The sequence below is a fragment of the Salvelinus fontinalis genome, chromosome 33 (genome assembly GCF_029448725.1).
Source record: "Salvelinus fontinalis isolate EN_2023a chromosome 33, ASM2944872v1, whole genome shotgun sequence".
NCBI lineage: Eukaryota > Metazoa > Chordata > Actinopteri > Salmoniformes > Salmonidae > Salvelinus > Salvelinus fontinalis.
In genome coordinates, this window is record NC_074697.1 from 47,218,506 (window position 1) to 47,362,684 (window position 144,179).

General features: G+C 44.5%; 5 protein-coding genes and 1 pseudogene across 13 annotated transcripts; 5 read left to right on the forward strand and 1 right to left on the reverse strand.

Moving 5' to 3' along the window:
* Positions 1-7,202: 7,202 nt before the first annotated feature.
* Positions 7,203-20,869, forward strand: LOC129832413 (NLR family member X1-like). Of its 4 annotated transcripts, none has more exons than XM_055896458.1 (10): positions 7,203-7,481; positions 14,056-14,162; positions 14,281-14,401; positions 14,564-14,615; positions 15,005-15,114; positions 15,516-16,144; positions 16,386-17,815; positions 18,662-18,748; positions 19,115-19,366; positions 19,640-20,869. In XM_055896458.1, the coding sequence occupies exons 3-10, from the start codon at positions 14,302-14,304 to the stop codon at positions 19,998-20,000; spliced, it is 3,021 nt and encodes a 1,006-aa protein (XP_055752433.1). In that variant the 5' UTR covers positions 7,203-7,481; positions 14,056-14,162; positions 14,281-14,301; the 3' UTR covers positions 20,001-20,869. The 4 variants fall into 4 exon arrangements, with proteins under 4 accessions (XP_055752433.1, XP_055752435.1, XP_055752436.1 ...); XM_055896460.1 differs by having other exon boundaries at positions 7,203-7,445; XM_055896461.1 differs by lacking the exon at positions 7,203-7,481 and adding an exon at positions 13,432-13,822.
* A 4,383-nt stretch (positions 20,870-25,252) lies between these two features.
* On the forward strand, positions 25,253-28,651 carry LOC129832418 (Na(+)/H(+) exchange regulatory cofactor NHE-RF3-like; annotated as a pseudogene).
* Positions 28,652-36,853: 8,202 nt separating this feature from the next.
* LOC129832412 (ubiquitin conjugation factor E4 A-like) lies at positions 36,854-57,389 on the forward strand. The gene is made up of 20 exons (XM_055896457.1): positions 36,854-36,956; positions 38,682-38,853; positions 39,162-39,332; positions 40,160-40,272; positions 40,531-40,683; positions 41,331-41,490; positions 43,567-43,769; positions 43,963-44,154; positions 49,947-50,280; positions 50,364-50,490; positions 50,749-51,056; positions 52,372-52,504; positions 52,760-52,950; positions 53,111-53,211; positions 53,353-53,466; positions 54,046-54,220; positions 55,020-55,200; positions 55,523-55,670; positions 55,764-55,921; positions 56,180-57,389. Exons 2-20 carry the CDS (start codon positions 38,724-38,726, stop codon positions 56,313-56,315), a joined length of 3,228 nt encoding a protein of 1,075 aa, XP_055752432.1. The 5' UTR covers positions 36,854-36,956; positions 38,682-38,723; the 3' UTR covers positions 56,316-57,389.
* Positions 57,390-64,277: 6,888 nt separating this feature from the next.
* LOC129832411 (histone-lysine N-methyltransferase 2A-like) lies at positions 64,278-110,884 on the forward strand. Of its 4 annotated transcripts, none has more exons than XM_055896453.1 (34): positions 64,278-64,555; positions 80,009-80,081; positions 80,636-84,003; positions 84,732-84,909; positions 85,068-85,302; positions 85,404-85,468; positions 85,561-86,097; positions 86,306-86,385; positions 86,550-86,792; positions 87,532-87,678; positions 87,898-87,996; positions 88,246-88,366; positions 88,601-88,714; positions 89,066-89,250; positions 89,541-89,711; positions 90,055-90,165; positions 91,080-91,153; positions 93,340-93,542; positions 93,740-93,840; positions 93,964-94,101; positions 95,867-96,025; positions 96,342-96,459; positions 96,884-96,962; positions 97,046-97,206; positions 97,405-97,572; positions 97,674-102,249; positions 102,384-102,452; positions 102,544-102,764; positions 102,982-103,056; positions 103,227-103,401; positions 104,976-105,080; positions 105,299-105,382; positions 105,781-105,910; positions 106,247-110,884. In XM_055896453.1, exons 1-34 carry the CDS (start codon positions 64,310-64,312, stop codon positions 106,520-106,522), a joined length of 12,885 nt encoding a protein of 4,294 aa, XP_055752428.1. In that variant the 5' UTR covers positions 64,278-64,309; the 3' UTR covers positions 106,523-110,884. The 4 variants fall into 4 exon arrangements, with proteins under 4 accessions (XP_055752428.1, XP_055752429.1, XP_055752430.1 ...); XM_055896454.1 differs by having other exon boundaries at positions 87,901-87,996; XM_055896455.1 differs by having other exon boundaries at positions 86,553-86,792.
* A 9,328-nt stretch (positions 110,885-120,212) lies between these two features.
* Positions 120,213-126,241, forward strand: LOC129832427 (complement C1q tumor necrosis factor-related protein 5-like). Of its 3 annotated transcripts, XM_055896478.1 has the most exons (4): positions 120,213-120,972; positions 121,511-122,476; positions 124,678-124,916; positions 125,052-126,241. In XM_055896478.1, the coding sequence occupies exons 2-4, from the start codon at positions 122,433-122,435 to the stop codon at positions 125,585-125,587; spliced, it is 819 nt and encodes a 272-aa protein (XP_055752453.1). In that variant the 5' UTR covers positions 120,213-120,972; positions 121,511-122,432; the 3' UTR covers positions 125,588-126,241. The 3 variants fall into 3 exon arrangements, with proteins under 3 accessions (XP_055752453.1, XP_055752455.1, XP_055752454.1); XM_055896480.1 differs by lacking the exon at positions 121,511-122,476 and having other exon boundaries at positions 120,216-120,972; positions 124,681-124,916; XM_055896479.1 differs by lacking the exon at positions 121,511-122,476 and having other exon boundaries at positions 120,217-120,972.
* A 12,196-nt stretch (positions 126,242-138,437) lies between these two features.
* LOC129832428 (E3 ubiquitin-protein ligase RNF26-like) lies at positions 138,438-142,364 on the reverse strand. The gene has a single exon (XM_055896482.1). The coding sequence runs from the start codon at positions 141,786-141,788 to the stop codon at positions 140,433-140,435; it is 1,356 nt and encodes a 451-aa protein (XP_055752457.1). The 5' UTR covers positions 141,789-142,364; the 3' UTR covers positions 138,438-140,432.
* Between the last annotated feature and the right edge of the window lie 1,815 nt (positions 142,365-144,179).

The window sequence follows — 144,179 nt, forward strand, 5'->3', positions numbered from 1 at the left end:
TAGACTCCGTCTCATGCTACCACTAGAGTGAAAGCACCGCCAGCATTCAAAAGTGACCAAAACATCAGCCAGGAAGCATAGGAACTGAGAAGTGGTCTGTGGTCACCACCTGCACAACCACTCCTTTATTGGGGGTGTCTTGCTAATTGCCTATAATTTCCACCTTTTGTCTATTCCATTTGCACAACAGCATGTGAAATTTATTGTCAATCAGTGTTGCTTCCTAAGTGGACAGTTTGATTTCACAGAAGTGTGATTGACTTGGAGTTACATTGTGTTGTTTAAGTGTTCCCTTTATTTTTTTGAGCAGTGTATATCACTTTTTGGCTGATCCCTCTGTACTGGTATATCTCTACTACTCTCACCACTCCTCCATCTTAACCCATCTTCCTCTACTTTCTTCACTGCCTCAGCATATGATAACTTCTGCACTACTCTAATCATGGAAACCTCAACCTGCCTCTCTCGTACAGCACATGTCTGATCCCCAGTCCCTTGGGCACCCCTACAATTAACACATTCCACTATTTTCCCCAATACTACACATTCCTTTGTCTCGTGCCCTTCTGCACATTTCTCACATTGTACCCTCCCTCCTACACACTGCTGCCACGTAAGCTTGACACCTGTAACATCTTAACGTATTCGGCACATATAGGATAACTTATTGTGAAAGGCCGTACCTATTCACTGACAAAACCCTAGGCGGGACAGAAAAGAAGAACAAAAAGAAGGAAACTTTATTGGGAGTTCTTCTTTCAACTCTCCCCGGGACCGTACAAACAAAAGGCCAGGGTAATGGGTAATGGCTACCCCCCCCCCCCCCCCCCCCCCCCCCCCCCCCCCCCCCCCCCTAAAAACGCTACTCCAACAGCTTGAGCCGAACCTATAACAGGGAATCCTACTGTCCCTGAATTCGCCATAGGGATCAGCTCATAATCAATGTACCCCTTCTGCCCCTTCAGTCAGGTCCTTAAGAGCGCACAAACAATAATCAGTCAATTGGTCTCAGGTGAGCTCATCAGTAGTGGCTGTACAGCGGCCCACCTCCAGGAGAGGGCGTAGTCGGACCAACTTGATCCGGCTTATCCCTTACATTATATATCCTAACTTCACTTTGTCGGGCAAAGACTCAACTTCAAAACTCAAAAGAACAGACAATGACACTTCTGTTTCCCTAATCTCGTCACCCTGTCTGCGCCGCATGAAACGACGAGCATCGCATACACCGTAAATCTTTGCCCTCAACTGGTCAACATTTATATCTACTGCTACCCCAGTTATCACTCCTTTCATTGGTGCCTTTTTCTTGAGAACGAAACACCTCACCCCATTCATTTTACTTAGACCGTATTCTTCCTCTGCCCAACAGAAACACAAACAATTATCACTAGACCACTTCTAGTTACCCTCACCGATTCCACATGACCCAACTCTTTTTTCACCCACCGTGAAACCACAAATGTATCAGCCAAAAGGCAAGAGTCCACTTTTTCCATAAACTTCACTCCTACTGTCACAGACTCTTCTTCATCCTGATCCTCGGTGCATACCTCGGTCTCCGATGACTTTACCACACTTACCACCTCCAATACTTCACCCTCATTCACTTCCATTTCTCCTCCTGTCTTCAGCCCCCTCTGCTTACGCTTTCTACCATTATTCTTTGACATATTATCTCCCTTTTTTCCACCATTTTATCTGACTCAAGCTCACCCTCTTCTTCCCTCACTCTCTTAGACCTCTTCTCCCTCCATTCCTATTTAGCTAAAATAACCTCCCGGGTTAGCTAGCAGTCATCATCATGAATCAAGTCGACAATCTACTAGCAAATCCTTTTCAATCCTTGTCATATGAAGATAAATAATATGAAGATAAATTATAGATTCAAACATATCGGTGCTCATCGGCCATTGGACATAAACATTACACAACAAGTTGGAAATCGCAAATTCAACAATAAGTGGATTGGACGGAATAAGTGGCTAACTGCAAGCATTGCAAAGCAATAACTAGCCCGCTATTCAGTGGAGTGGATGTGTGGTCCAAGTCTTGGTTTAATGGTCTCTTTTACAAGTTTAAACGGATAAACATTCAACATTGGCCATGCTGTCAATCCAGCAAGACTTCTGCCGGGCTAAAAAACAACTGGAAACTCGGAACTGGGAAATCTCAGACTTCCTGAGTTCAAGTCAACTGGGAACTCTGAAAAAAATCAAGATCCGACTGGGAAAATACGTTTTGAATGGTCATCCAACTCAGAATTGCAAGTCGGGAAATCTGGCCTCATTCTAGGGCTGCATTCCAAACACTTAAAAGACACACCCTCTCCCCTCAGCCCTCAAATTAAGTGGACACTTCTGATGATGTATCATGACAGCTGACGAATTGACACTTGCAGGGCAAGGGGCGAGGGAAGAAAGAATTACATTTAAATGGACCGCTCTTGCCCCATGGTTGTGTTTTCAGTCATCATGGAACCACCGGTAGCTGTTGCGTGTGCATTATATGAGCTACAGTCAATTATGATTGCATTTCATATCTTGGCTAGAAGACAACGAACGCATCCGCAGACATCGAATGTTAGCCATCCGACTATACCAGGTACATTGAAAATTACAATGTATAAGTGTGATGTCAGGGAAAGTTGTATGCGCAAGCTAATGTTTCCAAAAGCTAACCAAAAAAAATTAGAATTACTTTTATGATACTTTGTTTGAGCCTTTGTGTGCATTAGTAGCACAATTTCTCACTTATTTACAATTGTTTTACTTACACCTGTATGTTGACTTCTCCATATTAATATTCTCATATTCTCCATAATTAATCATTGCAAATGTAATTATGGGGGCGTTTCAGGCCCCTGAGTGAACATAATTGTACACTCGCAAACTCGATCAAAAACGAGGGCTGAGGCACTTACGCTGCCAACTTCCCTAGCTTTGCTAATCATTTGGACCGATGACAAAGATGGCCCCGGGGATTCCCCCAAGGGCATAAGGCAAGGGTAAGTGGAGGAGGGTGTGTATTTTATGTGTTTGAAATACAGCCTAGACCCTGAACTTGAAGATCACTGACGTCATGATTCAACCTTGTTTTTTCCGAGTTCCCAGTTGTCTTGAAACTACCATACACCCAAATAATGACAGACTTTGATGACAAATGTTGATGACAATTTGCGCACGAAGGACCGCTACGCCACCTTCCTTTTCAAGTGAGCACAGCACAACAAGCTGAGTCAAAAAAAAGTATTGTATGCTGCTGCATAAATTATGTCATATGCCAGGGAGATATGTATACAATAGCTAAGAAAGTGATACTAAGTGTATGTTCTGTACGTAGTAAGCTGTTAGTAGCCCATGTGCCTCACCATAATAATGTTCTGGCTTGGTAGTGCACATGTAGCCCATAGCCTGTTTTAGAGAAATGTAATCATCAAATATTGTAAGAGCTTTTATTGTCTGCTTATATGCCCCTTTTATTTATCCCACGGTTCTGACTTGGTGTACAGGGAAAATACTGTAAGAACAGCCCATGTTCTGAGTTCTGTCGCTGTACATTTCAATAGTGCTGAACAAGTAGTTACAGTTGAAGTCGGAAGTTTCCATACACTTAGGTTGGAGTCATTAAAACACGTTTTTCAACCACTCCACAAATTTCTTGTTTACAAACTATAGTTTTGGCAAGTTGGTTAGGACTTTTGCTTTGTGCATGACACAAGTTATTTTTCCAACAATTGTTTACAGACATTATTTCACTGTATCACAATTCCAGGGGGTCAGAAGTTTACATACACTAAGTTGACTGTGCCTTTAAACAGCTTGGGAAATTCCAGAAAATGATGTCATGGCTTTAGAAGCTTCTGATAGGCTAATATACATAATTTGAGTCAATTGGCGGTGTACCTGTGGATGTACACTGCTCAAAACAATAAAGGGAACACTTAAACAACACAATGTAACTCCAAGTCAATCACACTTCTGTGAAGTCAAACTGTCCACTTAGGAAGCAACACTGATTGACAATAAATTTCACATGCTGTTGTGCAACTGGAATAGACAAAAGGTGGAAATTATAGGCAATTAGCAAGACACCCCCAATAAATGAGTGGTTCTGCAGGTGGTGACCACAGACCACTTCTCAGTTCCTATGCTTCCTGGCTGATGTTTTGGTCACTTTTGAATGCTGGCGGTGCTTTCACTCTAGTGGTAGCATGAGACGGAGTCTACAACCCACACAAGTGGCTGAGGTAGTGCAGCTCATCCAGGATGGCACATCAATGCGAGCTGTGGCAAGAAGGTTTGCTGTGTCTGTCAGCGTAGTGTCCAGAGCATGGAGGCGCTACCAGGAGAGAGGCCAGTACATCAGGAGACGTGGAGGAGGCCGTAGGAGGGCAACAACCCAGCAGCAGGACCGCTACCTCCGCCTTTGTGCAAGGAGGAGCCCTGCAAAATGACCTCCAGCAGGCCACAAATGTGCACTACCTGAGCCACTTGTGTAGGTTGTAGACTCCGTCTCATACTATCACTAGAGTGAAAGCACCGCCGGCATTCAAAAGTGACCAAAACATCAGCCAGGAAGCATAGGAACTGAGAAGTGGTCTGTGGTCACCACCTGCAGAACCACTCCTTTATTGGGGGTGTCTTGCTAATTGCCTATAATTTCCACCTTTTGTCTATTCCATTTGCACAACAGCATGTGAAATTTATTGTCAATCAGTGTTGCTTCCTAAAGTGGACAGTTTGATTTCACAGAAGTGTGATTGACTTGGAGTTACATTGTGTTGTTTAAGTGTTCCCTTTATTTTTTTGAGCAGTGTATTTCAAGGTCTATCTTCAAACTCAGTGCCTCTTTGCTTGACATCATTGGAAAATCAAAATAAATCAGCCAAGGCCCCAGAAAAAAGAATTGTAGACCTCCACAAGTCTGGTTTATCCTTGGGAGCAATTTCCAAACGCCTGAAGGTACCGTGTACATCTGTACAAACAATAGCACGTAAGTATAAACACCATGGGACCACGCAGCTATCATACCGCTCAGGTAGGCGACGTGTTCTGTCTCCTAGAGATGAACGTACTTTGGTGCGAAAAGTGCAAATCAATCCCAGAACAACAGCAAAGGACCTTGTGAAGATGCTGGAGGAAACAGGTATAAAAGTATCTATATCCACACTAAAACGAGTCCTATATCGACATAACCTGACAGGCTGCTCAGCAAGGAAGAAGCCACTGCTCCAAAACCGCCATAAAAAAGCCAGACTACGGTTTGCAACTGCACATGGGGACAAAGATTGTACTTTTTGGAGAAATGTTTTCTGGTCTGATGAAACAAAAATAGAACTGTTTGGCCATAATGACCATGGTTATGTTTGGAGGAAAAAGGGGGAGGCTTGCAAGCAGAACACCATCCCAACTGTGAAGCACGGGGGTGGCGGCATCATGTTGTGGGGGTGCTTTGCTGCAGGAGGGACTGGTGCACTTCACAAAATAGATGGCATCATGAGAAAGTAAAATTATGTGAATATATTGAAGCAACATCTCAAGACATCAGTAAGGAAGTTCAAGCTAGGTCGCAAATGGGCTTTCCAAATGGACAATGACCCCAAGCATACTTACAAAGTTGTGGCAAAATGGCTTAAGTACAACAAAGTCAAGGTATTGGAGTGGCCATCACAAAGAATGGCCACTCCAATGCCTAGAAAATTTGTGGGCAGAACTGAAAAAGCGTTTGCGAGCAAGGAGGCCTACAAACCTGACTCCATTACACCAGCTCTGTCAGGAGGAATGGGCCAAAATTCACCCAACTTATTGTGGGAAGCTTGTGGAAGGCTACCAGAAACGTTTGACCCAAGTTAAACAATTTAAAAGGCAATGCTACTAAATACTAATTGAGTGTATGTAAACTTCTGACCCACTGGGAATGTGATGAAAGAAATAAAGCTGAAATAAATCATTATCTCTACTATTATTCTGACATTTCACATTCTTAAAATAAAGTGGGGATCCTAACTGACCTAAAACAGGGAATCTTTACTAGGATTAAATGTCAGGAATTGTGAAAAACTGAGTTGAAATGTATTTGGCTAAGGTGTATGTAAACTTGACTCCAACTGTGTATTGGCTGCGTCTGTCCTAGCTTGCTCATTACTGTCTTAATCAAAATTACGGATTGCCTCGAATCCGCTTGTCGTCCCCTTATGCCATAGTGTGTACATCTCAATTGTCAGTAGAAACCACATTTGTTTAAGCAAGTCAGCCATATCAGCTATGCTTTTTTCAAAGGCAGAGATATGAGACTGAATTACTTCTTTCACTGCCAGGCAAGGCTCTGCTGATAGCCAGGTGCAGCAGTTGTACGGTGTTGGGACAGCTTTATGTAGGCCCTAACAGTTTGTGGGTACCGTTTGTCACCGTCATAGTGCAATGAATGTATTGTTTAGTGTTGTGTTGCGTAGTGGCTTTGCTGCCATGCATCTAAAAAACATTTTGTTTGTTTGCCCCACCAAGATTTACATCGTAAAATCGCCACTGCATGTAGGCCTATTGGATTTGTTGGCATTAACTTGTTTACAAGACTCACAGTTTTAATAAGAAAGATGAAACATGTATTATGTAAGAAATTGTAATAGAGACTGGAAACTAGTAATAACTACATTTCAACATAAGCCATATTTTATACAAAATACACATACTCCTCATTTCTCTTGGACATATGCTGGACTTATTAAGACACCAACTACAGACACACACAATTCCCCTCCCCCATGATAACCACAGAACACACCCAACACATGGTTGGGGCTCAAGACAAAGAACTATCTCAGGAACCAATGGAACGTTGACACCAGGCCTGTTCAGGACTACCCAAGACCCAGATCGACCAATCGGAAGGCCAGACTTCCAGATCAACCCACTTTGCTTGTTGTCTATATAAAACTGTACAACTGCTTAAACTACTCTCTTTTCCGGACGGTTCCATAAGAATCAGACAGAAAGAGCCTTGCTGCAAGATTTTACTAAGATGTCTTTACATGTGATTAAACGGCCTTATTATAAAATTATCCACCTCGTCCTATTGTCTCCTCTTGTTCTCCTGTCAACAGTAAACGTTTTATCAACAATTATGTTAACTTATGAAGTTAAAACGAGATTTATAGTAGAATGCATTTTTCACCCCAGATGCAATACCCTTGACTTGACTATATCCTAGGGTTAAGGAGCTGCCTGCCAGCCAGCCAGCCAAATTAGGCTTCACCATGCTTTCTCGCACAAGGGTAATGGGCATCAGGCCGCGACATACTGACAGCACCATTTGTACACAGTCAGTTCAGCTGAGGAAGTGGTCTAGCCTACTTTGCGCCACATGAAAATTATTGCGGTCATATTTTCTTCTTCTGCACGAGCAAATCATTCCGGATGCTAGACCGAGTCAACAAAATATCTCGGGTATGTTATGATGACTGACTTCTTCTGAGAAGAGAGGTAAGCGATAGCAACTCTGAATACGTTAGGCTATCTAATGGCTAAAATGATAAACGATTAAACGTCGTCGACTCAGTCAAGAAGGTTTTGGTAACCGTTTCAGTTTTTAGAAAAGCAACGTTCTATGCCTCAAACTTGGCTATGACTACGCTTCATTTCGCGACTTTTTTTGTACGCATGTACGTTAACTAGGAACATTTTCTCTCCAAGGACACCGTCGTCAGGGCTGTCTGTCACTGTCTTTTTTATTTATTTTTGGGGCTGTCTGTCACTGTCACCAGTCGACTGAGCTCCTTTTATGCCCCGGAATATGTGTATTTCGCCATTGCACATGTCTTTCATTGAGCAACAATGTAGCCTGTTTCGCTTGCCCACATTGCTACAATGTATCAAATCAGAATTGCTGGAGTGCGCATGGCACAGTTTTGTTGCGTAACTGGGGAATAGCCTACGATTCAGAATATAGGCTAACGTTTTTGCTCGTTGAAGCAGTTCCATCTACTGTACTTAGTGTCTCTCATTGGAGTGTCTCTCATGACAAGCTGAGTATCCCTCTGTTTATATCCAGATGCCTTGATACTAAGAATATTTCCTGTAAAGAAATGAGGAATCACCCAGTTTACATTTTAATGACTATGCACGGGGGCACTGAACTATGCCAATCAAATTAGGGGTGTGTCCCAAAAAAATACTATGCCCTTGTTCATGACTCACAGTTCCATTACATTGCATGTTACAGCGCTTGTTTACAGAAAATAGATTGAAGATGGAGGCGACCACCTGAGCTAGAATACAGCTCAGTAGTGAATTTCGCCTCCACCTGAGCTAGAATACAGCTCAGTAGTGAATTTCCATGAATAAAAAGTATAAAAATCCAAATATTGCAGGATATCCCGGGGTTCGGAGAATCAAACATAACTAAAAAATGTGCAGAAGTGTAGTTGGATGGAGGCACCCATGTATGGATCTGTGCAACACGAACTGTAGCAGTTTATCTTTTTTATTTGAAGGATTCTTTCTCCCTGATGAAAGATACAGGCCATTATGTGTCGAAAGTGGTATTGCAAGCAATGATTATTTACGTTTTTTAACGTTCAAACGCAGCGTCGAAATTGTAGTTCACATGAGCCAGTTGTGGGCGAAGCTAACTGCTGAAAACTGTAAGGAGAAGGCAGAATGCTGCCTTGAGTTTAAGAGCTACCAAATACTGTACCCGCCTACAGCAAAAGGGGCATTTGGTTTATGCATTGAAAACCTATATTTATTTTTTCTATGCTTTATTCCTCCTGGTCCTTCCCAGGGGCGTCAATTGTGTATGGCCACACCATTCCAATCCCGATTAAAAGGCAAATACAGTTAATGATTATGATAACTGGCTTTAGGACCATGCGGACGTCTGGGGGAGGGAGGGGAGGTTGTTTGTATGGTTGGCTGGCTTTATGTAGAGCGCATCCATGCAGCTCCAATCAACAGCGGGATCTTTTTCTCAACACATTGTCAGTGGTGTGTGGGTAAAATCACTGGAGAAGCCAAGCCATAAAAATAATCCATATTACAACCGATGTGTTTGTGATAATTTCGTTGTTTCCACTATAACCTGTTAGTTCATATGCCTTGCCACCATGACACATACGTCTAAGTGCGAGACAATAAGAAGAAACAGTAACCACGTTCCCATCCACAGTTTTTATGCGACTAAAGTCATACAGCATTAAAAAAAATGTATGGCAGCTGTGATGGAAACAGTTAGTTTTGATACAACGGAATTTGTTATTTTTGTGTCTAAAATTAATTATGCGAGAAATGCCAGTGGAAACGCCTTTATGTGCAAATATTGATATAATAACCATCATATCAAAGTTCACTTGGAGTAACATGTTGATATGGTGTGTGGTCCTCCTCCCACTATGACTGAAAACCATGCAGTTTACTAGGCTACAGATGAAATAACTTATGAACATTAGGGATGCACTGATATGACATTTTTGGCAGATACCGATATTCAATATTTTCCTTGCCAAAAAAACAATACTGATATTTACCATTTTTGCATCCTTTTAAGCCTTCTAGTACAGTTCAATAGTTAACACACACACATGGACGCAGCGGTCAAAGTCACTGAATCTCAGTTCAGAGGCTTCACTACAGTCCCTGGTTTGAATCCAGGCTGTATCACATCCGGCTGTGATTGGGAGTCTCATAGGGCGGCGCACAATTGCCCAGCGTTGGCCGGGGTAGGCCGTCATTGTAAATAAACATTTGTTCTTAACTGACTTGCCTAGTTAAATAAAGGTTACACACACCACACCAAAAGTTATTTTGTTTGCATTTACATATGTCCCCATTACCAGAAAACATAATCAAAGCCTATTTCTTTCACTTACTTGCTGTGCTGCTTCGTTGTTCATTTGTTCAGTCGTTTCATTCTCAACCAGGATTTCATCATACATGTCAAGCCGTGAAGTTTCAGCTCTGTCTGTCCATGGCCGCTCTTCCTCGGTGCGCACTGTCACTGTGTCCTTTTCCATCTTGTCCAGCTGTGTATGTAACATTTCACGTAAACCCTGTTTCTTGTCTGCATCGAAGTAGCAGTCCTTGTACCTAGCATCGAGGTGGAAATGTTTTTCTTACGAAGCCACTCCTTCATTGCCCAGGCGGTGTGTTTGGGATCATTGTCATGCTGAAAGACCCAGCCACGTTTCATCTTCAATGCCCTTGTTGATGGAAGGAGGTTTTCACTCAAAATCTCACGATACATGGCCCCATTCATTCTTTCCTTTACACGGATCAGTCGTCCTGGTCCCTTTGCAGAAAAACAGCCCCAAAGCATGATGTTTCCACCCCCATGCTTCACAGTAGGTATGGTGTTCTTTGGATGCAACTCAGCATTCTTTGTCCTCCAAACACGACGAGTTGAGTTTTTACCAAAAAGTTATATTTTGTTTTCATCTGACCATATGACATTCTCCTAATCTTCTTCTGGATCATCCAAATGCTCTCTAGCAAACTTCAGACGGGCCTGGACATGTACTGGCTTAAGCAGGGGGACACGTCTGGCACTGCAGGATTTGAGTCCCTGGCGGCGTAGTGTGTTACTGATGGTAGGCTTTGTTACTTTGGTCCCAGCTCTCTGCAGGTCATTCACTAGGTCCCCCCGTGTGGTTCTGGGATTTTTGCTCACCGTTCTTGTGATCATTTTGACCCCACGTGGTGAGATCTTGCGTGGAGCCCCAGATCGAGGGAGATTATCAGTGGTCTTCCATTTCCGAATAATTGCTCCCACAGTTGATTTCTTCAAACCAAGCTGCTTACCTATTGCAGATTCAGTCTTACCAGCCTGGTGCAGGTCTACAATTTTGTTTCTGGTGTCCTTTGACAGCTCTTTGGTCTTGGCCATAGTGGAGTTTGTAGTGTGACTGTTTGAGGTTGTGGACAGGTGTTTTTTATACTGATAACAAGTTCAAACAGGTGCCATTAATACAGGTAACGAGTGGAGGACAGAGGAGCCTCTTAAAGAAGAAGTTACAGGTCTGTGAGAGCCAGAAATCTTGCTTGTTTGTAGGTGACCAAATACTTATTTTCCACCATAATTTGCAAATAAATTCATAAAAAATCCTACAATGTGATTTTCTTTTCTCATTTTGTCTATGATGAAAATTACAGGCCTCTCATCTTTTTAAGTGGGAGAACTTGCACAATTGGTGGCTGACTAAATACTTTTTTGCCCCACTATATCTCGCTTAGATTTTCCTATTCTTTCAAATGACTGCTCGACTTGAACTTGTTTAGTTGTTGGAAGTGTGCGCTTAGTATCTTTCTACTTTTGTTCTGTGTAGCGCTGTATTTTTGGTGGCATCATTACATCATCTACTTACGTTAAATAGGTATGCACGTCAGCTTTGACATTGGTTTTGCAGATCGGCGTTAAACTAGACGTCAGGCCGATGTTGGCATTTTTAGCTACCGATATATCGTGCATCCCTAATGAACATCACAGGGGTGGTGGAAGTCCACTGTGATCTTGATGCTCCTTTGCAATAAATATCGAGGGTCTTATTCTGGTGACATGATTATCGATGCTTGACATCCGTTTGACAAATGCAAATATTCTTGACCTTATCACAATAATCTCAGACTATACCCGCAGAGCCTACCCGTGCTGTATCTGCGAGCTGTTGGCTAGAGCGCAGGTGCCAGGACCAAAAGTAGGCAAGGCAGGGGGGGAAAAAGCCATAATTATTGCAACCTATGTGTTGTGATAATTGCATTGTTTGCTCTATAACTTGTTAGTTGATATAGGCCTAAGGCTGAGACAATAAGAAGACACAGTGGCAGAATAAATTCAACCATATCTTTGTTTCATCGCAAAAACCGGAGAGAAACATCTCTGGTTAAGTCCACAAAACATATTGCATGTAACAAACAGTTACATGCCCTACAGCATAGTCAAGCAAGTACATTTTCCCGTTATTTTCAGACTACTAAACAACTATTGATTTTGAACCATGGAGAGTTTTCGCAAAGAAACCAGGCCTCCATTAATCCTGCACCATTTCAACTTTAACATAGACTAAGCATAGGTGATTCGATTAATACAGTAACAACTAAAAGATATCAAAAACTATTTAGTCCAATCAACGTAAACTAAATATGATGTGGCTGTCCATAGTACTGATTTCTGTGTGTGTGTGTGTTTGCAAGTAGAAAAAACTTGATTCACCCTACTTGTTGAGATAAGTCAGCAATGCCATCCTCCTTTTTCATGTTGCCTAAATGGTCTATGACTCTGTCATACAGTACATGCTTTTGTTTTTTGTTCTAGGCTACCAGGCTAAAATGCTTGCTCGCTAGCCTAACTTCCTTTCATGGGCAACAATGTGGCAGGCCTACTACATTTAGCTACATGTTGAACTTCCATCATCGCAGGCTAGGGGCACAATGTATACATTTGTGGTTGGATCACAATCGCCATTATAATCATTAGCCAGTGCGGAGAATTAAGTAAAACCACAAGTCCAAATCCCCTTCTCCATCCATGGCTAATTTAGGAATGGGCCAATTTTAGCTAGCCACCCACCGGATCGCAACAACACAACGAGATGCAATGACGTTTGGCTTCTGATGTGATTGGTGTGAAGCCAAATCCAAACTGGCTCCCCTTGACACTTTTTTCTTTTTTTGGTGCACCAGGACCATTCACAGCTGAGGTCACTTAGTTTAGCTCAACACTGATTGGCTATTATTTAATATATTTTTTTATCAAGGGAGGCCAAATGCTCGCTGGCTTCCGTTGCATTTAATGCTACGGGCAGGAACAATGTCATACTGTTTATGAGCAGAAAGCATCAGATAGAGGGGTTACACATACTGAGATAGAGGGGTGTTGTTTCGTTTGCTCGGATGCTTTCTCCGGTGAGATACATTCAGACTCCTGCTAATTGAATGACATTTGAAACACATTGAGGAGAGACAAAAGATACATTATTTAGTCTTTTTAAAAGGTTGTTCTTAGTAAAATGTTTTGGGGGAGCCTTGCTTCCCTTGGCATCCATGAATACACGCCACTGCACATTGCAGAGGTAAACGATGGCTGTAGTAGATGGCTTTGGCTAGGTTACTGCTGTTTGATGTGACACTTTTCCATACCCTAAGTTTAGCTGAAATGACAACCCTGTGACCTTGTCCTTTAACACAGATAATGTAAACGTCTTATGGGGCACACCAGTGCATTAATAGACTCAGACTGCAGAAGAGGCTGGTGGTAGGAGCTATATGAAGACGGGCTCATTGTAATGGCTGGAAATGAATAAATGGAACCGAGTCAAACATGTGGTTTCCATTTGTTTGATTCCATTCCATTAATTCCATTCCAGACATTACAATGAGCCGTCCTCCTATAGCTCCTCCCACAAGCCTCCTCTGATAGACTGCCCATATGTTCCAAAATTGTTGACCTTCCTACGGAGAGTGGCTGAGATTCCATGCATTGAGGGAGGACAAAAGAGAGTGGGAGAGGGATAGGTGGATAAATTGAAAAAGGGGAGGGCCTTACACAGTGTAAATTAGCTGTGCTGAGTAGGGATTGGACACGGGGAATGGTGTGGTGGTTTGGGAGAAGACTGTTCCGGGCCTCTCTCACATTGCCTCTAGGAGTGCATATCTTTTATTGCTGTCATGACTCAGCTTGTCTGGCCAGTCAAGAGCAAGCAGCTGGAAAGTGGAGCAGCACAGTCTAGCCTATTAGCTACATGTCTGATCCTGAGAGAACACAGAGGAAACACATTGGGACTGGGACAAACTTTTCATAGGGTTGGATGGGTATAGTGTTTCCTTTCCTACATGTGTGTATGAATGCTTTTTAGTGAAATTATATTTGTGTGAATATGGAATAGATGTTGAATTGACGTCTTGTGCCCAGTGGGAACTAACACTTACTTAGCTTCGATGTAACCAAGAGAGTGTTGACGATGTCAAAAACACTTACTGTGTCATTGACTTAGTAGGTGACGTTGTGCTTTTTGGGGGTCATTGATATGATATACTGCACTAAGTTGACTGTCATGTTGCGTTGCAGGTTCACGTTAAACTACGGTAAACCAAGACCCTCGGGAAACAGAGACTTAGGATCAGGAAGTGGAAGCACTGTTTACGTTTCCTCAAGATGTAAACTAGTTGGAACAGGTGAGTCATGCATTCAAGCTTTCTTCGGAATAAATGACGTTGTTTCCTTGTAACCAAATGAATCAATGAAATTGGAGACAGTTATTGGCTCGTTGACTGATTTGCTTTCCTTTGACAGTGTTGAAAGCCTACTAGGAGGATGTGGCAGTGTTGGATCGGCTCAGGGGTCCTCAGGAGGAGATGGCGAGGCACTCTCAATGATGTACTCCCCAAATCTAACATCTCTATTTCACAAAGAGGTGACAAAAATGTTGTCTGTGTAGCATAACAGTATTGTTATGTCTGTATAACAATTGTAATAAATTGAGTGAGGGAGGGAATATTTACAGCATACTGTATGTATTATGTATTCCTTATAACCACTGAGAATTATATGGCGTAGTGACTGTGTTTGTCTTCAGGTGTGAATCTCAGCAGAGTCCTCACTTATAGGAAGATGAGCTCATGTCCCAGGTGAGTCAACATTCTCTTCTACAGACGTGCACATTTGACAGAAACACCAAACCAACTACTCATTACCCGGACATTGACATTTTACAGTTCCACCCCTACATACAGTGTAGGTAGACAACACATAGGGGCAGTTTCCCGGATACAGATGAAGCCTAATACTGGACTAAAAAGCATTTTTTAATGGCAATTCTCCATTGAGCTTGCTTTTTAGTCCAGGACTAGGCTTAATCTGTGTCCAGGAAACCTTAAAGTGCTAGTCTTAGTGCTCGGTCAGTATTGTGTGTGTGTGTGTGTGTGTGTGTGTCCTGGAGACTTGCTACCTGTTGTGACACGTCAGTAGAGAAATAGTCAGTGTTGTTGAGTGAGCCTCTCTGTGTCCACCCCCACAGACAGCTGAGGCTTCCAGGAGGACTATGGAGGAGGTTGAAATACTCCTCCTATTCAGCCAGTGGATTTCATTCAAGGTTTTTTTGCTCCAGTCTAGTCCATAATCAAACAGGTAAACCGAATTTTGTACATATGTCCCATCACTTAAGGTTGAAGTCTGGTCCTCGTAATTCACACCGTCTATTGTGTAGGTCCCCGCTATGTATTAGGAACTATAAGGAAAATAAGTATGCAATAAACTGACAAGTATTAAAAAGCAACAACAAGTAAGAGCAAAGTGGTAAGTGTTCCATAACTGCATGTTCCTTACTGTTCTGTACTTACGGGTCTGTTATAGGGTGGTTACATAGATTATAAGAAGATAGTTAATCCTACTGTAGGTAATGTGTGGCCATACTAATCCTTTAACGAGAGGTTTTGGCATAGGTATTTCAGTAATCTTGGTGGTCTTGATAATTCAAGAGAATGTGTTCGTTCATTGCTGTGTTTAAATACTGGTCCTTTCCTTCACAGATCCCATTGAGATCCACAAGAAGAAGTTGACCTTATGGTTCAGCCACCTACCTCAGGAAGAGAAGCAATTCGGGGGCTACTTCACCCCCGAGACCATGCATGTGGAGCCACTCATCCTGGAGAGGAAGCCAGAAGAGAGGAAAGGGCCCTTAATCACCCCCCTCCTCAAGCCATCCCAGGCCCCCCAGAGCGACTCGGTCACCGTGGAGCAGCTCTTTGAGCCCACTCAGCAAGGAGGCAGGGAGCGGGGCCTTAACGTGCTGCTGTACGGGGCGGTCGGGACAGGGAAGAGCACAGTGGTGCGGAAGCTGGTTCTAGACTGGTGTGCCGGGCTCACTTTGACCCAGTTCAAACTACTGGTGCCCTTCTCCTGCGAGGACCTCTCCCAGTTATCCAAGTCCACATCATTGAGAGACCTAGTCAGCAGGAAATACCTGCACCTGAAAAAGATCCCCATGCTGAGTGGAGAGAGCGACCAGGCCAAGGATGTGTTGTTTCTGTTTAACGGCATGGAGAAGATGAAACTGGACTTCCGCATTAGTGCCACAGAGCTGTGCAGCGACCCCAACGAGGCTCTCCCATCCGGGGCAGTGGTGGTGAACCTGCTCAGGAAGTACCTGCTGCCTGAGGTAAGGGCCCACAACCTACATTTAGTCAGTTACATACAGTAAAATGTGCTGTGTGCTAAGGAAAGTGCTGTTTGAGCAATGCAGATGCTGCCATAAAATCAAACAGAAAAATACAGTATGTTACCATTCAAGGTTATCAACTTCAATCAGGTTCAGTATGTCTATTTCCAACCCCAGTAAGTTGTGATGAAACATTTTTAGTAAGGTACATGTATTGATAATTTAACTCCATTTTTTTTAGGCCAGTATTTTGGTCACCACCAGGTTGTCTGCCCTTGACCACATCCCTACAAAGTATGTGAAACGCTACGCACAGATATATGGCTTTAATGACCCAGATCGCCAGCGAGCATACTTCACAAGCCGACTGCTGCAACAGATTGGAGATAAGCCGAGAAACCAGGAGGCCCACTCCCTCATCGAGCTGCTTTACCTCAACCTACAGAGGGAGAGCCAGCTGGCGGCCGCCTGCTTTTTACCTTCCTATTGCTGGCTGACTTGTGCCATCCTCCACTTTTTACATTTCACCGACGCACAGGCACCCATACGTACGCTAACTGGTATCTATACCAGCTTTCTGAGACTCAACTTTGGAGGGGAGGTGCTGGACATGGGTGGGGCTGTATCTTCTCCAGATGACCAGAACTCATTGATGCTCTATGTAGTCCGCACTGTGGGCAAACTGGCCTTTGACGGCGTCTCCAAAAAGCGCACTTCCTTCTCCGAGGAGGAACTGGAACAGTTTGTGGGGGGTAAGACCAAAACAGATGAGGAACTGCGTCAGCTGGCCGTGTTCCGCACTGACGTCCTCGACTTCTTCCTGGTGCCCTGCGTCGAGACCAAAGGGTCAGAGCTTGGGGAAAAGGAGAAGCGCTACGTGTTTGCCATTCCCGCCATGCAAGAGTACCTGGCTGCCCTGTACGTCGTCCTCGGCGAGAACAAGACGGCTCTGGAGAAACTGAGCAAAGAGGTGACCGTGGTCATCGGCCAAGTGGGCGAAGATGTCAACACCCTCATCAGCATCATCTCCAAGTTCATCCCCCTCAGGGTCTTTGCTGTTTTCAACCTGCTCAAGCTCTTTCCCAGCCTGTTTGAAAAGATCAGCAGCCGCAGCAAGGGCCGCATCGCCCGCACCATGGCGGCAGAGATGTTCCGCAGCGAGGACAGCTTCAACGAGGACGTGCTGGACCAAGTGGAGCAGAGCCTGCTGGGAGTTCACGGCCCCCAGCCCCAGGAGCGCCTGGACAGCCGGGCCTTCGAGCTCTACCCTATCTTCATGGGCGGCCTGCTTCACTACGAGAACCGGGTTCTGCTGGAGCAGCTGGGCTGCAGCATCAAGAGCACCACGGTGGCTCAGATCACACGGACCCTCAAGAGGCACTTGGCGGCGGAGATCGTGAAGTGGCAGCCCCCTGAGGAGCTCATGGACCTGCTGGTGCTCCTCTACGAGTTCCAGAATCCCCGGCTCACGGCAGAGGTCCTGCTCTCCATCCGCAGCATCAAGCTGTCCACCGTGCGCATGACGCCCCTCAAATGCTTTGTCCTGAGCTCTGTGCTGGCCTGCGCACCCACGAGGTACCACCTGGAGGAACTGGACCTTTCTTCCTGTCACCTGACCAACGACCTGCTGACCATGCTGTGGCCCGCCTTCCGCCACACGCACAACCTCAAGTGAGAGAAGGTTTGATTTGTGGGCCTTTAGTCAAGTAAACTTTTTTTTGTTAGGATCTATTTTTTTTTTTTTTTTTACAAAGTTCTCACCAACTCACAAGATTGACCTCTTGTATCTGTCCATGGTAACAGTCACTACTTACCACAGTAAAAAGGTCATATTACTAGTGTATTTTTACCTACTACGCTACATATACCCTCGGTTCACCTCATTGAATTATGTTATCATTTTCAGAATACAGGTGGAATATCTAAGTGGACCCAAAGCCTTAACACTCCAAATATTAGCCTTTTTGGCTTTTAATGCTAGATAATGTTCGCGAGGGAGGCCTTAAAATCAATAACTGCCAAGTGACATATCAGGTCCCTAGCTTGATTCTTCAAGTAACATTCATGGGTTCATTCATGGTATTATAGCCTAAATATGTTTGACTTGCTGCATAAAAAGTGTACTCCCTGTGGGCATTGAGAACAGGGTATTTTCATGCTATTAAAGGAAGGAGCATTGGTAGTAAAGGAAGACTTTATTACCCATAATATATCCTTTATCTATTTTAGTGTTATCAGGTTATTCAGTCTGGCCTGCTTTTTGGTTGTGGTTGTAAAAAAAAAAAAAAAAGCATGGTGTTACTTCATTAAGAATTGCAACATGGAGTTTAATCTGTGTTCAATGTCTTTTTTAATCTGGAGTTCACAAGTTTAAAAGGAGTGTAATCTGTGTTCAATCTTTTGTATTTAATAGTTGCTCTATTGACAGTACCTGAGGTTCGTGGATTGCAGGCTAACGCATGTGTGTGGGCGTGTGTTTGTGATAGCTGTGTATGCTTTTTCCCCCGTTGTCTTCAGTCTCCAGTTTAATAGCCTGGGTCCTGAGTCCTGCATTCTCCTGAGAGATCTACTACTTGAACCCAACAGTACTATTAGATCTCTACAGTAAGACGCTGACTCTTTACCAAGCTTATGGCCTTATTGCCTTTTCTATGGCTCAAAAAGGTAGGTATTGGTAATAATAAAAAATTAACTCATCAATGGAATGTACCACTTACCTTAAGTATCATAACTAATACTTTATCAGTAAATATTGCCATATTTATTTGCTTTGGTCAGAAAGGGACAATTTCTCTCATTTGAGAATTTGCTCACTTTACACTTCAAATAAGAGATGTACTGTATGTAAAACTTCCACATTGTCCAAATGAGGGTTGGTCTAATGTCGAACTAACAGACATGCTGCTTCAACCAGCCTTCACTTGTCCAGTCTGAATGCTGATACAGTGCCCTGTGACTGTCCCTCTGTAGCCTGTGTGATAATCCGCTGTCAGAGTCCGGGGCTCGCTGTCTGCTGGACGCCCTGCTAGGGAACCAGTCTCTCAGACAGCTGTCCCTGATGCACACGGGCATGGGCGACAAGGGGGCCTGCGAGCTGGCCGAGAGGCTCAACCATCACACGGGCCTGCAGGAGCTCAACGTGGCCTACAACAACATCGGGGACAACGCTGCTCTGACCCTGGTGGACGCCTGCAGAGAGCACCCCAGCATCCACACTGTGCAGTAAGCTAAGCAGCACCGTACCCACATGTCCTGGAATTACAGTATATGGGGTTAGGCGGGGCAATAAATTGTTCTGTGGGGGCCAGATTTAGCTCGTGGGCCAACAGTTGCAGACTCCTATATACACACACATTAACTTGCATGACTCGACCACTATGGTTTCTATGCTACTTTTATTTAGGCTATTTTCTTTTCATCATGCACTTATTATGCATCGTCTTTGTATGAAGTGTCGTTTGAATGTGTCTATATATATTCCATTGTGTTCGACAGCTTGTACCTGAATCCTCTCAGCAATGTGGGGAAGCAGTCCTTGTACGTACGAGGAGTCCCGCCGGAGCAGGGCGGCACGGGGCGGCGCGTGAAGGTGCTGGCCTCGGTCACCGAGGGCTCGAACATCTCGGAGGACTGGCACCCCATTCTGAGCGTCATCAGTAAGAACGCCTTGTCCTGGGAGCGCGAACGCGTCAGGGAACAGCTGCAGATCTTCCTCCGAGACCTGGAGTGGGGTAGGAAGCAGGCACCAAGCTTCTGGAAAAAGATGCACTTCCGCAGGGTGGAGAAGGGCGTCAGGCAGACGCTGCAGATGCTTCAGAAGGACATCCCGACGAGGACCGGTGGGAGTACCAAGTAATGTTCAAGCAATGTCTGCGTTTTTTATTTTTATCATGAGCCGTGATGTTCCAGTCTTTCAACCAGAGCATAAACCCATGTATCCATCGCCTTGAAGAAATGTAGCAAGTGAGAAGTGGGACAGCCAAATCTATGCAAAAAATGAATTGAATAAAATATGAAATTGTATGAAACTGAAAGTGTCCTTTTCAAGACTACGTAGGAATGTGTTGCATAATCAGTTATGCAGAATTATGCACATAGCCATATTTGTTTTGGGCCTCCTTATGTACCTGTGTGCAAAATGTGTAGTATCTTGTATTTTCTCAGTTTTTTTTGTTTGCTTAGGATGTCTGTTCGTGTTTAATAAATATATTCAGGTAGGTTTAAAAGGAAATGTGTTCCGTTTGTGTTTATTATGAAGTGTTTTGCTGTTTTAATAGGAACAATCAGTTGATAAAGTCAACGTGGATTGATCCTTGAAAATACATCTAGTGTTGCATGTACTGCGAAAGCCATTGGTTGCAACACTTTTCTATTACATTTACTAGATGAAATGCTCAAAGCAATGGCTTCAACGTCCTCATGGGACTTAAAAACATTTAGATTTTTTTAATAGCAGGCTGTGTGCTGTGCTGCATCAAACAATTTGCTTACTCAAAAATATATTTTCATAGCAGTTTACCTATTGATGTACTTAGGTTGTCCTTCCTTCATTTGTACTGGATACTATTTTGTGTGATTGAATACCCTATTCAATTCTGTGCTTGTATTGGAAATGATAGACTTTTAGACTGTTTTGCTCTAGCACAGGATAGAGGAGCAATGTGAATCTGTTGTATGTGTGCTTTGATTCAATTAATTTAAATTAAAAAGACCAAATCAATGTCATTACGGTAAGTCTATTTTGAAATTCATTACATCAGGTTTAGAATGGACAATGATGTACTCGAGGTCCCCACACCAACACATTTAAACCATAACCCTAACCTAGATCCTCATAGTATTTCCAGATAGGCTCATTGCTGTTTTAGTCTCATTGTGCCCATAATCAACCATTATTTCACCTGCAGTGTAGCACTCATGACACCAATGGCCTTACATCGACAGTATAGTCAATACATTCAACTTGTTGGTATCAACTCAAGAGTTGTTCAAGCTCGTAAACCATTGTATAACAACACATCTAAGAAACCTGGGGAGTGTTTAGTGCTCTGATGGGTTACCAGGTCTGGTCACAGGTTAGCTAAACATTAAGCCTAGGAGACCTAGTGTTATGTTGGAGGAAGAAGGAGTTACCATCTCGAATGCTGACAAAACAGAGGAATCTTAACGTCCCAATGTGCTGTGTCCCGTGCACCTCCACACAACCTCAGGCAGCCAGGAGAACGTCCAGGCACAAGGACAGACAGAAGCCATGAGGTACACCACCGGTAAAAGTCTGTTTTTCTACATCTAGTCACAACACGGACAAGAGAAGATAATGTATATACGTTTTGGCCCAAAGCCTTTTCTCAAGACCAGTCTCCATTGTTAAGACACAGACGTGCTTCTAGGCTGGTCTTGCTTCAGAAATGTCTACCTTTTACGAAGTAACAAGTTTGATTTTAAAATGAAAATGACTGGATTATACATTTGAGCGTTTTCTTTTGGATGAATAATGAATTCTGAATCGCTAACCCCATCAACATACATGAATATGATAGCCTACATTGACTGCTGTATCCAAAATAAACATGTTGATAGTCAACATACAACATGGGCAGTCCTTGCTAGGTCTACCGAAAATGGAGAATGAAAAAAGGCAGCATTCCTTTAGTAAAACGCCCTGTGATAAAAGCTTTCCGGTCCCTCCACAGCTAGAACAATGACAGTCAGCAGATAGCTGGGAACATGACACTGCAGATATCACCACTAACAACCTGGCAGACTGCACAGACCTCTCCTTGCCAAGAGATTGAATGTAGGTATGTGTTGTCAGTGTGTGTGTGTGTGTATGGTGTGTGCAACAGTCGAGCAGGAAGGGAAGGGATGAATGATGCATACAAGTGAGAAATGCTTGTATAAGGGCTGACATGCTGTGGCGTGTGTGTGTGAGTATCCTCCTCCTTCTAATAATAGTCACTAAGCCAGGTTAGGATATTCATGATGAAATATGGAGCCAAATCTTCAAATTACATTACAGTAATAAGTAATGAATGGACTTGACTGTGCCTATCAAATGCTATATTGGGACACGGGTCCTCACATGAAATCTTTGAGCTAATGATCCCCTGTGACTGCCCAGTGATGCTCATGCATCCGGACAGGGCCGTGGGAACATACAGTGCCTTCAGAAAGTATTCAAACCCCGTGACTTTTTCCATATTTTGTTGTGTTACAGCCTGAATTCATAATAGATTAAATATATTTTTTTTCTCGCACCCATCTACACACAATACCTCATAATGACAGAGTTAAAACATGTTTTCTAAATAATTTTCACAATTTTTGAAAATAAAATAGAGAAATATCTCATTTACATCCCTAAGTCAATACTTTGTAAAAACCCCTTTGGAGTGATTACATCTGTGAGTCTTTCTAGGTAAGTCTAGAAGAGCTTTCCACACCTGGATTGTGTAACATTTGCACATTCTTATTTTCAAAATTCTTCAAGCTCTGTCAAATTGATTGTTGATCATTGCTAGACAACCATTTTCAGGTCTTGCCATAGATTTCCAAGTAGATTTAAGTCAATACTGTAACTCGGCCACTCAAAACATTCACCGTCTTCTTGGTAAGCAACTCCAGTGTAGATTTGAACTTGTGTTTTAGGTCATTGTCCTGCTGAAAGGTGAATACAACTCCCAGTGTCTGGTGCAAAGCTGACTTAACCAGGTTTTCCTCTAGGATTTTGCTTGATGGTTGTACAGTCATAACAAATAAAACTGAAGGACCTCGGCATTACTCTGTACCCTGATCTCTCTTTTGACGAACATATCAAGATTATTTCAAGGATAGCTTTTTTCCATCTACGTAACATTGCAAAAATCTGAAACTTTCTGACCTTACAAATAATTGTATGTGTGGGGTACAGAGATGAGGTAGTTATTAAAAAATCATGTTAAACACTATTATTGCATGCAACATATTATTTGACTTGTTAAGCAACTATTCACTCCGAAACCTATTTAGGTTTGCCATATCCTAGGTGTGAATACTTACTAATTATTTGATATTGAGATTTTAAAAAACAGCTGCATTGAACCTTTAATAATATAATGCCTGATATATATACACCTTCATTACAGTAAAGTCATCCATATGCTATATGACAAACTTGATCATTTCTCTCAACTCCACTGTACAGCATCTCAATTGGCTGGTCTGTCAATAAAGACTTCAGACTTTACTAACTTATGAGGATTGTGTTGCAATTTGTTTGTTACGGGTCATGGGGTATGTACACTTGTGGCCAAAAGTTTTGAGAATGACACAAATATGAATTTCCACAACGTTTGCTGCTTCAGTGTCTTTCGATATTTTTGTCAGATGTTACTATGGAATACTGAAGTATAATTACAAGCATTTCATAAGTGTCAAAGGCTTTTATTGACAATTACATGAAGTTGATGCAAAGAGTCAATATTTGCAGTGTTGACCCTTCTTTTTAAAGACCTCTGCAATCCGCCCTGGCATGCTGTCAATTAAATTCTGGGCCACATCCTGACTGGTGGCAGCCCATTCTTGCATAATCAATGCTTGAAGTTTGTCAGAATTTGTGGGATTTTGTTTGTCCACCCGCCTCTTGAGGATTGACCACAAGTTCTCAATGGGATTAAGGTCTGGGGAGTTTCCTGGCCATGGACCCAAAATATCGATGTTTTGTTCCCCGAGCCACTTAGTTATCACTTTTGCCTTATGGCAAGGTGCTCCATCATGCTGAAAAAGGCATTATTCGTCACCGAACTGTTCCTGGATGGTTGGGAGAAGTTGCTCTCAGAGGATGTGTTGGTACCATTCTTTATTCATGGCTGTGTTCTTAGGCAAAATTGTGAGAGAGCCCACTCCCTTGGCTGAGAAGCAACCCCACACAGGAATGGTCTCAGGATGCTTTACTGTTGGCATGACACAGGACTGATGGTAGCGTTCACTTTGTCTTCTCCGGACAAACTTTTTTCCAGATGCCCCAAACAATTGGAAAGGGGATTCATCAGAGAAAATGACTCTACCCCAGTCCTCAGCAGTCCAATCTCTGTACCTTTTTCAGAATATCAGTCTGTCCCTGATGTTTTCCCTGGAGAGAAGTGGCTTCTTTGCTGCCCTTCTTGACACCAGGCCATCCTTCAAAAGTCTTCGCCTCACTGTGCGTGCAGATGCACTCACACCTGCCTGCTACCATTCCTGAGCAAGCTCTGTACTGGTGGTGCCCCGATCCCACAGCTGAATCAACTTTAGTAGATGGTCCTGGCGCTTGCTGGACTTTCTTGGGCGCCCTGAAGCCTTCTTCACAACAATTGAACTGCTGTCCTTGAAGTTCTTGATGATCCGATAAATGGTTGATTTAGGTGCAATCTTACTGGCAGCAATATCCTTGCCTGTGAAGCACTTTTTGTGCAAAGCAATGATGACGGCATGTGTTTCCTTGCAGGTAACCATGACTGACAGAGGAAGAACAATGATTCCAAGCACCACCCTCCTTTTGAAGCTTCCAGTCTGTTATTTGAACTCAATCAGCATGACAGAGTGATCTCCAGCCTTGTCCTCGTCAACACTCACACCTGTGTTAAGGAGAGAGTCACTGACATGATGTCAGCTGGTTCTTTTGTGGCAGGGCTGAAATGCAGTGGAAATCTTTTTGGGGGATTCAGTTCATTTGCATGGCAAAGAGGGACTTTGCAATTAATTGCAATTCATCTGATCACTCTTCATAACATTCTGGAGTATATGCAAATTGCCATCATACAAACTGAGGCAGCAGACTTTGTGAAAATTTATATTTTTGTCATTATCAAAACTTTTGGCCACAACTATATGGGGTAATGTAAGTAGGCCAGTGACATTTTTTTATTTATTTAATCCATTTTAAATTTAGGCTGTAACACAACAAAATGTGGAAAAAGTCAAGGGGTGTGAGTACTTTCTGAAGGCACTGCATCTCAGTTGAAGATGAGTAACCTGGATGTTTGGATCAAGGACATACAGGTAATTCCTGGAATCATTACTGCAGAGAAAATAAACTTGAGTGATTTTTGTCACTATCTTTTTTCTGTCATTCTAGGTCTTGAGGATGCAATGGAATTTCCACGGTAAGAGGAGTGATCATAGTTTTTTTGTTTTGATGGCTACAAATTGGACTAGAGACAACGTGCATAATACAAAATAGAACATTAGCGAATTTGTCATTATTGCACATTTTGGGCATCCTTAATGCCACTTCATGTTTCAACTTTGACTTTTTCATTAACCTCACTCGAAGACTCACCTTCAATCCGAAAGAGGGGATCGACAATCCAGCTTTAGTCATCTCGGAGGACCCTGGTAAGGTTTGAGAACGAACAGATCCAAAATGATCCATCATTTTCCAATGCATGGAAGATGGTCTGATTAACATTACTTCATCAATCATATAATCAAGATAAGACTGACTTCTTTAGGTGTCCATGCACAATGCCCATCCTATGTCAATGGCAGTGTTTTGTCTTGCCCTCCAGAGCCAGACCCGAGTCCGGTACCCCACCTGTGCCAGATAAAGTGCAAGGAGGGCCAGAGTTTTGGCTTCCATCTGCGTATGGAGAGGAGCTGCCGGGGCTATGTTGTCCTCCAGCTGGATCCGTGGAGTCCTGCAGAGCTCAGTGGGCTCAAGGACGGGGACCGTGTGCTGGAGGTCAATGAGGACTTTGTCGACGACATGGAGTTCCCCAGGGGGAGAACCAGACATCCCGTTATGAAAGTGGAATCATTGTGCACACGTTTCTTAAAAGCTTTGGCACACAGATTTGAGTTCTGTTAGTAATGTGGGTCTAATACATCACGTGGGGCAGAACCAGACTTTAAGAGACCTGAGCGAACCTCTTCTCTAACAAGGTCTCCAACGGTGTCCTCTGCTTCGCTTTCATTTGAAAATGACCCACATTTTTCAAAATGTACAATATGTGGCTTCAATGTGAAAGACTAGCGTCCTGTCCAGGTGGTGTACATGCTCATCAAGCTGCCCTGCGCTACGTAAACAGGCTCCTGCCCTATGGGCTGTTCTGGCTCGGACAAGGTGTTCTACCTGGAATCAAAAAGGATTCTTCAAAGCGTTGTCGGTAGTGTATATTGTGTTATAATTTCATATTTTTCTTATTTGATAATTTTTTTCATACTTTTTAACTCTGCTTTGTTGAGAAAGAGCTCATAAGTAAGCATTTCACGGGAAAGTCTGCACCTTTTGTATTCGGCGCATGTGACAAATAACATTTGATTTGATTACCGTCGAGAGGATCTCAGTGAAGGTGTTTGATTGTGTCTGTTTGTATCTCTCCAGGTCAGAAGGGTCGATATATGTTGAGCACAGTAAGTGAGGGCCCTGCAGAGGGTAGGGGTGCGTAGTGGAGATAGACGGGTGTAGATCAACGGTGCCATGGTATCAACGCTCACCCATTCAGCTATCAGTAAAATGGTAAGCATACAGGCCCTCCTTCTCAGAACTGCTCTTGGCAGATGTGTGTGTCTCTGTATGCGTCGTAGTATGTCTGTGTGTGTGCACGAGCAAGCATGTTCCTCACTTCTCCCTCACGTTTAGCTATTTGTACTGCTCAGGCGAAGAAATGTAGCATCTATGTGACCGTCCTAGTCATCAACAGAGAAAGTGAAGCGAGCTACATCCGGCGAAAACTACCCATCTTGCCTATCATGGCTGGCTCTCACAATCTGCCACACACAGATGGATACGGCTTCCTATTACGACAAGAGAGGTGGTCACCAGGGGGTCGTAATGGTGAGAATGATGCACACATCAGGTGATCATGTTTAAAAAAAAAAAAAAAATGTAACTTCCATTTGTTGCATGCATGACCATGTTACAAGCACCTACTATGACCACCGTATAATTTCTTATTGTCATATCTGAATGGTAGTCATATCTGAAATAACAGTCCTTTTAAGTCAGTGGATAATGTGCTGCATAGACAGACATACTCTACACGCTACAAACCTTGTAATAGGACATTCGAAAGACTCATACATGCTTATAACAAATAATAAGCATTATACCTGCTGGCTGATCTACATGTGTTGCTGTCGATTCCAGCTCACCTACTCTGTGAGGTGGAGGTGGGGAGTCCAGCAGAAAAGGCTGGTATGCAGGATGGAGACTTGCTGCTGGCAGTCAATGGGCATCCTTCGGAGTCCATGGATCATGAGAATATTGTCAGGAAAGTGAGGAAGAGTGGCAAGCGGGTTAGCCTCACCACCATACACGGAAGAGACTTCTACACGCAGGTGTGTAAGCGGACGGAGGCCATGTGCAGTCTGGAGAATAGGAGTTAAGCGAGTTCTGGTGTTAGAATATTGATTGTTTAGGAATTGTGTCAACTAAAAATACCTTCCCGGTCAAAAACACTGTCTATTCTGTTTCCTACCGCAGTTGGGTCTATCTCCCCTGCTATTCCATGAGGACAGTCTGCCAAAAGGAGAGGGGACGAGGAAGACACTGTCCCCTTGCACTGAGATTCAGGATGGGCTGAGTAAAAATGAGCATGGCTCACTTCCTTGTCCAAGACTCTGTGTCCTCGAGAGAGAAGAAGTCAGGCTTTGGGTTTAATCTGGGTTGTGTTCAACATGAGCCAGGAACTTTCATATGGTAGGTATTCCTTCGAACATCAACAACATAACACCCTGGTCATCTATCTCTCTCTCTCTCATTTATTTGTTGTAATCTCTATCATTATGTTTCCTGACATAAACAGGCAATTTGAAAAATTCCCAATCAAAGTTGTAGTAATGAGTAACAGCTTTCATCAATCAAAAGTTCCCGATATTGATCTGCTGTGTTTTCCACAAGCATCGTTATAATGACCGAGGGCAGGTGTTAAGATGTTTTCTATGAGAAATGAGTGGCACGGTTATGACTGCAGTTCTCTTTTGTCCTGCAGGTGGTGGTAAAGGGCTTAGGACGTAGGGCTGGACTGAGGGAAGGGGATGTAGTTGTGGAGGTGAATGGCCAGAATGTGGAGAATGAGTACCTTGAGGACGTTGTGACGCTAATAAAGAAGAGCGCGACGTCTTTGAAATGACTGGTTGTGGAGAGGTCAGAGTATGAGAGACTCAAACAGAGTGGGCTTCCAATCACTCCTGGGGTCATACTCCGCAGAACTCAAATGAGGAACACTCACATGTACTCATGCACATAGACACACGAAGACAGATACAAATATTAATACAGAAACTACAGATCAATAATACTTAATAATCGAATGCGTTGCAGGTTTTAGAGAAAACAAATGATGCTTTCTTGAGATGGAATGCTGAGAAGTGACCAAAGTCATTATGAAGACAACATCTCACCTAACAGAGGAGGACCTGGCACTAGCACAGCATCAACCGTGCTTCTACACCTGCATTGCTTGCTGTTTGGGGTTTTAGGCTGGGTTTCTGTACAGCACTTTGAGATATCAGCTGATGTAAGAAGGGCTATATAAATACATTTGATTTGATCAACAACAACATAGCTGCAATCATTCATTCATGTGCCAATGATAACACTGCAAAACAACACATGATGAAATAAATGAAGCTGTTCCCTCTACTTCTGAATGCAACCTGAAAGAGAAGGGCTGAACTAGATGTCTATATTTTGACCAGACCCATAGGGCTCTGGTCAAAAGTATTGCACTCCATAGGGAAAAGGGTGCCATTTGGGGCATAGCCATGGTGAGTCTGAGGATTTAATCCCTTCTCTACACATCTCCCACGTCTTATTTTCGAGGACTATTACCGATAGAGCTATGCTAAGGACCTGCTTCTTGCGAAATGGGATTTGCAGAGTAGATTGCACACCGTTTAAATGATTGATATCACTTGTGTGTGAGAAAGGGATAATGAAGTTTAGGTTTATTCTAAGGTGAAAATAAGATGGGAAAAACAATAGTGGGGCTCAGTTGAGAATCTATGATCATTATTGTATGTGATGATTCAAGGAGGTGTACAAAGTTTAAAGATCTATCATTAAGTACTTGACATACAGCCATACAATTCCATAAAACTAGCTCAATGTACAGTACACTACATGACCAAAAGTATGTGGACACCACTTCAAATGAGTGGATTTGGCTATTTCAGCCACATCCGGTGCTGACAGGTGTACACAATCGAGCACACCGCCATGCAATCTCCATAGACAAACATTGGAAGTAGAATGGCCCATACTGAAGAGTTTAGTGACTTTCAATGTGGCACTGTCATAGGATGCCACCTTTCCAAGAAGTCAGTTCGTAACATTTCTGCCCAGCAATGTGACATCGAGTGAAAAGCCTTCCCAGAAGAGTGGAGGCTTTTATAGCAGCAAAGGGGGGACCAACTCCATATTAATGCCCATGATTTTGGAATGAGATGTTTGACGAGCAGGTGTCCATATACTTTTGGTCATGTTGCGTATATAAGAAAATTAACACGATGAAGAGAAACATATTCATGAAAACATTTCACTTTGAACAACTACACCATCTAGTGACCGTTTCAAATCCTGAATAATGGAAATGGGTGGACATGTGCCTTTTTTTGTAGCGTTCAGTGTTACATTGAACATACTGTACACATTGCACTGTATACAACTTCTGCTACTATAGTGGCCCTTAGTCTGTGGAAAAGTTGCATAAAACTGCTATTCAACGCATAGAGCTGGCCATGCGCCTTCAGTGAGTTGCCGATGAACATAACTGAAGGTAAGTTGTAATGTAGTAAAGACAAAGTAATGACACATGGAAACAGAAATAATGTCAATGCCAGTTTTTATTTGACGCTACTTTGAAATACCTATTTTCCAGAGGGAAAAAGAAAAAAACCAACACAAACTAATTTAAGCCAATGTTGGAGAAACTGAAAAAGGAACTTCCCTGATCGTGTTTAGAAACAATTTCCTGTCCAAATAAGATAATTAGTAGAATCAGGTGTGGTAGAATGCAGCTTGAACAAGAACTCACACTTTTTTGTGTGTGTATTTTTTACCCCTTTTTTTCTCCCCAATTGGTAGTTACAGTCTCGTCTCATCGCTGCAACTCCCGTACGGACTCGGGAGAGGCGAAGGTCAAGAGCCGTGGTCCTCCGAAACACAACCCAACAAAGCAGCACTGCTTCTTGACACAATGCCCACTTAACCCGGAAGCCAGCCAGCCGCACCAATGTGTCGGAGGAAACGCCGTGCACCTGGCCCCCTTGGTTAGCGCGCACTGGGCCCGGCCCGCCACAGGAGTCGCTAGTGCGCGATGGGACAAGGACATCCCTGCCGGCCAAACCCTCCCTAACCCGGACGACGCTGGGCCAATTGTGCGTCTCCCGGTCGCGGCTGGCTGCGACAGGGCCTGGACTCTAACCCAGAATCTCTAGTGGCACAGCTAGCACTGCCTTAGACCACTGTGCCACTCGGGAGGTTACAAGAACTCACCCCTGATACAAAATACTAACAAATCCCAAACTGCTGGGAAACACCCATAAGAAGATGAGTCTTTAAGTACAAAACAATTATTGGATTTATGCTGATGATCCACTCTATAAGGGCCGCCAAAAGAGCAGCAACGCTCCTCTGGGTGTAAATTCTGTGGATTTGGAAACTAGAAGTGCTCCTGAGTAGAATGCGCCACTCTTTTCCTGTGACACAATGTGCAGGTAATTTTGTATCGTGCAATAAATTATAGGAATACACACACGCACAGGGCCGGCGCTAGAACGAATCAGTTGACGGGCCTTTGATTTCCACCATAGGCAGGCTGGTTTTTCACAGGACCTCCTATGTGTGCCCGCGCATGCGCGTTCAAGTTCTAAAATGTATGTTATTGTCACTCCTGCTCCCTCCGGCTCTCGATGTTGGCGGTCTACTAACTAGTGGTCCTGGCAAACCACATTGCGCACCTCGCAACCATCATTGCGCACACCCGCCCCTCATCGTTAAGCACACCTGGACTTCATCACCACACTGATTACGCTCCCTTCATATAGCCCTCTGTAGCCTCAGTCATCAGGCAGTATTGGTTTCGATTACATTCAGTAAGCGTCTCCTGTTTTGTATTTTCGTCTTTATTATTATTAAACCTTCTGCACCTGCTTCCTGAATCTGTGTATACATTACAGAATACTGCCTCAGAAATTATGGAAGCAGCAGACGATTACACCATCTTCCAGACGGTCGAGGAACAGGGTCATCTACTCCACCAACACCACGACCAGCTGGCTCTACTGGGTACGACCATGAAGGAGGTCCTCCACGTTCTTCACACCACCAGCGAGGTTCTCCATACCTCTGACGGAGGGTCTCCTACCACGGGTCGTCACAGTGAGCCAGTCCCCCAGCCATCCGCCCAACTCAGCGATGCACGACTGTCCCTTCTGGAGAAGTATGATGGCACTCCATCGGAATGCCGTGGCTTCCTCCTCCAGTGGATGGAATGAGCTGGCGCTCCGCACTCTATTCCACAGTGGACTGCGTGAGAAGGTACAGACGGCGTTGGGATGACAATATATCCTTGGATGCTCTCATCGCGATGGCCATCTGTCTGGATAACTTTCGTCGGGAGCGCCGGTGTCCACCTCGCCACTCACCTCCCTCCTTTGGCTGTTCTGAGGCAGAGTCTGAACCCATGGAGTTAGGGGCCACACACATCTCGGCGGCAGAATGGCCTAGCCGTAGACAGCTGTCCCTATTGCGGCCGGGCAGGGGAACCAGCTTCAATGGTGTCCGGTGCGTCCTAACCTGGGGTCCACTAGAGCAGAGGGACGGCCTTGTGACCTTCCGTCTACCAGGGTAGGCGTAAGTATTCCATTATCATCGTTTTCCGACAAACTCTTTTTGGTTCCCATTTCGCTGGCTCTCCCTCAAGTGTTTTCTCTACAGTTCTAGTGGACTCCGGTGCCGCAGGGAACTTTTTTGACCAGGCCCTCGCCTCCTCCCTGAACCTAACTGCATACCCGCTCTCCTCTCCCTGTCCAAGCCCTGGATATGCGACCATTGGGATCCGGCACAATTACGCACATCACAGCACCACTTACCCTCACTGTGGGACCCAAGCACCAGCCTTCCCTTCGTTATCACCGCACCCATACACAGTCCTCCTTGGACTCTTGTGCCTCCAACTTCATAACCCCACCATCTCCTGGTCAAAGATGAGAATCACCGCCTGGTGACCAGGATGCAGGAGAACCTGCCTTTCCACACCCTGTGGTTCCATGTCGGTAGAGGGTCCTGTGAGTGTCCTCCCTTATCATTGGTCCTGTGTTTTGGGACGAAGATGTGGACATCTGCCAGGCTCTTGAGAGGGAACCCGCACCTGCCCTCCAGAGCGCATCTATGTCCTTACGGGGGTGAGAGATCGGTTGTTGACCTGGGCACACACATCCCTTACCACTGAACACCCAGGTATCACCCGCACCATCCAATCCCTCTCTGCTAAATACTGGTGGCCCACCTTGGCGCAGGACGTCGCCCATTATGTAAACTCATGTTTGGTATGTACTCAATCCAAATCTCCCCGGCACGCCCCAGCAGGGAAACTACTTCCTGTGCCTCAGCAGCCTTGGTCACATCTGTTCATTTACCACTATTCTGGTTGTTGACCGACTCTCTAAAGCCTGCTGTTTTATCCCTCTCTCTGGTCTACCTACCGCTCTCCAGGTCATTGAGGCACTATTCCAGCAGGTCTTCCGTGCCTATGGCCTTCCGGAGGACATTGTTTCTGACAGTGGTACCCAATTCACGTTGCGGGTCTGGAAAGCCTTTATGGAGAAGCTGGGGGGCCACGGTCAGCCTCACATCCGGGTACCGGCCTCAGTCTAACAGGCAGGTGGAGAGGACCAACCAGGAGCTGGGGAGGTTCCTAAGGTGTCCGCCCTCTGAAGGATCAGCGGACCGCCACCGCATTGAGGCTCCCGTGTTCCATTCTGGTGATCACGTCTGGCTCGCCACCAGGAACCCCCCGCTCTTCCTGCCCTGCCAGAAGCTGAACCCCCAGTTTGTGGGACCCTTGAGGGTCAATGAAGTAACCTATCGTTTAGAACTCCCCACCAACTACCGGATCTCACCCTCCTTTCATGTTTCCCTCCTCAGGCCGGTGGTTCCTGATCCCCTCATCCGGGTTTCTCAATCATTGTCATGTGTTTAATCATAAAAAAATCTGAAAATAATACAAAGTTAAAATTCAACCAAGGCTAGAGCACCAGCCTCTGCCATATGAACACATTGCCATGCTATGTTGTCTTAGGTCTCTTTTTATGTTGTGTTATCTCTTGTCCTTTTATTTTTAATCCCTGTCCCCGCAGGAGGCCTTTTGGTAGGCCGTCATTGTAAATAAGAATTTGTTCTTAACTGACTAGTTAAATAAAAATGTATACACTGTGGCCTAGTGGAGCTAAAGGAGTGAGTGCATAGAACTCCCAGAGATCATACCTATAGGCCAATGCATCAGTAGGCCTATAACTTCCATGTCAACTAAGTAAAATGCATAGGGCTAAAGCTGATGGATCCAGCCTGAAGCTGTCCCTAGCGAACTTGCAACACTGGATCAACTAGCCCATTTCAGGCACTGCGCGTTTCCCACACCAGTGAGCACAGGACAGACAGCTGTTTTAAATGTTTCCACTGGATATATGGGATCATCAGATCATGATATTTTGCTCTTTCACACTGAGACTTGGTGATTATCAATGCTGGGAGTGTTGGAAATATTTTTCAAATACTGAGGAACTGTCATTTTTCAATGGCTGTTTAAAAAACCGGCTTGACTTTCAGTGAGGTGAAGAAACATTACTGAAGCTCAGTTTATGGCGAGTTAAGACAATCAGAAATCAGACATTGGTATTTGTGCACTTTCTGATGTTTGCATACAGCAGGCCAGGAAGGCCTACTTCTATGTATGCTCAGGCACAGGAGCGCTCTCAAAGTTATCAGGGCAGAGAAACCAGACACATGCTCATATGGAGCTTCCAAACAAAAGACAATTAACAAATTGGAGAAAAAAAACTCGTCATGGTTTATGAAATACACCAAAACTTGTTTCTCGCAAGTGTAGCAGGTTGTGAACTCCGCAAACAACTTTCACTGAGAATGAAAACGGTAAATGGCTAATTAATACATGCATTAATAGAAATGAATGTAACCAAATGATGGGTGATTAATGGTACATTTACTAGGCCTACTGGTATACATACTGTATGTAATGTGAAATTGATAACATTTTACGATCAAAGGGCAAACAATTGGCGGGAGACTCGTGAGCTAGGGCAAACAATTGGCGGGAGACTCGTGAGACATTCTATATCTTCGCCACACCTCCCCGTCTTCTTGTTGCAACGTTTCAAATTATACTCAAGACACATTACCTGCACACATATTTTAGAGGCTTTTCACTAACAGCTGCAACCCAATCAGCCCGACGTATTGCAATGCACGCTACTCAAATAGGCATAGGCCTACGCCATAAAAAAAAATAGCTACTGATCCTCTGTGACTAAGTCATGCAGGAGTAATTATATAATTTTGTCAAAACATCAATTTACTTTAGGGGAAGACCGCATTCTTATCAGTGCACTGTGCACCCGCTAACTTTCCTTTCAAATTCGCAAGAGGCTGAAACGAGAGATCTGTAATGACAAGATGCTTATGTCTCCATCCTAACAATAGCTGTAGTTTTCCCAAAGGTGGGAAGGCAGGCGACAAGTTTAGGTCTGTATATTATGCCCATTGGGAGTATTCTGGACAGATTTTGGCGAGACTGAGCTCTCTCGCTTCGCCTCTTCCTCGTTGCTAAAACTCTCTTACCGTAGAAAGCAGCCGATGAGCAAAACAGCGCCCTTCTTCTTCTTAAGAGGTTTAACGGTGGTTGGCATCCAATTTGTTGCATTACCGCCACCCTCTAGACTGGAGTACAACTCCTTTATTCTTTGCTTGAAAAATAAAAACGTACTAAATAAAATACCCTACCATCTAACACTACATTCACTAATTTCAAAATTATATACAATAAAATTAACACCACCCTAACTCCACGAATTAAATGTATTTATTCCTACCTCATGCCATCATCCTGAAAGGATGGGACATAACCACTTATTTTATTAAACACACCCTGTAACTCTTCTGATGTCAAGTCTCACACACCCAACTACCTCTGCCACCACAACCTCAATTTTCTGAGAATCCTGATCCATCCCTGCAGTACAGTTGATAACCATTGCTATAAATGCTAAAAATCCAATCTTACTGAAACTTATATCACTTTTTGGCCTATCCCTCTGTACTGGTATATCTCTACTACTCTCAGCACTCCCACTCCTCCCCCTTTAACCCATCTTCCTCCACTGCCTCAGCATATGATAACTTCTGTACTAATCTAACCCTGGAAACCTCAACCTGCCTCTCTCACACGGGACATGTCTGATCCCCAGTCCCCTGGGCACCCCTACAATTAACACATTCCACTATTTTCCCCAATACTACACATTCCTTTGTCTCGTGCCCTTCTGCACATTTCTCACATTGTACCCTCCCTCCTACACACTGCTGCCACATGACCATAAGCTTGAAATGTGTAACATCGTAATGTATTCGGCTCATACATGATAACTTATATATCCTAACTTCACTTTGTCGGGCAAAGACTCAACTTCAAAACTCAAAAGAACAGACAATGACACTTCTGTTTCCCCACTCTCGCCACCCTGTCTGCGTCGCATCAAACGACGAGCATCCCAAACACCGGGAACCTTTCCCCTCAACTGGTCAACTTTTATATTCACTGCTACCTCAGTTATCACTCCTTTCATTGGTGCGCTTTTCTTGAGAGCGAAACAATTCACTTTTCTTTGCCCCATTCGTTTAACGCCGAGCGCCTTCTCCCTCTGCCCAACAGAAACCCAAACAATTATTACTAGACCACTTCTGGTTACCCTCACCGATTCCACACGACCCAACTATTTTTTCACCCACCGTGAAACCACAAATGTATCAGCCAAAAGGCAAGAGTACACTTTTTCCATAAACTTTACTCCTACTGTCACAGACTCTTCTTTTTTTCTGATCCTCGGTGCATACCTCGGTCTCTGATAATTTCACCGCACCTACCACCTCCGATACTTCACCCTCATCCACTTCCATTTCTCCTTCTGTCCAAAACAGCGCCCCTCTCAAATGTTACTATTCGTAGTCCATGTATCTGATGCTGTTTTGGCCAGAAATAGTATGACATGTCATACTCTTTTGGTCCAGACAGAATAAGATACATGGTCTACACATACTGGTACAAAGGGGCGCCGTTTCGCGACCAATAAAATATGTGTATGCGTCCAATAAATAATATGATTTGATTCTTCTTTCTGTCGGCGCTCGTCTTGGTCAAATAAATGATAAATATTTCAATATTTGATTTGGACCGACAAGGAGGTACGCTAGGGCGGGCCAGGCCCTCTAATTCCATAACGCCTGCCCCGCACACACAAAAAACAATGTTGAACATTTAACCTTGACATTTTTTTACAAATAAATTACATAATATCTTATATAAAACTTTTTAATTACTATTTGCATGATACGAGTATAAAATATATCGATAATTGTTCAAATGATCCATCATTTTAGCACTAATTATTTATTTACAAAGTATACAGGGTGGGACTTCCATTCTGAAAGATTAAAAAAATACGTGACCCGGAAGTACTTAGTTATCCTGCCTGCTTCAGAGCGGTGCCAGAATCACAGTAGAGGAAATAAAGCATTTCTAGCTAATTGAAATACACGTATCTGCTGTTGTTTCAGGTATGACAATACTCCGATATTTTTTGTTTGACATTTGTCAAAAGAGTATGGTTTTGCCCCTTAACTGAAAAAGTACAGCGGTCTTAACAATTTACCTGGCTAATGTAATGCAGTCCAGCTGCTAGCCTAACGTTAGGTAGCAAGATAGCCAGCTAAATACGACGCAAGCGACTGCTAGCTAGCTACTTGAGCGGAACCGGTGATTCACTGTCAACTAGCTACATCATCAGCTTGCTTATTGAATCGTTTCTGTAAATGATTCTAGGTATTGAAAGATACGTAACAGTAGCTAGCTAACGTTATGTGCCCTTCCTTCAAATAACACATCACGGAACACCTTTATTTGTGATAAAGCTTCATCAAGTCACCATCACTTGACAACTCAGTAATTAGCTAACCAGGCTATAGCTAGCTAGTTAGCAATCTAACTAGCTATGTTACTAACTAGCACGTTTGACAGGTGTCAATGTTAGTTTACCGCCACTTGAAGTTGACAGAACCTTTCCTTCGCAAGATGATAATAATAATGTTACATTATGCGAATCTGTTGACACTCTGTCTATGCTACCTTTTTTCAGTCGCACCGTAAACATCCTCATTCATTCAGGACTCTACTGTGAAATGTTTTACAAGGTGCACATGTGAGCCTAATTCGAAAAATATAGGAGCACAAAGAAACATTTGAGGTATTAAAGGGGCAATTCGTAGTAGAAACAATGAAGATCCCCGCCACTGTTTCTGTCAAAGTTTGAGAGATGCTGCTGGAGAAATGTAACCACACTCAAATTTATAGACAGAACTATGGATGCAATGACTTACCACCCATGATATACAAATTATTGTTTTAACTATGTTTTGAAGTTAAGGTGTTTACATGTACCTTGTTTACAAACAATGGAAAAACAAGCTTATATTTGGGCTTCTAATGGGGCTCATGGGTAATTTGTTATACTTGTCAAGAATTAATGGGTTTATATAATACATTTATAAGTAAAACAAAATTGATGTAGTATATGCAGATTGCACCTTTAATTGTACCAATTGCCACTAAATACAAAATACAGGGTTTAGGAGAACCAGAAGTTTTTTTTTTTAAGGTTGGGATATAGCCTACATTGGGCCTGTGTGATTCCTAGCTACACTTGAAGCTCATCTGTAGCTTTTCCTTTCTTTCTGTGCACCCACATGTTTGCATACTACTAAGGCTGCGGGCAGCGTGACAGAGAAGAAATCATTACAACAATTATTACCTGGGTGATTTATTTTTTTCAAGTTTTTCTTTTTCTATTGTTTCCACCTAATTAAAATTCCAGGTAGCACAGCAAAAATATTTAAGATCATATGCCTCCAAAATGGTAGCACTGTAGAGCCCTATCAATAAGCTAATCAGTCAGTCTGTGGTTCACAGTTTTCAATAGAAAGTGTAATGAAATCAATTAACATTGGGTTCTTGTTGTTCCTCAGGTCTGAATGAAAATTCATACTTTACGGGTTTAGCCTAGGGGTACAGCTCTCTTTGAGTTATCGTTCCACTCCTTCTACTCCTTGTAGCATATAAGGAGTGGATAGTTAGAAAAATAGGTTCTGGATTTTACAATCTGGGTTACCCTGCATCCCTTGATTGCCCTCACAGACAGATGCACATTTAACACTTGAAACAACTTCTGTATATTTGTCTGAACTCACCTAGTCCAGTGCGCTACCACAGTGTAACTTTCTGTCCAGGCTGGTGCCAGCACCTGTTGATGGAGTCTATGCTCCAGTGAGATGACTGACCAGGGCAACAACAACCAAAACATTTCCCGCAACCCCTTCGCTGCCCTTTTCAGCTCCCTCGCCGACGCCAAGCAGTTTGCATCGGGCCAGAAACCATCTTCGCACCATGGCGAACCACCCTGTGAGTTAACCCTCCTAAGGAGGAGTTACAAAGCGTGCAGCCTTTTGCTCCAGCAACTCTAACACACATGACCTGACCTTGATTAGCTCAATCGGTGGCGTTTTAGTGCTGGGCTGGAATAAAGGCCTGCAAACCTTATATCTCCCCAAGGTTGGCCACTCCAGCTCCAATAGTTCCACTGTGTTACTTATTTTGGTCTGTGTCTAACTTCAACATTACTGATATGATGCGGCTCGCTCACTGGCTTGACGCTCGACAATGACCTCATACGGTTTCATATATCTGCTGCCTTATGTCATGTGTTGCAGCAGAGGACTCTGAGGGGAGTCAGTCAGAGTCGGAGAACTCGGACAGCATCGAGGACAATGACGACTCGGTGGCCGAAATCAGCCGCTCCTTCCTGTCGCAGCAGGAACTGTGCGAACAGCTCAACATCAACCACATGATCCAGAGGATCTTCCTCATCACTTTGGACAACAGTAAGTGCGGGAAGTTAGAGTGGAGCGTATTAGGGTTTTTACACTATTTCTAATTTGTTTAGGACACTTTTTTCCCCCCATTGGAGTAGCAGCGTGATGCCACTTGTCCCTTCTAGTTTACTGAATCTTGTTGTCATGTAAACAACCCTTACTGTTTCCTGGCAGGGTATATCTGATGTAGCGTAGGGATATGAAGTAAAGCAAATCAGTCTGTTTCCCAGGCAACCATTTATGTGCCCATACACAATTAACGGCTCGATTCATCACCCATCAACATCCCAATTCTGACTGTCTCTTTTACTCCCCTGTGTTTTCTGTTGATTGATCTGAGGTGCTTGATTTGAAACATGGTTAATGTGTGATTACAGCTTTCTTAAACTCCTTTGTAAGAGAATTCAGTACAACCATCCTTCCTGGCAGTCTTTTCTTCATGACATCACTCTGTGGCTGTACTAGATTAGATGGAGAGCATCAGCCAACTGACTGACTCAGAGGCTGTGTCATCAAGGGAGTGTACAGGTCCCAGATTACTGTCCACCTCCTCTGCTCATCATCCCTCACTGACTGGCATGAAAGTGCCCCGATGATGGAGCCCCTTTCTGTCAATTTCTAGTTTAAATCTAATCGGCTCGTGCTCTCCGGTGCTGCTGGACCGCTGGTCTCTTAGTATTCCATTTCAGGGCCGTCAAGTAAACAATAAATGAGTCACCCCAACTCAATACTCATAAACTGGATACTGGAATGAGTCATGAATGACTGTTTCTGCTGTAAGTGAAAAGTAAAGTGTTTGAAGTCTGCTGTTCAACATGACTGTTGTTTGACCTCAGGTGACCCCAGTCTGAGAGGAGGCAATGGGATTCCTCCACGCTGTGTGTTCCTGGAGGAAATGGCCGCAGAGATGGACGGGCAAGACTGGCTGGACATGGACAACATCGAGCAGGTACAATAGGATTGGACATTGGGAATGGTGGTAGCGAACTGTTCGCTGGTCAAGCTCAGTTGACCTCTATGCCGTGAGATTCGCATACGGGATTCAGTGCATCGTCTACTCTAAGAAGATGGTATAGTGAAAAATACATGGCGTACAATGTTCATAGCAACGTTATGATCCACATGGAGCAGAGATCAGTAAGTAAGTACATAATGTTCATAGCACAGAATGTTGGCTAAGTTTGACATTTTTTTTATCCTACATTAGGCACTCTTCAACAGATTACTGATGCTGGAGCCAGGGAACCACCTCATCTACATGACCTCGTGTAATGCTGTGAATCTCTCTGCTGACCGAGACGCTGGGGACAAGTGCGCCATACCGTTCCTCTACGCATGCTACCAGAGAGCCAAGGAAGAGGTGGGGTCACATACACAGCACTCACTCTCATTCCTAATTTCTTCCTCCACGAATTGCCAGCCAGAATTCAGTCAGGAAAAGTGCGCTGTAACAGGCATACACAGTGTGCAAAACATTAGGAACACCTGCTCTTTCCATGACCGACTTGCCAGGGGAATCCAGGTGAAAGGTATGATCCCTTATTGATGTCACTTGTTAAATCCACTTCAATCAGTGTAGATGAAGCGGAGAAGACAGGTTAAAGAATGATTTTTAAGCCTTGATTCAATTGATACATGGATTGTGTATGCGTGGCATTCAGAGGGGGAATGGGCAAGACAAAAGATTTAAGTGCCTTTGAACGGGATATGGGTAAGTGCCCTTAATGTTTTCTACACTCAGTGTCTAAACCATGGTGTATAGGACAATGTAAAATGAAAATATCAGAGCCTGCACAGTTCGGTTTGGGTCGCCACAAGTGTGAAAAGGTTAATCGTCTGACTGAACATAATGAATGACCTGTCTAAGGATAAATCTGCTGTTTATTTCTAGATAATTTCAGTCTGCATATAGGCAAAATAAAGCATGTTTAGTGTGTGCTCCATCGCTGACAATGATGTGATAAATTCCTAACCACCCTGCCTTCTCCTGACATTACACACCCCCAGGTCACCAAAGTACCGGAGAAGCTGCTGTCGTATGCGGTGCGCTGTAAGAACCTGACGGTGTCCAACACGCGCACAGTCCTGCTCACCCCCGAGATCTACATCAGCCAGAACGTGTATGAGCAGCTACTGGATTTGCTGCTGGAGGGAGTCGGCGGAGCCCGTGAGTCCATTAAATTATTAAAGCATCCCGACTGTCTGAGGATCCCTCTTCTGTTCTATCTCAGTAGCCAAAGAAAGTGATGTTGTCTGCTGCTCAGGTATCGACTGTTGAGGCCTCCCAAGACAGGATGTGCTGTAACTTAGGCTAGTTTGCCCCCGCTGATGAAATAACTGGTTTTTACTGCTTTGAACGTGTCGATCTGCATTTATGAGAGTACAATACCCTCACTTTGTTATGTGTGGTTTGTGTCCAGAAAATGGTGGGAAAGAGGCCTGTACAATTCAGAGAATATACTTTACTGAACTGTTAAGTAATTTTTTCTAATATACAGTACCAGTCAAAAGTTTGGACACCTACTCATTCTAGGGTTTTTCTTTATTTTTACTATTTTCTACATTGTAGAATAGTAGTGAAGACATCAAAACTATGAAATAACACATGGAATCATGTAGAAACCAAAAAAGTATTAAACACGTCAAAATATATTTTATATTTGAGATTCTTCAAACTAGCCACCCTTTGCCTTGATGACAGCTTTGCACGCTCTTGGCATTCTCTCAACCAGCTTAATGAGGTAGTCACCTGGAATGCATTTCAATTAACAGGTGTTCCTTGTTAAAAGTTTATTTGTGGGATTTCTTTCCTTCTTAATGCGTTTGAGCCAATCTGTTGTGTTGTGACAAGGTAGGGGTGGTATACAGAAGGTAGCCCTATTTGGTAAAAGACCAAGTCCATATTATGGCAAGAACAGCTCAAACAAGCAAAAACAAATGACAGTGCATCATTACTTTAAGACATGAAGGTCAGTCAATATGGAACATTTCAAGAACTTTGAAAGTTTCTTCAAGTGCAGTTGCAAATACCCTCAAGCGCCATGATGAAACTGGCTTTCATGTGGACCGCCACAGGAATGGAAGACCCAGAGTTACCTCTGTTGTAGAGGATAAGTTCATTAGTTACCAGCCTCAGAAATTGCAGCCCAAATAAATGCTTAACAGAGTTCAAGTAACAGACACATCTCAACATCAACTGTTCAGAGGAGACTGTGTGAATCAGGCCATGGTCGAATTGCTGCAAAGAAACCATTACTAAAGGACACTAATAATAATAAGAGACTTGCTTGGGCCAAGAAACACGAGCAATGGACATTAGACCGGTGGAAATCTGTCCTTTGGTCTGATGAGTCCAAATTAGAGATTTTTGGTTCCAACCGCCTTGTCTTTGTGAGACGCAGAGTAAGTGAGCGGATGATCTCCGCATGTGATTCCCACCGTGAAGCATGGATGAGGTGTGGGGGTGCTTTGCTGGTGACACTGTCTGTTTTTTTAGTTTTTTTTCAAGGCACACTTAACTAGCATGGCTACCATAGCATTCTGCAGCGATATGCCGTCCCGTCTGGTTTGCGCTTAGTGGGAATATAATTTGTTTTTCAACAGGACAATGGCCCAACACACCTCCAGGCTTTGTAAGGGCTATTTGACCAAGATGGAGAGTGATGGAGTGCTGCGTCAGATGACCTGGCCTTCACAATCAACCGACCTCAACCCAATTGTTATGGTTTGGGATGAGTTGGACCGCAGAGTGAAAGAAAAGCAGCCAACAAGTGCTCAGCATATGTGGGAACTCCTTCAAGACTGTTCGAAAAGCATTCCAGGTGAAGCTGGTTGAAAGAATGCCAAGAGTGTGCAAAGCTGTCATCAAGGCAAAGGGTGGCTACTTTGAAGAATCTCAAATTTAAAATAGATTTTGATTTGTTTAAAAAAAGATTAGGTTACTACATGATGTCATATGTGTTATTTCATAGTTTTGATGTCTTCACTATTATTCTACAATGTAGAAAATAGTAAAAATAAAGAAAAACCCTAGAATGAGTAGGTGTGTCCAAACATTTGACTGGTACTGTATACCTAAGCCCTTTTTTGAGCCAGGAAAAACCCTGTACGGTTCTGTAAATTACAGTATATTCTCTGCATTATACAGGTCTATTATATAGGGTTTTTACTTATCTATACCTAAGCCCCTTTTTGAGCCAAGAAAAACCCTGACATTAAGTGTGGTTTCTGTTGTGCGTTGCAGAGCTGGAGGAGGTGGTGGAGTTCGTGGAGGAGGTGATAGCTGGCCTGTTGGCTGACCAGGAGGTGCGCACATTCAGCGAGGTGATCGAGCCCGTGCTCGATATCTTCCAAGGCCGTGTGAAAGACTTGGATCTCTGTCAGCTGCTGCTCTTCTCCTACCTGGACCTGCTCCTCTACTTCAGCCGCCAGAAAGATATCGCTATGGTCAGGGGCCGTAATGCATTGTCATCACTCTGGACTGTTTTCTACAACCTTGATTATATTCTATGCTGTTCTAATAATAATAAGTGTATTATTATTTTAACAACTGCATTCATATGTCTACGATGGACAACCTTGATCTCAAAAGTAATTTACTCTTTGCTAATATAATATACTTCAAATTGCCTTACTCCAGGTATTGGTGGAGCACATCCAACCCAAAGATCCCAACAATGGGCTTCAGTATCAGAAGACCCTCCTTGGCACTGTGTTGAGTATCTCTTGCCTGCTTAAGACCCCGGGGGTGGTGGAGGGTCACGGATTCTTCCTCAACCCCTCACGCTCCAGTCCACAGGAAATGAAGGTCCAGGAATCCAACATACACCAGGTAAGGGCTCTAGAAATAGAGGTTTGGTCAGAAGTATTGCCCTATATAGAGAATAGGGTACTATTTGGGATGGACCCCTAACCTTATCATCTTCTGTGTCTCCAAAGCCCCACTTAGGCCTACATCCAGCTTACTGCCAAGAGTCAGACAGATTCTAAAGGTCACTCTCACTCAGATATCATGTGAACATGACATAAGTCCTGGCAAAATGTGTAGAGTTGCAGGAAATTAGCTTTAAACTGAAAAAATAAATACAAAATCACCTCATGGCAAAATGAGTAGAATTGCATGAAATTACTTTTTAAGACTGCAAAATGTTCTCTACACCCCATGCCAAAATGTGGAGAATTGCTGAAAGTTTTACTTTAACAATGCATAAACAATTATCCACTGCCAAGTGGGCGGGCACTAAAATGTTTTGTTTCGCCCCGAAAGACTAGAGGCGCTTCTGCCTGATGAGCTTCCCTGAAGTTTATCGGAACTTTCCAACACCTTTCCCATATTTTAAATCTACAATATGTAACTTTTTTGGCTACCCAACCAAATTAACATAGAAATGTAAGTTATAGATCTGTCATTCTCATTGAAAGCAAGTCTAAGAAGCGGTATATCTGTTCTATGTGTTCTATGCTTCCCGGTCTTAACTTTCATTTTTGCGTCTTTTAATTTCGGTTTTGTGCACCAGCTGAAAATACAATATTTTGGATTATGCAAAATGTATTTCATAGCGGTTTAGATGGTGGATTCGCTACGCTATACTTGCTTGTTTCAATTTTAGCAACCAGTAGATGGCGGAGAGATTTCTGCGTAGTGCATCTTTAAGTCATTTCAAACATATTCAAGTCATTAGCCTTATGAACATATAAACTTGGTTGCAGTTTCTGTGCCACCATGCTTCAATATTTGTTTATGCATCCTTAATACTGGTAATTAGAATGTGTTGTTAGGTGTCAAGTTATATGGCTACAATTTGAGTAATTTTTTAAGTGTGATTTTAAATCAAATCAAATCAAATTTTATTTGTCACATACACATGGTTTGCAGATGTTAATGCGAGTGTAGCGAAATGCTTGTGCTTCTAGTTCCGACAATGCAGTAATAACCAACAAGTAATCTAACCTAACAATTCCACAACTACTACCTTATACACACAAGTGTAAAGGGATAAAGAATATGTACATAAAGATATATGAATGAGTGATGGTACAGAACGGCATAGGCAAGATGCAGTAGATGGTATAGAGTACAGTATATACATATGAGATGAGTAATGTAGAGTATGTAAACATAAAGTGGCATAGTTTAAAGTGGCTAGTGATACATGTATTACATAAAGATGGCAAGATGCAGTAGATGATATAGAGTACAGTATATACATATACATATGAGATGAGTAATGTAGGGTATGTAAGCATTATATTAAGTGGCATTGTTTAAAGTGGCTAGTGGTACATTTTTACATAATTTCCATCAATTCCCATTATTAAAGTGGCTGGAGTTGAGTCAGTATGTTGGCAGCGGCCACTAAATGTTAGTGGTGGCTGTTTAACAGTCTGATGGCCTTGAGATAGAAGGTGTTTTTCAGTCTCTTGGTCCCTGCTTTGATGCACCTGTACTGACCTTGCCTTCTAGATGATAGCGGGGTGAACAGGCAGTGGCTTGGGTGGTTGTTGTCCTTGATGATCTTTATGGCCTTCCTGTGACATCGGGTGGTGTAGGTGTCCTGGAGGGCAGGTAGTTTGCCCCCGGTGATGCGTTGTGCAGACCTCACTACCCTCTGGAGAGCCTTACGGTTGTGGGCGGAGCAGTTGCCGTACCAGGCGGTGATACAGCCCGACAGGATGCTCTCGATTGTGCATCTGTAGAAGTTTGTGAGTGCTTTTGGTGACAAGCCAAATTTCTTCAGCCTCCTGAGGTTGAAGAGGCGCTGCTGCGCCTTCTTCACAACGCTGTCTGTGTGGGTGGACCAATTCAGTTTGTCCGTGATGTGTACACCGAGGAACTTAAAACTTACTACCCTCTCCACTACTGTCCCGATGTGGATAGGGGGGTGCTCCCTCTGCTGTTTCCTGAAGTCCACAATCATCTCCTTTGTTTTGTTGACGTTGAGTGTGAGGTTATTTTCCTGACACCACACTCCGAGGGCCCTCACCTCCTCCCTGTAGGCCGTCTCGTCGTTGTTGGTAATCAAGCCTACCACTGTAGTGTCGTCCGCAAACTTGATGATTGACGCGTGCATGGCCACGCAGTCGTGGGTGAACAGGGAGTACAGGAGAGGGTTCAGAACGCACCCTTGTGGGGCCCCGGTGTTGAGGATCAGCGGGGTGGAGATGTTGTTACCTACCCTCACCACCTGGGGGCGGCCCGTCAGGAAGTCCAGGACCCAGTTGCACAGGGCGGGGTCGAGACCCAGGGTCTCGAGCTTGATGACGAGTTTGGAGGGTACTATGATGTTAAATGCTGAGCTGTAGTCGATGAACAGCATTCTCACATAGGTATTCCTCTTGTCCAGATGGCTTAGGGCAGTGTGGTTGCGATTGCGTCGTCTGTGGACCTATTGGGTCGGTAAGCAAATTGGAGTGGGTCTAGGGTGTCAGGTAGGGTGGAGGTGATATGGTCCTTGACTAGTCTCTCAAAGAACTTCATGATGACGGAAGTGAGTGCTACGGGGCGGTAGTCGTTTAGCTCAGTTACCTTAGCTTTCTTGGGAACAGGAACAATGGTGACCCTCTTGAAGCATGTGGGAACAGCAGACTGGGATAAGGATTGATTGAATATGTCCTTAAACACACCAGCCAGCTGGTCTGCGCATGCTCTGAGGACGCGGCTGGGAATGCCGTCTGGGCCTGCAGCCTTGCGAGGGTTAACACGTTTAAATGTTTTACTCACCTCGGCTGCAGTGAAGGAGAGCCCGCAGGTTTTGGTAGCGGGCCGTGTCAGTGGCACTGTATTGTCCTTTTATGATTGCTTACTACAACACAAGTCAATTGTCAGCTTCAAGCTATCTCTAGTAGAACCCATGTCAACACGCAGACTAGCTGCAGGGTGCTAGAGTGGAGACCATAAAACACAGCATTTGCAGGACAGAAATATCTTACTGTTCGTTAAGTAAATAATTGTTACATAGCCAACAAATAAGGTGAATACATCATTTTCCCCTCACAGTAATTTTTAAGTGTGATTTTATGATTGCTTACTACGAAGATGTTGTTTAAAGACCCCCCAAAAAACTATTGTTTACCTTTTTTAGATTTCTAAATAATGTCTATTTGTTCGGCCCGCGGCCCACTACTCAGATTATATTTTGGCCCACCAAGCCCAAAAGTTTGAGCACCCCTGTTTTAAACACAATTTTGATACATTTCAGACAAAAACAGGGTATCATAGTATTCAGGGTTATTTATTTAAAAAAAATATATAAAAAAAAAAACTGAATTGAACAAGAAATGGTATGCTGAAATGATCCACTGACAACATAACATGGTGCTTTGTCCGGAGAGTTCACCACGAGATCTTATGAACCAGTAGAACAACAAGTGTAGGTTACAGCGTTGTTAAGTGATCACCTCCCGTCCAGAGTATGTGAGTGGAGAGGTTCCAACCAACTCAATGCACCAATTACACATGTCGGATCGGGAGCTCTACACGGGGAAGTCCCATTTAGTTCTCTTATAGTTCTATTTTCATGATTTAGCTTATTCATCATTGACGTTTGCGTCGTTCATGTGACCGACCAATACCTCACAAGGCTTCTTCTCTCTAAGCTGAGACCTTGAAACTGAGATATACCTTTCTCAAAACAAGGCTCTGGGCGTACTGCCAAATTGCAGATACTGATAGTGAACATTTGTTCAATCAGTCACTTGCATGAACACAGAAATTGGTTATTAGAAAAGCACAAACATAAACATGTCCATCACATTCCATCCTCTTATCACTTGTGTGATAAGTCATTCCATTTTAAGGTAAGCATTAGATTTTAGCTTCTATATCATATTTCTATTAAAGTAAGGGAAATCGACACATAAAACCAGACACTTCATCATTTCCAACCCTTCATCCTGGGTTATACAGTCATTCTGGGTTATACTTGTAAAACCATTGCTGTAGAATGTTTTAACTTTAGACCTTCGCTTCATTCAGTTACACAAATGCTTCATTACACATTTTAATTTAATGATTCTGGCCATGACATTTCAGCTGGAGCTTTTGTTGCGAGTGGCATGTTAATTACAGATCTGTATCTCTGCCACTGTCTATCAGTCCCTTGTAGATGGCATGCCCAGTCCATAATAAGTCTGGCACCTAGGACAGCATAGACAGGGAAGCAGATGCAGTTTGCATGTTGCCTACTAACAAATTTGTTTAGAACATCATCATTTGGAATATTAACTTGAACTCCATCGGGAGTGAATTGTAGCCTTAAGTTTAGTTGTTCAACCATGTTCAACATTCATTGGTTCTATTTATAGTTGTAATGGTTAGGGGTAAGTCAAGACCCGTACCTTTACCAAAAGTGGATAAACGCCAATCTTTGTTTGAGACTCTATTTCCCAGACCCGTTAGATACTCATACAATGCCTTAACCTTATCTTTATCTAATCATTCATAAAAAGACCACTCTGAACATTTGTCAGAATACTTTTTACACCACTTACGTACATCTACGTGTGGGTGTGCAAGTTGTATATTATTATTATTTTTTCCTGTTCATCAGATCTCTAGTAACCCATTATACTCAATATTATGTTACTTTATCTCTAGTAACCCAGTAACCCATGCTCCACCGGTTTTCCTCGTAGACCCCCACTGGAAAGCTCCGCAGGCAGAATCAATCATACAGTTCGTGACGCCAATTCGATCTCTTAAAAGTTTAGTTAATTTTTGTTCTATTATCTATCTATATCCATAATTTATTTTGGCTCAATAGGCCTGGCATATTCCCACTTTCAAGGAGCTTTCCATTTTGATTGGGTTATTTTGCCTAAAAACCTTTAGGCCTACCTAATAGAAGGGGAAAAAAACAAATGCATCTCTGTCCAGCCTGGCAAGAGTGGCCAAAAGGGTGGCTCTGCAGGTGTGGAGAGGATATTCTCTGCTGCTGGTCTGCTCTCCAGGCACCATCGCATGAGCCTGAAGCCACGGACTGGCCAATCTCATGTTTGTTAATTAATTACACTGAGCCTAATAAGGCATTTTTCATTCTAATTTGTATTTAATTCGAAGTAAGTCAGAGCCGATATGCACAATTTATAGACTATAATGATTTAATACAACAAATGTTTAAATGTTGAGAGCTTCATGTCCCTACCAGCCTATGGTGTCGTACTCGCAAATGCTTCACAATATATTTCTTTGTAGGCTATAGCCTTGAAATAATAGAAATAATATAGCCTAAATAATTAATTTCCGTTCCTTCTTAAGCTCCCTGTCTGGATCCTGATCTATTTAGAGTTTTATATGCTGTTTAATATGACAGGTAGCCTATTTGAAGTGGTTAGCGCTTCTAAAATACTTGTCATTCAAATCATTTGGTTTGGTTTCAATACTTCAAAACCAAATGGTAGATCCAGGCAGTCACGAAATTAGATGGGTGTTGGTTAAATTGTAATTTTAATGAATGGAGCGAATTTGGACCGAGCGCGGAGCGGTTTTTAGCGAAGTGGTTGAAAATGACATGGCGTGCCAGAGTTTGCACACCGCTCCATGAGTAATGAGCGGGATTTCCGACCACTCACATACTCTGCTCCCATCTAGTTGACATATCCTATCCTGCTCTCCTTTCCTCCCAGTTCATGGACCAGTTCCATGACAAGCTGCACCAGCTCCTGAAGAACCTGCTGCAGCAGTCAGGTGAGACGCGCCACCTGCTGCTCTCCTGGCTGGGCGGCTGCCTGCAGGCCAATGCCGGGCGCGCCAAGATCTGGGCCAACCAGATGCCCGAGATCTTCTTCCAGATGTACGCCTCAGATGCCTTCTTCCTCAACCTGGGCGCCGCGCTGCTCAAGCTGTGCCAGCCCTTCTGCCGGCCGCGTTCGCCCAAGCTGCTCACCTTCAACCCCACCTACTGCGCCCTCAAGGAGCTAAGCGAGGAGGAGCGGCGCAACCGCAACGTGCATGCCAGAGGTGTGTGTGTGCACGTGTATATACGTGCATGTGTGTCTGGGTCATTGGATATCCTTTTTACATAATAAATTCTCTTTTATTAGGTCTAGACAAAGAGACGTGTCTCGTCCCCCTTCCCCCCCAGCAGTCGGTGGAGTACGCCCAGTCATACAGCCTCCTCACTGAGAACCTCATCCTCACCCAGATGACCCTGCATCTAGGCTTCCACAGGTAACTACCTGGCCCTGTTCAGAAGGGTGCAAAGTTACAGAACATTTTGATATAATGCAAATTATAGGATAAATATGATTGTCCTTCAAGTAGAATAGGGAATTATGTCAGGTCCATTCTCATAGTGTAATCCTTCATAACAGCTGAGCCATGTGTACTGTATCTAATGTTGTGAACTGGACCTTGACAAATTTCCATTGTTCGCTCTAACATATGGTTATTAAAGTTGTATTGTGTCTTCTCCTTGCCTCTCCCTAGACTCCACGAGCAGATGGTGAAGATGAACCAGTCGCTCCACCGGCTGCAGGGTACGTGGCGGGAGGCCCAGCTCACGGGCGGCCCGGCGGCCGAGCAGCTCCGCGAGCAGTTCGAGCGCCTCATGACGGTCTACCTGTCGACCAAGGCAGCAGCCACCCAGCCAGGCATGCTGCAGTGCTGCCTCAACCTGCAGGCGTCCAGCGCCACACTCCTGGTTCAACTGGGCCTCAGCAACCAGGGGCCCGAGCACGCCCAGCTCTCCTTCCCCCTGCCGCCGCTACACAACAGCCTGCTCTGTCACATGCCAGGTAGCTACCCCTCCCTCCCTCTGTCATGTTACATTTTTGATTTTATTTAGCTGAGCGACTTACAGTCAAGGCATTTAACTAAGGTAGGAAAGACAACCAAGTATCACAGTCATTGCAGGTAAAACTTTCCGTCAACCTTACTTGACCAATCGCACCATGAGGAGAAAAAGGCCATCGAGAACTCAACTTTTGGCAGTCTTTTCAATGTTGACATCATATTTTCAGTCATTTGACAGATGCTCTTATGCTGGCTTGCAGTCAGTGCGTACAATAGAGGTGCTAAATCAGTGGTTTTCAACCAGTGTGCCACTGTGGGGACTCTCAGGTGTGCCGCAAATGTTTTCCTAATCTTGATAATTGTTTTGAACACTCACTTATAAACCTGTGGAGTGGGAGCACCAGTGCCGCTCAGATAATACATTGAATGGCACATGGTTTTCTCTGTATCGTTGTTTCAAGTCCAGTTCGCTCAGGCTGCTGTTACATTTGTACCATTTGAAGGGTACACGCATCACAAGCAAAGTCATTTGTAGCATTTTTACTTTACCTGGGAGAACCATTAGCACAGACAAGTCTGATTAGGCTTAGCTGTACAACAGCCGCTGCCATAGAAACAAACGGAGCATGGCTTTGTGGCGGTGGTTGCACAAGTACAATTCAGAAAACCGCTCGTCTCTAGCTCAAACCGTTCGAAACTAAAGACCTATTTACGGAGCTATTTTTTTTATATGTATTTCCTGCGCGGATTGCAGAGACGCTCTTAAAGGGATACACACAAATGAGTCATCATGAGTAAGAAACTGTGAAAATAGTTTAAATAAACCCTATTTAATCTATTAAAAAAAACTTTTGTCACAGAATATCAATGATTTGCAGTAAGGATCCGATAAGATGGAGGAAATTACCACTAAATGAATTAATAGGGATATTTTAGGTGTGCCGCAGAATTTCTTTTTAGGTGTGCCACGGTTCATAAAAGGTTGGGAAGCACTGTGCCAAATAACAGCAAAAATGATAATAATTTGCACAAGTCCCAATGACAGTGCTATAAAAGAGTTGTGAGAGAATAACACACATGTCGAGAGCAGAGGAGGCTGGTGGTAGTAGCTATAGGAGGTTGGACTCATTGTAATTGCTGGAATGGAATTAATGGAAACAACATGTTTGACTCCATTCCATTGATTCCATTCCAGCCATTTTAAAACGAGCACGTCCTCCTATAGCCCCTCCCACCAGCCTCCTCTGGTAGAGAGTGTATTAATAGGAGGACTAGTAGGAGGGGTTGGTTGTCACAAGGATTCTTGTACTTCTGCAGAGTTCTTTGCAGAGAACTTGGGAGATTTCTTTGTCTTCCTCCGCCGCTTCGCTGACGAGGTTCTGGAGTCTTCTGCCGAGAGCTTGGAGCAGGTCCTCAACTTCATCACTGTGTTCATGGGAAACGTGGAGAGGTAGGGAAGAGAGGGAGATGTCTTGAGTTCATCCACGCACACATACACAGTATCAGGTGACATGTTTACACCTGTGCATAATATCCATGTGTCCTGGTACACACAATGCCTTGAGGTCTGTTTATCTCAATTGTGGATCCCCATCGGCTGTTACAACAGTCACTCTATTGGATGTGATATTCCTAAGGGGTTTATGTGTCTACCATTTGGACTCATCTATGTTCCTATTGTGTTACTCTTTACCCATGTACCCAGGATGAAGAACCCTCATTTGCGGGCAAAGCTGGCAGAGGTGCTGGAGGCGGTGATGCCCCACATGGAGCCGGCGTCGGCCGGCTCGGCCCAGCCAGTCATGTTCCAGCGCCAAAGGGTCTTCTGCTCCTACCGCCACGCCCCTCATCTGGCCGAGGCGCTCATCGCTGTGTTTGTGGACATTGAGTTCACTGGTGGGTTTAGTGTGTGTGTGTGTGTGTGTGTGTGTGTGTGTGTGTGGCATATGTTTGTGTCTTGCACACATGCGTTTGTGTGTGCTAGAATCTAAACCTTTGTGATGAAGCTCAAGTGCCTGCATGATGTGACTTTTATGTTATTGACTTTTCTCCTTAGGTGATCCTCACCAGTTTGAACAGAAGTTCAACTACAGGAGACCTATGTATCCCATCCTCAAGTACATGTGGGGGAAGGAGAGCTACAGAGAGAGTATTAAGGCAAGCTCATTTCCATTTTTTTTCTTAGTTACTTAGATGGTACCACATGTGGAGTCGTCCTTATTGAACACACACGGTATTGCTCTTCAGTTCTGCACCATTATGTACCAAAATGCTTATGTGGAATGTTGTTTACTTCAGAGTCTTGCTGTTTATGCATCCGAGAACCTCGAAGCCATGAATCCTCCACTCTTCCTGCGGTATCTGAATCTCCTGATGAACGACGCCATCTTCCTACTCGACGAAGCTATACAGGTGAGAAACTGTCAGCGCTTATGAAAAGGACATTCCTGGTATTGACTTATATCCATCTCAGTGGTGGCTGGTGCCACTTTAAATTGGAGGACAGTTTTATTTTAATGGCTGGAATGGAGTCAACAAACGGTATTAAACACATTTCTATGCGTTTGATACCATTCATTTCATTCCATTCCGACCATTACTATAAGTCGTCCTCACCTCACCAGCCTCTACTGATCCATCTTTTTTTGTGGGGGGGGGGGGGGGGGGGGGGCAAATAAAAGACCTGTAAAAACACCAGCAAATCAGCTCCAATTGGTTTTCATTTTGGAAATAGGTTCCAAAGTATTCCCATGCATAATAAAGAGAGATACTTGTAAGCAAAGTTTTGAAATGCTTACATTTTAGTCAAATATTAGATATGTTTGGGCTTCTTGCGGTCAATTTGCCATCTACAATTTGCCATCCGCTCAAGAAGAAATTGGCCTGCGATTGAATCTAGTTGATGTCCTCTAGTTTACAAGAAGATCCTAAATTTCAACTGTGTCAGATTTTGTCACTACTTCTCTCTGGCCTGGTCCTTGTCGGTGGTAGTACCTGAGCAAGATCAAGCTACTACAGCTGGAGAAGGACCATGGCGAGTGGGAGGGCCTGGCTCCTGATGCCCTCAGAGAGAAGGAGTCCAGTCTGCAGATGTTGGGACAGCTGGCACGCTTCCATAATATCATGTCCAACGAGACCATCGGCACACTGGCTTTCCTCACATCAGGTTAGTTGGAGAAGGAGGATGAATGGATAGCAATGATTGGATAACGTCTTGGACATACGTCTCTACCTAGAGCTACACACACTATGGGTTTTTGTGTATTTTTTGTTGTTGTTGATATCGTTGTCCAATTCATTGTTAGTGAAACCATAAGCAGAATTAAGAGATTGCCCTGTTAAAGGTGAATGGCAATCCTTTATATTTGATGGCATTGTATTGTACAACTGACGATACAGACATTAGGAACACCTTTCTCATATTGAGTTGCATCCCCTTTTGTCCTCAGAACAGCTTCAATTCAACGGGCATGGACTCTACAAGGTGTCGAAAGCGTTCCACAGGGATGCTGGCCCATGTTGACTCCAATGCTTCCTGCAGTTGTCAAGTTGGCTGGATGTCCTTTGGGTGGTGGACCATTCTTGATACACATGGGAAACTGTTGAGCATGAAAAACCCAGCTGCATTGCAGTTCTTAACACACTCAAACTGGTGCGCCTGGCACCTTCTACAATACCCCGTTCAAAGGCACTTAAATATTTTGTCTTGCCCATTCACCCTTTGAATGGCACACACACAATCCATGTCTCAATTGTCTCAAGGTTTAAAGATCTTTCTTTAACCTGTCTCCTTCCCTTCATCTACACTGATTGAAATGGATTTAACAAGTGGGATTATAGCTTCCACCTGGATTCACCTGGTTAGTCTGTCATGGAAAGAGCAGGTGTTCCTAATGTTTTGTACACTCAGTATATATGAATATATTGAAACTCATACTCGCTTCTCCCTCTCCATGATATCCCAGAGATCAAGGGTATTTTTGTTCACCCTTTCATGGCCGAGAGGATCATCTCCATGCTCAACCACTTCCTGCAGCACCTGGTCGGACCCAAGATGGGCGCCCTGAAGGTGAAAGACTTCAGCGAGTTTGACTTCAAGCCCCAACAACTGGTCTCCGATATCTGCAACATCTACCTTAACCTGGGGTACGTTTCAAAACTGCAATGTTTCAAGGCTAAGACAAGGCTCAAGTCATTTGGGTTGAAATTCGCTTGTTTTTTCAATCTGTACTTCAGACCTGTATTCTGATAGTATTTGAAATCCTTCAAATACTTTGAGCGTCTGCTTGGAGTGCCAGGTGGGTGGGGTTTGCATGTTTTGCATGGTTCCATTGGTTCTATTGTGCCAGTCAGGCAAAGCCAAATTAGTTTGTACACTTTGTTAAGTACCATTTGAATCCATGTGTGTCATATAAGGTGGCTATTTGGTTTTTAGTGATTCTAACAATGTCTGTTTTCTCTTCGGCAGTGATGAAGAGAATTTCTGTGCCACTGTCCCAAAAGACGGGCGCTCCTACTCTCCCACGCTCTTCTCTCAGACTGTCCGAGTCCTGAAGAAGATCAACAAGCCCGGAGAAGTTATTGTGGGTTTCGGTCTCCTTGCTGACAAAATAAAGGTTAGATCTGTAGTCATATAAAATCATATTATACTGTAGCACTATGCCCTCTCCATAGCATAACCCTAAACGAATAACTACTTCCTGTCTTAGTCTCATGCAGACCGACAGCTGCAGGATGAGGAAACGTACGCGGACGCCCCAGACGACTTCCTGGACCCCATTATGTCCACGCTGATGCTCGACCCTGTGCTGCTCCCCTCTTCCAATGTCACGGTCGATCGCTCGACCATAGCACGGCACTTACTCAGGTGAGTGATCTCTTAGGAGTAGTATGTCTACGTGCTGCTGGTTTATTCCAGGGGCAATATGCATCAAGCATCTCAGAGTAGGAGTGCTGATCTAGGATCAGGTCTCCCTTTGTCCATGTAGTCTTATTCATTGTGATCTAAAATGCAAATCAGCGGTCTTACTCTGAGATGCTTGAAACATATGTTCCGAGATCAAGTTTTTAGTACGATATCAAGTTTTTTGTACGATATCAAGTATCAATTTTCATTTCCCTACAGCGATCAGACAGACCCGTTCAACCGCAGCCCCCTCACCATGGACCAGATCCGGCCCAACGAGGAGCTGAAGCAACAGATCTTACAGTGGCTGGCCCAGCATAAGCAGGAGCGGCTGCAGATGGGCCCTAGTGGCTAGCCCTGGGATCTTCTCAAACAAACTATGACTGTACCATACCTTCCCTTACCGACAGTAGTATGCTCCACTTTGACTCATCTCCATGTGTGCTTGCCTTCAAGCTTCGGACTTCAAACCACGTGAGAGACTGTTATCTCCCTCTCATGCGGCGCACATGTCACTTAAAAACCCTCACCAGTCAATGGAAGATCCCAGGTTTCAAAAACTGTCAGGAGAGCAGGTAGTGGTACAATTGAAAACTGAGTTGCACTGATACGTTGATATGCCCTATGGTGGTTTGGAATTCTGCCCCCTGCTTCAGAGAATATACTATCAGTGGTTGCAGCCTGGTCAGAACCATTGGTCTAACTGGAAAATAGTCGTTTAGCAATTCCTAAATGATCATCAGCTCTGCCAAATGTTTTATATTTTAAAAGTAGGCAAAGTATACTGAAAACTTGTAGTTCAGAACAAGATAATGTCTTATTAATTCCCCCTTGTCTCTATAGTAACCATAGTCTATATCCACCATCCATCTATGAACCTAAACAAGATTATCTGATGTTATTTAGCATTTACCATTGAAATAATGTGTTATGCAAGCATATAATACCCATATAATAAAATGTGGTTCAACCAATCTTCATTGAAAGAATCGGTGCCTAAAACCACCAGCCTTGCTTTAATTTCATCAAATGAGACCAGACATTTTTCAAGTTATTTTGTCTTTGTTCCATTTATGATATTAAATGCGCCGTCAATGGATATGTCTTATATCCTAAACAAAAGATGGTATAGACCGTGGAGGAGTCAGGGTGTCACTTGCTTTGGTTATTTACAAACTTGTGTGAGTTGCTCTTGTTTGGAATTTGAGACTTAATTCAAGTAAATTGTGATTTGCTAAAGAAATGAGTAGAACTTGGGAAAGAATACCTATTTGATAGCATGCATTTGTATATGGCATATCTAACAACTTGATGATTACCAGGGTGAAATTATAATGCAATATTTTAAATGTCAAAATGTATTTGGAATGTACAGTATGACTAATAAATAAAAAGCTTTGATGTGTTACAGTATCAAGCTTTCAACAAATGTTTGCATTACTTTTTCCAGTACCATAATAACTGGCAATAACCAAGTATGGTTATTAATTGGTAGATGTTGGTACGCAGTCACTCATTTATTCCTAATACTCACATACTAAAGTTACCATAACATAATGATAATTGAATGGTATTAGGCACTGAACAAGAAAGTACCTCCTAATTAACACTATCCAATTACACTTAACAAATATAGAAATGCAACATGTAAAGTGTTGGTCCCATGTTTCATGAGCTAAAATTGAAGATGCCAGAAATTGTCCATATGCACAAAAAGCGTATTTCTCTCAATTGTTGTGCACAAATTTGTTAACAGCCTTGTTAGTGAGCATTTCTCCTTTGAATGTTCATTTCTTTACTATAAGCCGCCTCCAACGTCGTTTTAGAAGATTTTGAAGTACGTCCAACCGGTCTCACAACTGCAGACCATGTGTTACTATGCCAGCCCAGGACCTCCACATCCGGGTTCTTCACCTAGGGAGTCATGTGAGACCAGCCACCCGGACAGCTGATGAAACTGTGGGTTTGCACAACTGAAGAATTTCTGCACAAACTGTCAGAAACCATCTCAGGGAAACTCATCTGCGTGCTCGTCATCCTCACCAGGGTCTTGACCTGACTGCAGTTCGGCGTCGTAACCAACTTCGATGGCCACTGGCACGCTGGAGAAGTGTGCTCTTCAGAGATAAATCCCGGTTTCAACTCTACTGGGCAGATGGCAGACAGCTTGTATGGCAGTGTGTAGGCGAGCGGTTTGCTTATGTCAATGTTGTGAACAGAGTGCTTGATGGTGGCAGTGGGGTTATGGTATGGGTAGGCATAAGCTAAGGACAATAAACACAATTGCATTTTATCAATGGCAATTTGAAGGCACATTGCTGTGCCATTCATCCGCCATTATCAACATGTTTTAGCATGATAATGCACAGCCCCATGTCGCAAGGATTTGTACACAGTTCCTGGGAGCTGAAAATGTCCCTGTTCTTCTCTGACCTGCATACTCACCAGAAATGTCACCCATTGAGCATGTTTGGAATGCTCTGGATTGATGTGTACAACAGAGTGTTCCAGTTCCTGAGAATATACAGCAACATCATACAGCAACATAGCACAGCCATTGAAGAGGAGTGGGACAACATTCCACAGGCCACAATCGACAGCCTGATCAACTCTTATGCAAATGAGATATGTCACGCTGCATGAAGCAAATGGTGGTCACACTAGATACTGACTGGTTTTCTGATCCACGCCCCTACCTTTTTTGTAAGGTATCTGTGACCAACAGATGCATATCTGTATTCCTAGTCATGTGAAATCCATAGATTAGGGCCTAATGAATTTGATTCAATTGAGTGATTTTCTTATATGAACTGTAACGTAGTAAAATCTTTGAAATTGTTGCGTTTATATTTTTGTTCAGAGTAGCGAAGGACAGCCATTTAGTGATTTGTTTGTTCTAGTACACGCTTCTACACACACTTTTTTTATTGTTCGACAGTATCTGTACAAAAATTGGAAAAGAAAACAAATGTCGACCAATAAAAAAAGTGTGTGTTGAAGCGTGTGCTTGACCAACCAAATTACTCAGTTTATCATGAGTCTGGTGTAATTTTACAAAGATCCCTATTACCTTGGTTTTAACCATTTTCTGAGGCCCTATGGGAAATCAACACTGAACAGTGTGGGTCACTTTCAGGTTTTAGCAAACAGTATCGGGGTGATTTCAATTTTAAGTGGCGTAAGATCATTTCGAACTATACAAGGCAACAGTTAACATGTGTCATCCCCCATGAATGATGCAGTGCACCCATTGGGCCAATCAGTGTAATTTTGTAGATGACGGATCTCTATGCCAAAACCCTTCATTTACCCAAGTTTCGTCAAAATGGGGCCAGTGGTGTCAGATATCGTGTGGGTTAGCTAGACATATCCCTGAGCATGTGTGCCAAATATCAGCTCTCTGAATCAAACAAATCAAGAGATATAAACATGTGCCCATTATATTGCCACCGTGAGGTCCATATGAATGTTGAGTCTTGACAGTGTTAGCATCATGTGTACCAAATTGTGTTACAATACGAATATCCTTCACTGATTTATATGCATTTACAGTGGCAAGAAAAAGTATGTGAACCCTTTGGAATTACCTGGATTTCTGCCTATAATTGGTCATCAAATTTAATCTGATCATCTAAATCACAACAAAAGACAAACATAGTGTGCTTAAACTAATAACACACACATTTTTGTATTTTTCGTGTCGATATTGAATACATAATTTAAACATTCATAGTGTCGGTTGGAAAAAGTATGTGAACCCCTAGGCTAATGACTTCTCTAAAAGCTAATTGGAGTCAGGAGTAAGCTAATCTGGAGTCCAATCAATGAGACAAGATTCAGGAGGTTGGTTAGAATTGCCTTGCCTTATAAAAAACACTCACAAAATATGAGCTTGCTAGTCACAAGAAGCATTGTGAACCATGCCTCAAACAAAAGAGCTCGCAGAAGACCTAAGATTTAGAATTGTTGACTAGCAGAAAGCTGGAAAGGGTTACAAAAGTATCTCTAAAAGCATTGATGTTCATCAGTCCACGGTAAGACAAATAGTCTATAAATGGAGAAAGTTCAGCACTGTTGCTACTCTCCCTAGGAGTGGCTGTCCTGCAAAGATGACTGCAAGAGAACAGCATTCCCAAGTTTATCAAGACATTTTGCAGGAGAATGTAAGGCTATCTGTCTTCCAATTGAAGCGCAACAGAAGTTGGGTGATGCAACAGGAAAACGACCCAAAACACAGAAGTATATCAACAACAGAATGTCTTCAACAGAAGAAAATAAGCCTTCTGGAGTTACCCAATCAGAGTCCTGACCTCAACCTGATTGAGATGCTGTGAACATTTCACACCAGACATCCCAAGAATATTGCTGAACTGAAACAGTTTTGTAAATAGAAATGACCCAAATTTCCACCTGACCATTGTGCAGGTCTGATCTGCAACTACAGAAACCATTTGGTTGAGGACCATACCACCTCCACCCTACCTGACACCCTAGACCCACTCCAATTTGCTTACCGACCCAATAGGTCCACAGACGACGCAATCGCAACCACACTGCACACTGCCCTAACCCATCTGGACAAGAGGAATACCTATGTGAGAATGCTGTTCATCGACTACAGCTCAGCATTTAACACCATAGTACCCTCCAAACTCGTCATCAAGCTCGAGACCCTGGGTCTCGACCCCGCCCTGTGCAACTGGGTCCTGGACTTCCTGACGGGCCGGCCCCAGGTGGTGAGGGTAGGTAACAACATCTCCACCCCGCTGATCCTCAACACTAGGGCCCCACAAGGGTGCGTTCTGAGCCCTCTCCTGTACTCCCTGTTAACCCACGACTGCGTGGCCATGCACGCCTCCAACTCAATCATCAAGTTTGCGGACGACACTACAGTGGTAGGCTTGATTACCAACAACGACGAGACGGCCTACAGGGAGGAGGTGAGGGCCCTCGGAGTGTGGTGTCAGGAAAATAATCTCACACTCAACGTCAACAAAACAAAGGAGATAATCGTGGACTTCAGGAAACAGCAGAGGGAGCACCCCCCTATCCACATCGACGGGACAGTAGTGGAGAGGGTAGTAAGTTTTAAGTTCCTCGGTGTACACATCACGGACAAACTGAATTGGTCCACCCACACAGACAGCATTGTGAAGAAGGCGCAGTAGCGCCTCTTCAACCTCAGGAGGCTGAAGAAATTCGGCTTGTCACCATAAGCACTCACAAACTTCTACAGATGCACAATCGAGAGCATCCTGTCGGGCTGTAACACCACCTGGTACGGCAACTGGTCCGCCCACAACTGTAAGGCTCTCCAGAGGGTAGTGAGGTCTGCACAACGCATCACCGGGGGCAAACTACCTGCCCTCCAGGACACCTACACCACCCGATGTCACAGGAAGGCCATAAAGATCATCAAGGACAACAACCACCTGAGCCACTGCCTGTTCACCCCGCTATCATCCAGAAGGTGAGGTCAGTACAGGTGCATCAAAGCAGGGACCAAGAGACTGAAAAACAGCTTCTCAAGGCCATCAGACTGTTAAACAGCCACCACTAACATTTAGTGGCCGCTGCCAACATACTGACTCAACTCCAGCCACTTTAATAATGGGAATTTATGGAAATGTATGTAAAAATGTATCACTAGCCACTTTAAACAATGGCACTTAATATAATGTTTACATACCCTACATTACTCATCTCATATGTATATACTGTACTCTATATCATCTACTGCATTTTGCCATCTTTATGTAATACATGTATCACTAGCCACTTTAAACTATGTCACTATGTTTATATACCCTACATTACTAATCTCATGCAGTGGGGCATAAAAGTATTTAGTCAGCCACCAATTGTGCAAGTTCTCCCACTTAAAAAGATGAGAGAGGCCTGTAATTTTCATCATAGGTACACTTCAACTATGACAGACAAAATGAGAAAAGAAAATCAAGAAAATCACATTGTAGGATTTTTAATGAATTTATTTGCAAATTATGGTGGAAAATAAGTATTTGTTCAATAACAAAAGTTTATCTCAATACTTTGTTATATACCCTTTGTTGGCAATGACAGAGGTCAAACGTTTTCTGTAAGTCTTCACAAGGTTTTTACACACTGCTGCTGGTATTTTGGCCCATTCCTCCATGCAGATCTCCTGTAGAGCAGTGATGTTTTGGGGCTGTTGCTGGGCAACACGGACTTTCAACTCCCTCCAAAGATTTTCTATGTGGTTGAGATCTGGAGACTGGCTAGGCCACTCCAGGACTTTGAAATGCTTCTTACGAAGCCACTCCTTCGTTGCCCGGGCGGTGTGTTTGGGATCATTGTCATGCTGAAAGACCCAGCCACGTTTCATCTTCAATGCCCTTGCTGATGGTAGGCTTTGTTACTTTGGTCCCAGCTCTCTGCAGGTCATTCACTAGGTCACCCTGTGTGGTTCAGGGATTTTTTCTCACCGTTCTTGTGATCATTTGACCCCACGGGGTGAGATCTTGCATGGAGCCCCGTGGGGAGATCGAGGGAGATTATCAGTGGTCTTGTATGTCTTCCATTTCCTAATAATTGCTCCCACAGTTGATTTCTTCAAATCAAGCTGCTTACCTATTGCAGATTCAGTCTTCCAAGCCTGGTGCAGGTCTACAATTTTATTTCTGGTGTCCTTTGACAGCTCTTTGGTCTTGGCCATAGTGGAGTTTGGAGTGTGACTGTTTGAGTTTTTGGACAGGTGTCTTTTATACTGATAACAAGTTCAAACAGGTGCCATTAATACAGGTAACGAGTGGAGGACAGAGTAGCCTCTTAAAGAAGAAGTTACAGGTCTGTGAGAGCCAGAAATCTTGCTTGTTAGTAGGTGACCAAATACTTATTTTCCACCATAATTTGCAAATAAATTGTGATTTTCTGGATTTCTTTTTCTCATTTTGTCTGTCATAGCTGAAGTGTACCTGTGATGAAAATTATAGGCCTCATCTTTTTAAGTGAGAGAACTTGCACAATTGGTGGCTGACTAAATACTTTTTTGCCCCACTATGTATATACTGTACTCTATACCATCTACTGCATCTTGCCCTAGTAGTTGTGGAATTGTTAGGTTAGATTACTCGTTGATTATTACTGCATTGTCGGAACTAGAAGCACAAGCATTTCGCTACACTCGCATTAACATCTGCTAACCATGTGTATGTGACAAATAACATTTGTTTTGATTTGCTGCCAAAGGAGGGTCAACCAGTTATTAAATCCAAGGGTTCACACGTTTTCCACCCTAAACTGTGAATGTTTACACTGTGTGTTCAATAAAGACATGAAAATGTATAATTGTTTGAGTGTTATTAGTTTAAGCAGACTGTTTATCTATTGTTGTGACCTAGATGAAGATCAGTTCAAAATGTATGACCAACTTGTGCAGAAATCCATGTATTTCCAAAGGGTTCACATATTTTTTTTCTTGCCACTGTATGCCCAGACCATGCCCACGTGAATGTTTATTGGTCAAGAGCAACCATGTTTAAGGTATAAGTCTGCCAGGGGCACCTGGCTCACGCCCGGGAGGCAGGCCGGTTCCAAATCGAGCGCAATAAACTTTTAGCCAGTCAGAACAGCCTACACGGGAGCCCGGGCGAGATTAATTGAACCCTCGTTGATTTGTTGGATATGATCTTAAATTTAAACCACATAATTTGTTGTTCGTTGCAATTGCCCCTTTGTTTCTAGTTATTTGCCAGGTATGGTAGGTATGGCACCTCTTTCGAAAATATTGTGGACTTTTCTATTATGAACAAATACATTGACTGGATTTATTATTCATTGTATTGGTTATGATGAAATCCCTCCTGAATATCTATCATCGACTGTTCTCTTTGCTGCGGTACAGTGTCTTCAGAAAGTATTCACACTCCTTGAATTTTTCCATATTTTGTTACAGCCTGAATTTAAAATAAATTGAAAAAAACAAATTGTGGCACTGGTCCTACACACAATACCCCAGTCAGTGGATTTTTTTTTTTTTTTTTTTTTTTTTACAAATTAATGAGCCGAAATGTCTTGAGTCAATAACTATTCAATAATTTAATCCGAATTTTGAGATGGATCAAGCGTCAGTAGTTTAGAACTGTGTGTTTTTCCGACACGGCCCTGGAACCTGTTTGGTTAAGCTTTGGCTATAAAGTGATTGACTAGGAACATTGAAGAAATGCGTATTTGGGGCCACTTTATGCCCACCCCGCAACATGACTACGGATGTTTTTCACGTTAGTGAGTGACTGGGGGTTATGCGAAATGCTGGTTCAGGGCCACGCCCACTGAGTTCTCTGATCTTAGGGCAGACAGGCATAGTGTAAAATGGCGCACAGCTGTCGGTGGCGGTTCCCCGCTCGGCCCGGAGGGAGCAGCAACTTAGGCACCGGGAGGAGAGCGGGCCGAATCCGGGTCACGGCCTCCCTCCGAAGTGGCGCTGGGACCAACCCGAACACGGCTGGGCTCGGGCCCGGCTTTGATGCAGCGTTACAGGTCTCATCTGCTATCGGTTGCAACCTGCAGACATTTCGGGATGTTTTGGGGGAGTCGAGTGGTTCAAGCAGCGGGGAGGTAAGCGAAACACTAACTTGATTGTGGTTGGTTGTTAGCTAACTTGTTAACGTAAAATAGCTTCAAGGAGGAAGGTAACATTAAGTGCCCACACTCGCTAGCAATGTTAAACAGTAACGTTAGTACCAAGGAGTTGGATGATGCTGCCTCTGTATTCGGTGTTAGGAGTGTGACCTAACTTGTCAACGCCAATAAGCTAACTTTTTTTGTTTGGCCTTCATCCCCTCACTGGGTATCAAGCCCATCAACATGCTTCAATCCATGTGCTGCTGTTGCTACCCATTTTACAGTGATGAACCACAGAAGTCACAACAAGGATACCCGTGTAGGATTGGTAACGTTAGTTAGCCGAGTAGCACCAACGGTGCTGATGTTGCAAAGAGTTAAAAGTAGCCTGCTCACTTTCTAGCCACAATTTGGCCAAAGTGAATAAATTGACTCTCTGGTTGTCCAATATTGCCACAGAGGCGAAAAAGGAAGGATGGGATATAAAGCTAAACCATCGTTCGTTGGCTTATTTGTGGGCTGGTGACTTGTAGGGATAGAGCATCATATATCACAATCAACTCTTCAGATTTCAGAATGAGATCTTACGAGCCAGTTTGCTACAGTATAACTAGCTTAACAGCTTTCTAACTTCAACGTTATTTAGCTAACGTTATCTCCGTTTTTTAACTGTCTGTGATGTTAGTGTTACATTGATTTACAGTAACATGGGACCTCCCGGTTAGCGAGCGAGGCTCCTGTTTGAAAACAAAACATGTCAACTTGGGGAGGACAAGGAACCTGAACTTCATGTTTTTGATACTTGCTAAGGCATCTAGCTAGCTAACGTTATTTATACTCACCTCGTTTGAATTGCCCTAGTGTAGTAACGTTACAAGCATTAGTTAGCGTAGCATTAGACACCGATATTGAAGAGTTCAAGAAGCTACCGTTGTCACTAGCTTGCTGCGAGGTGTCAGTGCATAATGCTAATGTTGGCTAACCTTAGAACGAGGCTATTTACCTTGATTAAATTATCAGCTAGCTAGCATTTATTCATCTTTCTGCCTTGATCCACGCATCTAAAGTTGCTAGTTGGAAACGACGTTATTCGCGATTTGGGTTTGACTAATGGTCTGTGTAGCTTGCTAGGTGATGGATTTAGCTTGTAGTAGAACTCGCTCATTTGGCTAAGTGTTTAGCTCATGAACCTCTACCATGCTACGCACTTACTACGCGTAACTAGCTATCGCTGATACATAGGAAAATGGGAGGTGGACATGTTTTTTCCCCCTCTACACACAGTGCGTAGTACCAAAATAATGTCGGAATTGTGGACATATGATGACGTGCTAGCGAACTACAATTTTTGGTGGCCTGAGAAGGATTCGCCAGTATCATGTATGTTTGATGCGTGTTACTCCAAATTTAATCGTTCTAGTACTGACCGTGAGCTCGCAAGCTACAATAAGGAGCCTTTTGACGGACCTTGTGATGTGGGGGTGTGTTCGGTTTAGCGAACTACCATCTTTCTTTTTTCATGACGAGCACGCTTTCAGTGCAGTGGAAGTAGACCCTAGTGTTGTAGATCGGACATGGAGGTTAACTCAACACTTTATCAACGTTGTAAGATGTACTGTTATATTAGAGTATTTATTGGTGTTATTCAGGTTTGATGTTTAGATCATATTCTGAGTGTTCTCCAGTCCATACTCGTGTGTGATTTCAATGAGCCATTTTTCATGGGACCTATTGTGAAACTGGAAACACCGATTCTGTCCTGTGTGTGTATACACCTCATACCATCACTAGTAGATTACCCGAAAGGTTAATAGAATCTACTTTGATGTTGGCCAGTGCTATGGAAATGAGTCCCCCTGCCTGGGTTAACACTTTTTAGGAAGGGGGATCAACATGTCCCCCTCCCTCTATCCCAAGACACACAAAGAGGGGGAAAACACACTATCTGGGATGCGGTGGGACAGGGCCAAAATCCCAGTGGAACTTGCCGCTCATGGAAGTTGTAGACACAGTGTTGTGATTTCATTCAGAGTGGATGTTGCGCCTGGGCAGGATTGTTCTGGCTCATCGCAGCCTGCTGAGCTCACAGAGCAGCCGGACACTGAGCCCCTCCTTCCAGACAGACCCGTATCCACTTCAGCCACACAGGGGCTGTCTGAGCTCAACTTTTCTTCTGACAGCTGCCACTTTGGAATATATTAGCCAAGCCTTTTGGGATCCCTCAAAAGAGGGCTTGTAGACCATTGTTGTTCAAATGGCAGCATTTGTAAGCTATTGAATTTATTGTTAAAAAATTAATTTATTTTATTGATCCAGCCAAATGATGGTTGTTTATTTAAGCGCCCATCTGTCATAGTTGTCTTTTTGGGGCTCTTTGTTTGTCCCCCCCCCCCCCCCCCCCCCACCAAAAAAATCTGACTCACTTTCGTTGCGTCTTAGAATTTAACCCGTCTTTCTCTTGGCTCAGATTAAGACCGATGTCAATCCCTCACACAAGTGCAGCTGAATAGATGTTATCAAACGGAACACTTTGCCCCACTGGTTTTTGCTAAATTTTGTGTTTGGCGGAAGGGGTCCAGCAGGTGTTTGCCCTATTTATATGGCAGAGCTTTGTCTGCTTTATTCCAGCTTTCATGAAGTGCAGACGGCTGAAAGAGCACAGGCACGGATATCAAAGGGGAAGAGCGAAGCTTCCTCCCCCAGGGTCTATGCTGGGAGGAGAATTAGTCACAGGCCCTCCCATCCACGGCTTTATTCTGCTCTATCAGGCCACCAAAGGGTTTTTGCCTCTGCTTTCAGAGCTGTGAGAAAGCCGTCAATTGTGTGTCTGTTTGGGGCTGGTCCCCCAGACTTTGTGTCCCTTATTGCACCTCGCAGGAGGCGTGTCCTCAGCTTTGTTTTTATTAGGGTGCCGGTTGGAGCTGCCTCTCCCTGCCCGGTTGGGAGTGAGGTGTTGGGAACATGAGCCATCGATCCATCTCCTTGTAGGTGTTTGGTGTGTGTGGGCAAATGTGAACCAATGTTGTTTTTTTTACCTAGTGTTTTGGCACCTGAGAGGGACTAATATCAAGCTTTTTGTGGGACAATCAGAATTCTTCTTTCTTGAGTTTTTCGAATTCTTCCGAGACCCACCATTGCAGTCATTGGCCAGAGCCATCTGAGAGGAATTCCCCAGTGGCCTTTTAGTAAGAATGTGTCACCGGAAGGGCATATACAGTATGATCTCCTCCCCAATTGAAATTCAAAGGAGGGGTGGAGTATCCATAGTAAATCGGAGTGAAGCCTCTAGCCCTTAATTTGGCTGCTCCAAATTACTATCATTTATCCTGCCCGACATTCATTGCATTAATCTCAATTGTTAAATAAACAGATTGAGTTCTCCCTGTGATTGTAATCTTATTCCCTGACCACATTCACAATTTCGAGACTTTCTTTGCACATTTTATCTGCATACATTTTTTTTCTTCTGATGTCTCTCGCCACTGACTTGGGTTTAAACATCACAGTCCCAGGTTAGTGCAGTGATGTACAAGGACAGTCTGAGGCAAAAGGCAGATGTCTCACAAGATTCTACCGCATGGAATTGTTTAGAAGTATGAGGAAAGCATCAAAGTTAAAAGTAAGTTAACAATGCTTGTATTTAAAGGGGACTTGAGGTTCTCTAGACATTTAGATTCCCTGGAAGTTTGGAGCTGAATTCTACCGCTTTTAAATATCCCAGGGCTGACAGTTAATGATCGGTTGTTCTACTTGATGTGGAGGTTACAGGGACTGTGGATCATCAGCATCCCTGAAGAGCTGAGCAGCCGTCTGACTCTTATTTACCTTGCTTTTTAAAGGGAGCTATTACAGGGACTTCTCTTCTTTGCCTGGTCTTTAAAATTATATTTGAAAGTAAATTGTTGAAAGTAGACATATACATTTTAATAAAAATTTAGCTGAACATCACTAACTGGTGTTTTATTTTTTCAGGTTATCATCCGATTTTATAGAACAGTCATATTGGGCTTCTCACCTCACCAATATACACCCACGTACTAGTGATGCATAACAGAATACCTCAAACCACTTTTACATCCGCTCTGATGGTTCTGCGCTTGCAGGGGACAGGCCCAACTAGCAGACCGAAACATGAACATCTCCGCTTTGAATCGGACCTGTTGCTCTGTCTTAACTAAACTAATGAGGAAGAACTTGGCAATGCATGATATGGAAGTGTAGGTTAAAATTTGCATGTTGTGGCTGTAAAACAAACGGAAGCAGGGGTTAAGAAAATATGGAGAGTGAGTACACAAGCTTTACTTGTCGCCCTCTTCCAACAAGAGCCTTCCGACTAGGTTATGCATGCTACCTTTCGTCCCCTTTCTCCCCCTGGCTTGCTTCTTTGTTTACTACACTTTACATTTTATTAATTTAGTAGCTGCTTATCCAGAGCGACTTACGGGAGCATCTAGGGCCTTGCTCAAGAACACACAGGCAGATTTTTCACCTAGTCGGCTTGGAGAGTCGAACCAGCTACCTTTTGGTTACTGGCCCAATGTTCTTAACCGCTAGGCTACCTGCCACCCCTGTTCTAGTCGAAGCAGGTGGCTCCCTTTCCTGCAAGCGAGCCCATAGGTCCTTTTGGTTTTGCGTCACACTGCTCTCCCCGGCCTGCCTGTGGGCATGGAGCGCGTTTGTGCGTCTCTAGCGCATGGCTGGCTGCATGGGGGAGTGAGAGGCTTGTGTGGGAGGCTTGTTTAGATTGGGATTTTGATTGCTTCTGTGCGAGCGTGTTCATCCCCTTTTCATGCTCGCAGTTCCCCTGGAAACATGCACAGGCTCAGTTGCTGTACCAGGTGGTCAAGATGCTGCTCCCCCTACACACACCCTGCTTTTCTGCCCGTCCTTATTCCCTCTCCTGTTTTGGCTCTGTTTACATCTTGCGGTGTGGTTCACGTGGAGGGAGGAGTGTGTGTGTGTGTGACGTCATCGAGCTACTTGCGTTTGTCATGTTCCGCCCCCTTAGCACTCTCCAACCAACACCTATAGCAACTTGCCTGAGAACATGCTGAGAAATGCTGCCTGAATGAACTGTAGCACATAGTCTATCAGTGTCAGCGTTGAAGTAAGAGATGGCTAGATTGAAAGATTCAGGTATCAGAGGGCAACATGATTAACAAAACTAGAGGCTTCTGCTATATTGCAAATTATCGACACTTGTCGTCACCAAAAATCTAGGCTATGTGCCAAATGAAATTGCCGCTAACTGAATCTGATCACAATATTAAAAGTATATGGGACGTCAACAAGTTGGCTGTGCTATACAGGTTGGAGTTAAGACTGTAGTGTGGACTCCTAGACAGCAGCTGCTCTACAAACGGGGCCGAAGGGACTTAAACTGCAGCCCCATATTCTGCTATAAATAAAGATTATGAAATGACACACCCCCACCCCTCCGGCACGAGAAGTGACACTAAAGACTTCCAGAGGAACTCTGAGATATTAATCATCTCACCAGCCCTGCGGGGTTGGTTGGCCGGGGATGCTTTATGGACTGTGGCTAGTTGGGTTAAGGCCTCGCTACGGTGGCATGCTAAGGTGGGCATCTAAGGCCTATGTGTTTTCTGACATGCATGTATGAGATGTCTTTGGCCTTTCAACTTGCCCAGGTCTAATGGTCAGTAGTACTGACAGTCATAAACAACAATACTTGTGCTATATAAATAGAAGTTTGCTGTTAAACTTAAAGGCATTTTGCGGTTGATGAGCGGAGTCCCACCTTGGTGTTGGAGGACGTTGAGTCTGTCTGCCTTCTGTTGGATCTGCTTTATCTATAATTACTGTTACACACTCATCCTGTGGCCCAGATGTAATTACAAATGGAGGGTCCTGGAGACAGAATAATATTCAATTTCTGTCCAATTCCAGTTGAGCAGATCTTTAATTGAAACAATCCAAGGACACACTTCCTGGTGCTGTGAGTGACCTGTTTTATATTCTGATATACAACATCCCACACCCCACTGTAGAGACTGCACTGATTAGGTCCACCGTCATCATGTACACCTGTAGACGAGGGCACCATATGGCACCCTATTCCCTATCTAGTGCCCTATGGGCCCTGGTCAAAAGTAGTGTAATAAACAGGCAACATGGTTCTATTTGAGGTGCCTAGGCCTAGTCAATTGAGAGCTCCATTGGATGTTGTTGACCTCACTGAGTCATGTTTAACATGCTGTCTGGGTAGCTTTGGAATTTATGCCTTCAGGTAACTCCTATAGCTAGAGATGGCCTCGTTCACTGTGCCTTACCTCAACATTAGGAGAGATTGAAACATTTTAGAGGAAAGTAAAATAAGTACCCTACTAAGTGTGTTTGTGTGTTATGTCAGGAGATGAGTCCCATCGGGCCCTCTCAAAGATTACATGACTGAGTGGGTGACATCACAGCTGATGTCAGGCAGCCTAGCAACTGCTACTTCTAAGGATACCTGTGTGCCCTGCTAGGACTTCCTGGAAGTGAAGAAAAACCAATATCATGCTCAACGGTGCCATAGACATCATTAAATACATCGGTGTAGCCTTATGATTGTCTGTGACCATATGCTACATGAAACATGTATCTAGTTAGGCTTATAGGCAATTTTCCTTTTGAGATATAGGCTACTAAAAAGCCCTTAATTGACAGGCGTCCTGTTAATGCAGAATTATGAGTTTTTCACTCAGGAAAAAAAAGAGGAGAGTGGATAAGAAATATCTTGCTGCGTTTTGTAAACACAGATCTTAAATGCTTCTTATTGTAACTTCTGCTCGTCACCGGAAACATTTTCTCAACTCTTATTTTTCCTTAACTGTGTTGTTGGTGTAAAGGGCTTTCAAGTAAGCATTTGACTTTAAGGTCTATTCGGTGCATGTGACAAATCAAATTTGATAACATTAGAAATATCCTGGCAATTCATTGTTTTTGCAAAAAAAAAAATCCTTTCTTTTTCATTGTAAACTAATTTACTAATGTGGCTGAAATCCAAATAGCATTTTTTTTTTTAATATGTATTTATTTTTACCTTTTATTTAACTAGGCAAGTCAGTTAAGAACAAATTGTTATTTACAATGACGGCCTAGGAGCAGCGGGTTAACTGCCTTGTTCAGGGGCAGAACGACAGATTTTTACCTTCTCAGCTCAGTGATTCGATCTTGCAACCTTAACGGTTACTGGCCCAACGCTCTAACCACTAGGCTACCTGCCGCCTCTGATGAAAATAAAACAATTTTCTGGGGGGGGGGGGGGCAGGGTGGAGAGCAAAGGTGCTTGCCGGGGGGGAGGGGTCGGTGCTACATATGCTGATCGTGATGGTTTGGTGCACTTTTACCTTTTTATTGAGTTACATGTTATGCAGGCCACCATAGGAACTACAAACGACAGTAGGGCGGGGCTTTACTTCCTGGAATATCAAGGGTTTAAACGAACCAATTAACTTTTTAGGACTGCAATCCCGTTAACGGGATCGATATGACAACAGCCAGTGAAAGTGCAGGGCGCAAATTCAAACAGATATCTTATAATTAAAATTCCTCAAACATACAACTGTTTTATACAATTTTAAAGATAATCTTGTTGTTAATCCCACCACAGTGTCCGATTTCAAAAAGGCTTTACAGCGAAAGCACCACAAACGATTATGTTAGGTCACCGCCAAGTCACAGAAAAACACAGCCATTTTTCCAGCCAAAGACAGTCACAAAAAGCAGAAATAGAGATAAATTAATCACTAGCCTTTGATCTTCATCAGATGACACTCATAGGACTTCATGTTACACAATACATGTATGTTTTGTTTGGTAAAGTTCATATTTATATAAAAAAATCTCAGTATACATTGGTGCGTTATGTTCAGTAATGTTTTGCCTCCAAAACATCCGGTGATTTTGCAGAGAGCCACATCAATTTACAGAAATACTCATCATAAATGTTGATGAAAATACAAGTGTTATACATGGAACTTTAGATAAACTTCTCCTTAATGCAACCGCTGTGTCAGATTTAAGAAAGCTTTACGGAAAAAGCTAACCATGCTATAATCTGAGGTTGGCACTCAGAGCCCAATCAAGACAAAAATATATCCGCCATATTGTGCAGTCAACAGAAGTCAGAAATAACATTATGAATATTCACTTACCTTTGATCTTCATCAGAATGCACTCCCAGGAATCCCAGTTCCACAATAAATGTTTGATTTGTTCGGTAATGTCCATTTATGTTCAAATAGCTACTTTTGTTAGCGCGTTTGGTAAACAAATCCAAAGACACGAAGCGTGTTCACTAAAAGCAGACAATGTCAAAAAGTTCCCTAACAGTCAGTAGAAACATGTCAGAAGATGTATTGAATCAATCTTTAGGATGTTTTTAACATAAATCTTCAATAATGTTCCAACCGGAGAATTCCTTTGTCTTCAGAAGTGCGATGGAACAGAGCTCGCATGGTCAGCGCATGTTCAGCTCATGGTAGACCTTACTCAATCCCCTCTCATTCGGCCCCCCTTCACAGTAGAAGCATCATACAAGGTTCTAAAGACTGTTGACATCTAATGGAAGACTTAGGAAGTGCAAAATGACCCATATCGCACTGTGTATTCGATAGGCGATGAGTTGAAAACCTACAAACCTAAGATTTCCCACTTCCTGGTTGAATTCTCTCAGATTTTTGCCTGCCATATGAGTTCTGTTATACTCAAAACATCATTCAAACAGTTTTAGAAACTTCATAGTTTTCCAACCAATAATAATATGCATATATTAGCAACTGGGACTGAGGAGCAGGCAGTTTACTCTGGGCACCTTTGGGCACCTTTTCTTCCAAGCTACTCAATACTGCCTCTGTAGCCATAAGAAGTTAAGCGAGGCAAGGTCTTTCACTTGAAAGCACTCTCGTCTTATATTTTTGCAAGAAACCCATCTGAAAAACAATTCTCATAGCAGACTTAAATGTAGGTGGGTGGGGCAAGTGTATCACTAACTTCTCCGCCAAAACAAGAGGCACAGCGATTCTGGTACGGAAAGGAATTCCCTTTCTACATAACCCTCTTTATCCGCAATAGTGGTTTTATGTGATCGTAATAGCAGAGATCCACTCTACTTCTGCAAATCTACTAAATAATAAACCCAACATTGATGACCTCTTTTTTTTTTTCAAAAGAGTCCTTGCCCTGATTCCAGATATCTCCCATGCTAATTTAGTGATTGGAGGGGACCTTAACTGTGTGCTAGACCAATATTTGGATAGATCCTCTACCCGGGGTACCCCTACCTTCTATTCAAGGGAATTCTTGAATAACTACATAAAAAGTTCTAACTTATTTGAGATATGGAGGATCTCTAACCCTACGGGTTGGGAATACTCCTTTTACTCATGTCCACAATGTTTATACTCGAATTGACTACTTTTTTGGTTGATGTGAAATTACACCCCTATACCTGTAATGTGAGGTATCATGATATTATAATCTCACCACAGTCCACTCACCTTCTCCCTGAGATTGGGTGACATCGTACCAAACGAGAGGATCTGGATGTTGAATCCTCAGCTCCTCACAGAACCAACATTCTGTGAACATCTTAAAGACCAAATTACATTTTCCCCTGATACCAACGACAACAGAGACTTCCCCAGCATTATTATGGGAAACACTGAAGGCTAATTTGTGAGGCTGTATCTCCTTTCAGGCTGCCAGGAGTAGGCAAAACAGAAAAGAATTGGAAGAACAAATTCACTTACTGGATAGTGAAAATGCTAGCCATCCATCTATGGAGAAACATAAATTACCTCTTTTAAATATTTTATATTACATTCTCTCAGCTAAAATCGCTAAATCTTTTCTCTATGCCAAGCAAAACATTTTTGAGTTTGGTGACAAACCACACAAATTACTCGCCAGACAACTTAGAAAAAATGTGAGTGACCGAATGATTCACAAAGTTAAATCTGCATCTGAGGAATTACTCTCTTCCCCCAAAGACTCTATATAAGACTCTATATACACATCTAAAGCGGATCCTAACCCCTTAATTATGCAAAACTTTTTGGAGGACTGTAATTTCCCTGCCCTGAACCAGGAAGATTCCAACTTCCTGAATCAGGAAATATCTCTTGGAGAAATTCGAGAAACAATTAAATCTCTAAAGAGTGGCAAGACCCCGGGCCCAGATAGATACCCTTGTGAATTCTATAAAACATTCAGCAACATGCTCTCTCCCTACCTGCACAAAATGTTGTTTCAGGCCAATGAGGACGGAGCTCTCCCACCTACTTTGGATGAGGCGTTCATTACAGTTATACATAAGAAGGGTAAAGATCTGGAAGAGGTAGGGTCATATAGACCAATATCTCTCCTTAATACAGACCAAAAGATTTTAGCAATAACTCTGGCTAACAGGCTTAGCACTTTAATGGGCAAATTGACCCTAACAGAAACTTATTCTTCAATCTCAGGCGCCTCTTCAACATGATGTATTCTCAGAGGTTACCTAATGTGGACCTTGCCGTTATATCACTTGATGCCGAAAAGGCCTTTGACCAAGTTGAGTGGTCCTATCTATTCAAGGTTCTACAGAAATGTAATATTGGAGATGGGTTCATAAATTGGATCCAGCTTTTATATAGGAACCCCTGTGCGAGAATACTCACTAACTAATCATTGTCGCCCCGATTTAACCTTTCTACAGGGACAAGGCAGGGTTGTGCGCTGTCGGCTATGCTCTTTGTTCTAATTATTGAACCTCTCGCTCTGGCGATCAGATCTCATGCAGCCATACACGGCTATAATACTAAAGATACTCTAAATAAGATTTCCATATACGCAGATGACATTCTCCTCTATGTAATAGAACCCCAAGCTAGTATCCCAGCTAATCACTTGATGTGATTCATTTGTTTGGTACCTTTCTTGGGATACAGAATAAATTGGATCAAGAGCGAATTAATGCGCATACGGTTGCAAAACACCTCTTGGCTAGAACATCTTCCAGTTAAGTTATCTTCAGAAAAATTTACCTACCTAGGAATTGTAGTTACCAAACAATACTCCTCACTATTTAAAGAGAATTTCCCCTCTGACGCAAAACTCAAGGCAAACAACATTTGAGAACTGTCCCAATTTCTCTGCTCGCAAGAATTATTGCCATTAAAATGGTCTTCCTCCCACAACTGCTCTACCTATACCAGAACATCCCAGTATTCATACCTAAGTCCTTTCATAAACAACTGGACTCAATTATCAATCCATTCATCTGGGATTATAAAACACACAGGATAGGTAAAAAGCACCTCTCTAAATCCAAGATGGAAGGAGGATTGTCTCTCCCAAATTTTATATTTCATTATTGGGCTGCTAACCTCCGTGCTGTTAAGTTTTTGCTGGATCGCACTTCCGTCATCCAGCTGGCTTAGTATGGAGCGTGAGGAGTGTCACCCCTTCTCTATTGGTGCTGTGATTTGTCGCCTGTCAATCTGGAGATGTCACTTTATAGTTACAATCCTATTATACATAGCACAGTCCGAATCTGGAAGCGAATTAAAGTCCACTTTGATCTTAGACCAATATCATTCATGCTCCCAGTTACGAGGAGTCCCTCCTTATCCGCCTCTAACCTTGATAACACCTTTGAGCAATGGGTAGAGTTGGGGATAAATACCATAGGGGATCTATATATAGAAGGGACCTTTGCCTCCTTTGAGTTTCTGAGGGAAATGTATAATCTTCCCAGAAGTAACTTTTTCAGATACCTACAAATTAGAGACTGTTAGAAAACACCTCCAGACATTTGGGAATGCTAAACCTTCCATGTTTGACGGATGCATAAAAATATGCCCCACCTCAGACAAACTCATATCTCTTCTATATGATGCTTTTCAATCTGTTAGCATACCTTTTACAGATGCCATTTAAGGCAAAATGGGAGCAAGAACTAGGGACTGACATTTCTGTGGCAGACTGGGAAGATGGCTTGGAGTATATCCACACCTGCTCCATTAACTCCAGACATCGTCTCATACAATTCAAGGTATTACACTATTCCAAAACAAAACTGCATAGGAATTATCGGGGGGCAGCTACCCTCTTTCTACCTGTCTACCCGTTTTGTATTATTTGTTTTTTACCTAGAACTCTGGGTCTTGTTTCTGTCTGCTTTTTTATGTTTAGATAAGAATTACATGCTCGTCTTTTACACCTATACACCATTATGGTGTGTTCAATAAAAGATGAACGAGAAACCTAAACCTTTTGCCTTATCATAAGTAGACATAATTGCAAATGATTAAATCCTTCCAATAAAAAAAAAATATATAACATTTTAGTTACACATTTAACTTTAAATGAGTTGACTCTTCACATGGGATGATTTCACTGAACAACAAACTAAAGGGAATATTGAATGATCCCCAATGATCCATCGCATCTCCCAAAAACGTCTGTAAAATGATATTCTAGAGACCAGAGCATTGGTTGTCTTCCTCTCAGGCTTCCATGTCTTCTCCCTGGACCTCCTCAATGTCCACCTCTTGAACATCAGACTGAGGCCTCATCTTTACTGTCACTTTCCAACCTTGTTGAGGATGGCTCATTGTCAGGCTCAAGTCTCATATTTGCCCGGCTGGCCACCAATTTTTCAACCCTTGTGTTGGTCAGCCTGTTGCGTGCTTTGGTGTGTGTGTTCCCAAACAAGGACCAGTTGAGCTCTGAGGTGGCTGATGTTGGTGGGATTTGGAAGATGGAGGCAACAGGGAATAGAGCCTCAGATCCACAAAGTCCCTTCCACCGGGTGGCTGATGAGAGATGTTGGCACGACTGCCATATTGCATCTCCATCCCAAAGCCCTTGCTTGGAAGTGTACTTCGCCAGACTGCCAAGAACCTTGCCCTCATCCAGGCTAAGGTGGTGAGACACGGTAGTGATGACACCATAGGCCTTGTTGATCTCTGCACCAGACAGAATGCTCTTGCCAGCATACTTGGGGTTCAACATGTACGCTGCGGCGTGTATGAGCTTCAGGCAGAAGTCTTCACGCTTTTTAATGTATTTCGGAACTGCGGTTTCGTCTGCTTGGAGCAACAGTGAAGTGGGCAGGGCAGTATGGATTTATTTTCTTACATCTGCAAGCAGAGTCAACATCAGACAGGATGGCATTGTCTCCCTCAATCTGTGCAATGGCTACTGCTATAGGTTTCAGGCTGCGTACCACTCTCTCCCAAAATACATCATCCAGGAGGATCCTCTTGATGGGGCTGTCTATATCGGCAGACTGTGATATTGCCATTTCTTGGAGCAACTCCTTCCCCTCCAGGAGACTGTCAAACATGATGACAACACCACCCCAACGGGTGTTGCTGGGCAACTTCAATGTGGTGCTTTTATTCTTCTCACTTTGCTTGGTGAGGTAGATTGCTGCTATAACTTGATGACTCTTCACATACCTAACCATTTCCTTGGCTCTCTTGTAGAGTGTATCCATAGTTTTCAGTGCCATGGTGTCCTTAAGGAGCAGATTCAAAGCATGAGCAGCACAGCCAATGGGTGTGATGTGAGGGTAGGACTCTTCCACTTTTGACCAAGAGGCCTTCATGTTTGCAGCATTGTCTGTCACCAGTGCAAATACCTTCTGTGGTCCAAGGTCATGGACTGCCTTCTGCTCATCCTCAATGTAGAGACCGGTGTGTTTGTTGTCAATTGTGTCTGTGCTCTTGTAGAATAACGGTTGAGGGGTGAAGATGATGTAGTTAATTATTCCTTGCTCACGAACATTCGACCACCCATCAGATGATTTCAATACAGACTACTTTCTCTATGATTTGCTTGACCTTCACTTGAACTCAGCATCCAGCAAATGAGTAGGTAAAGCATGTCTGGTTGGAGGGATGTATGCTGGGTGAAGAACATTCAGAAACCTCTTCCAATACACATTGCCTGTGAGCATCAGAGGTGAACCAGTTGCATACACAGCTCGAGCAAGACATTCATCAGCATTTCTCTGACTACGTTCCTCCATTGAGTCAAAAAAACGTTGGATTCCAGGAGGACCATGAGCTGTTGCTATCGATAAGGTGTCTTATTCACCATTTTCACCTCGAATAGAAGTAGAGGGACTTTTGTCAGAGGTTGTGAGTGCTGAGGGGACTTTATGCACTTGACCAGATTATGCATCTTTGCATTCTTCACACGTGATTTGGCACAGTATTTGCAAATGTACACAGCTTTTCCTTCTACATTTAACTGCAGTGAAATGTCTCCACACACCCGACAGTGCCCGTGGCATTTTCCTGTAAAGATTAGATTTTAAGTCATTTTTTAAATAAAAATACAATTCCATGCACATATAAATCGTTAAGCAGTTAGATTAAACCACTCCTTTTTAAGAGAAATGTTTCAAAATGAAACATGTATGGAAACAGGTAAATTAACACTCCTCAGTTAGCAGGCTCAAGCAAGCTAAACCCCACATGGTAGCAAAAACTAACTAGCAGAAATGGTTAAGTTAGAAATGATTTAAACAGACTTTGCTGTAGGCTACCATTTACTAGTTAACAGAAAATCATGTTTGTTGTATAAAATATATTCACCCCACCCAGTATTGTAATCAAAACTTACCATAAAGAATGTAGTCCTTGGCTCAGACAGTATAGTAGTGTGGGCTCAATAGCATCTCATTAGTGTGCAAGATCTTGAGAATCAGCTGTACATGTGATGGAAGAATGCACTGTGCATGTAGAGGGTTGCAATTCCATTGAATTGGGGATAGTTTAACCAAAATAGTCTAACCAAAATATGTCACAAGAGAAGAATTACCTTGTATCTCACAAAAAAAGGTTCACTGTTAGCTTAACTCTCTTGATGAATTTAAGCAACATTCCCCAAATTCCTGGGCTTCACATGGGGAAAAATCCAGAAATTTACCGGAAAGTTTCCGACCTTGCGCCCCCCCCCCCCCCCAGGTGTGACTAATCAGCTTAGCATTCACCTAAAACAGGAAAAGGCTTGACTGACTTGTGGTTTTGGCGGCACCGTCTGTTACTCAGCTCTGAGTTGGACAGTTTCAAATTGAGAACGTCTAACGTTCTGACTGAGCCTTCTCAAGCCGCTTTAGGCACCAAATCTGGAAAGCATAGGGAAACGAGATGACTGGAACCCAACTGGAATGAGTCAGCAGCTAGGTGAAAGCGAGATTGGACTACAGTTATTGTCAAGGGGACTAAACTCTGTCCTTGTTTTGAGTAGTTTCAGTATGGGATGACTGAAGTGTAGAGCTAGGCCTGAACATTGGGGTTTGGATGGAGCCTTTGAATTATGAATCTGTTAATCACTCATCACTTTGACCTGTGAAAAAAATAATACATTCATTCTCTTATTCGGTTGAATTATTTCAGAAAACATTTTGGCCGTATTTCATGTGTTTCTTGTATTTTCCCTCCATAGGAAGGAGCATTTGGAGGGTTTAGTACAGTCAGTGAACACCGACAAAAACAGAGTCCCTCAAGGACGTTGGCAGGTGAGATTATTTTATTTATGTACACTACGTGACCAAAAGTATGGGGACACCTGCTCGTCCATCTCATTCCAAAATAATGGGCATTAATATGGAGTTGGTTTCCCATTTGCTGCTATAACAGCCTCCACTCTTCTGGGAAGGCTTTCCACTAGATGTTAGAACATTGCTGCAGGGACTTGCTTTCATTCAGCCACGAGCATTAGTGAAGGGCACTGTTGGGTGATTAGGCCTGGTTTGTCGAGATCGGTGTGGAAGAACTTGATTGGCCTGCAAAGAGCCATGACCTCAAACCCATCGACCGTCTTAGGGATTAATTGGAACGCCGAATGCGAGCCAGGCCTAATCGCCCAACATCCGTGTCCCACCTCAGTAATGCTATTGTGGCTGGATGGAAGCAAGTCCCTGCAGCAATGTTCCAACATCTAGTGGAAGGTGTTCACATAGTTTTGTGTGTGTACACTCACAATCAATATCTTGTTCTCTCTCAAAAATATTATAAGTAGTGTTTTGTAGTTGAGCCCCACTTATTTGAAACCCATTCTGTTTTATACCAGTTACTCCCACGCAGGAGAAGAAGCCCAGAGGCCGACCCCCACGGGCCCTGACTGCACAGAAAGGGGCCGCAGGCGCCGGCCCTTCGCCTGCTTTGGGGAAACCTGAGGGCCAGGAACGGCTTGCGGAGAAGGCCAAGCGGCTGCCCGGGAGGCCGCCTGGCTCCGTAGAGAAGAGGAGAGGCCGTCCTCCAGCCTCTGTCACACAGAGGAGTTGGGAGGCCCGCAGCCATGCAGCCAACAACAATGACAGCAGGCAGGTGGGGCAGGAGCACGCCTCCACAGCTGCACACCGCAAGGACAGGGCCGAGGACGGGAAGGAGAAGAAGGCCACCAAGAGAACGCCCCTGGGCTCCGTGCAGCAGCAGCACGACACAGAGGCCAATCCTCCCAAAGCGAGCCGCGTGTCCAAGGTGACCAAACTGAAGCGGCTGCGCGAGGTCAAACTGAGCCCGCTCAAGTCGCGGCTCAAGGCCATCGCCAGGAAATGTGTACCGGTGCCCGGCATGCCTCGGCGCAGACGAGGACGGCCTCCCTCTGCCGAGCGCCTCAAAGCCGAGGCTGCCTCCGCTGCTTCCCAGGCCCCTGGTTCAGATGAAACCAAACAAAAGGCCTTCAGGGTCCGCCGGGACAGATATAGGGACCCCCACACTCCTCAACAGCAGTCTAAGCTCAGGGCGTCCCACGTTGCTGAGGAGGACGACAGCCCCGACGTCCACAGCTCCTCCCCGCCCTCCAGCCCGCTCGCCGAATCCTCTCCTTCCAAGCTGGGCAGGCCGCTGAACCTGAGAACCAGCCCTCGCCACGTCAAGCCCGTGCGGATCGTTCCCCCCTCCAAACGCACTGACGCCGCAATCGCCAAGCAGCTGCTGCAGCGCGCCAAGAAAGGTGCGCAGAAAAAGAAACTGTTAGAGAAGGAGGCGGTGGCCATAGGAAGCCAGGGGGGGGCAGGCATGGAGGCAGGCATCCGGAAGAGGAGGAGAACGCAGCTGAAGAACATCAGGCAGTTCATCATGCCTGTGGTGAGCACCGTCTCACTGCGCATCATCAAAACCCCAAAACGCTTCATCGAGGACGAGGGCAGCTTCGGGGCCCCTCACCCCCACATGAAGATGGCACGGTTCGATGCTGTCCCGCCCCCTGTCGCTCCCCCCCAGCCCGCCTCGGCCTCCTCCCCCATGCGGGCGTCTACAGTTGCAGTTACTACCGCCGCTGCTACAGCCGTGACCGCAGCTCCGGTTGACACCATCCCTCCCCCCGCCGCCATCGCAGCCAGCAGTGCTACGGCCGTGGCGGCCAGTCTGCTCAACAACCGCTGCAACAACAGCACCAGCAACGGGCGCTTCAGCAGCAGTGCCGCCTCGTGTGGCTCCAGCGCCATGTCCCAGCACTCCTCCCAGCTCTCGTCGGGAGAGTCGTCCCGCTCCAGCAGCCCCAGCCTGGACGACTCGTCGTGCGACTCCCAGGCTTCGGAGGGCACTCAGACCCTGTCCGAGCGAGACCACTCCCCGTCCTCCCAGGGAGAGAGGGAGGGGGACTTGCTGCACACAGCCAGGCCGCTGTCGGAGCCCGAGCCGGAGCAGCGGGTGCTGATTGAGAGGGGCCGGCGGGGCCGCAGAGGCCAGGGTGTGGGCAGGGGCAGCCTTGGGGCAAGGGGAAGAGGCAGCCTGGCCACCGGAGGGAAGAAGGCCATCATCAGTCCAGCCACAGGAGTGTTGATGTCCAATTCTCAACAGGCTGCCTCCTCGTCCCCCCCACCTCCTCCTCTCCTTAGCCCTCCACAGCAGGCCCAGTCAGGCTCCATTACGGCAGAACATCACCCCCACTCCCCTTGGATCCTGCCCCACCCGTTTCTCCAAGGCCCGTCATTGGTGCTCTCCAGCCTGCAGGACAAGCGAAGGTCCATCTTGAGAGAGCCCACCTTCCGCTGGACATCACGGTCTCGCACCGAGCAGCAGTACTTCTCCTCCGCTAAGTACGCCAAGGAGGGTCTTATCCGCAAGCCCATCTTCGACAATTTCCGCCCTCCCCCTCTCACGGCCCAAGACGTAGGTCTAATGCCCCATGGTGCCGGGGGGGTTGCTCCAGTGGGTTACCCCGCGCCAGGCAGTGGCGGTGGGTCCGGGGCCGGCACCCGCCTGTACTCCCCGCTGCACCACCACCACCAGCAGCACCCCTCGTCCTGCTTCGAGTCACCGCTCCAAAAGCGCAGCCCACTGCTGCGCGCCCCACGCTTTACTCCCAGCGAGGCGCACTCGCGCATCTTTGAGTCGGTCACCTTGCCGTCGTCATCGGGGAGCAGCCCGGGATCGCTGTCCCCCCTCCAGTCCTCCCCCAAGTCGGGCCGGTCGGTGAGACGCAGGAGGAGGAAGACCCTGGGACCCCTGCGTGGGCAGCCCCGGTCTCCATCACACTCCATGACCACACGGAGCAACCAGCCAGGGGCCCCACCAGGAAAGGCCCCCTCTGAACTGTGTCTGCTGACAGGCTCTGTCTCCACTGGTGCCAGCAGCACCTGTAGCTCCTCCAGCTCTCTGCCCACTAGTGCCTTAACACCTGCCCCTTTCAGTACCTTCTCACCGGGCCCCCTGGGCCTCTCCTCACATGGGCCTTCCTCCTCCGATGGACACAGAGCAGCCGGGAGCCTTGGTGGCGGTACTGGTGGTAACTCCGCCTCTTCCTCCTCTTCCCAACTCTTCCCCCTCTTCACTTCCAGCCCCCAGGAGACGGGCCGCGGTGCCGGGAAAGGGGGGAGAGAGAGGAGCACCTCGGCTTCCCGGGAATCGGCTCCTGTGAAGGAGATGGAAAGGGAGACTGAGAAAAGCAGAGAGCGTGAGAAAGAGAACAAAAGGGAAAGTAGAAAAGATTGGGAGAGGAGAGGGAAGGCGTCCACCCCAGACGCCTCTCCTAATACGACCCCCAGCATGTTTGCCGTGGAGGGGAGGGACGGGGAGGAGTCTCTGACCTCCATCGCTCCTAAAAAGACACCTGGGAGGAAGAAGTCTGTGTCCGTAGACTCGGGTACAGAGACGGCACCTGTAGACAGGGCTGCAGTCCACTCCTCTTTTCCCCTTATCTTGACCAAGGGCCGCGCCTCCAAAAAGACCCGGCCCTTGGAGAGGGGGCCAGAGGCTGAGCCTGGGGAGAAGGAGAAAACAAGTGCCCCTGCCCAGCTGACAGGCCTCCCCCTGGGGCAGATCGGCAGCAAGAAGCCCCTGGCTGCCCCGTCACTGGGTTCCATGCTGGCGCACGCCGAGAAGCTGCCTGTGGCCGACAAGCGGGTGGCAGGCCTGCTGAAGAAGGCCAAAGCGCAGTTGTTCAAGATCGAGAAGAGCAAGTCGCTGAAGTCTCCAGACCATCCTAAAGTTCAGGTTAGTTCCCCTCTTTCTCCCCCTGCTCCTCTCCCCTTCACTGACTAAGCTATTTCTGTTGGTTTATTTTGTCTCATCGCTGTCTCAACATAACCACCATAAAATCATTTTGACATGATTCTGAGAATCTTTGCTGCTATAAATAGCATTGCGAGTGTTTTTTGAACACAGACTGAAACTTGATAGCTGGAATCTCCCTGAAAGGGGGTTATACAAGGGGAATTCTGCCAAGCCACTTTGTACATTATGCAGACAGCCGTGCACAAATTCTGTTGAAGTACTCTCCTTCAGAAAACAAACATGTGTATCTGTCGAGGGAAGAGGGCCTAGAGAAAGATGGTTTACAGATTAGAGCTGTCACGATACCAATATGGTGATGCTGGATTTTTCCACCACACAAAAATCACATTTAAGGAGACTGAACTCTACAGTCCTTTAATAACCTGCTGTATGTAAAATATTGTATGATGTGCTATAGCTTGGGAAATGAACAAATGTCACTGGGTGATAACAGAAGGCTGTGTGTTCTGCATCAACTAAGTCTGCTTCATATTTTGTTTCCTTTCCCACGATACGACCCTATTAGAGTTGCCCCTTCATAGACTGATTTATAAGAGTTAATATAGATGTAAAAAATTTACTTGAAATACACAGTCCCAGAATTTGGGCACTTCATCTCGATCAAGTTAAGTTATACTATATTGATATCGTTGGCTTTGCTCTGCCAGAGCCAAGAGAGCGACTCTTCGGAGACGTCGGTGCGAGGGCCGCGCATCAAGCACGTGTGTCGGCGCGCCGCTGTGGCCCTGGGCCGCAACCGGGCCGTGTTCCCCGACGACATGCCCACCCTCAGTGCCTTGCCGTGGGAGGAGAGAGAAAAGATCCTGTCTTCCATGGGGAATGATGGTAAGATCTGCGTTAAACGGGCACATCTCCTATTTGAATATCTGTAATGAAGTATGACCCACTCGCATACTCAAATGCTCCCCGGACACATCAACGAAGTCATGGCGTTTGAGGGTAAGGGCCATACCTTATTCTGTTTAACCCCCCCCCCCCCGTAGACAAATCTTCAGTGGCGGGCTCGGAAGAAGCGGAGCCCCAGTCCCCTCCCATCAAGCCTGTGATGAGGCACACCAAGACTATCCAGGAGGGAGGGGCGGTGCCCAGGAAGGGGCGGCGGTCGCGGCGCTGCGGGCAGTGTCCTGGCTGCCAGGTCCCTGAGGACTGCGGAGTCTGCACCAACTGCCTGGACAAGCCCAAGTTCGGGGGCCGCAATATCAAGAAGCAGTGTTGCAAGTAAGTATGAGAATCCCGTTATGTTGGCCGATTTCACAGTCGCACTCATTTAACCCCACAATGATTGAATATGTGACTGACTGTATGCGTGTACGTCACAGGGTCCGAAAGTGTCAGAACTTGCAGTGGATGCCTTCCAAGATTTTTCTCCAGAAGCAAGGAAAAGGTCTGTGTCTTTTAATAAAGCCTTTTCCCATAAAACCACAATGTCTTCAGTTCTCAGTGTAATTGACGGGATTGCATCATTTGTATTTTTAGGCAAAAAAGACAAGAAGAACAAACTGTCAGAAAAAAAGGAGGCGCTACACCCAGTCAAGGACCCAACAAGCGCTGAGCCTAGTCTCAAACCGTCCCCGCCACCTTTGAAGGAGGAGCCCCCTCACAAAAAGAGTGAAACCCCTCCCCCGAAGCCAGCTGAGGAGAAGCAAAAACAGCCGCTGCCACAGTTGCAGTCCCCCCCAGTCGAGAATCCTACCCCCCTAAACGACCAGCCCCCCCAGACCCCAAGCTGCGCCACCGCCCATGGGCAAGACCAGAAACATTCTGCAACGGCACCCACGGGTGCTGCTAGTAGGAAGGAACGCAAGCCGCAGCAGCCCACCCCTCCCTCCTCCCCTTTTTCTTCGTCGTCCTCCTCGCTCCAGAGCTCCCCCTCCCCACCAACACCCCAGCAGAGGCCCCAGCCCACCCAGGGGCCTGCAAGAAAGGAGGGAGGAGGGGCTCCCAAGTCTCCACCCACAGAAACCAAGAGGAAGCCCCAGCAGCAGTGCTTGGCCACACCCATCACAGACACAGGTAGGAGGAGCCATGTTGTAAAGGTTAGGATTACCCCTTTGTGAAATAGCTAGAAAATAGCTGTTTTCCATTGTATTTTCCCTTGCACACTAGTATATCCTGCTGTAAACACTGAAATAATATAATGACATTTCTGTTGAAAAACACTGATTTGCTCTAAATGGCATAGTAGCTATTGTTGATACTCTTATAACCTGTGTCCCCTCAGCACCCGAAGGGAAGCAAATGAAGAAACAGACTCCTCGCTCTGTCCCACCACAACCTAAACCCACCAAACCAAAAGAAAAGGTATGTTCTGCAGTTCCCTTTTTGTAAGGCGATGCGATGCCAAAGGCAAATGTCTATCTTTGGATGGACAATAAAATTATATACAATTTATATTCCATAAGTCCCATGCATACTCCCTTGGCCTTCATCCCTGACCCCTCTCTCATCCACCTCCCTCTCCCTAGCAGCAGAAGCCGTTGGCCACCAAACTTGAGACCAGTACTTTAAACTTGCTGAGCACTCCCTCGACTGGGGTCACCGCCAAGCAGAAAGTGCCCAGCGACGGAGTGCACAGAATCAGAGTAGATTTTAAGAAGGACCATGATGTGGAGAACGTGTGGGCCACGGGCGGCCTCAGCCTCCTCACCTCCGTCCCAATCACTCCACGGGTCGTCTGCTTCCTCTGTGCCAGCAGTGGCAACGTCGAGGTGAGTCACGAGAGCCTCTTTCTCTCTACTCCTGTGCGCACCCTCTCACTCACACACAACAACAGAGGTGAGAACAGGCTGGCCTTGCTCTCAAAACCACTTCTTTTTGTATTTCAAAATAAGAATTTAATAAAGTGAGCTACTCGTCTAAAAACATGGTGGAACACCCCCCTGGACATGCCGCTAGTATATCATAGGGTTGTACCGGACAGCACCAGCGGGCCCACTTCAAGCATTCAACATATGACATATCAAAGGCTACGACTAGGGTTGGACGGTATACTGATTTTCATACCGTTTCTGTACCATACTGGGGTATACGATATTACCAAAGCAATTTAGGCAACATGGATCTTAATCCAGGAGGGGATCGATTGTCTCCGCTGTAACCAAGAAGCTTGATCTAGCCACTTAACTAGCAAGTTAGCAGACTAAATGCATAGCTAGAGCCCTGAGCTGGATATAATTTATTTGGCACATCTTGGAACACTTAATTGAATTAAAACATAAGTTAGTTGAATAAAAATAAAATAATTTAAATACAGTAGTTACTTATAGTTATAACTTATAGTTATAACCAGTGGCGTAGCATGCAGCCCCCGTGAGGGCATTTGAAATTATACTGTCGGTATGTCTAATACCTTTTTAGAACCACATATCCCACTTTAGTACCCATTTTATTAATTTCAACCATACTGACCGTGCTGCGCTGACTCTCCTCCCTCGTCTCCTCCTCCAGTTTGTATTCTGCCAGGTGTGCTGCGAGCCCTTCCATCTCTTCTGCTTGGGGGAGACTGAGCGCCCTCTGGAGGAGCAGTGGGAGAACTGGTGTTGCCGCAGCTGTCGCTTCTGCCACACCTGTGGCCTCCAGCACCAGAAGACTAAAGTAAGGCCTCTCCCTTTCGAACGATTTGAGTCTGAGTAACAAAGGCTATTAGGGGTTTGAGAATACTTATTTGGTTTATCACTATCCCTGTTATGTCTGGCTCTATTCAATGTCTTCCACCAAGAGGTAGAGAAAGATTTACGTTTTAGGCCAGGGTAATAAGGTTGCTAACTTGCTTCTCTCCACCCCCCCCCCCCCCCCCCCCCCCCCCCCCCCAAGCAGCAACTTCTGGAGTGTGAGAAGTGCCGAAACAGCTATCACCCCGAGTGCCTGGGACCCAACCATCCCACCAGGCCCACCAAGAAGAAACGGGTCTGGGTATGCATCACGCCATCCTTCCTCATCCAAGCAGTAAAAAATGTTTTGTTGTTAGTGTATATTTGGGCCAGTAGACCCAAAGGTTAAGGCTAGGCGTAGGGATCAAAATTGGTTAAGTTTAGGGTAAGGTTTAGACGGTGTAACTGCCCCCTGGAGACGTAACGTTTATTGTATATCGACTGCCTTTCTGTTTAACCATTAATTCATTTGTCATGAATTGTCGCTCCTCTGTGCCCTTGTTGTGTCCAGATCTGCACCAAGTGTGTGCGCTGTAAGAGTTGTGGGGCCACAAAACCTGGGAAGGCCTGGGACGCCCAGTGGTCACATGACTTCTCCCTATGTCATGACTGTGCCAAACTCTTTGCTAAAGGTAAGTCACAAGCAGGACTATAAATGAACATTTATTTATTTTTAAGTTAAGAGCACACACACGTTTCTTGTTGGCAAAGTCCAGGTAGCCCCTTCTGGTTTCAGTCAGTTTTGTTTGGTCCCTAATGAACACGACCCTGGCATAGGTCTCCTCAGTACTATGAAAAGAATTAGGATTTGGGGGGAGAGAGTGTGTGTAGAAGCTTTCTATGACACAATGACTTGTGTTTTCCAGGTAACTTCTGCCCCCTTTGCGATAAGTGCTATGACGAAGACGACTACGACAGCAAGATGATGCAGTGTGGGAGGTGCGACCACTGGGTCCACTCCAAGTGTGAGAACCTCACAGGTTAGCGGCGCTCTTGTTTCACACCTCGACTCACGGGGAACAATGGCATCTTTCAGTCCGTCTGTTTCTCAACACCTCTCCTGTTATGAAGCGGTACAGATTTGAACTCGGCACCGTTCTTTCTTTTGGCTGCTGTATGTTCACTACTTAGGGGTAATATGTTTAAATGTGTTTATCAATTTTCAACTTCTTTTGATATACCCAAAAACACTGGAAAGGCATTTTACAATAGTCATTTACTTCGCATGGACCTGTTAACACTTTTTGATACGGCGAATCGACCGATAACCAACCGATAAATGAGTGTAAAAAGTCAACCTCCCTCTCTACTCCCTTGTCTCCCACTACTAGACGAGATGTACGAGTTGCTGTCCAAGCTGCCAGAGAGCGTGGCCTACACCTGCACCAACTGTACGAAGCGTCAGCCGGCCGAGTGGAGGACGGCCTTGGAGAAGGAGCTACAGGGCTTGGTGCGCCAGGTCCTCACCGCGCTGCTCAACTCCCGCACCTCCACACACCTGCTCCGCTACAGACAGGTGAGGAGAGGGGATATTGTGTTGCATGTTTAGGGCCAGGGGTTTTTCCTGACCAAGTTGGGAAAGACTTAAAGCTCTGGCTGTTGGGTAGAACCTGCTCATGTGACAGGGTCAGGAAAAACTCTTGGCCCTGGAATGTCAGCTATAACTTGGGCCAAGAGTTTGTGCTGTTTTGGTCACATGAAAAACACCTGGTCCTACAGATTATACCTGGTTTGTATGTCTGAAGTGTAAGGAGAGCAAATGAACAGATGTAATCCCCCCCCGGCTCTATCTCCATCTCTCGTCAGGCTGTGATGAAGCCGCCTGAGTTGAACCCTGAGACGGAGAGTTTACCCACCCGACGCTCCCCCGAGGGGCCAGACCCCCCGGTCCTGACCGAGGTCGTGCCCCCCAATGACTCGCCCCTCGACCTGGAGTCGGTGGAGAAGAAGTTGGACGCGGGGCGCTACAAGTCTGTGGTGAGTCTAAAATCACGTCCCACTCGTGTAATCTCGCACCTTCGAAACACATTCAATCAACTTCCCGCTGCGAAAGCTTTCATATTTTCAAACTGTGTAGTCTCAGTCCATTTCAATTCTTTCATCCAGTCAGCATCCGCCCAGCATTGCGTGACAACACTAGCTATGTGTGTATGAATACACAGCCACATCATCCACAGACACCCGAGTAGGGGCATGAATGCTCAGCCCTGGGGAACTCTCTTCGCTCAGAGTTCAAACGCAGTTCACTCTGAGGGAGGGGGTAAGGTATGAGATAGAAGGCAGTGTGTCACTCAGTGTGGTGTGTTCTCCTTTGTTTCAGCTTGAGTTCAGTGACGACATAGTGAAGGTCATCCAGACGGCCATCAACTCAGACGGCGGGCAGCCGGAGAACAGGAAAGCCAATAGCATGGTCAAGTCCTTCTTTATCCGGGTGAGGAGAGCCTACAGGAATTAGCCTACGGAGAACTTGCTCAGCTTCAGTAGTAGTAGTAGTAGTAGTAGTAGTGTTCACCCTGATTGACTCGGCTGGTAGACACAGGCTGCTTCCCAAACGGTAGGGTAATACTTTTGACCAGGAGCCATAGGGCTGTAGGGAGCAAGGTGCAATTTGGGATGCAGCTATAGCTGTTAGTCAGAGTCCTCAGTCAGTTTCAGCCCAACGGCAGGTGAGATGTAACCATTCTCCAGTTAATAGGCACGGCTATGGATGCACTGATAATACAGAAGATTTACATGATGGTTATAAACATATTTTGAAGCTATACATTTTCTTTTGTTGCCATTTGAGTGATTTTGTGGTATGGTAAGACAGTGGTGCTAAGCTCTTGACACATTTTACAAGTTCTATTCATTCTTCAACTATTGAACAAATGCCCAGATCCCAGGCTGAACCTTTTAAAGGCCCAATGCAGCTGTTTATCTCAATATCAAATAATTTCTGTGTAACAATAAAGTACCTTACTATGTTTTCAAATTAAAATGGTCAACAATAGGTTATTAGTAAGAGCAATTTCTCAAGCATAAATTTTGCTATGACTGTGAGTGGGGAAGGGGAAACTGAAAATGAGTTGTTATTTGCAGAGAGGTTTGGAACCATTTCTTATTGTTCTATTAACTAATTTACTGCATGGTGATGTCACCATGGAAGGCCGAAACTCCATCCCACCAAAACAGGCTTACATTTAAGGTGTCTTTTCAAATAGCTCTTAACTAAAAGGACATTAGCTTAACTTTCACAGTGTTATTCCAACGTCATAGTGTGGAAATGTATATAAAACACAGGAGAATCTGTTTTTTGTCTGCCCTGGGCCTTTAACATCTATTTTCCCCTTGTCTCTGTTGCAGCAAATGGAGCGCGTGTTCCCTTGGTTCAAAGTCAAGGAGTCCCGATTCTGGGAAACGCACAAATTCTCCACCAAGTGAGTGTGAACAGCAACATATCACTGAGACTACTCAAGACCAATAGATCGGTACACATGTTGCCTGTCGCATTGATTCATATCGAAATGACTAACTCAATTAATGGTTAACAGTAGAGTTGATGGCTTCTTTATTTGCCCATACCATAAGGTTTTAATCTCACTTAAGTGAACTTACCTTTTCAACGTACTCTCTGATACATAGGGGCCTACAAGGCACGGGAGCATCTGTGCAAACAAATGACACTGACTGACCTGAGGAGCCCAGTCCATCTGTATGTTCTGCTCTCCTCTTGCTTCCCAGTGCCTGGATATCATCTTTCCATAGCTCATGCATTGCGCATGCTCCCACTTCCATTGTGAGAAAGGGGCCACCCCGTGTCCCTTTTTGATATATGAGCTTTGAACACTCCTCTGCGGTCACCCAACGGTTTTTGCCGTGCCATTTTAGGCCCTCTGTTCAACCGCCATTTGTTAATTCAAGTATTTAAAGCGCATGTAGAGGCTATTTCTCAATGCCAGAAACGCATCTAGTAACTTGGAACATCCCAAGAAAACATTCCCAAATGGAAAACTCTTAAATACGTTTAAAAAAAATATATATATAATACTGTAATATTGTTCTATAAAAGTTGGGTTTGAGTTTTTTTCCAAATCAGCTTCAACTTCAGAAATATTCGCACAACGTACTGCTGTCAGCGTTACACCGTGAGGAAATATAAATCCATGCTTACCCTTAATATACTCGTGGGTTAAAAAAAAGTTGTTGCCTAGTAGTATGGGGTTAGCTAGCAATTGCATTTGTATTCAAGATGGCCAAGCTTTGTGTAGCAACACTTGCTATGCAAATGTGAGTATGGCCACGCAAACGAAACACTTCTTAAAAAGTGGGATACTTTTGTAAGAATGAGGCGGGCTAATTGGGCATCTACTCGTCAATCTGCGGGGCACATTTCATAATTGAGAACCTCCCATGGCTTTCAACAATGGAAGGGGGCGCTTCAGCGAAACATTGCTTTTCAAAGTGGATGCTGTCGCTACCAACAACGTGGTTTATAAAGTGTTACAAACAGCCAGCAGAGACAGAGCATTGTTCAAGGTTTCACCGGGTAAGTGAAAGAGCTAGTTTACAACCTCTATGCTAGCTGTAAAGCTACCGCGTTTAGCTCATGTCTGCCATCTAAATATCACTGATTAACACTAAAGTAACCAATTTAACACGTCTGCAGCTGTTGGTAGCTAACTGCTGGTGCTGTCATAATATAGATAGTACAAGCCTATGGGAAACGAGTCGTCTTGGTCGCAGTGGAGGTCATTGTTTCTGTATTGAGTCCAGTAGCTGGGGCCTGAAACTGTCCGTGTGTGGATGGTGGGCTAATACGAAATGCAATGCTTTGGCCATGTGAAAATTAACTTTCTGTTATCATTTGCTGCTGGCCTGACTCAAATACGTTTTTCCACATGTAATTGATAAAATGGGATTTTATTCTTTGATTGTAATTATGTCTATGTTGTGAATATTGTAGAAAGATCCTCGCTGCTGTTTCCACACTAAAACATGAAGTACAACTTGTGTGCACCAGCTTACCATGTACAGTAGACTATAGTAGGCTCACCACGTGAGTCATCAGAATTACCATCTTGCGTTCAGACCTTTCTGGCGGTCTTGTGGTGTTTGTGGGGAGCATAAATTGTACAGTTGTAAACTAACAAATAATTATTCAATTAGAGTCCATCTATATTAGTTAATAAACAGAACCTACTACATAAATATCTGATAGGCTCCATTATCTGCTACCTGGACTTTTCTGTGTTTTGCCTAATTAAAGTTGTTAACCCAATTAGTCAGTCGTTCAGAAGATGATAAATGGTGCGGTTTGGAAATGGGTTTACATTTTGGATCGTTTATGCTCTTGAATATTGACCGAATTCACTGCTTTGGGGTAGAGTTACTTTGGGTATAACGAGTTGTGTGTGTGACCTGTGCAATTATTGCAATCAATCTGTGTTAGACCCTGTTCAAATATTCTTACTGTGAAGTACCGTGTTCCCTGCTCTAAATTGATATAATTGGTGAAATCAATGCAGTAGGAAACCTGCTTTCACCAATCCAATGTTAACACTTCAAGGGTGGACGGCAGGAAGGATGAATTCAAACAGGGTCTGAGTCTATACTTGTCTTGCAGCAGTGGCCTCCTCCCCAATGCCGTGCTGCCCCCCTCCCTGGACCACAACTATGCCCAGTGGCAGGAGCGCGAGGAGATCGCCCGTGCCGAGCAGCCCCTCAGGAAGAAGATCATCCCGGCCCCTTGCTCCAAGACCCACTTAGAGCCAGACTCCCCCCCTCCGCCCAGACCTCTACTTCCTCCAACACTCCCTATGCTCCACGGTGAGTCTGCTCAACACAACTCAAGGGCAATGCCTCGGGACCATAGTAGTGCACCATTCCCTATATACTATATAGGTAATATGGTGCTATTTGGTATACACACCTACACTAAGTATGCAATTGATACTTTCTGATACCATTTCAGTTGCAGGAAATGACGCTGATGTGTTCGTGACATTCTTGTATCTCTCTCTCAGACCTGAGCCGTGAAGACAGTCCTGAGCTGCTCCCACCCCCTGGCGTCAGCGACAACCGCCAGTGTGTGCTGTGTCTCAAGTACGGAGATGATAACATCAACGTAAGTCAGTTGTACTACACAGTCGCTATTAGTTGTGGTACAGCTCTTGATCGTATTCCCTGTTACTGAAATATATCTTAGTGTTTTCTAAGTTCTTTGTGCGTCTGCGGTGTCTGGTTTCAGGAGGGCGGCAGGCTGCTGTACATTGGGCAGAACGAGTGGACCCACGTGAACTGTGCCCTGTGGTCAGCCGAGGTGTTTGAGGATGACGATGGCTCTCTGAAAAACGTCCACATGGCTGTGATCCGAGGGAAACAGTTGGTAAGACTTATGATTCTAAATACATATTCGTACTAGATGTATATTCTTACTTTTGCATATATAGTGTATATTCATTTAGTATGTGGAAACGCATTCAAATGAGTGGATTCGACTATTTCAGCCACACCCGTTGCTGACAGGTGTATAAAATCGAGCACGCAGCCATGCAATCTCCATAGACAAACATTGGCAGTAGAATGGTCTTACTGAAGTGCTCAGTGACTTTCAACGTGGCACTGTCATAGGATGCCACCTTTCCAGCAAGTCAATTCGTCAAATTTCAGCCCTTCTAGAGCTGCCCCGGTCAACTGTAAGTGATAATGTCTAGGAGCAACAACGGCTCAGCCGTGAAGTGGTAGGCCATAACAAGCTCACAAAACGAGACTGCTGAAGCGCATAGAGTGTAAAAAATCCTGTCAGTTGCAACACTCACTACTGAGTTCCAAACTGCCTCGAAGTGTGGTGGTGTGAAGCTTGCCGCCATTGGACTCTGGCGCAGTGGAAACGCGTTCCCTGGAGTAATGAACCACGCTTCACTATCTGGCAGTCAGACGGACAAATCTGGGTTTGACAGATGTCAGGAGAACACTACCTGCCCGAATGTATAGTGCCAACTGTAAAGTTTGGAGGAGGAATAAGGGCTTGGGCCTGTTTCATGGTTTGGGCTATGCCCTTTAGTTTCAGTGAAGGGACATCTTAACGCTACAGCATACAATGACACTGTAGAAGATTCTGTGCTTCCAACTTTGTGGCAACAGTTTGGGGAAAGCCCTTTACTGTTAAAGCATGACAATGCCCCTGTGCACAAAACAAGGTCTATGCAGATATGGTTTGTCGAGAGTGTTGTGGACGAACTTGACTGGCCTGCACAAAGCCCTGACCTGAACTCCATCAAACACCTTTGGGATGAATTGGAACGCAGACTGCGAGCCAGGTCTAATCGCCCGACGTCACTAATGCTCTTGTGGCTGAATGGAAGCAAGTGCCCTCAGCAGCGTTCCAACATCTATTGGAAAGCCTTCTCAGAAGTGTGGAGGCTGTTAAAGCCGCAAAGAGGGGACCAACTCTATATTAATGCCCATGATTTTGGAATGAGATGTTCGAACAGGTATCTACATACTTTTGGTCATGTAGTGTATGTTTCCCTTGAAAATATGTTGGTATTGTACTTGTAAATGTGCACTTAATCATGATGTGTCTTCTATGCATGCCAGTTTCTTGGCTAAGAGTTGAGGAAAGACTGACTGCTTTTCTTTTTTCCTTTTTTTTTTATAGAAGAAACATTGTTTGAAATTGCGTAGTCAACTTACTCATTGCACTGACACACACATTTACCCCACTAGACATGCCACCAGGGGTCTTTTCACAGTCCCCAGGTCCAGAACAAATTCAAGGAAACGTACCATCTTATATAGTGCATGTGAACAGCAAACCTGGTTTCACGGCACAACGCCTCTCCCCCATGTGACCTACTTGTTGTCTGTATGTACTGACTTCTATGTGGAACTGATAGATGTGCGCACACACACTACATGTTAATGATTTTAAATGGATGTAAATTGTAAAGTATTTTGTCTTTGTTATGTCGGACCCCAGTAAGACTAGCTGTCGCTAATGGGGATCCTAATGCATCACATTCTATTATGCATACTCTCTTGCTAAAAATAGACAGTGATAGTATATTTATTGTTACTAAAATGACCTTGTCGCTGTTGTTTATCTGTCTAATGGTAGTGTCCTGTGACGTTTGTTTTCCTCTCGGCAGCGCTGCGAGAACTGCCAGCGTCCCGGCGCCACAGTGGGCTGCTGCCTGACCTCCTGCACCAGAAACTACCACTTCATGTGTGCCCGCCAGCGCCACTGTGTCTTCCTGGAGGACAAGAAGGTCTACTGCCATCGCCACCGGGACCTCATCAAAGGAGAGGTGAGATGCAAAGCGGAACTCTTTCCTGATCTTCTCCTGCCCACTTCCCTTACCCACCTGCAGCATCACACACAAACAAACATCTAGAACATAAGATACGAAAACCTTACAGATAAACTCCCCATTCATTTTTATTATGTCAATGTGTTTTTTTTACGCTCTGGTTTACTGGTAAAAGGTAAAAACAACATGCATGCATTCAGCCCAGCCATTATCTATAGAAACCAAACTCCTGCTTGGGTCAAAATGAGGTCACAGTGAGGAGAAGGGTGCACTTGTAGGTACTTTGTTTGAAATGCATGACTTCCTTTCCCAGGTGGTGTCTGAGTCTGGCTTCGAGGTCACACGGAGGATCCTGGTAGACCTGGAGGGGATAAGCTTGCGGCGGAAGTTCCTCACCGGCCTTCAGCCGGAGAACATCCACATGATGATAGGTGTGTATGTTCATATTACCCCTCACAGCCATGTATAGAGATCTCTATGGTCGTATCCCAAACGCACCATATTTCCTATTTAGGGCAATACCTTTGACCAGGGCTCTCAAAAGTAGTGTACTATATAGGGAATAGGGTGCCATTAGGGATGCGCACTATATATGGCTCTGCTTATTCTCTGTGTCGGCGACCACCCCCCAACCGTTATCTGATCATATTTGATCTATTCCAGAGCTAGTTAGCCCACCTGATTTTCAAATGGGCAACTCATCATCAAGCCCTTGAATTAGGTGAATCAGCTGTGCTAGTAGTGAAACGACCAGGGGTCCCCGTGGCGTTTTGAGACACTAGCTGGCCCAACAAACATGTTTCTGAATAGCCTCCTTGGATTAAGGGTTTTAACTCTTCCTTTCTTCCATCGCAGGCTCCATGACAATCGATTGCCTTGGAATACTGACTGAGCTCTCGGATTGCAAGCGCAAACTCTTCCCCGTCGGCTACCAGTAAGTACACACAGTGCGCACGTCTTATGTGAAGGAGTCGATGCAACATGACTGAATTCATTGGTTTGTTTCTGTCACCACAGGTGTTCCAGGGTGTACTGGAGCACTCTAGATGCCCGGAAGCGCTGTGTCTACACTTGCAGGATCCTGGTGTGTCGTCCCACCGTGGTGGAGCCGGACCTAAAGAGTGCTCTTCCAGAGGAGAACCGCACCATCTCCCACAGCCCTTTAACTCCCATCTCAGGTGTGAGCCAGAATGCAGAATCACTGCATTATTAATTATTCAAATTTACCCTGCACTGCATTTGGTCTAGTATGTAGCCGGTATGTAAACGCATTGATTACGTTTATTTGTCACGGGTACAGCAGGTATAAATAGTAAGCTCTTCCTCAACAATGCAGCATTCTGAAGAATTGGTTGCTTTCAACTTTTCATTGACAGAGAAAGTCCTGTCTCCAGTGCCCGAGCCGTTTGACTCCCTGAAGCCCTCCGACCGCCTGTCCCTGCTGCCCTCCAGCCCCAATCCTCCTAAAGTTTACAAACGGAACAGGCACCCCAGCTACCCCCCGTGCCAGCGCTCCCCTGGCTCCAGACCACTTCCATCCCCAGGTATCTTCCAACTCTTTACCCCCATTTGCCTCAAACTGTCATTGTAAACTAGCATTCACACGTGGAGACAGTATGGTAAAATGTTTGTCCATGTTTTGCAGACGGTACCTCCCAGTCTGCCCATGAGATTGTGACAGTGGGGGACCCACTTCTGAGTTCCGGCCTGAGGAGCATTGGCTCCCGTCGCCACAGCACCTCCTCCCTCTCCCCCCAGCCCAGACAGAAGGTAGTCTCCTCTTCACAGGCCGCTATGAACCAATTGGCCCGGCTCTTCTCTTCCGCCCCTCCCCTTCCCCTCTCCTCCTCCAGAGACCTGGGTCTGAGGGAGAAGGGGAAGCCACCTGCCACTGGCGTCCGAACGCAGGGCCGCGACACTAGTTCACTCAGCCCTGGAGGTCAACACAGCAGACACCACCACAGCATCTCTGAGATGAAGACAGACAGTGGGAAAGAAAGTGTGCCTGGCAAGCAGGCTGTGGGTGAGAACCCCAAACTTTCCCCAAAGGACCCAGAGATGGCAGGAGCGAGCCAGGCCTCCCCACCACCAGGTACAGGTGTCCTGACAGGGCACCAAAGGGCGAGCAGCAGCAACTCCCAAGCAGAGAAGGGGAAGCAGGACGGGAAGGACCCAGACCTGTCGGCTGGCGTCACGCTCCTCTCCCGCCACCGCGTCACCACGACCCTGTCCAAGGACAAAGGTGGTGGTAGTAGTAACCTGGCCAAAGAGGGAGGTGATACCTTGGCGCCAGCTTCTAAAGATGCTGGAAAATTGGGGTCTCCCCAGCCTCCGTTCCACAAAAGCAGTGGGAAGAAGTCCCAGGATTATCTGTCGGGAAAAGGCCCTGCCGCCGCCATGAAGCCCCTGTGGTCGTCAGAGGCCATGGCCGAGGAGGACGCCGTCAAACGGGGCTCCCAAGCCACCCCGGCTGTCCCCTCCTGCCACGCGGCCTCCACCACCAAAGACAAGCACTCCAAAGTCCAAAACATTGACAGCAGAGAGGCATCTGAAGAGTGGGAGAAGACTCCTCAGAACAGCAACAAGAACCCCAACAGTGCTAAAGAGACTGGTGGAACCACTAACGCTCCAACCCCAACTTCTCAGAACAGCAACAGCAAGGCTGCGACCCTCGGCAACAACACCAAAGCCATTGGCAAGCAGGAGGTAGAAAAGCTGGAGAATCAAGGAAGAGGGCGATCTGCAAAGAGCAGGGAGAGATTTTTGAGCCCTGAGAAGAACAGCTCCAGCCTAGAGACCATAAAGCAGCCCAGGTTAGCCTCAGAGAGAAGCATGAGGGCTTCGCAGGTTCAAGCAAGACTAACAGCCAACGACATCGCCGCTGCTAGAGACAAGAAGCGGGCTATAGTCAAGGCGTCCCTGACGCCGCTAAAGACCGACCCTAACGGGACCAACACCGTGAGTTCTTCCTCTGACTCCTGCATCACCGCTTCCATCTGTCCTGCAGGCCAGGAGGGTCCCCCCCAACGTAAGTCTTCCTGCTCCACGCTCTTCTCACCGTCAGCACGCTCCGAGAGCTCCGAGTCAAACAGCCCGGCAATGCACCCTGAGGACTGCGAGGAGAAGCGCCTCCTGGCTCACTGCACCGAGGACGAGGGGACCAGCGACAGGGATGACCATGCCCTGCTGGAGGAGGAAGGCGGCGACAGGGATAAACATCACGAAGATGACAGCGACTGCTCGGGTTCGACCAAGCGGCGTTACCCAAGGCGCAGCGCCAGAGCCCGCTCCAACATGTTCTTCGGCCTGACGCCTTTCTACGGAGTGCGCTCCTATGGAGAGCAGGATATCCCCTTCTACAGCAGCAGCGGGGACGGGCCCGGGAAGAGGAAGGCCGGAGGCAGCAGGCGCTCGGCCGAAGGCCAGGTGGACGGTGCGGACGATAGGAGTACCACTTCCTCGGGGGACAGCGGAGAAGAAGAGGAAGGGGGATTCAACCAGTGTTCCAACAAGGATCCGTACTATTACAACTTCACCCGCACCATCATCAACCCCGGCCCAGTGATGCCCTCAATCGAGGGGATGGGCCAGTGCCTGGGGAGGGGCTCTCAGCTGCAGCGCTTCCTGAAGGATGAGGCAGAGGAGGAGGAGAGGGTCGTTGCCGCTGTGGATGAGGGTGTTCCCACCCGGAGCCTCCTGGGCCACCAGCAGATCGGCCAGCTGGACGGCGTTGACGACAGCTCAGAGAGCGACGCCAGCGCAAGCACCAACACCACCACCACGGCCACCGCGGTGACTTCTTCCCACAAGAGCACGGGTAAGAAGAAGGGCAGAGAGAGGCACGCGGAGAAGCTGGAGCATGACTCCAGGAAGGAGGCAGACAACAGCAGTGGAGGGGGTGGGAGCAGCGGTAGCAGCAGCAGCAACAACATCCGAGAAGGGAGGAAGAGCCAGAAGGACAACTCCCTCCCTCTGGGCGGGGTGAAGTCGTCCCAGGGACAGGACCCCCTGGAGGCGCAGCTCTCACTTAACACTGACCTTAAGTCGGAGTCGGACAACAACAACAGCGACGACTGCGGCAACATCCTGCCCTCGGACATCATGGAGTTTGTCCTCAACACGCCCTCGATGCAGGCCCTGGGGCAGCAGCCTGAGGCCGCCTCCTCCGAGCTCCTCTCCCTGGACGAGGGCTACGGGGTGGGCGTCAACCGCCGCAAAGACATCCTCTTTGAGGACTTCACCCAGCCGCTGGCCAGCACTGAGCCCGTGGAGAGTGGGGTGAGCACATCCATCTCGGTGGAAGAGCCGTACGGTCTACCTCTGGAGTTGCCCTCTGACCTCTCTGTCCTGACCACTCGCAGCCCCACGGTCAACAACCAGAACCACGGTGGCCTCATCTCAGAGGGCTCAGAGTGCACCATGCTGTCCCTGGCAGCCTCGGACGAGACAATCGCTGAGAAAGGAGGCATGGACAAGCAGCAGAGAGGAGGGGCCGGGGTGTCCCCTGAGAGCCAGCAGGAAGGAAGTGGAGGTAGCCGAGAATCTCAGGTAAGAGAAGGTCACATGACCCCGGAGCAGTTTGACCACATCACCAGTCCCTCCCTGGGCGAAGTTGTAGAAGCAGGTAACCAGGATCTGACCAGGAGTTCTGGGACCCCAGTCCTACCCAGCTCGCCCACCTTGCCTCTCCAGGGACAGAAGTACATCCCTGCTCCATCTTCAGTCAGTCCCGGACCTTCCCATGTGGCCAGCACGACTGTCCTGACCACCTCTCATTTAAAACCAGGACCAGAAAAACTCATAGTGGTCAACCAGCATCTGCAGCCCCTCTACGTCCTACAGACTCTCCCCAATGGTGTCACTCAGAAGATCCAGATCAGGCCATCGGTCAGCGCAACAGGAGTGATGGATACCATGACTCTAACCACAGGGCTCACCACCGGGATAACCACCTCCCAGCCCATATTTCCTGCTGGGGGTAAAGTGTTGGGCACCATGCCCCATCACCCTCAGATCCATACTTTCACCGGCACCACCCAGATGGGCTTCCAGCCTGGCATTCCCAGCACCACCTCCGGTCTCCTGATCGGTGTGCCCTCCCACGAGCCCCAGATTCTGGTGACTGAGGCCGGACGGAGGCATGACCTGGCCCCCAACGTGACCATCGTGTCCAGTGCCTCCATCTCCACGTCCTCGGCTGTGATCGCATCTGGACACGGCAAAAAGCGACCCATCTCCCGTCTCCAGCCGCGGAAGACCAAAAAACTGGCCCGCTCAAGGAGCCAGCCCACCCTGGGCCCGTCTGAGGTGAGACCCAACATGACTCTGATCAACCTGTCCTCGCCACAGATGGCCCAGTCCGAGCTGTGCACCCTGACCACGGCCGCCACCACTTCTCACAGCAAGGTCCCCAACATTATCAAGAGACCCAAATCGGGAGTAATGTACTTTGAGCCCATCCAGCAGAGGATGCCTCTTCCCAGTGGGCAGCCTGGCATCCTGGGCCACGCCTCCCCCACCCACCTGCTGCCCTGCACAGTCTCAGGGCTCAACCCCAACCAGTCAGCAGTGCTGAACATGGTGTCCATGGCTCAGCCCAGCGGGCCCGGAGGCCTCATCACGCCAGGCTCTGTCTCTCTCAGCACCCCGGTGCTCAGCTCCACTGAAATTGCAGGACCCATCAACAGCCTCCTCTTAAAAGCCAGCCCACACAACCTGGGCCTTCCGGAGCAGCAGATGCTGCTCCAGTCTGGAGCTCCTCTGATGTCCCAGCTGTGCAGCCCCGTCCAGCCCTCCATTGCCAGCAGCATCTGCGTGCTTCCCTCTCATCAGACCATCAGCATGTCTGTCAGCCAGCAGGTGGACCCGGAGAGCGACCCCTTCCAGCGGCAGCAGCACCCACCAAATGCCAGTGGACAACCTGTGGCTTCGGCCCCCAGCCCGGTCCAACAGGATTCCAACAAGGGACACATGGTCGGAGTGCTCTCCCAGAGTTTCAGCTCTCAATGCTCACACACCATGCCTAAATCCAGGTCCTCAGAGCAGAAACAAGAGCTGAAGTGTAGCGCTGCAGTAACGGCATCCACGTGCTCGGGGAAAGGCAAGCAGAAAGCCAAGCGGACAAGGCACAGTCCAGACAAGGCCAGCGGGAAGAAACACAAGGGTTGGCTGGCAGAGCCTCCTTGGGAGATGCAGGGCGATCGGCCCACCTCCGCTCCTGGGTAAGATTCTCACATAACCGATAACTCATTAAATAATTAACTAGGACTATACTTTTCAATAAGTTTTTCACAAAGTTATCATACCAGTTGCCACCTGCTGCTTATCCATATTTGAATTCCCTCTACCACTGCAGGTCTAGAGAGCCAGTCTCTCCCGAGCCTATGGACACAGGCAAGCCCAGAGAGAGGGACACCAGCAAAAAGTGAGTAACGCAAGCTTGTCACCCCTTCCATTCAATACTATTAATATGCAATGGATAATGAGATTAATTTCAGAATGTATTTTATTTGCAGTGTTTATTCTGCCAAGTCTGCTGAACCTCCTGCACTAACCAGTAAAACCAGTGAGTTCCCTGAGGAGAAAAGCAAGACCACCGCTGGTTCTCTACTGGGGGCCACCCCTGACCAGGAGGGTAGCTGCAGGGACTCTTCTATAGACAGCAAGCCCAAGAAGGGACTCATCTTTGAGATCTGCAGCGACGACGGCTTCCAAATCCGCTGCGAGAGTATCGAAGGTATACGCAGTCCTGCTCTTCTTGTTCTGTTTCCGTGTAGCGTGGTTATGACACTCGATGGCAGAAAGTGGCGCTAAAGTTATTGAAGTGAATGTGTAACAGTAAAGATCTCTTATTTCAAAATCCTCATACAAATGAAGTAAACTGTGTACTTTAATACTAACACAGAGATGAGACACTAAGCTGACATGTATTGTCTACTCCCTCCGTCCCACAGAGGCCTGGAAGTCCCTGACAGATAAAGTCCAGGAGGCCCGCTCCAATGCCAGACTCAAAGAGCTCTCCTTTGAAGGTAAAGTGCCTTTTATCAGATTTTATTTTGTTTATGCAGGTTCAACAACTTTTGAGGAATGAAATGGTGACTCATCACTTTTTTTTTTTCTTTTTTTTTTATCTTCCACTCCTTCCTTTTGTGGTCTATCTTTCTCTCGATCTTATTTTTTTGTTTTCTTCTTCTCTCAGGAGTGAACGGCCTGCGGATGCTGGGGGTCCTCCACGATGCTGTGGTGTTCCTGCTGGAGCAGCTGTATGGTTCCAGGCACTGTCGCAACTACCGCTTTCGCTTCCACAAGCCCGAGGAGGCCGACGAGCCCCCGATCAACCCCCATGGCTCGGCCCGCGCCGAGCTTAACCACAGGTACAGACACTCCCAAAAGATGGATAGCAAAGTCACACACAGCCCTCTTCCGATACTTAAGTGTAAGGTTGGATTGGTATCCAGACAAATGTACAGTTATTCTTCATTATAACAAAAGGTCCCTGGACCAGCCTCCATGCGCGTCCTTCCTTCATCCCTTCCTTAAAACCTCTCTAGGGTACGTGAGATGGTAGCGTCCCACCTCTTCAACAGCCAGTGAAATTGCAGGGCGCCAAATTCAAATACAGAAATACTCATTATACAAATTCAGAAAACAAAACATATTTTACATAGGTTTAAAGATTAACTTCTTGTGAATCCAACCACGGTGTCAGATTTTAAAAAATGCTTTACGGCGAAAGCATACCTTACGATTATTTGAGAACATAGCCCAGCAGACCAATCATTACAAACAGTAACCAGCCAAGTAGAAGAGTTACACAAGTCAGAAATAGAGAAAATGAATCCCTTACCTTTGATCTTCATATGGTTGCACTCAGAAGACATTAATTTACTCTAAATGTTCCTTTTGTTCGATAAAGTCTCTTTATATCCAAAAACCTGTTTTGTTTGCGCATTTTCTTCAGTAATCCACAGGCTCAAACGCAGTCACAACAGGCAGAAAAAAATCCAAATCCACATGTCAAACGATGTTTATATTCAATCCTCGGGTTGTTTTTAGCCTAAATAATCGATAATATTTCAAGCGGACAATAACGTTAATATAAAAGGTAAACATGAAAGGCACTCTCTCGGTCGTGCGCATGAAAAAGCTCTGTGACACGGCAGGGTCCACTCATTCAGACTGCTCTTACTCCCTCATTTTTCAGAATACAAGCCTGAAACAATTTCTAAAGACTGACATCTAGTGGTAGGCATAGGAACTGCAATTTGAGTCCTAAGTCAATGGATACTGTAATGGCATTGAATAGAAAACTACAAAACCCCAAAAAATCCTACTTCCTGAATGGATTTTTCTCAGGTTTTCGCCTGCCAAATCAGTTCTGTTATACTCACAGACACTATTTTAACAGTTTTGGAAACTTTAGAATGTTTTCTGTCCAAATCTACCAGTTATATGCATATCATATCTTCTGGGCCCGAGAAGCAGGCAGTTTAATTTGGGCATGCTTTTCATCCAAAATTCAGAATCCTGCCCCCTACCCTAAAGAAGTTAAAGTAATCACTGAGTCATGACTGGACAGGTGAAGACCATGTGGTGGAGACCTTGTGTTCACCTGATGAATCTAATTAGTGATTACTTCAGGAAGGATGCATTTCTACAGTTTTTGAACTGGGACCCTGCCTCTTAGCTTTCCTTTGATTGTTGAAGAAATCCACATCTATACGTGATCTATGCATTCTACTTCAGCAATGACAATGTTGTGAGCTGTTTGTACACGGGCTCTCTTAACTGATGTTTTGGAGCTGGTAACTGTGTGTACCCGTTACCAAATCTCAAGTCACTATTTGGGAGAGGTCCTTCCTAGGGTTTAGAGCGTCTGCATGATTGAGTTGTATTTGCCTGCGTCATCTGACCTGTGTGTCTGCTCCATCTGTTTGCCTCGCCACAGGAGGTCTGTGTTTGACATGTTCAACTTCCTGGCCTCCAAGCATCGCCAGCCTCCCGAGTACAACCCCAACGAGGAGGATGAGGAGGTGCGGCTCAAGCCTGCTCGGTGAGTCACTCCGCCCTGTTACACAATTCCAGTTTTTTTTAGTTTATTTTTACTTCTGAAAATCAGGAGGACTATCTCTATCCTCCATCTCATTACAGTGGACTCTTCTTGGTTTTCTGATCAACATCCCTGTATCCACCTGTCGGAGCTTCTTGGTGGTAGTAGACCATCCTTCCTTCATTGGAACTTTAACACACTGCGCTACTGTTGTTTTTCAGCCGGGCCACCAGCATGGACCTCCCCATGCCCATGAGGTTCCGACACCTGAAGAGAACGTCCAAGGAGGCGGTGGGGGTTTACAGGTTAGGGAAACGCTGTCTACGTAACATATAAGAGGGGGGGAGGGGTTACCCTTTTTTAACTAAGCAAGTCTGTTATTAAGAACAAATTCTTATTTACAATGGCGGCAAAACCCGGATGACGCTGGGTCAATTATGCGCCGTTCTATGGTACTCCCAATCACGTCCGAATGTGCTGCAGCCTGGAATCGAACCAGGGACTGTAGTGACGCCTCTTGCATTGAGATGCAGTGCCATAGACCGCTGCGCCACTCGGGAGCACGAATCCCAAATTCAGTGGAATGGTTTTAACAAGAAAATGAACTACTACTGTAGCTTTGCTAAAGCTTGTTCCAGAGAGTGGGGTTAAAAGATGAAACCCTTTGGTGAACCAGTGGTCACTGTGTGTCCTCCCCTCACAGGTCAGCCATACACGGCCGAGGGCTGTTCTGCAAGCGGAGCATCGACGCGGGGGAGATGGTGATCGAGTACTCGGGCAACGTCATCCGCTCTGTCCTCACTGACAAACGGGAGAAGTACTACGGCGGCAAGGTGAGAAGAGAGGCCTGGCCTCAATGGAACACAGTCCTCTGCTCATTCGTTTTGAGTCTGTACAGGGCCATGTTCAATAGGCAAATGTTGTGGAATGTTGCAGATAGAAATGTCATGAATAGATCTTGCGTGAGTTCTTATTCCACTTGTCAGAGTCATGTTTGTTCTACGTAAGGTATTTGTATCTGAATGTTGGGCCTGCTGAACGTGTTTAATGTGTCAACACCACCCTATTAACCAGTCAGGATCTTCAGTCATTTGATAATGGGTTTTGTTGACTGCAATCCTCAGCCAATAGCTGCTCACCCTCTTCTCTTCCTGTCTCTTCCTCTACAGGGTGTTGGCTGTTACATGTTCCGCATCGACGACTATGAAGTGGTGGATGCCACCGTGCACGGCAACGCCGCCCGCTTCATCAACCACTCGTGCGAGCCCAATTGTTACTCACGTGTCATCAACGTGGACGGGCAGAAGCACATCGTCATCTTCGCAACACGCAAAATCTACCGCGGTGAGGAGCTCACCTACGACTACAAGTTTCCCATCGAGGAGCCGGGCAATAAGCTTCCATGCAACTGCGGAACCAAGAGGTGCCGGAAGTTCCTCAACTAGCCCCCCCCACTCTGATGTGTGATGGGAGTGGTGTTAGCGGTCCCCTCGACTAGCACGAAGCCATCCATGCACTGCCAGGTCTTAGAGTGCAGAATGATGCTTCCAGTACTGCGCTCCCTTGTTGCTGTAAGGCTTGGGAAGAAAGGTGAGCTACGGACTGGGTTAAGTTTGATACGAGCAGGTCTCTGTTTTGGGGAGGGACATTTTTGAAAGAGAACAACTTATTGTTGTGCCTCTTTGGTGGTTTTACTTTTGGATCGGATGGTTTCAGACTCTGGGAAGTCAAAGGAAATGGTAACTGTGTAAGATTAGCAATGTTTTAATGTTTTCCGTCTCTGAATGATACACAAATTGCCCTTTTCATTCTGAATTTTAACATCACCTCACATTTTTATTTTTCTAGATTATATCTCAATTCTGTGTGAGCATAGAATCCATTGATTATGTTAAACACAATAATAATTTCCACCTTGTAAGTTCCATTTTTAACACCAAAGTGCAATTTGTGGAAGGGAATTTTCTCTGCATTTTAGAAAAAGAACGAGGACGTATTAGAACTGATCAGAGGGCGCTTTTCTCTTGGCCTCATCTGTTTATACACATCTGCCTGTCGGAATGTGCATCCTGTGTAGCCTTCGGAGTATCTCGCGATATCATAAAGAATTGCTTGGGGCTGCTATGCTGTGTGTTCAGCCACTGTAAATAGTTCCCCATGCCTGTCCAGAGCAACAAGTCGCAAGATGTGTTCGGAAGAGCAACACTAGAGGGAGCTTTAGTCAAAGCGATAGAAAGAAAGAGGCCGGTAGATTATTTCTTTTCAAGTGTTATGTTGTTATTGATAATTAATGATAACCGCGTGTGTACTTGTAGAGACGTTGTCGAAGTCGGTCGGTGGTCATTGGATAAAGTCGTGACTAGCAAGCTACGCTGAGATTCTGGTGGACTGACAGCTGAGGGGTGAATTTTTGTTTTTTTGCCTTAGTAAATGTTATTGTTGGTTTTGTATAGGAAAATGATAAAGGCAGAGCCATCGATTTGTATCGCAGGTATGCACACATTGTCTTTTGAAATTAGGTTAGAACAGAGTCCGGAATTACAGCAATGAGAACCAAATGTCACCCCCACCCCTCCGAATCTGATTTCCCTTTAATCCCATTTTAAGTTCAAAGTTATTCTTATTATGGCCGATTTCACGAATTACTGTTGCAAAGGAATTGTCTTTTTTATTTGCGTCGAACCGAGTCGTTTGAAGTTTTGTCTCCTCTGTCCCTTTTTTTTTATGGGCAGAAAAATATCACACTTGCTTTGAGAATGTAAATAATATGTATATTTTTCTATACAAACGACTAAAAAGCACTCGCTAGTGAATAGCACTTAATGTTATAAAATTGTATTTATATTTTTAAGAAATCGTATTTATTTTATTGCCATTTTTGTAGGAAATAGAGGTTTACAAACACTAACGCTTGTGCTCGATATTTTTATTGAGCTGCCTTTTTCCAAGCTGTTTTTTTTTTTCGTTGGTGTTTTAATTTTATTTGTAGCCTGAATGTTTCTTTTTGGATTCCAAAGACTGAAGCTGTCGCTCCCTGCTGAGCCCAGTCCACCAGTAGCTCTATTTGCCAATCTGTCAATCAAGGACATTTTTAAGGACTGCCTGTTAGTAGCATGGCATTGTTATATGCACTTGAGGAAGTCCATTTGAGTGCTGGTCTATTAGAGTAGCTGTCTGAACTCCTTTTTCCAGCCTTAATTCCACACTACGCTGAGGCTCCAGCCAGTCCATTCAGACTTGGGGCTGCTCACTGTGCGTAATTCGTTCACTTTCAGCTTAAAAAAAAAATATATATTTCTCTACAAATTTCAACATCTCCCTTTCGGGATCAAACGCACTCCAAAATCTGCTAACTGTAAGGACATAAAACACAGTTAACGCCACATCAGTGCACCAAGGTTCCCCATGGATTGTACCTCCATGGTTTCCTTCTGTCAGTGTTGCTTTCATATTAATACTGTCAACGTTTCATGTTTCTACTCGACTCCCTCAAAGTACAGCATTTGTTTCATGGCTTTTACATGAGACCGGCTACACATGGAAAGCTTTTTTTAGAAGCTCAGTAGAAGCTGATTTAAGTTAGAAGAGGCTAAGCGTTACCATTAACCACAATGCAACCTATGTAGGAGTTTGTCCGCTCGCTTGATCTCTCGCTTTGCCTTTGCTGTAACTGAGCATGCTTCGTTTAGAGAACTCTCGCTCGTAAATTGACAGTTGTAGTCCCAGTTTTGGTGGGACATCGGTGAACAAAAAGTGACTAGGTTGATGACAGGCATGTATTTCCTTGCATACCTCGAACAAAGCTCACCAAATTGCTGCTTTGTGCAACTCTGGCTCCAGTTGTCCTATAGTGAGCCACTTCAGGCCAGTGACTTTATTTATGTTTTTGGTTTGTAATCCATTTTTCCTCATACTCTGTTGACTTTATCTTGTAAGGCCGTCGCAGAATCTCTCCAACCCTTACCCTGCCCAGGCTGTGAAGTGAAACAATAACTTTGCCAACACATTGTACTTCAACTGTGACAGAGGCACTGACTTAACATGGGGAAACAACTTTCTACACGTGTAAACCCAATGCGTTCCTATGTTTAAAAACCACAAGCACAGATACTGTTTAAGCTCCCTTAGGAATTGTGGCCCCCCCAGCAAAGTGCACTTCTGCTCGACCTTCCCCCCCCCAAAGTGTGTTAGGGACGTTCAGAGTGCAGGGACCACTCTGGAGGCCAACAGTGAACACTCCTCCACCTTGCAGCCTGGGTTTTGCCAGCTAATTCAGGGATACAGTTTTGGTTCAGCTCTCGCTGTCCTCCTATCCTGGCTAGCCTTAAGGTGAGGCACAGGGTCATGCTGAATTCTGCTGCTGTGTCTTTAATGAATGTGTATACAAAAACTGAATTGTGGTGATTTCTGATATCAACTACTTTTTTTTTTTTTTTTTAACCCCACAAAGACCTGACTGAAAGATGACCTCACAGGACAGTTTGTTTCATTTCAGAGGGGAAATGATTGAGGGACAGCATTCTAAATTAGCATTGAAAGGTCACACTGAATAAACTAACAGCCTTCAAAGATGGCTTTGGTAATCCTTTTACAAATTCCAAAGGCTCCGACTCCTCTATAGATCCAAAGCAGTGAAGTGTCAGATGTTTTTAGAACAGCCCATTAGTCAAGTGTTTTAAATGGCAGACTTTGTTGTTTCTTGGACTTCATAATACCATGCCACACCAGTGGCCCTTGTCCTTCACTTGTAATTATGATATCTATATCGAAATAGTAACATGTACTTCAGCATCTATACAATATACAGAATGGACAGACAAACTTAGTTACAGTAGCAAACAGCAGGTTTATAATGGTTCATAGCAGTGTTCAATGTACTCTAATGGTTTTGTGTTACAGTATCAGTTTAGAATAACTAACGTACATTTTTGTATATTGATATCCAGTAACAGGTTTCCTGTGTATGTTCCTTTTGGCGGGAGCTTTGCAGTTTCTTTTTTTCTTCTCGAAAATAAACAGTATTTATGTCATGATGTATAAAGTGGTTCCGAACTTCTTGAGGTCAGCCATTTTATTTTGTGTTTTGATTGTTGTAGTGAATGTTTTTTTTTTTATTCTTTGTACATTTTTAACAGGGATTTTAGACTACCTACTTGATTGTGGTATGATTGAGTTTGTGGAGACCAGGAAAAAACAAATCCCACCAATGTTATTTTACCCTCTTCCATGTCTCCCTCACCACCCCTCTTCGGGAAGCTTTGGTTGTACTTATCATGTACTATTTTATAGAAAGTGATGATGAAAATAAGTTTTATTTATTTATTTTGTGTATTGGAACGTCCATGAATTTATTTACAGGTCAAGGTAGTTGCTGGAACCTGCTTGAAAGATGTTGGGGGTGGGTAAAAATACTCAACTTTATTTGTAATTTTATAATTGTTCCTTGTGTATAGAACTTGTCAGTCTGAGATGAGACGCGGCATCAAGGAGTTGGCGGTAGGACTTGGAAATGGTTAAACGGCACTCTTCCTATGCCTTGAATATACCTTTGTCTTATTAACACCTTCCTCCTGAACTCCATGAGAAATAATGATATTTTTCCCTGTTGTACATCAGTGTTCTCTCATGTGTCACAGAAATGAAGGAAAGTTGAACCACATGAGTAAACTACTTAAGGTTGAATGTATAATTAGGAAACAAAATTGTACATAACTGTAAAAAGAAAAGTTTCTAATCATGTTTATTTTCTATGCACTTTTTTTATTTAAGTGATAGTTTAAATAATAAACATGTCTCGTTTACTCTTTCTTCAGGCGCTCCTTTTCTTTTACTTGTTCTGTCAACCTAGATATATATATTTTAAAGTTGCATTGTTCCTACAACCGCCGAAGATGTAACGTGCGTTTCCCAAAACAGCACGCAGGAAGAGTGTTCCGTAAGTGCGTTGGTTGGCGCATGTGTCTACTCAGGGTGGCGAAAGAAAGATGGAGCTGCTCTCTGATCAGATTTCTCCATTCAAATCTTAACCTTTAACATTGTAATTATTCTACAACACTGGCGGATCAGCTTCTACAGAGATCACCTTATGACTGCAAGTATTGCGGCGGCTTATTCTAATACTTGCTCTATAATGATGCACTAAATTTAATTGATTTGGCACCTTATTGTGCCCGTTACACTATGAAAATATTTAGACAGCGTAGCCTATAAAATAAAACAATTGACTGAACATGAAATTTGATTTCAATATCTTCCTAATATTTCACCACCCCCTTTTGCCCTCAGAAAAGCCTCCAATGGTTCCCACAGTTTTCATGTTGGCTGGGTGGCCTTTGGGTGATAGACCGTTAATGATACATGGGAAACTTGAGTATAGAAAAACCCAGCAGCGTTGCAGTTCTTGTCACAAACCGGTGCGTCTGGCACCTACCATACCCTGTTCAAAGGCTTAAATATTTTGTCTTGCCCATGTCTCAAGTTTAAAACCTTCTTTTAAGCTGTCTCCTCCCCTTCATCTACACTGAAGTGGATTTTACGAGTGACCTCAATAAGGGGTCACAGCTTTCACCTGGTCAGTCTGTCAAGGAAAGAGCAGCTGTTCAAAATGTTTTGTATACTTTTTTTAATGCAGTCATCTCGGTTTTCATTTGAAGCATCTTTTCAACTGTCGCTTGATAATTTGCAAAGACTGGGGACTTCGTTCCGAAGTTATTGGTGGTCACAGAGGCAGATAAACAGCTTGATTCTGTGTAGTGGATATCTGTGGATATCTGTGTATAAAGTGACACGATAGGGGGGGGGGCATCTAATGACACACTTAGCTGTCTGAGGCAGCTGTTAAATAACGAGCGTTTTCAAGTACAACTTTAGTAACGACAGTTTTGGGAAACAGCTCAGAGATTTACCGATGCTCTTAGGAAGGTTCTAATGATGAACTTTAGCCTTACGATGCTTTTGGGAAACCGGGCCCAGATCTGTCACTCTCCTTATTCCATTCTCCATTTCTATGTTTATGAACCCCATAAGTGTATCCCACTGATGTAAACTTGATAACTTTGCACTTTTTATCTAGTTTTTAGACAACTTAATTTCCTCAATTGACAACTTGTTTTTAAAGCAGCAGGGTAACGCCAAAGTATAACAAAGCCAAGATTAAGTTGTCAACTCCGAATAAAAAAAATCTAAGTCAAATACTTACATTGTAATGCAAGTTCCTTCTACTCACAATTTTTCTGGCAGCTGGGTAGCTCATCTTTTTAAAGTTGAAACCGCTAGCATTTGTATAAGGTATCAATCAGTGTGGTCATAGTATTGATAAAGCAAGCATACTGAACATGTTCAATGTTGTGGTAACAATGACACCCGCTCCGGGAACCTGTTCTGGAATGCTTTGAACATAGATCTAGCGGTCCAAAAACATTACTGTAACAGAGATCTGAACATAACTACCCTCTTTTTTTATTTTTTTGATTAGATTGGTTTATAACGATACTGAACAAATGTGTACTAGCAGATAACCATATTTGGTAAATTGAGAAAGCAGGTTGTGTAATAGCCTAATCTGGTTCAGGCAGTGTAGACACCAATTCAAGACAAACAGTTATTTTATACACTGAACAAAAATATAAACGTAACATCCAAGAATTTAAAAGATGTTACAGTTCATATAAGGAAATCAGTCAATTGAAATGAATTCATTACGCCCAAATCTATGGATTTCACATGACTGGGAAAACATATGCTTTTGTTGGTCACAGATACCTTATGGTAGGTGGTGTGGTTCAGAAAACCAGTCAGTAGCTGGTGTGACCAGCATTTGCCTCATGCAGCTTGACACATTTTCTTTTGCATAGAGTTGATGTCAAGAGAATTTTCAATCCCAATGATAACTAACAATCCCTGAGGTTTGTAAGACCCTGGGTTTAATAATAATTAGGCAAAGACTCAGCTTATGCAAAAGGTTTCGTACCGTTTATTCATGAGAACGTTCTAATACAAAGACATGCCATTTTATAACTCACTCCCTACTTACGCACATACCTCCACCCACAGTAGATAGCCTACGCGCATACATACACACAAACAGTAGGTGGAATGTATCCTTCCCCGTGGTTCTCACCACTGTTTATCACTACCAAACTGGCAGTTCCATTCCCCCGAGATTAGAGGAACCTTGACAGGACTCCCTGTCCTGCCGTAAGTTTCTCAGAGTTCTAGCCAGGTCAGGTCATACAGTTTAATTGTTCTCGGTATCTTCTTAGTCACACACACACATTTCTGCTTGTCTCTACCAAACCTTATTAGACTGAAGTTTATAATTCTAATTCATTATACATGTTACAGAATCGAAAGATTACTAATAGTTACGTTTGCCTAATTATTCATTATATATGTTACATAATGTCAATTACGTTTCAGGGTGGAATTGTTTAGTCATTACCTTTTTAAGCATATAAATTCCCTTATCAGTTGATCAGGCTGTTGATTGTGTAATGTTGTCCCACTCCTCTTCAATACCTGTGCGAAGTTGCTGGAAATTGGCGGGAACTGTCTGAGTACACAGGCCATGGAAGAACTGGGACATTTTCTGCTTCCAGGAATTGTGTACAGATCCTTGGGACATGGAGCCATGCATTATCATGCTGAAATGTGATGGCAGAAGATGAATGGCACAACAATGGGCTTCAGGATCTCGTCACAGTATCTCTGTGCATTAAAATGCCATTGATAAAAAGTAATTGTGTTTGTTATCTGTAGCTTATGCCTGCTGATACCACAACCCCACCGCCACCACGGGGCACTCTTGTTCACAACGTTGACATTCGCAAACTGCTCGCCCCACATGCTGTCTGCCATCTGCAGAGTACAGTTGAAACAGGGATTCATCCGTGAAGAGCACACTTCTCCAGTGTGCAAGTGACCATTGAAGGTGAGCATTTGCCCACTGAAGTCAGTTACGAAGCCAAACTATAGTCAGGTCAAGACCCTGGTGAGGATGACGAGCATGCATATGAGCTTCCCTGAAATGGTTTCTGACAGTTAGTGCAGAAATTCTTCGATTGTGCAAACCCACAGTTTCATCAGCTGTCCGTCCGGGTGGCTGGTCTCAGACATCTGGGGAAGGTGAAGAAGCTAGATGTGGAGGTCCTGGGCTGGCGTCTTTACACGTGGTCAGCGGTTCTGTGGCTGGTTGGACGCACTGCCAAATATTCTAAAGCAACATTGGAAGGCAGCTTATGGTAAAGAAATGAACTATTCTGTGGCAACCGCTCTGGTGGACATTCCTGCAGTCAGCATGCCAACTGCACACTCCCTCAACTTGAAACATCTGTGGCATTGTGTTGTGACAAAACTGCACATTTTAGTGGCCTTTTATTGTCCCCAGCAGAAGGTGCACCTGTGTAATGATCATGCTGTTTAATCAGCTTCTTGATATGCCAGGATTGTGTCAAGGCACAGATCTGGTGAAGGGTACAAAAAAATGTCTGCAGTGTTGAAGGTCCCCTAGAAAAGTGTCCTCCATCATTCTTAAATGGAAGAAGTTTAGAACCACCAAGACTCTTCCTAGAGCTGGTTGCCCAGCAAAACTGAGCAATCGGGGAGAAGGGCCTTGGTCAGGGAGATGACTAAGAACCCGATGGTCACTCTGACAGCTCTGGAGTTACTCTTTTGAGATGCAAGAACCTTCCAGAAGGACAACCATCTCTGCAGCACTCCACCAATCAGACCTTTATGGTAGTAGCCAGATGGAAGCTACTCCTCAGTTGGAGGCGGTATAATGCAGAGAGCCTAATAGGCTAGCAAATATAGCTAGCAAGCATAACTTAACCAAGCTAACGAAAATACACACATTCTCAGGTAGATTCTGTCAAAGTTAGGGCATTTTACAAAGTAACTAGCTAGCTACAATTAATAGTAAAATTAGCTAACTAATGATTGTAGCTAGCTAACGTTATATCTGTCACTGACTTGGTACTCACCTTCATAGTGGACTATGTAGCTTCCTATATACATCTTGAACCCCTTTTCATTCTTGCTAGCTGGAGTCTCGGAGGCTGATGTAACAATTCGATGTACATCATTAATATACTGTGACATAGTGGTAGTAACGTTTAATCGTCGATAATAACTAGACTGACCGGAAATTGTCAAACCGATAGGAAGTGTGTTTAGAACGTTCGAACATGGAATGTGCATAAGGGCTATTGCCCTAAATGTTTTTAAATGTCTTTTGACCACAATCCTGATAGTATCAGGACTCTAGAGTAACTCCCTGGGTATTTTAATGTAATGTTCAAATCTGAGTTTGTGTGTTGTAGTGTATCATGACAACTTCAACTATAATGAATACATGCTCTATTGATCTCCACTTGATAAGGAAAGGGCTGCATATGGCTCAGGTTAATGCATGTAGCCTTCCTAACAAAATACATGAGGTTTTTAACATGGTCAACATAAATAATATTCATATTTTGGCTTTGACCGAAATGCATTTAGATGCATCTGTAAATGATGGGCACATTAACATTCAAGGATATAGTCTACTGAGAAGGGACAGGAATAGCAATGGTGGGGGTGTAGCACTGTATATTCAGAATCGTATACCTTTTAAGAGGAGGGATGACCTTAATGTATGTCAAATAGAGGCACTATGGGCTCAAGAACATCTGCCTCACCCATATTGGTGGGATGTGTGTATAGACCTCCTAGCTCTAAGGTGTCCTATCTGGATGACTTATGTACTGGGTTTGACCAGGCCACAGATAGCAACAGAGATGTATTTATCTTGGGTGATTTTAATATACATTTACATTTACATTTAAGTCATTTAGCAGACGCTCTTATCCAGAGCGACTTACAAATTGGTGCATTCACCTTATGACATCCAGTGGAACAGCCACTTTACAATAGTGCATCTAGATCTTTTAAGGGGGGGGGGGGGGGCAGAAGGATTGCTTTATCCTAGGTATTCCTTATAAATATATAATATAATATAAATTTAAAGGATCACAATAATTTGAATAGAACAAAATTGATGAGATATGCCAAGAACTGTGGTTTGAAACAAATGGTTAATGATACTACTAGATCATCAATTAAGTTGGGTCATCGTTCAGACACATGCATTGATCTGATTTTCTGTAATATACCATTGCAATGCTTAAAAGCCAGATCAATGCCAGTGGGCTGGACAGACCATAATATTGTGACCATAACCATGAACACCAAGGTTCCAAAGAAACCCCCTAGGATTGTGGTCAGCATTTTTTTTTTAAACATTTAATCATGAGCTGTTTCTAAATGATTTGGCTGCTGTACCCTGGGAGCTGATTTATCTAGAGGATGATTTAAATCACGCTACAGAATGTTTTATTGATTTGCTCACTGAGGTAATGGACCATCATGCCCCTATAAGAAAGAGTACAGTTGGTGCCCGTCCATCTCCATGGATTGATGATGAACTGGGTGAGGCTTTTTCTCAAAGAAATGTGGCAAAAGTCTTAGCAGCCAAGTCCAAATTAGAAATTGATGAACAGAATTATATAACATTACGTAATTATGCAGTTAAATTGAATTAGAAGAAAAAAAAGTTATTTTACAACAATGCTTTTATTGATTGTAAAAATGATTCTAAAAAGGTATGGAACACAGTTAAGGGCTTACTTGGTACATCGATCTCATCATGCCCATCTAGTGTGGAGGTTGACAGGAGAATAATAACAAAACCACTTGATATTGCCAATCATTTTGCAGATTTTTTTACAAAGAAAATTAATTTACTGAGCAACAACGTAAACATACATTCTTCCAAACAAGCTATTGTCCAATGGATTGATGATTGTATTATGAGCAACAAGATCTGCTCTTTTAGTCTGCAAACGGTGTCAGTGGAGGAGGATTTACCATTACCTGATGGTAAATCTACAGGTTATGGTCTTATGGACAATTTTTTGCTTCGCTGTGCTGCTCCCGAGATTGCAGTTCCACTGAGATACATATTTAATTGGTCACTGGAAAAGGGGATGTTTGCAAATGTATGGAAGCATGCGAAACTGTGTCCTATTCCGAAAGACTGCAAAGAACCCATTACTCCTGCCAATAGACGACCAATTAGTCTACTCCCTACACGCAGTAAGATATTGGAGGGTATTGTGAGTAGACAAATGTGGGACTACATGGAAAAGAATGATTTGTTTACAGCCAATCAACATGCTTATCGCAAAAACCATTCCACTACCACTGCATTGGTTGACATGACTGACCAGTGGCTTAATGCTATGGTTAATGGCAAGTTTGTGGGTGTACTATTTTTAGATTTCAGTGCAGCATTTGATTTAGTGGATCATGAAATAATTTTGACAAAATGAATGCATTATGGTTTTAAGGAGGTAGCATTGAATTGGGTACAGTCATATCTAACTGACAGGAAACAGTCCACCTATATCAATGGTTCATTTTCTTCCCCTCGTGTTAAACTGTGGAATACCGCAGGGCAGCTGCCTTGGGCCACTTCTTTATTTAATATATACCAACAACCTTCCCTATGCCTTAGTTGAAACTCAAGCTACTATATTTGCAGATGACACTACAATTTATGCAGCAAGACAATCGGTACAACAGGTACAGCCGGCTTTACAAGGAGATTTGGAGAATATCAGGGAGTGGGTTTGCCAAAACAAACTTGTTTTAAACACCAAGAAAACCAAAGTTATGTTGGTCTGTTCAACTAGGAAAAGGCCAAAACAGCATGGGATACAATTAAGTATGGGAGGAGTACAAATTGAAGAAGTGGCAGAAACCAAACTATTGGGAATGCAGCTAGACAACTGCTTATCATGGTCGTCTCAAATAACTAATCTATGTAAAAAAAAAAATGAAACAGCATGCATAATCAGAAGGATAGCTAAATATTTACCAGGAACAATTCTTCAGCAAATAACACAAGCATTAATTGAGAGTCAGGTGAACTACTGTTCTGTGGTCTGGGGAAATGCATCATCAAGTGAAGTTAGGAGGCTGCAGAATGCACAGAACAAAGCAGCAGGGATTGTTTTAAGGTGGAGATATGGTTCTTCTGTTGCAGTCATGCACAGTGTTCTTGGTTGGTCATCAATTGACAAGATAATTGAAAAAAACATGCTTATTTTATTTCATAATATACATCATTTAAAACGGCCAAGTTCTATTCACAATGATATTCAGTTGGTAAGAGACAGACATTCCGTAAATACTAGGAATAGATTGTCCACCATCTATGCGTTATCCAGACAGAAAAGAGAAATAGGCAAAATAACATTTCGATTTAGAGCAATAAAGAAATGGAATAAATTAACTGAGCAAACTAGAAACCTTTCAATATATAAATTTAAACATTATTTTAAAACGATTTAAATATAATACATAGAAATGTTGTGGGACTATAGTAGATGAAGAATCAATATTTTTTTAGATTGAGTATTTATTGGGTCATTATGTTAGTATATTATATATGTTTGTAATAGTGTGTTATACGTGAAAATGTGTTCGTATTATTAATTGTATTTGAATGTTTATGGACTCTTGGAAGATTAGTCCAAATGGGGACTAAAAGAGATCCAAATAAAGTCTAATCAAATGGTACATCAACACCATTGTATACCTTCATTTGACATGTATTCTACCCCGGTGGTCTTGTGAAATAATGACAGCATAAGGTATTGACAAACTGCACAATATATTGAGTTCGGAATTTGAAATGTTATAGTTCCATAACATTTGTGAGTCATTCATGCCACTCGCTTAGGGCCTCCAAAAGGCTGGGGACACTGGTTCAGTCTGTCATGGTTATTTTAATAATGACTTTTGCTGTAGAAATGAAAGGATAATCTAAGGCAGGGATCAGCAAATGGTCAGGGGGCCTGAAGAGAATTACAAATAATTTGTAGACTGAAAATTGACCGTAAGAAGCCCAAACATATATATAATATTTGTCAAAAACATAATAATTTCAAACCTTGCTTACATTTGTACACAATCACATTCTGTACATCTTTCTATTATGCTTGAGAATACTTTGGAACAGATTCCCAAAATACAAATCACGTTTTTAATGTTTTTACAGTCTTTTGTGTCCAAACGAGCAGGGGAAAAAATTGACTGATTGTCTAATGGTAATTGAAACCATATACACTGCTCAAAAAAATAAAGGGAACACTTAAACAACACAATGTAACTCCAAGTCAATCACACTTCTGTGAAATCAAACTGTCCACTTAGGAAGCAACACTGACCTTTTTGCCACAGCTCGCATTGATGTGCCATCCTGGATGAACTGCACTACCTGAGCCACTTGTGTGGGTTGTAGACTCCGTCTCATGCTACCACTAGAGTGAGAGCACTGCCAGCAGTCAAAAGTGACCAAAACATCAGCCAGGAAGCATAGGAACTGAGAAGTGGTCTGTGGTCACCACCTGCAGAATCACTCCTTTTTTGGGGGTGTCTTGCTAATTGCCTATAATTTCCACCTTTTGTCTATTCCATTTGCACAACAGCATGTCAAATTTATTGTCAATCAGTGTTGCTTCCTAAGTGGACAGTTTGATTTCACAGAAGTGTGATTGACTTGGAGTTACATTGTGTTGTTTAAGTGTTCCCTTTATTTTTTTGAGCAGTGTATAAATCTGCACCACCTCAGTGCAGTTATGGCTACTGGCCTCAACGCAAGGCTTGTGTAGTCCTCTGTGAAACAGTTCAATTGCCTCGAGTGAAAAGGAAAAGTCTAGGTCTGGGATTTTAAAGAGCAATTGCCAACCTCTTTTGTCCCATAAAACAGTGAAGTGGTGTAAAGACCAAACCAAACCCATGTGTAGAAACATGGAGGTTCCACCCTAAATGTGACCAAGCCTCAGCAGTCCCATCAACGTAGTCTGTACCTGTAGGGGTGTCATCAGTGACTTACTACTAACTCAAGGTGTTTGCTTTGTAAATGCTGTAGCAGACTTTAGGGACACATCCATGTTTTGCATGGAGAGACGGAGATCAAAGTGAGTGATAGTTCAGTAAAATAAGTCACATCCTCTTTAAGAGTGGCTGCAAATGGTTAAGTGGGATGTTTTCTGACTATTTCACATTCCTCAATCAGCTCACAACTGACACGAGGAGACGATTCCAGCCAAAGTCTCTTTTGTTTCAATTTCTGGAGGAAAGAACAGCATTGCTTCGCTCTAAGATAACATCATTTCAATCATTTCATCTCCCTGGATCTTTACTCTCATGAAACCGAACAAATGTCTCCGCGTCAAGGCTAATAATGAAGAATCCTCCGATTCCAAGGCCTTACTGCTTTTTGAGGAGTTCACAATATGAAGGGGAGGCTGTAACAGCATTTAACAGTATTGCTCGAGTTTTCCAGGACTTTGCCTCAGTGTGTCGTGGTTACATGTCCCCGACCAGCGACCACAACAGTCTGATCTCTCCCACTGTTTATGTTGGGGAAAGAAATTCCTCCAGTGTCGAATCTTAAAATCTGATGTAATCTGCCAACCTTTGTTATCCTCACTGCACCTACTTTTTCCCCCTCACTCACTTTCCTGATTTCTCAACCTCTCCCTCCCTCTTGTTTGATCCTGAGCTTTTTAGTGAAGATTTATTTTCCCCTTTATTATTTGCGCTGGCGAGACTTCAAATATTTCCCTCCTACTCGAACTGTCTTTTCCTCTCCATCTCCCTCCCTCTCTCTCTCTCTCTCCCACCCACCCTCCCTTTCTAATTTGCTTTTATTACCGTTTCCTTTCAAGACAGAGTTCTCCTTCTTTTCCCAGCCTCTTTGGCTAAAGCAGAAAATATAACTTATGACTGTTTTCACTTCAGCACAAGGCAAAGACTGCAGCTCCTGAGGACTTTTGCACGTTAACTGGTAAACTTTATTTTCACATAATTCCTGATTGAAAACAGTTTTATATATTCACTGTCTGCTGTGAGTAGGTGTGGTTCAACATGATCTACAATAAGGAAAAGGATCTATTTTCCATTGACAATATTTTGCTGCTACGTAAACAGTCAGTAAAGGAATGGAGGAATGTATGTTTCACAGGCAACTAATTTTGTTTTGCAAATGCATTGATGAATTCCTGTGTAATTGGAATATACTTGTTTTAATGAAGTAACAAATAGTATCCTGTTCAAATAGTATACATTTTTCTAACCAGTCATAAAACTGCTGCTATCCTCGTCAGAAACATGCTATACTGTGAATCTTTGTGATACTGCCAACATCCCCTCTGTTATTGGATGATTAGTTGCTCAGAAAGTTGCAACAATACATACTGAGGTATTACTGTATTTTGCATATTGTATTCCCACAAAAAAAAGTGAGTTTGTGGTCAATATAGGGATACAGTGGTCTGCAGCTTCTCAGATTCCAGTGTTTATCCTGTCTGTCTGTTCTTCCTCAGAATGCTGACACATCTTTCGGCTAGTTTCTCCACAGGCCAGACCTCTCTGCTCGGAACAGGTCTTTAAATGCTGTCATAAAGAATACAGCAGCTGTGGCTGAAATATACCACTGACTCACAACGGCTGCGCTGAACTGAAAATAACCTGGAAGACAGGATTTCACATTTTCTGGCCTTAAAGTAATACTTGCTTGTAGTGAGCACACTACAGGCTGGAAGTCCTTACTCTAAGATAGTTTTATTAGATGTCTAAAACGGACATTTGAGTATGGGCATATTCTGTGGTAGTAATTTTACATTTTCAACGTGAGCATTCTTTTGTGTGATCAAGTTGCACAGTTCTCTGCCACGTGGTTCACTCTTGCTATCAGAAAATTGATTGTGAAGTGCTCTGGAGACATGCCCTGCCGTTCCCAGTGTCTGTTTTTTCAGGCTTTGTGAGACCCGTCATGTGATCCAGTCCCATGGTAGCCAACAGTGTCAGTCTGTAGACAGACTGTTTGTTGTCAGTTGCTCACATCTGGCACCTCTCGTTCCCAGGACTGCTGAAGGAGGGGGCGGAGACACTCTGTCCCTCACTTCAAAACCCTCAGGCTCACACACACACAGACGACACAGACACGATCCCGAACTCACACCAAAGGAAAGCAGGACAAAGCAGGAGCAACACTGAGCTTTTGTTTTGAACAGTGTAAATAATGATTGCTTCCATTCTGGCACTGCTGCTCTCGTTAACATTTAATGTGAAACGCTGTTTTAAAAAGAAGTCTACTGACGCCAACAGATGTTGAACATTATCACATTTCAGTTATTTAGCAGACGCTCTCATCCAGACCAGTAGTGCGTGCATACATTTCCATATTGTTTTTCCATACTGGTCCCCCGTGGGAATCGAACCCACAACCCTGGCGCTGCAAGCACCATGCTCTACCAACTACCAACTGAGCCACACTGGACCTATATAGGGTATGGTCCTAATCTGATTGCCCTTATAGCCTTTTAAAAGTGTAATGCCTGTCGGCCATACAGTGCATTCGGAAAAAATTCAGACCCCTTCCCTTTTTTCAACATTTTGTTCCGTTACAGCCTTTTTCTAAAATGAATTAAATAAAATTAAATCCTCAATCTACACACAATACCCCATAATGACAAAGCGAAACAAATGTTTGAATTATTTGCTAATAATAAAAAATAATAAAAACCAAAATACCTTATTTACATAAGTATTTAGACCCTTTGCAATGAGACTTGAAATTGAGCAATTGTGGTAAGTTCAATCGATTGGACATGGTTTGGAAAGGCACACACCGGTCTATATAAGGTCCCACAGTTGACAGTACAAGTCAGAGCAAAAACCAAGCCATGAAGTCGAAGGAATTGTCCGTAGAGCTCCGAGACAGCATTGTGTCGAGGGACAGATCTGGGGAAGGTACCCAAAAATTGTCTGCTTCATTGAAGGTCCCCAAGAGCACAGTGGCCTCCATCATTCTTAAATGGAAGAAGTTTGGAACCACCAAGACTTCCTAGAGCTAGCCGCCCGGGCAATCAAGAGCAATCGATGAGCAATCAAGGGAAAAAGGCCTTGGTCAGGGAGGTGACCAAGAACCTGATGGTCACTCTGACAGAGCTCCAGAGTTCCTCTGTGGAGATGGGAGAACCTGCCAGAAGGACAACCATCTCTGCAGCACTCCACCAATCAGGCCTTTATGGTAGTGTGGCCAGACGGAAGCTGCTCATTAAACTGCACGACAGCCCGCTTGGAGTGTGCCAAAAGGCATCTAAAGACTCTCAGACCATGAGAAACAAGATTGTCTGGTCTGATGAAACCAAGATTGAACTCTTTGGCCTGAGTGCCAAGCGTCACATCTGGAGGACACCTGGCACCATCCCTACGGTGAAGCATGGTGGAAGCATCATGCTGTGGGGATGTTTTTCAGTGGCAGGGACTGGGAGACTTGTCAGGATCGAGGAAAAGGTGAATAGAGGAAAGTACAGAGAGATCCTTGATGAAAACATGCTCCAGAGCGCTCATGAGCTCAGACTGGGGTGAAGGTTCACTCTAAGCACACAGCCAAAACAACGCAAGAGTGGTTTCGGGACAAGTCTCTGAATGTCCTTGAGTGGCCCAGCCAGAGAGCCCTGACTTGAACCTGATCTCTGGAGAGACCTGAGAATAGCTGTGCAGCGACACTCCCCATCCAACCTGACAGAGCTTGAGAGGATCTGCAGAGAAGAATGGGAGAAACTCCCCAAATACAGATGTGCCAAGCTTGTAGCGTCATGAAGACTCGAGGCTGTAATCGCTGCCAAAGGTGCTTCAACAAAGTACTGAGTAAAGGGTCTGAATACTAATGCTAATGTGATATTTAAGTTTATTTTTAATAATGTTGCCCAGATTTCTAAAAACCTGTTTTTGCTTTGTCATTATGGGGTATTGTGTGTAGACTGATACAAAAAAATTATTTAATCAATCTTAAAATAAGGATGGAATGTAACAAAATGTGGAAAGTCAAGGGGTCTGAATACTTTCCGAAGGCACTCTAGGTACTGTGTATGCTCTCATTAACTGTACCGGGGGCCTATACTCTCAAAGGTTTGTGTCCGTGGTATGAGGCGTCTTATGTTATTTTTAGATGGTTATTCAAGTTCCGCCACTCCCTCTCCTCCAGTTGCATGTTTTCCCCTGGTCATCTGACCCCTCCTCTCAGCTGTGTCCAGTTGAGTGAGAGTCCAAGACCTTTGTCTACACATGTGACCAATGGGAAAGGAGTTGAACGTCTGTATTCACACTACACAAGTCAGTGTAGTCAATAATGTATGTCAATAAGAAAAGCTGATTCAGTCTCTAATATATGACAGCCGTTACACTACATTACAGGTTATTTTCCTGCTATCATTTCATGTCATAATTCTTTGAAGGATATTTCCATAGCATTTATGGGTTCAAGAGCTTGTGTAATTAGGTTTCCTTGTGATTATATAACCCTTGCACTGTTGTGCATCTCATAACATCTGCAGAATAAATCAAGGAACACCATAGCTATTTATAAACTCACAGATGAAACACTGAGGATCCCCGGGAGAAGTCAGTTCTAGAGAATAGAATATCAAGCAGAAATTTTTTCTTTCCTTCACGTTGACAAAGAATGTTTCTCTCCTCTACATAGTAGCATTGAAATGACATCACTCCAGCTGTGGCCCCTCCTCCTCCTCCCTTTTCTACTGGTCAACTTCTCCAGCCAATTAGACGACAACAAGATCCCGCCCAGTCTGTGTACGGGACACCCAGGTATCCCAGGTACCCCTGGGGTGCACGGCAGTCTTGGCCAACCAGGAAGAGATGGGAGGGACGGGCGTGATTCTGTTCCTGGGGAGAAGGGAGAGAAGGGAGACAGAGGAGAGACGGGTACAGTGCACCATACTTTCTACAACATACTTTGGACTATATAGATCCATGAGTCTTCCCCTGGTTCAATTGGTTCAAGTGTTATTGAATAAACAGTAGTAACAGTATTGTGTTTTTACCCTATTCTCCCTAAAGGCGAGTCAGGCCTTAGAGGCCTCACTGGAGATCAGGGGAACTCTGGAGATAAAGGAGACAGGGGGCAGTCGGGGGAGTGCGCCATCGCTCCCAAATCAGCCTTCAGCGCCAAGTTGTCCGAGGGCCGCACCATGCCCGTGGCGGCGGAAGATGCTGTGCGCTTTGACAAGGTAACGCTAAACGAGCAGGGTGACTTCAACACGGAAACAGGACGCTTCACCTGCAAAGTGCCCGGCGTCTACTACTTTGCGGTCCACGCCACCGTCTACCGGGCCAGCCTGCAGTTTGACCTGATGAAGAACGGTCACACGATGGCGTCCTACTTCCAGTTCTATGGGAACTGGCCCAAGCCAGCATCTTTGTCCGGAGGCTCGCTGCTGCACCTCATCCCGGGCGATCAGGTGTGGGTGCAGATGGCGTTGGGCGAGTACAGTGGTTTCTACTCCAGCTCTAAGACTGACAGCACGTTCACTGGCTTCCTGGTGTACTCGGACTGGAAAAACTCTGCTGTCTTCGCCAAGGGCGAAGTGGTATAGACATTGCGGGGACCAAGTCTGGTGTTGTGGCTAGGGGGGGTCCTCCCCCAGAAAATATTTGAAAACGTCAAACTAATTTACTGCCATTCTACATGATTCATAGCCTCTCTAGAAGGTTTTTTAGAAAACTCTGGTCATTGCATAAACACATTAAGCAAGGTTACAGAAATAGCAGTAGGCTATGGCACATACCATACTGATGGGTTATGATGAGGAATCAGGTGAACTGTAGTGCTTTCAGCTGTGCTTCAGGTTAGCCATTTGACTGCTGCTGTGCAATGGTGAATCACTTTAAGACTTTCTGACGATGGCCCTACACGTATCATTGTTTTTTTGCCTTTACAAACAAGGATGGCATATGGGGTTTAAATGAGACATGTTGGCTCCTGCAATTGGCCGGAAATGTGAACATAAGAAGGTTATATGTCCTGTTGTGGTGGAGGTGTAAAGAGGGTTCAACATGTGTGTGAGCTATTTAGGGCTTCCAACTGTGACATCACTGACTGATGTCATGAAACTTAGCCAGTACTTTGTGCAAAAAAAAAATGAATTGTTAAAGAATTCAAACTGAAGCCCTAAAATACTTTTCACAATCTTTTTTACTTATGTCTGTGCAACCTTCACTTATGTCACCAATAAAAATGTTAACTTTCATGACTGGCTTTAATACCTAATACTCTGACCAGGTAAGTACATTTATGACAACACAACAAAACAAGGACCAACAACTGAGATGACATCAGTTACTATGTGCTCAACAATGACAATATGCCTGGTTCCACGTTAGATATAGCTAGATTAATTATTTAATGACAAGCTGACAGCTTGCCTGCCAGTGTAATGGCGCTGTATTCTTTTCTCTTTCTAAGATTTATTTTTTTACTATCCAAGAAGACCACAAAAAGTGAAAAGAGTATCAGCGTGGATTATTTTCCACTGGGGCCCTTGTTAACTTCAGTCTAATGATATCACCAAACACGGGCTCCTCTCTTAAAGCAGAACTCACAGTAGGCGGAACTAGTGCCACAGGCGCCCCACCAGCATTGTTTTCAAGGTGAGGAGATGAGCGTGGAATGCTGAAAAACAAATTGTGCTCTTCTATCGTTTGTGCAATGATGTCCGAGGGGGAAAAACTGTGTGCTTTGATTTAAGTAACTTCTATGTTGTTATATTGGAAATGGAGGAGGCTGTTTCACAATTGGGGATCCAAACTTCAAAGTACATTGACAGACTCTTAGCTACAGACAGACAGTTTACCTTGCACTGCCAAAACCAGTGGAATGCTTCTCTGACTGTTAAATATTCTCACTCTGAGACAAGGAACTCACATTCTCCCCTTCACCTCAAACTCTTGGACAAAATGATGTTCCCAAAATACACTTTAATGGTTTTTGCCCTGAAGAGATGAGGGGATGGAGAGTTAATCAATCTTCCCCTCACTATTCACATCCCTCTTTTCTATTAGTTCAGGCCCTGTAAATCTCTCCCCCTCTCTCCCTGATGGAAAGACTGCCAAACAGTGATGAAGGAGACAGTGATGTCATTCATTGACATAGCAAGCATGGGTGAGTGTCTAGAGGAGGGAAGTCAGAGAACAAGATGAGCAAAGGAACTGACTTTGAAACTCTTTGCCTGAGTTTCCTCCCTTTCTTAAGAACATTTAAAATACAAAGATACTGTATCACAACACATTCAGATCTTGTGTCTTAAACTTTATGAAGCTAAATCTATTGCCTGCCTGGGGTTAATGATAGAGAGTGGTAAGAGTAACTTGCATTGCTAAAATGGTGAGAGAAAAAAAGATATGGTGAGAAGGAGAGCCACTTTGTCCACAAGATGGCAGTTGTATCACCACAACACACCAGTGCCTCATTCAAACCGATTTTTGCCCATTCCTTGGTCGCTGGAGGGAACATCTGTTACCAAGTGCCTCAAATATAAGAATTCACATGTAATCTGTGAGCCAATTTATCTTAGTAGAATATAATAACAGATAACAGCTGTATGAACAGTCTTTAGGGGTTAAAGTGCCCTGCTGGTTATAACAACAGTAGCTAAACGTTTAAATTAATAAAACAGATATCAACTTATGGTCCACTTCCATTTCCCTCATCCGGCCCATTTCCAGCCCATAAACTCTCCTCTCATTACATGTTTATCCAATGTGTCCTCTCCTTGATTCTGGTTGTACTTTTAATCCATCACAAAGTGAAGGTTGCTACTGGAGTTTGGAGCAGTCCATGGGCCTACTGTGTGGGCGTGGGCATTGAGAGAGCTTTTTCAAATCGTTCCCAATGGCTCAGGAACTATGGAATGTGTGTACTGCATAACGGTAAGCTAAACTGAGAGGCCTACACTCACACTTCCGTTTAGAACCAGGCCCCGTGTCTCCAGTGTGAATAAAATGACCTTTTAGGACAGGGTCATGTCCATTGGCGCTGCACTCCGAAACGGGAATGAGTAGGGAACTATTTCTACTTTCTCTCTGCTATGTTTAGACCATCAAAGTGTGTGCACACCCCTTTATGTTCTCTACCACTTAGTCTGTCATTGAACGCTGGACATTGTACGTCCTCGCCAAATAGCACCATCCCATTGATGCCAACTACGATTTGTTTGCCATTCTGACTGACAAATCCTGTTCTCAGATATGCCTTTGCTGACGTCTACGCAAATCCCTCTGTCAAGGAACAGTAGAATGTGTATGTTTCCTTTGGTGACGTGATGGGGATTGTGACTGGAGTCAAATACCTAACCTCAAAGACTTGGCCAACGTCAGCGACACTGAACACTGGTCCAATGTGGTCTTACAATCATCGAAACATATTTGATTACTCCACAGTATCTCTCGTAATGTGTTCGTCTTTGATAATTATTTTTACAGAATGGACAGTATAGCGCTTCTACCGGTATGTACTGTTAAAGGAGTAGTAGAACTGGTTTGGCAGGTCAAACTACATGGCCTCGTCACTAAAGAACGTAGACTTCATTGTCCCTCCCATTAAGGTTGTTAATGCTCTCGGGGACAACGTCCAAGTGTACGAAGGAGGGTTCTGAAATAAGACACAGTCCTGTTTCCTCAATGAGATTGAAAAACACAGAAACAAGGTTCATTATTTAAGGCATATGAATAAGGAAACCAGGGCAATTCAAAACTGCAATATCTCTCTGTTGAATGTCCATCTTCAGGTGTTTGTTTAGCTAAACAATAAGGGCAGGATTCAATCCGATCGGGTATTTTCGACAATGTGCCTTTTATAGGTAATGTTCCCGTGCTTGTGAAGATCCCATCCACGGTAAATACTGCATATGTCGGCTAAATAGACAATCATCTCTATATATATATATATCTCAAGAACACATGATTGGATTGAATCCCGGCCTAAGACATGTTTCGACACACATGAAGACAGCTCGGCTGTCAAAACGTTATTACATTTTTGCATCTGAGCTCTTAGATTGTGTGTCTCTCTTTTTGTTTCTCACGTTTGGACACATTGTCATAGTATTTTGTCGTTGATACTGAGTTCACTGAGGTGGTAGAGCTTACTCTTAAGCCAGGACTGTCTGTATTCAGTCCTGATAGCCGGGGAAGAGTGAAGTTGGAACACCTGCTCAGTGCCCAGGAAGTTGACTGCTGTGGCTGAATAAAGGTCCATCCCTGATAGATGAGGAACAATCCCCAGAACTGGAAATAATGAATCTCTAAAGAATGTTAAGTAGTTTATCAGTAATGTATTTTAGATCACAAACACAACTTTCCGTGTGGTTGCACTAGTCTAACAATCCGTCCTTGTACGCAGCTACTGTAGATATTTGAAAGCAGCCGTCAGCACTCACCAACCATGACCGAGGTAACCGAGGTAACTTCCCCTCATCCCTCTTCCTTCTTCCCTTCTAAGGTCAACTTTCCATTTGAGTCTTCATGTTGGAGAACACATTGCATGTTTGGTTGCGATGTGGAGGTGTTCATTATTGCTGTTATCTTTAAAAACTTTGAACGGTAGTGGAGCCCCTCACAGAAAGACAGAGGGAAGGTGTGTGATGTGTGTGTGTACAGTTAGTTCAGTGTTAATATCCAGAGTATGACAACTGCTCGCAGTCATACGATAGTGTCAAACGAGAAGAGAGATTTCCATCTTGACCAGGTTACATGTACCATATAGTCATGTGAGATTGTAGGTGTGGGTCCCACAAACAAACATCCAAATTGTCCAGAGCCTTAAGGGTCTTGATATACAGTATAGTGAACAAAAATACAGTATAGTGAACAAAAATAGAAATGTAACATGTATTTTTCATAAGCTGAAATAAAAGATCCCAGAAATTTTCCATACACACAAATGTATATATTTATTTTACACAAATTTGTTTACATCCTTGTTAGTGCGCATTTCTCATTTTCCAAGATAATGTCACGTGTGGCATATCAACAAGCTAATTAAACAGCATGATCATTACACAGGTGCACCTTGTGCTGAGGACAATAAAAGGCCACTCTAAAATGTGCAGTTTTGTCACACAACACAATGCCACAGATGTCTCAAGTTGAGGGAGCGTGCAATTTGCATGCTGACTGCAGGAATGTCCACCAGAGCTGTTGCCAGAGAATTTAATGAATTGAACAGACCACATGTAACCACGCCAGCTGATGAAACTGTGGGTTTCTACAACCAAAGAATTTCTGCAAAAACTGTCAGATGCTCATCTGCGTGCTCATCATCCTCACCAGGGTCTTGACTTAACTGCAGTTCGGCTTTGTAACCAAATTTATTGGGCAAATGCTCACCTTCGATAGCCACGCTGGAGAAGTGTGCTCTTCACGGATGAATCCCAGTTTCAACTGTACCAACTCTTTGTTAAGGGTTTAGGACTTCATTAGTTGTTGTTGCTGATTCGTAAACGCAGCAAAAAAAGAAACGTCCCTTTTTCAGGACCCTGTCTTTCAAAGATAATTCGTTAAACTCCAAATAACACAGATCTTCATTGTAAAGGGTTTAAACACTGTTTCCATGCTTGTTCAATGAACCATAAACAATTAATGAACATGCACCTGTGGAACGGTCGTTAAGACACTAACAGAGTACAGACTCTGTACTAAGGTCACAGTTATGAAAACTTAGGACACTAAAGAGGCCTTTCTACTGACTGAAAAACACCAAAGGAAAGATGCCCAGGGCTCATCTGCGTGAACGTGCCATAGGCATGCTGCCAGGAGGCATGAGGACTGCAGATGTGGCCAGGGCAATAAATTGCAATGTCGGTACTGTGAGACGCCTAAGACAGCGCTTCAGGGAGACAGGATGGACAGCTGATCATCCTCGCAGTGGCAGACCACGTGTAACAACACCTGCACAGGATCGGTACATCCGAACAACACACCTGCGGGACAGGTACAGGATGGCAACAACTGCCCGAGTTACACCAGGAACGCACAATCCCTCCATCCCTGCTCAGACTGTCCGCTGAGAGAGGCTGGACTGAGGGCTTGTAGGCCTGTTGTAAGGCAGGTCCTCCTCACCAGACATTGCCGGCAACAACGTTGCCTATGGGCACCAACCCACCATCGCTGGACCAGACAGGACTGGCAAAAAGTGCTCTTCAATGAAGAGTCGCGGTTTTGTCTCACCAGGGGTGATGGTTGGATTTCCGTTTAACGTCGAAGGAATGAGCGTTACACCGAGGCCTGGAGTGGGATCAATTTGGAGGTGGAGGGTCTTTCATGGTCTGGGGCGGTGTGTCACAGCATCATCGGACTGAGCTTGTTGTCATTGCAGGCAATCGAAATGCTGTGCGTTACAGGGAAGACATCCTCCTCCCTCATGTGGTACCCTTCCTGCAGGCTCATCCTGACATGACCCTCCAGCATGATAATGCCACTAGCATACTGCTCGTTCTGTGCGTGATTTCCTGCAAGACAGGAATGTCAGTGTTCTGCCATGGCCAGCGAAGAGCCCGGATCTCAATCCCATTGAGCACGTCTGGGACCTGTTGGATCGGAGGGCTCGGGCCATTCCCCCCAGAAATGTCCGGGAACTTGCAGGTGCCTTGGTGGAAGAGTGGGGTAACATCTCATAGCAAGAACTGGCAAATCTGGTGAAGTCCATGAGGAGGAAATGCACTGCAGTACTTAATGCAGCTGGTCGCCACACCAGATACTGACTGTTACTTTTGATTTTGACCCCCCCTTTGTTCAGGAACACATTATTCCATTTATGTTAGTCACATGTCTGTGGAACTTTTTGTCTCAGTTGTTGAATCTTGTTATGTTCATACAAATATTTACACATGTTAAGTTTGCTGAAAATAAACGCAGTTGACAGTGAGAGGACATTTTTTTTTTTTACTGAGTTTATATGTCCCAGTTATTTCATGGCCTGCATACTCACCAGACATGTCACCCATTGAGCATGTTCGGGGTGCTCTGGATCGACGTGTACGACTGCTCGTTCCAGTTCCCGCCAGTATCCAGCAACTTTGCACAGCCATTGAAGAGGAGTGGGACAACATTCCACAGGCCACAATTAACAGTCTGATCAACTCTATGCGAAGGCGATGTGTCGCGCTGCATGAGGCAAATCGTGGTCACAGTAGACACTGACTGGCTTTCTGATCCACGCGCCTAACTTTAAAAAAAAGCTATCTTTGACCAACAGATGCATACAGTATCTATATTCCCAGTCAAGTGAAATCCATAGATTAGGGCTTAATGAATTTATTTCAATTGAGTGATTTCCTTGTATGAACTGTAACTTAGTAAAATCTTTGAAATTGTTGCATGTTGCGTTTATATTTTTGTTCAGTGTAGTTTCGGAATTCCAACTAGAACAGGATAAGGTTTGTATTATTATGTGGCTTGCTTCTAAAACATCAGTATATTGCTTCAGAGTTGTTTTTGAGGAATGATGTTCCATCATAGAATCTACTTGCATGCTTTTTTCTGCTGCTCAGAGACCTGCCAATAGACCTGCAACAACAGAGCTTCACATCAACACAGTAAGAGTGCTCTGGAGAGCAGACAATACTGTATGTACAGGTAACTGCCAAAATAAAGGAAACACCAACACAGCGTCTTAATAGGGCGTTGGGCCTCCACGAGTCGCCAGAACAGCTTCAATGCGCCTAAGCATAGATTCTACACGTGTCTGAAACTCTATTGGAGGGATGCGACACCATTCTTCCACAAGAAATTCCATCATTTGGTGTTTCGTTGATGGTGGTGGAAAACCCTGTGTCAGGCACCGCTCCAGAATCTCCTACTAAGTGTTCAATTGGGTTGGGATCTGACGACCCTGGCATATGGTTTACCATCCTTTTCATGCTCTTCAAACCGTTCAGTGACCACTCGTGCCCTGTGAATGGGGGCATTGATGAGACCACTCTCATCAGGATATAAATTATTCACAATACAGTGTAGGTTGAAGGTGATCACTCAGAATGGCTGTGTATTTATTGGCGTTTCCCTTGCCCTCTGGTTGAGTGGACCTAATCCATGCCAGGAAAATGTGTTTGCTGACATACAAGAGCTTGATTAGACTAAGTTTCTTACATCGGCCTCTTAAGCCCCAAGGAACAGGAGACCCAGATCCTCTCTCAAAGTCATGGTATAGTATTAAGAAATACCCAACTCTGAAATTCTTAGCATCTAAACAGAAACATAATATTACAGAAAATAGCTTTGTATCGTATTTGAGAAGGCGTATACTGTATATCATGCAAAGGCACTAAACTGCCATGTAGGCCTAATCTAGCTGAGAGAAAATATGCTCTCCTCTACATACAACGATTATGAACATTGAATGGAGACTGATGGGAGATAATGCTTAATGTGGTATTGGATGGGATTCCTAGGGGTGTTCACTTCACCCATCGTCAGGGGTATAAGGAACGGGAACAACCCCAAGACGAACCTCGGGGCAGTGGAAAAAGTCATGGTAACCCTCTTGTCTGCGGCTGCCAATGCTCAATACAACACATTACACTTCAAAGTAACTTGCCATTTCCATAATCAAAACACTTATCCAAGATGGTGTCACTCGTGATCGTAAAGAAATGGATCCAACGGTATCTCCAGTGTCTCTACACAGCGGCCATTTGCGTTGACTGCAGTTTATATAGGTCAAGATGTCATAATGCGGATAATGTCATCAAACTGTACGCTATAGTGGATAATGCAATGGAAACAGTCATTAAACTATACTGGGTATAGCACTGTTTTCCGTTTTTTATTGTCTCAAGTAGATCATGCTCACGCACAGACATCAGTTTAACGTCTAGTTGTGATTAACATTTGGTTGAGCTGTCAACTAACATGAAAAAAAAGAACGGTTTTCCGTGTTGATTCAATGTCTTCGCATAGAGTTTTTGGTTGAAATGACGTGGAAATAACATTGATTCAACCAGTTTTCCCCAGTGGGGCTGGTCAGATTGACCAAAGCTTTTGGATCCTATTGAAATGATCAAGGTCCCTCAAACGTTTCCCATAGTGTTTAATGGTGAAATGTTGAATTACACCAGTATCCTATGCATTGTTTGGTCAGCTGCAATAGAATTGTCAGGAGTAGAGTTGGATCACACGTTCGAATACCGTTGACACAACAAAGGCCACTCCACATGTCAAGCCAATGCTAGTTAAGTGTCATCCTACTTGAACCATTGTGAGACAACTTGCGCTCTGTGGCATTGTTGTCCCTTAATTACCTAGTTGTTTCTCCCACATGCAAGCTAGCCCCTAAATCAGGTATTATTACCAGGTGTGTCAGAGAAAAGCCCAAAAGATTGTCAAAGACGCCAGTCACCCAAGTTATAGACTGTTCTCTCTGCTACTGCACGGCAAGCGGTACCGGAGCACCAAGTCTAGGACCAAAAGGCTCCTTAACAGCTTCTACCCCCAAGCCATATGACTGTGGAAGAATTTATCAAATGGCCACCCGGACTATTTACATTGACCCCCCCCCCCCCCGCCCATTTGTTTTTACACTGTTTCTAACTTGCTGTTTATTATCTATGCATAGTCACCTTACCTCTACCTACATGTACAAATTACCTCAACTAACCTGTACCCCCACACATTGACTCGGTACCGGTACCCCCTGTATATAGCCTCGTTATTATTTTATTATTTTTTTTAACTTTAGTTTATTTTTTAAACTCTTTCTTGAACTGCATTGTTGGTTAAGAGTTTGTAAGTAAGTATTTCACGGTAAGGTGTTGTATTCGGCGCATGTGACAAATAATGTTTGATTTGATTCTACATAGGAGCCCTTACAACATTGTGCTCTGTGAAAATGAAACATGTAATGCAAATAGGTAGGGGCGTGGATCAGAAAACCAGTCAGTATCTGGTGTGACCACCATTTGCCTCATGCAGCGCGACACATCTCCTTCGAATAGAGTTGGTCAGGCTGTTAATTATGGCCTGTGGAATGTTGTCCCACTCCTCTTCAATGGCTGTTACGAAGTTGCTGGATTTTGGTGGGAACTGGAACACGATATCGTACACATTGATCCAGATCATCCAAAACAGGCTCAATAGGTGACACATCTGGTGAGTACGCAGGCCATGGAAGAACTGGGACAATTTCAGCTTCCAGGAATTGTGTACAGATCCTTGCGACATGGGGCCGTGCATTACCATGCTGAAACATGAGGTGATGGTGGAGGATGAATGGCACGACAATGGGCCTCAGGATCTCGTCACGGTATCTCTGTGCATTCAAATTGCCATCAATAAAATGCAGTTGTATTCATTGTCCGTAGCTTATGCCTGCCCATACCATAACCCCAACGCCACCATGGGGCACTCTGTTCACAACGTTCAGCAAACCCCTCGCCCACACAACACCCCACATGCTGTCTGCCATCTGCCCGGTGCAGTTAAAACCGGAATTCATCCATGAAGAGCACACTTGTTCAGCGTACCAGTGGCCATCGAAGGTGAGCTTTGCCAACTGAAGTCGTTTACGACGTCGAACTGCAATCAGGTCAAGACTCTGGTGAGGATGACGAGCATGCAGATGAGCTTCCCTGAGACGGTTTCTGAAAGCTTGTGCAGAAATGATTCCATTGTGCAAACCCACAGTTTCATCAGCTGTCGGGATTGGCTGGTCTCAGACGATCCCTCAGGGAAAGACGTTGGATGTGGAGGACATGGGCTGCGGCTGTGAGGCCGGTTGGAAGTACTGCCAAATTCTCTAAAATAATGTTGGAGGCGGCTTATGGTAGAGAAACGAACATTCAATTCTCTGGCAACAGCTCTGGCGGACATTCCTGCAGTCAGCATGCCAATTGCACACTCCCTCAAAACTTGAAACATCTGTGGCATTGTGTTGTGTGACAAAACTGCACATTTTACATTGTTTAAATGCTTTTGTATATATAGTGTGGAGTCCCTATTTAGAAGGGACTTCGGGAATTAATTCCGTGATGTCATAAACCACAAAACTCTAGTGAAGGGAGGCCTGGAGGAAGTGGTTCACAATGTCCAGCAGAGCCCCCTTTCCTGACCCCCTCCTACACCTATCACCCCCAGCTGCTGTTCTTCAGTTTCCCTCTCCTCACAGATGGGGAAGTCTAGGGAAGGGGAAGGTTACTTTCTCACATTCAGAGATACTATCACCAGGGCAGAATGGCTACATTTATACTGCATTCAGAAAGTATTCAGACCCCTTCACTTTTTCCACATTTTGTTACGTTACAGCCTTATTCTAAAATGGATTAAATCATTTTCAACCTACAAACAATACCCCATAACAACAATGCAAAACAGGTTTCTTTTTGCAAATGTATATATATAAAAAATAAGTAAATATTACATTTACATAAGTGTTCAGACCAGTACTTTGTTGAAGCATCTTTGGCAGCAATTACAGCCTCAAGTCTTTTGGGGTATGACGCAACAAGCATGGCACACCTGTATTTGGGGAGTTTCTCCCATTCTTCTCTACAGATCCTCTCAAGCTCTGTCAGGTTGGATGGGGAGCGTCGCTGCACAGCTATTTTCAAGTCTCTCCAGAGATGTTTGATTGGGTTCAAGTCTGTGCTCTGGCTGGGCCACTCAAGGATATTCAGAGACTTGTCCCAAAGCCACTCCTGCGTTGTCTTGGTTGTGTGCTTAGGGTCATTGTCCTGTTGGAAGGTGAACCTTCGCCCCAGTCTGAGGTCCTGAGCACTCTGGAGCAGGTTTCATCAAGGATCTCTCTGTACTTTGCTCTGTTTATCTTTCCCTCAATCCTGACTAGTCTCCCAGTCCCTGCCGCTGAAAAATGTCCCCACAGCATAATGTTGCCACCACCATGCTTCACCGTAGGGATGGTGCCAGGTTTCCTCCAGACGTGACACTTGGCATTCAATTCAAAGATTTCAATCTTGGTTTCATCAGACCAGACAATCTTGTTTCTCATGGTCCGAGAGTCTTTAGGTGCCTTTTGGCAAACTCCAAGCGAGCTGTCATGTGCCGTTAAATTAGGAGTGGCTTCCGTCTGCCCACTGCCATAAAGCCCTGATTGATGAAGTGCTGCAGAGATGGGAAAACCTTCCAGAAGGACAACCATTTCCACAGAGAAACTCTGGAGCTCTGTCAGAGTGACCATCTGGTTCTTGGTCACCTCCCTGACCAAAGCCCTTCTCCCTCGATTGCTCAGTTTTTCCGGGCGGCGAGCTCTAGGAAGAGTCTTGGGGGTAATAAACTTCTTTAATTTAAGAATGATGGAGGCCACTGTGTTCTTCGGGACCTTCAATGATGCAGAAATTTTTTGGTACCCTTCCCCCAATTTGTGCCTTAACACAATTCTGTCTCTGAGCTCTATGGAAAATTCCTTCGACCTCATGACTTTGTTTTTGCTCTGACATGTACTGTCAACTGTGGGACATTATATAGGCAGGTGTGTGCCTTTCCAAATCATGTCCAATTGAATTTACCACAGGTGGACTCCAATCAAGTTGTAGAACCATCTCAAGGATGATCAATGGAAACAGGATGCACCTGAGCTCAATTTCAAGTCTCATTTCTGGACCCCAGGAAGAGTAGCTGCTGCTTTTGCAACAGCTCATGCCGATCCTAATAAAATACCAAATAGTAAAGAGACTGAATACTTATGTAAATAAGGTATTACATTTATTCATATATACATTTGCAAAACTGTCTAAAAACCTATTCTACTTTGTCATTATGAGGTATTGTGTGTAGATTGATGAGGAAAATGTTTTATTTAATCCATTTTAGAATAAGGCTGTAACGTAACAAAATGTGAAAGAAGTCCAGGAGTCTGAATAGTTTCCGAATGCACTGTATATGGAATCTTCAACATCTCCATCCTACTTGGTTTTCACGAAAATCTAGCAGTTTAGTGAACTTCAGAGTGGTGGATCAATATAGAAATCTTGGCAATGGTGGCATAGCAATGGTAGGAAATATGGGTTTTAACTTAAAATGTATGTTGGAAACACTGTCCGATCATCACGGAATTTGACACAACACGTTACCAATGTCTAGTGCGTGTAATGTGAAACACTTATTTGGGGATTCATTGGTCAAGAGGACCTGAAATCAATTATACATTCAAAATTGGTTAATTAACAAGGAAATAATAGCCTTGATTATCTCATAGATGCTGAAGCATCTAGTGCTGGTATGATCTAGTATGATGAGCAAAACATCCTGTGAAACAGAACTGGCTGTGGTGCTGTTCTCTTTCTGGTGGATTGTATCAGGGCCTAGGTTTGCTCACACAAGCTGGTAAACCCAGTCTGTAACAAAAACACAGTCTATTGACTGTTCTGAACTGGAATGCGAAGTAAATAGTGAAAATACAGCAAATAAATGTTTTTCCACAACAGAAAAAGACAGAAAAACAGTACCAAAATATGTGTTTGTTTATTGTCTCAGACATTTGTCATTCTCATTAGTGAGTCTGGCCACATTCATAAACCTTTACAAAACAAAATACATGTTTACAATTAAGTCATTTAGCAGACTCTTATTCAGAGACTTACAGGAACAATAAAGGTTAAGTGCCTTGCTCAAAGGCACAGACAGAATTTTCACCTAGTCAGTTCGGGATTCGAACCAGCGACCTTTCAGTTACTGCCCCAACACTCTTAACGGCTAGGCTACCCTGCTACCCCATTCATGGCTTATTGCAATGTCCATCACTTGTGCCATGTCCCCCGGATACACAGGTCAGTCTTCCTAGATCAAATAAGCCGTTGTGAATGGCAACATGTGTGGTCTGTGATAAGAGTCCACTGTATCTGGAGACAGGAATGTCACGCAATGAATAAAGGCCTCTGGGGAAACCTGACAGGAAAAGAGGTCAACTCAGAATATAACCTAGGATTTACTCTGGACTAAAATATATGCCCATATTTTTTCATAGATTTGTATCAATACAATGTCACAGCATAGACAATTCACGGGCCCAACTTTTTTCTCTCCAGATTTTTATCAATATGTCACATCATAGACAATTGTTGGTTTCATAATTACTATAGAAATATAAATGGGGGTGTTAAGAAAATGGTAGGCCGCTTGAAAACTGTTGGTTTGGTACTAGATAAAAGGGATAAAGGGCAAAATTATTGAATGAGTGATTACAGAACCTGTTGAAATAACAAAAATATGAAGAATTCTGATTGGAACAAAGACATTAGGAAATGATTGTAGGCTACACAATGTCAATGAGACTAAAAGCAATCACAGAAGGACATCAGTGACACTGTGGTTCACGTTCTAGTTCGTCTGTCACAATATTGAAGTCACTCCATCGTGTTTGACCCAAAAATATCCTACGGGCAGAGCCTTTCCAAGATGTATTTATGAAACCTTGGTCCAAAAAAAAGGCATATCAAATATGCCTTTTATTGTCACTTAACAGGCCTTTCTCCAACACTTGCAAACTAATTCAATAACCATTGCAGTTTGTGTAACATGGCATTTCAGAGCTTTGGATCAATACTTATTTTGAGCAAAGAGACACAATAGAAACAAGGAATTATGAAGCCATTACTGACTAATGGTGGTCATTTTGAACAGCATGGCAATGTTTGATCACAAGATAAAAACATTGCAATAACTATAAAAGGAGGAATATACCTTGTGTGGAGCATAAATTAGGTAGTGTTCATATATCAGCATAGTGGAAAGAACTGGCTAACCTAGTGATCCAAATGATGGAATAATCATTAGAACAAAACAAACATTTATAATATGACAAGACAAATAGATCTGCTAAATCATTTCTCTGACACTGATATTTTTAGACAACCATAGCTTATGAAATTAACCCCCTATCCCACAATTTCACGGGTCTCTGAATATGAACTGCTTGGAACAATATTGGCTATTGACAAATTGCATTTGAGTGGTTGTCACCGTTTCAATCTAAGCATAGGCTACAAAAAGTGTTTTTACGATAACATTTCGTACTGTATTGACTCCTGTGTTTCAAACTGAACCTGTGCTGAATAAAGTGAACTGCTACACAGCAAACATTCCTTTAAGTTCACACACCACATACAGTTTGGAATGACCATGAAGTGTTCAGTAATATGAACAAGCAAGTATAAAAAAAAATGTGGGCAAGCATTTACATTTACGTTTAAGTCATTTAGCAGATTGTAGCAAGCACTGCCATGGTTGTCTGAACAAAACACAGGCGTCATTTAAGACATCAGCCATGGGCGACAAGCAATTTAAGCACGGTGGACTGGACTTGGATAGCAGTGTGCCTGAGCTGCAATGTACTGCTGGTGTAGACGTAGCCTAAAGTCTTTGCACATTCTAAACCTGAGATTCTACATGTTAACAAGGCGTTCTGAGCCACACGCCCCTCCCTCGTTAGGTCCCTCACAGATACACATCCATGGTATTAAGGATCATATGGCGGCAGAGAGGACAGTTCTGCTGGTAGATGGGCTGGCGCAGCAATATGTTGGTACAGCCCCGACACAAACACAGGTGGCGGCAAGGCAGCAGCACCACTGTCTTAGTACTGTCCTGGCAGATTATGCACTTCTTCCTCTCTTCCTGCTCCTGGAGCAGAGTCAGTAGGCTGTCATTTGGGGGACCCTTGGAGCTGGTGCCCCCCTCCTCTGAGGAGAGTTTATGTTTCTGTAAAGGCCTGTGTGTGCTGCTAGAGCTGGGGAACGCTAGGTCCCACAGGTCATCCATTAGCTGGCGAGGCCGAGCAGCACGTTCAGCGCGTGGTGCAGTGTCTCCTGCCCTGCCGTCCGGAAGAGCCCTCTGCTCTCTGTCACTGGGTTCAGGTTGCCTGGTGTGGCCCTCACCCCTTACTCTGATGTTCCTGTCGACTGGTGTTATCGTTTGGTATAGGAGGCTGGCCTGCCGCTGAAGCCTCTGCCACACGCCCCTCCCCAGCATGTAGAGGCGATGGAGCGCCCTCTGTAGGACCTGCAGGGTGGGGAAAGAGTTGAAGTAACCGACGGCGTGGCGGGCTCCAAGACGGGTCAGCTCAGGGTTCATGTAGATTGTGGCGGTGACAACAATGGCAGCCGTGAGAATGAGGCCATAAATGTTCAGGAGGAAAACGCTGACGAAAATGTGTCCGAGCAAGCCTAGGAACTCCAGGGCTAGCCTGACGGGAGTCCAGAGTACGACTGAGGTGCCAACCAGGCTGCTGTAGAGGAAGGTGAAGAGTGTGAGGGTGAGCTCCACAGCCTTCTGCAGTGGGTAGGAGACCGCCTCCCACATGCTGACTACAACAGAGTAGACGTTCTGTGTCCCGATGAGCAGCAGGTTGACCACCGTGTTGACCAGGTAGAACACCAGGCTGACTGCAATGCCACAGCCCTCCCATACCTGCTGCAGCAAGCAGTGGCCACACAGCAGCCCACGGTGAAACAGATCCCAGACATGCAAGAGAACATGTGAGGACAAGTAGCCCACCATTTTGAAACTCTCCAAAATACCTCCCGAGAGTTGCAGCCAGCGCCCTAACATGTTAACTGTGCCCTGGGCCAGAAGTGATACGCTGTCCATCATGGCAACCATGCAGAACACAGTGAAGTTCCAGCACTTCACCATTGAGTTGGTCAGTAGCATGGGTAGCTTATTCACAAAGTTGATACATTCCGCCAGGAGCCGTATCACTGAATGGACTATTAAGAAATTTAGGTCCAGGAGGAAGAATATGAAATCGAAACATTTCCCAATAGTGCAAAAGACAAGGTTCACCAGACCCATGATACACTTCTTACTCGCGTTGGTTCACTGTCTTGATCAATGAACTTTGTCTGTCCAGCAAAGGTTACATAGCTAGCTAGATAAGGTTAGCTACCTCGTCATCGGATGCGTTCACTTCTCCTTCGGTTCAATTAGCCAGTTTAGTTAGCTAGCATTACAAAGCTAGCTCTACGGGCTAACATAACTACCTGCCAAACACGTTGGTCGGGCACATTCCAGTTGCAATTTGAAATAACCAGCTGTGCAACCGCGTTTGTTTTGGCTAAAGGGCGAACATATGCACACACTGTAATCAGCGGATGTTTACTTTCAAACTTGAGCTGGCTATAGTAACTAGTTAGCTCTTCGGTTAGCTGAATAGCTAACAAACTGTTCTTCCTAAATAAATTCCCGTCATGCGATCACAAAATGTTCCAGCTCCTCATGCCCCGTCTTCAATAACGTATGTCCTTGAGCGAAATCCACCATAATCCAATGCAAGATAAAGAAAGTTGACGACGAAAAGTCACAAAACAGACACCTGTACGGTGGCCGCCATAATGGTTTCGGTTTGGTCACATGATCTTCTCCTCCAACGAATCACGTCCATGAACGTACGTGTGTTACTCTAAACTTCTTCTTCTTCTATGAGGTTTAACGGCAGTTGGCATCCAATATATGTTGCATTACCGCCACTTACTAGATTGGAGTACAACTCCCTTATACTTTCCTTGAAAAAAATATATATTTAAAAAAATACCTTACCATCTAACACTACACTCACAAAAAAATAACACCACCCTACTCCACTATTTAAATATATTTAGGGCCTCCCGGGTGGCGCAGTGGTCTAAGGCTGTGCCACCAGAGATTCTGGGTTCGAGCCCAGGCTCTGTCGCAGCCGGCCGCGACCGGGAGGTCCATAGGGCGACGCACAATTGGCCCTGCGTCGTCCGGGTTAGGGAGGGTTTGGCCGGCAGGGCTATCCTTGTCTCATCGCGCACTAGTGACTCCTGTGGCGGGCCGGGCGCAGTGCACGCTGACCAGGTCGCCAGGTGTACAGTGTTTCCTCCGACACATTGGTGCGGCTGGCCTCCGGGTTGGATGTGCATTGTGTCAAGAAGCAGTGAGGCTAGGTTGGGTTGTGTTTCGGAGGATGCATGGCTCTCGACCTTCGCCTCTCCCGAGTCTGTACGGGTGTTGCAGCGATGAGACAAGACTGTAAATACTACCAATTGGATACGATGAAATTGGGGATAAAAAAGGGGTAAAATATTGAAAAAACAAACAGCAAAAAAATATATATTTAGTACTACCTCATGCCAACAGCCTAAAAGGATGGGACATCACCACTTAACACACCCTGTAACTCTTCTGATGTCAAGTCTCGCACACCATTGCTATAAATGCTAAAAATCCATTCTTACTGAAACATATATCACTTGTTGGCCTATCCCTCGGTACTGGTACAGATCTACTGCTCACACCACTCCTCTCAAGATCCCTCCCCCTTGACCCATCTTCCTCTACTTTCTTCACTGCCTCAGCATATGACAACTTCTGCACTACTCTAACCCTGGAAACCTCAACCTCCCTCTCTCGCACGACACATGTCTGATCCCCAGTCCCCTGGGCACCCCTACAATTAACACATACCACTACTTTCCCCAATACTACACATTCCTTTGTCTCATGCCCTTCTGCACACTTCTCACACCTAGGAACCTCCCTCCTACACACTGCTGCCACATGCCCAAAAGCTTGACACCTGTAACAACATAATGTATTAGGCACAAAAGCTTGTACAGGGTAACTTATATATCCTAACATCACTTTGTCGGGCAAAGACTCAACATCAGAACTCATAAGAACAGACAATGACTCTTCTGTTTCACCACTCTCACCACCCTGTCTGTGTCGCACCAAACGACAAGCGTCACTCACACGGGAATCTTCCCCTTCAGTTGGTCAACTTTTACATTTACTGCTATTCCAGTAACCACTCCTTTCAATGGTGCCCTTTTCTGGAGAGTGAAACAATTCACATTTATTGCACCCATTCGTTTAATGCCGAGCGCCTTCTTCCTCTGACCAGCAGAAACACAAACAATTATTGCAAGACCCCTTCTGGTTACTCTCACTAATTCCACATGACCCAATTCTGTTTTCACCCACCCTGAAACCACGAATGGATCAGCCAAAAGGCAAGGGTCCACTTTTTCCATAAACTTCACTCCTACTGTCACATACTCAGCTTTATCCTGACCCTCGGTGCAAGCCTCGACATCATCACTTCAACATCATTCACTTCCATTTCTCCTCCTGTCTTCATCTCACTTTGCTTACACTTTCTACCATTCTTCTTTAACAAACGATCTCCCTTTATTCAGCCATTTCCTCCCTCTCTCTCTT

Excerpts from the sequence above, each read along its gene's own strand:
- LOC129832413 (XM_055896458.1), top strand. The coding sequence starts at position 14,302 with ATGTGGCAGTGTTGGATCGGCTCAGGGGTCCTCAGGAGGAGATGGCGA. Across the intron at positions 14,402-14,563 it reads CATCTCTATTTCACAAAGAG|GTGTGAATCTCAGCAGAGTC; the intron begins GTGACAAAAATG and ends GTTTGTCTTCAG. Across the intron at positions 17,816-18,661 it reads CGCCACACGCACAACCTCAA|TCTCCAGTTTAATAGCCTGG; the intron begins GTGAGAGAAGGT and ends CGTTGTCTTCAG.
- LOC129832412 (XM_055896457.1), top strand. The coding sequence starts at position 38,724 with ATGACTGACCAGGGCAACAACAACCAAAACATTTCCCGCAACCCCTTC. Across the intron at positions 40,684-41,330 it reads ACCAGAGAGCCAAGGAAGAG|GTCACCAAAGTACCGGAGAA; the intron begins GTGGGGTCACAT and ends ACACACCCCCAG. Across the intron at positions 41,491-43,566 it reads GGAGGGAGTCGGCGGAGCCC|AGCTGGAGGAGGTGGTGGAG; the intron begins GTGAGTCCATTA and ends TGTGCGTTGCAG.
- LOC129832411 (XM_055896453.1), top strand. The coding sequence starts at position 64,310 with ATGGCGCACAGCTGTCGGTGGCGGTTCCCCGCTCGGCCCGGAGGGAGC. Across the intron at positions 87,997-88,245 it reads CCAAGAAGAAACGGGTCTGG|ATCTGCACCAAGTGTGTGCG; the intron begins GTATGCATCACG and ends TGTTGTGTCCAG. Across the intron at positions 103,402-104,975 it reads CGCGCCGAGCTTAACCACAG|GAGGTCTGTGTTTGACATGT; the intron begins GTACAGACACTC and ends GCCTCGCCACAG.
- LOC129832427 (XM_055896478.1), top strand. The coding sequence starts at position 122,433 with ATGCTCTACCAACTACCAACTGAGCCACACTGGACCTATATAGG. Across the intron at positions 122,477-124,677 it reads CCACACTGGACCTATATAGG|TAGCATTGAAATGACATCAC; the intron begins GTATGGTCCTAA and ends TCCTCTACATAG. Across the intron at positions 124,917-125,051 it reads GGGAGACAGAGGAGAGACGG|GCGAGTCAGGCCTTAGAGGC; the intron begins GTACAGTGCACC and ends TTCTCCCTAAAG.
- LOC129832428 (XM_055896482.1), bottom strand. The coding sequence starts at position 141,788 with ATGGGTCTGGTGAACCTTGTCTTTTGCACTATTGGGAAATGTTTCGAT.